General features: G+C 47.1%; 1 protein-coding gene across 3 annotated transcripts; it reads left to right on the forward strand.

The window, feature by feature from the left end:
* The first annotated feature begins 6837 nt into the window (after positions 1-6837).
* Positions 6838-108373, forward strand: LOC137538289 (pyrethroid hydrolase Ces2e-like). 3 transcript variants are annotated; one of them, XM_068260371.1, is made up of 13 exons: positions 6838-6940; positions 31179-31383; positions 35317-35455; positions 46163-46296; positions 48735-48888; positions 62582-62695; positions 64527-64622; positions 69152-69292; positions 73173-73250; positions 80462-80609; positions 94328-94477; positions 98597-98669; positions 107729-108373. In XM_068260371.1, the coding sequence occupies exons 1-13, from the start codon at positions 6874-6876 to the stop codon at positions 107913-107915; spliced, it is 1686 nt and encodes a 561-aa protein (XP_068116472.1). In that variant the 5' UTR covers positions 6838-6873; the 3' UTR covers positions 107916-108373. The 3 variants fall into 3 exon arrangements, with proteins under 3 accessions (XP_068116472.1, XP_068116473.1, XP_068116474.1); XM_068260372.1 differs by lacking the exon at positions 6838-6940 and adding an exon at positions 20225-20284; XM_068260373.1 differs by lacking the exons at positions 6838-6940; positions 31179-31383 and adding an exon at positions 33064-33086.
* The last annotated feature ends 35806 nt before the right edge of the window (positions 108374-144179 follow it).

Raw genomic sequence — 144179 nt, forward strand, 5'->3', positions numbered from 1 at the left:
GTAGCGGCCTGTCCCGAAGCGGCTGCTCCAGGAGTCCATGGTGACGTGGACCCTTTCACCAACCGCGTGCTCCAGCCCTCGCTCCACATTGGCCATCACAAAGCGGTGCAGTGCAGGAATGGCCTTGCGGGCAAAGAAGTGTCTGCTGGGGAGCTGCCAGTCTGGGGCTGCGCAAGCAAGCAGCGCACGAATGTCGCTCCCCTCCTGCACGAGCGTGTACGGCAGGAGTTGGGAGCACATGGCCCGTGCCAGCAAGCCGTTCAGCTGCCGCACGCGACGGCTGCTGGGAGGCAGAGCCCTAACCACCCCCTGGAAGGACTCGCTCAAAAGGCTCTGGCGTGGCCTTTTGCTGACACGGGAATCAGCAGACACAGCAGAGGAGGCCACTGAGGACTGGCTGCCAGAACAGGCCTCAGTGTCGGCGGCAGGAGTTGCAGAGGGGGGAGGAGCAGTGCGTTTCCGCACTCCTGCTGGTGCTGCTGGAGGAGCAGGAGGGCGGGTGGCTGCTGTTGCTGCTGCTGCTGCTGAAGGCTGTGCAGTGATGGGTGTGGTGCCACTGCCAGCACCAGATGCCTTCAGCCTCTGGAACTCCTCATGCTGGTGGAAATGTTTAGCCGCAAGGTGGTTGATGAGCGAGCTGGTGCAGAACTTTAAGGGGTCTGCACCTCTGCTCAACTTCCGCTGACAGTGGTTGCAAGTGGCGTACTTGCTGTACACAGTGGGCATAGTGAAATATCGCCAGATTGGTGACTTAAACATCCCCCTACGGCATGGAAGCGCTGCTGCCTGTCTCCCTGTGGTGGTTGGGGGGGGGGCTTGGGGGGCTTGGGTGCGGCTGGTGGTGGTACTGGCAGATGCTGCTGCTGCTGCTGCTGAGCCTGAGACACCAGCAGGCTGTGGGACCTGCCTACTGCTGCTGCCAATGCTTGCAATGATGCGCCTCCTTGCAAGGCCCACAAGAGCATCCTCCTCCTCCTCCTCAGAGCTGCTGAGGACGACATCCCCTGGAGGTGGTGGCACCCAGTCTCTGTCTGTCACCGGGTCATCATCATCCTCCCCCTCCTGAAACATGTCCTGCTGGGATGAGGACCCCCCAAACTCCTCTCCTGATGCATGGATGGGCTGCTTGACTGTCGCCACAGTCTTGCTGTCCAATCCCTCATCCCCCAAAGTGCCCATCAGCATCTCCTCCTCAAGATCGCCAACAACAGCAGACAATTTACTCATGATGCCTGGGGTCAAAAGACTGCTGAATGACAGGTCGGCGAGTGACGGTGAACTGGCCTCCTCCCCAGACCCTGCTGGGCGGCTGCTGCGAACAGGGGTGGTGGTGGTGGTGGTGGTGAGGGTGGAGGCCTCGGATGCAGAGCTGATGGCGGGCTGCTCATCCTCCGTCATGAGTTGCACCACAGTGTCTGCATCCTTTTCCTCAATGGGACGTTTCCGACCCGGCTGGAGGAAAATGGGAGCAGGTGCTACACGCTGCTGCTGCTGTGTCTCTGCAGCGTGAGTTGCAGATGCTCCTGCTGGGCGGCGCCCAAGGCGTCCACGGCCAGTGGCTATGGGAGGAATGTTAGCCACTGACGCTGCTGCTGCTGCTGCGGAACTGTGCATGGTGGCGCGCCCGCGGCCGCGGCTTGCCACAATGCTGCTCCCTCTCCTCCTGATTCCCTTGCTGCCCTTCCCCTTGCCCAAACCGCGCTGGCTGCCACTTCCAGACATCTTCAATGTTTTGGGCGTATAGAGAAAAGTTTTTTAAAAGGGCGGCTGAAAAGTGGGGTACTTTAATGGAGTGGGTTGGTTGGTGAGGTGACTGAGTGAGTGTCCCCTAGTACAGTAAGTAAGTAGTAACAGTCAGGAAGTACAACTAGCAGTTACAATAATCAGTAGTAATCACAAGTAAATTTAGTGTGTGTACACTCAGACAGTGAGTGCACGCACGCAGGAGCTAGTAGCCTATGGACAGTGACTGAGTGTCCTAGACTCCTAGTACAGTAAGAGTAAGTAGTAACAGTAAGTAGAACTAACTAATTACGATAATCAATCAGCGATCAGAAGGAAATAGAGTGTGTGTTGTGTGTGTACACTCAGACAGTGAGTGCACGCACGCAGGAGCTAGTAGCCTATGAACACAGTGACTGAGTGTCCTAGACTCCTAGTACAGTAAGAGTAAGTAGTAACAGTAAGTAGAACTAACTAATTACAATAATCAATCAGCGATCAGAAGGAAATGGAGTGTGGGTGTGTGTACACTCAGACAGTGAGTGCACGCAAGCAGGAGCTAGTAGCCTATGAACACAGTGACTGAGTGTCCTAGACTCCTAGTACAGTAAGAGTAAGTAGTAACAGTAAGTAGAACTAACTAATTACGATAATCAATCAGCGATCAGAAGGAAATAGAGTGTGTGTTGTGTGTGTACACTCAGACAGTGAGTGCACGCACGCAGGAGCTAGTAGCCTATGAACACAGTGACTGAGTGTCCTAGACTCCTAGTACAGTAAGAGTAAGTAGTAACAGTAAGTAGAACTAACTAATTACAATAATCAATCAGCGATCAGAAGGAAATGGAGTGTGGGTGTGTGTACACTCAGACAGTGAGTGCACGCAAGCAGGAGCTAGTAGCCTATGAACACAGTGACTGAGTGTCCTAGACTCCTAGTACAGTAAGAGTAAGTAGTAACAGTAAGTAGAACTAACTAATTACAATAATCAATCAGCGATCAGAAGGAAATGGAGTGTGGGTGTGTGTACACTCAGACAGTGAGTGCACGCACGCAGGAGCTAGTAGCCTATGAACACAGTGACTGAGTGTCCTAGACTCCTAGTACAGTAAGAGTAAGTAGTAACAGTAAGTAGAACTAACTAATTACAATAATCAATCAGCGATCAGAAGGAAATGGAGTGTGGGTGTGTGTACACTCAGACAGTGAGTGCACGCACGCAGGAGCTAGTAGCCTATGAACACAGTGACTGAGTGTCCTAGACTCCTAGTACAGTAAGAGTAAGTAGTAACAGTAAGTAGAACTAACTAATTACAATAATCAATCAGCGATCAGAAGGAAATGGAGTGTGGGTGTGTGTACACTCAGACAGTGAGTGACCGCACGCAGGAGCTAGTAGCCTATGAACACAGTGACTGAGTGTCCTAGACTCCTAGTACAGTAAGAGTAAGTAGTAACAGTAAGTAGAACTAACTAATTACAATAATCAATCAGCGATCAGAAGGAAATAGAGTGTGGGTGGTGTGTGTACACTCAGACAGTGAGTGACCGCACGCAGGAGCTAGTAGCCTATGGACAGTGACTGAGTGTCCTAGACTCCTAGTACAGTAAGAGTAAGTATTAACAGTAAGTACAACTAACTAATTACGATAATCAATCAGCGATCAGAAGGAAATGGAGTGTGGGTGTGTGTACACTCAGACAGTGAGTGCACGCACGCAGGAGCTAGTAGCCTATGAACACAGTGACTGAGTGTCCTAGACTCCTAGTACAGTAAGAGTAAGTAGTAACAGTAAGTAGAACTAACTAATTACGATAATCAATCAGCGATCAGAAGGAAATGGAGTGTGGGTGTGTGTACACTCAGACAGTGAGTGCACGCACGCAGGAGCTAGTAGCCTATGGACAGTGACTGAGTGTCCTAGACTCCTAGTACAGTAAGAGTAAGTAGTAACAGTAAGTACAACTAACTAATTACGATAATCAATCAGCGATCAGAAGGAAATAGAGTGTGTGTTGTGTGTGTACACTCAGACAGTGAGTGCAGTGCGCACACGCAGGAGCTAGTAGCCTATATGAACAGTGACAGTGAGTGTCCCTACGGGTACAGTAAGAGTAAGTAGTAAGTAAGTACAACTAAATAACAATAATCTATCAGTAATCAGAAGGAAATAGAGTGTGTGTACACACAGACAGTGAGTGAGTGCACACACGCAGGAGCTAGCTAGTAGCCTATAAACAGTGACAGTCAGTGAGTGTCCTACTCCTAGTACAGTATAACTACAATACTATTAGTAAAGGACAGCAGAAATACTGGTATAGATGAGAGAAATAAACAGAGGACAGCTGCCCACAGAGGCAAGGCCCCCCTGAGGCCTAAACCTGTAAGCTTGCAGCAGCTGCCTGTCTCTAATGTAACACACAAGCTACTAACTAAAATACAATGTCTATCTAACTAACAACAATATAGGTGTATATGGCAGGTGTAGGTGAGCAAAAACGCTAGGTAAATGATCACAATAGAGCACTTGCTAAGCCAAAGCACAAAGGAGCAACTCTCTCTCTGTACAAGTCTCAGGCAAGCATGGAGAAACGGAACATGGCGGCCGCTATTTATAGGGTAGGGGCTGGCCAGGGTCCTCCTCTGTGATTGGCTGCCGTCAGAGGGCCTGGGAGCCCTCTGATTGGCTCTAAGGACATCAATCTGGGCTATGACGCTATTCGAGCTCGGTACCGAGCTCGAATAGCGCCGGGTTGCTCGAATAGCTCGAATAGTGAATGGGCTATTCGAGTGTACTCGGATAGCCCATTCGAATAGCTCCAGCTATTCGGAGCTCGAATACCGAGCTCGAATAGCTGAAAAAGAGCTCGAATATTCGAGCTACTCGAATATTCGAGCTCTGCTGAGCACCACTGCTGTACAGCATCTGTGTGTGCAGCATCTTGCAAAGATTTTATCTGATGAGGAGTTCAGCTTCATAGAATAGACTGTGTAGGTGTGGCTCTCATACTACATGGAAGGGGGTAAGATTTCTGTCTGATGGGGAGTTCAGCTCCATAGAATAGACTGTGTAGAGTATGGCTCTCATACTACATGGAAGGGGGTAAAATTGGTCTGTGATCTTGCCTTTTCCAAAGACTTTTATCTCAAGTGTGTATGAAGCATTAGAAGTGGCTGCAGGTAGAGCCTCCTGATACATTTAAAGCGACAGCATGTGCAGGGACCTTAGCATTATCACTAATTGCAATCAATGAGTGACTTTCCTGAGTTTAGTCATTACCTAAATGTGCATAATTATTATTAGAAACAAATTTGCGCCGAAGCACGAAATTATGAAACCAAAATTTTGCTTATAGAATTCCCAATTACGGTTTGGCAATTGAGATATTACGAATTCTTGTTGTAGCGGCAAAATTCACATACGTAATTAAGGAAGCGCAAAATTACAAAACATTTTGGCTCAACACTACCTCCAGGTACACTTAGGGCTCAGCCGCACTATATGCGCTTTTCTGAGCGCTTGCAATTCATTAGCACTTTCTGAGCGCTTTTTAAAAATCGCTCCCATTCACTTTCATTAAAATTGCGGTAAAAATCGCATAAAAATAGCAGCGATCATGTACGCGTAAAAATGTAAGTGATTGCGGCAATTTTTATGTGATTTTTGCAGCGATTTTAATGAAAGTGAATGAGAGCGATTTTTAAACAAGTGCTCATGAAGCTTTCAGCAATCGCAAACGCTCAGAAAAGTGCTTATAGTGTGGCTGAGCCCTTAGTGCTCTGACATCCAGGGCCGGCGCTACCATAGAGGCAAAGGGAGAAATTGCCCAGGGGCCCCAGAGCCTGTAGGGGCCCCTCAAAGTGTCTGGGCCCTTCTCTCCAGCTCTAGTGAACAGCTGCAGGGAACGAGGAAGAGAGGCACCGGTAGGGAAAAGAAGTCCAAAGCTGCCTCCTGTGTCCTGCATTAGGCTCTGTTCTCAAAGAGCCAAAAGTACCGCAAAATTTTACCGCTAAATTCCCGCCAGCGGTAAACTCCGCATTTTTTCAGCATTCACTAACATTTTCCGCATGTTTGCCGCATGCGGGAAAAAAGATGCGGAAACAACCATTATTCATGCGGGAATCATGCGGTAAAAAGGTCGCATGCAAAAGTGTTTAAAAAAAAAAAAGTTAAAGTCCAGCAAGCACAGCCCTTAAGCCTCCACACTTCATGAAAGTCAATGGGATGCGGAATATATCACCTACTACTTGTAGGTGATAAAAAATCGGTAATTAACGACGAAATGATGCGCCTGAACATTTTTGAGAATTGATCTTTTATTGCGGAAAATACCGACTTTTGCGGAAAGTTTTCCACAAGAATCCCGCACTTTTACCGCACTTTTTCCGCATGCGGAAAAAACATGCGGAACCTTTTGAGAATTTCAATGTGGCAGTGTTTTGGTCGGTAACTTCCCGAATGCACTTTACCGCATGCGGGAAGTCTTTGAGAATAGAGCCCATTGTGTCAGACCCTGCATCTGTAAGGTAAAGGAGGAAGGGAATACTGAAGAACTCCTAACAATGCAATGGGGACATATGATGGACACCAATAATATTGTGAGTGTGGGTGGGGGGAAATGGTGCTTGGCGGCCAGTTTGCAGGCCCTGGATGGTAAAGTTTCTGCTCGGGTGGGGCTTGGGGGAGGAGGGCTCAAGTTACTTTTGCCCCAGGGCTCCATTGTAGCTGGAGCCGGCCCTGCTGACATCTGCCCAGGCATATAGCACCTGTAATATTTAATGTTAGAAAAAGACTTATAAGGTAAAAGCAGAACATGTAAAGCCATGAATGGTAATCGCAGGTGATTTCGCAGCCTCATAGTGAGTTCAGAACTCCTATCTGATCACTCTAGTGTGTGCAGGTGATGATATATACAGATATGGCAAACAGCAATGGAATGTGAGCACAAAGCTGATAGTAACACGCTATACAAATGACTACAAGCACTGTGCAGAAACTTTGTATGACCTAATATAGAAGGGAACCTCCCTGCTAAGTGTTTATCAGCCAGTGAGTGATGTTACTGGCCAATCACAAGGCAGGGGCTGCCCCACACTATAGTTTATGTATTGTGTGGAGAGCAGCTCTGTCAGTCCTGGCAGGAGAAGGAATGGAGGCTGCTGGTAGATGTGCTGTTCTCTGCTGCCTGGTGCTGCTGCTGGCTGGGCTGTCTGCAGGTGAGGACCTGGGGTATACTGGGGGGGCTGCATAACTGGGGGGGGGGGGGGGTTATACTGGGGTCTGCATAACCAGGGGGTTATACTGGGGTCTGCATAACCAGGGGGTTATACTGGGGGCTGCATAACCAGGGGGTTATACTGGGGGCTGCATAACCAGGGGGTTATACTGGGGGCTGCATGACCAGGGGGTATACTGGGGGGTGGCATAACTGGGGGGGGGGGTAATACTGGGGGCTGCATGACCAGGGGGTTATACTGGGGGCTGCATGACCAGGGGGTTATACTGGGGGCTGCATGACCAGGGGGTTATACTGGGGGCTGCATGACCAGGGGGGATACTGGGGGCTGCATGACCAGGGGGGATACTGGGGGCTGCATGACCAGGGGGGATACTGGGGGCTGCATGACCAGGGGTATATACTGGGGGCTGCATGACCAGGGGTATATACTGGGGGCTGCATGACCAGGGGGTTATACTGGGGGCTGCATGACCAGGGGGTTATACTGGGGGCTGCATGACCAGGGGGTTATACTGGGGGCTGCATGACCAGGGGGTTATACTGGGGGCTGCATGACCAGGGGGTTATACTGGGGGCTGCATGACCAGGGGGTTATACTGGGGGCTGCATGACCAGGGGGTTATACTGGGGGCTGCATACCCAGGGGGTTATACTGGGGGCTGCATAACCAGGGGGTTATACTGGGGGCTGCATAACCAGGGGGTTATACTGGGGGCTGCATAACCAGGGGGTTATACTGGGGGCTGCATAACCAGGGGGTTATACTGGGGGCTGCATAACCAGGGGGTTATACTGGGGGCTGCATAACCAGGGGGTTATACTGGGGGCTGCATAACCAGGGGGTTATACTGGGGGCTGCATAACCAGGGGGTTATACTGGGGGCTGCATAACCAGGGGGTTATACTGGGGGCTGCATAACCAGGGGGTTATACTGGGGGCTGCATAACCAGGGGGTTATACTGGGGGCTGCCTAACCAGGGGGTTATACTGGGGGCTGCCTAACCAGGGGGTTATACTGGGGGCTGCATAACCAGGGGGTTATACTGTGGGCTGCATGACCAGGGGGTATACTGGGGGGTGGCATAACTGGGGGGGGGTAATACTGGGGGCTGCATGACCAGGGGGTTATACTGTGGGCTGCATGACCAGGGGGTATACTGGGGGGTGGCATAACTGGGGGGGGGTAATACTGGGGGCTGCATGACCAGGGGGTTATACTGGGGGCTGCATGACCAGGGGGTTATACTGGGGGCTGCATGACCAGGGGGGATACTGGGGGCTGCATGACCAGGGGGGATACTGGGGGCTGCATGACCAGGGGGGATACTGGGGGCTGCATGACCAGGGGTATATACTGGGGGCTGCATGACCAGGGGGTTATACTGGGGGCTGCATGACCAGGGGGTTATACTGGGGGCTGCATGACCAGGGGGTAATACTGGGGGCTGCATGACCAGGGGGTTATACTGGGGGCTGCATGACCAGGGGGTTATACTGGGGGCTGCATGACCAGGGGGGATACTGGGGGCTGCATGACCAGGGGGGATACTGGGGGCTGCATGACCAGGGGGGATACTGGGGGCTGCATGACCAGGGGTATATACTGGGGGCTGCATGACCAGGGGGTTATACTGGGGGCTGCATGACCAGGGGGTTATACTGGGGGCTGCATGACCAGGGGGTTATACTGGGGGCTGCATGACCAGGGGGGATACTGGGGGCTGCACGACCAGGGGGTTATACTGGGGGCTGCACGACCAGGGGGTTATACTGGGAGGCTGCACGACCAGGGGGTTATACTGGGAGGCTGCACGACCAGGGGGTTATACTGGGAGGCTGCACGACCAGGGGGTTATACTGGGAGGCTGCACGACCAGGGGGTTATACTGGGAGGCTGCACGACCAGGGGGTTATACTGGGAGGCTGCACGACCAGGGGGTTATACTGGGAGGCTGCACGACCAGGGGGTTATACTGGGAGGCTGCACGACCAGGGGGTTATACTGGGAGGCTGCACGACCAGGGGGTTATACTGGGAGGCTGCACGACCAGGGGGTTATACTGGGAGGCTGCACGACCAGGGGGTTATACTGGGAGGCTGCACGACCAGGGGGTTATACTGGGAGGCTGCACGACCAGGGGGTTATACTGGGAGGCTGCACGACCAGGGGGTTATACTGGGAGGCTGCACGACCAGGGGGTTATACTGGGAGGCTGCACGACCAGGGGGTTATACTGGGAGGCTGCACGACCAGGGGGTTATACTGGGAGGCTGCACGACCAGGGGGTTATACTGGGAGGCTGCACGACCAGGGGGTTATACTGGGAGGCTGCACGACCAGGGGGTTATACTGGGAGGCTGCACGACCAGGGGGTTATACTGGGAGGCTGCACGACCAGGGGGTTATACTGGGAGGCTGCACGACCAGGGGGTTATACTGGGAGGCTGCACGACCAGGGGGTTATACTGGGAGGCTGCACGACCAGGGGGTTATACTGGGGGCTGCACGACCAGGGGGTTATACTGGGGGATGCATAACCAGGCGGGGGGGTATACTGGGGGCTGCATGACCAGGGGTATACTGGGGGCTGCATAACCAGGTGGGGAGGTATACTGGGGGCTGCATGACTGGGGGGGTATACTGGGGGCTGCATGACCAGGGGGGATACTGGGGGCTGCATAACCAGACAGGGGGGTATACTGGGGGCTGCATGACCAGGGGGGGGGGATACTGAGCGCTGATCACGATCGCTCTGAATCACGGGAGTGTACAGTGATTTTACTGAGCTAATTGTGGTAAAACCAACTGTGCAAAAGTGCTACCGCTTTGCAATTAAGTGTGACTGGGCCCTCACTGAAGCAAAACCGGTTGTTTCTGTGCACGCCGCCCAGCACAGAGTGCTGAAACTAGGCGCCCCATAGCAGTAATGTAATACTGCTCGGGGCGTGTAAAGGTAAGTTGGGGCTCTGGTGGTTGCTGGACCCAAAGTTACACCTCCCTCCGAGTAGCGACAACTCGGAGGGGGAATAGTACTTAACGCTGCCAGGAAGTTTTGCGGTAGTAGGGAGAACCGACATTTGGCTCGCTCTGTGCCCAACTCACCAGTGACCGGTACATACATACGTAACTGAAGGGGGCTGCTGTACGTGAAGGTTAGACATGGAAGAAGGGTCTGCACAAGGACTGGGAGGGGGTATAATACTAGAAAGTTGGCCTAGGGACGGTAAAAGGGATAAATCCGGCCTTGATTGGAATCCAGATGGAATGGACATGTCGGAACGGATCCAGTGCAACACGATTTTTCACAATCGCAGCAAATGCTGCATTTTTTAGATGAGACATAGAGGCACGTTCTCTGCCTAATGACATGGCTCTGTGTCCCCCAACTGCCACTCTCTGCCCCCCCACCTTTGCGCTATAGCCCCTTGAGTTTAGCAACAAGATTTGTCGCTATCTCGGAGGCAAACACAGGGGAGAGGGATTCTCTGTTCAAAATGCCTGCCAAGGGTGTTCCTCCAGGGCTTCCTGAGCTCTCTCCCCTGGCCACGCCCCCTGCCACTCCCCCCACCTCCCTGCACGCTAGGAGAGACACACTCTCTCAGTGCAGCACTGTGACCCAGAGGTCACGAAAGTGAAAGTGGGCCATTGAAGCCCACGGGAGCGGCGGTGTTTGCGGCTACCTCATCCGCTCAGCCCCGTGGATCAAGTAGCCTAGCTACTCCTTTTTTTTTTTTTTTTTTTTTTTTTTTTTGGGGAACGCACCGCAATGCTGCCGTACACCTACCGTACATGCTGTACATGGATGGAAAATAGAAAAACCCTTACTTGGTATGCTTTAGGGCGGTTTAACCCTCTGGGGGCTAATCCCGAGCTGAGCTCGGGGTAAGCCGCCACAGAGGATTTCTCAGGCCCTGGTGGGCCGATTTGCATAATTTTTTTTTTGTTGCACGCAGCTAGCACTTTGCTAGCTGCGTGTATATACTGATCGCCGCCGCTCCGCGCTGATTCGCCGCTACCCGCTGTGCCGCGCCGCTCCCCCCCCCCCCCCAAGACCCCGTGCGCAGCCTGGCCAATGAGTGCCAGGCAGCGCTGAGGGGTGGATCGAGACTCCCTCTGACGTCACGACGTCGTTGACGTCGATGACGTCATCCCGATCGTCGCCATGGCGACGGGGGAAGCCAAACAGGAAATCCCGTTCTGAACGGGATTTCCTGTTTGATTTGATTGCCGGAGGCGATCGGAGGGGGTGGGGGGATGCCGCTGCACATGATTTAAAAATAAAAAAAATTAAAAAATAGTGCTGCGCCACCTCCTGGGCGAAATAATTGAAACCCCCAGGAGGTTAAAAAAAAAACAAAAACAAAAAAAAAACACAATAGCGATGCAAGGTGATTGGCAAGTGACAGCAGAGCTTCAATGTCACAAAACAACAGTTTCTGTTTTAGATATCCCACGGTTTTATTTTTTTTGTGTAAAAACTTATAAAGTAGATTTATTGTTGTATGAAACTAAGACACGTGATCACCTTGCGATTCAATCATGTTTCTTAGTGGAAAACAGCCCTAAAGACAAACCATTTAGGCTCTAGTGTGAACTGAGGCGGAAGGTGCGATCTGAGCGTAATGACTTAATTACAATTTCGCGTAGTCAGTGTAATTACGATTATGGCCGTAAGTACATAATCGTAATGAAGGATTTCGCGAAATTCCGCGTAAGCGTAATTTTCGCATTACAGTGGGTATCGCGAAATTACGTTTGCCTTGCATGCAACCGTTTGTAAGCGTAGTTACATAACGTAATTTCGCAATAGTTCATATTACTGTAAGCGTTAATTTTCACGTCGTTTTCGCGTTACGGTGGGTATCCCGAAAATACGCTTGCCTTGCATGCAAACGTTTGTAAGCGTAGTTTACACCCTTGAACTGCGCATGCTTAGTTTTTACATTAACGCGAAAAAGCGTTTATATGCGAAAATTTGTTAGCGTTCGTCTGACTACCGCTGATTCGCTTCTGATTGGCTAATGCGAACAAGTAATTTTTTATAGCTAACAAGTAATTACGAAATTCGCGAAATTACGAAGAAATGCAAAATTACGGTATGGTTTAACGCGAAATTACGTTATGGTTTAACGCGAAATGACGTTATGAACGAAACGCGAAATTACGCGTTGAAAATTACGCTTACGGTATTTTCAATTACGATTTTAATGGCAAGTACGCTACCATAATTTTGCATCGTAATAGCAAATTTCGCATGCGTAATTATAGTAACGCAAAATTTTGAAAATTTCGGCTCAACCCTAATCACATGCATTACCGCCACCTGTAGGGATTGGGACTTTATCCCTCAGGTGAAAGTCGGGGCGTCTAGTTCTGTTCTGTACAGATGCGTTGCTGGCCTGTAGGCTAGCGATGCATTCTCTTGCCTTGGTGGGTGGAGCACAGGTGATGGAACGGTGTAGAACAGAGTGTCATGGAGTGAGAAGGGTGAGGAGACCAATGAGCTTAGCCGGTGTGCAGACAAGCTGATCTGGCAGTTCAGATTAGTGCTGATTGTAGTCAGCTAATTAAGATTACACAATTTTTCACGTAAATTTTCGTAATTACGATTTGTACAATCAATTCATTTTGTATGGTTGTTCATAATTTCGCATAATTTTTGCGTGATTTCATGCCGACTTTAACAGTGAATAGCAAAGCTCTCACACATGCTAGTGACACCGCAATTGCTACATATGTTAAAGGGAACCTGTAACAATAAAAAGTTCCCCTGGGAGGTACTCTCCTCGGGAGGGGGAAGCCTCAGGGTCCCAATGATGCTTCCCCCTCCCCTGTAGCTGCAGGCAGTCCAGCGCTGGCTCCCCCGAAGTCTCCGGCAATCCTCCCTCAACAAGCCTGACAAGCGCTGATATATTTACCTTTCCTGGCTCCAGCGGGGGCGCTGTTGCGGCAAACCGTACAAAGATAGGCGGAAATACCCGATCTCTGACAGGTCCGCTCTACTGCGCAGTCACAGGACAGGTGCAGGAGACTTGCGCCTGCGCAGTAGAGCGGGCCGACAACAATCGACTATTTCGGCCTATCTCCGAGCAGATACTGCGCCTGCGCTGGAGCCGGGGAGGTAAATATTTACACCCCCGCTGTTCGGAGGGGCACAGCGAGACCCAGAGACGGATTATCCACCAGGCAACACAAGCAGTTACTTTGATCTAGTGAAAGGTCAGGGGCCCGGCAGCCCCAATAAAGATTTATTGCCCCTGTTGACGTTACGCTTTATGGTCCATTAAAAACAAAGTCTTCAGGAATGCTCTCCATAACATAGATAAGACACAGACAGACAGTATTTTCTCCTCAATCTTACCCCCTACCACCCCCCCCCCCCCCCCCACCCTTAGTTTAGCTGTCAGAAACAGGCTGGTGTCTATAATGTTATTTGTGTGATCTCTGTCCAGCGTTCTCCACTAATAAAAATGTTTTGAAGACAAACAGCAGTACTACTTGCTAGCCAGGGCCAATGCTACAGGTACTGTAGTTCATTTTTCTTCTATGATAGCATCATCATTTAGCCTTAGTTTTATCACCTGAGTTATACCTGAGCGTGGCCATAGCTATGCTCAGATGTGAATGTTGTTAGTTTGGCATGCTGTAGCATTATCTGGCAGCAAAAAAGATGCAATTTGTTGAGGGGAGCAAAGTATCTATTGCAGGGCAGGGCAGGGCCGGGCAGAGGCGAGAGAGGCTCCAGCCTCGGCGCAGTGTAGGAGGAGGCGCGGGGCAAAGGCGAGAGAGGCTCCAGCCTCAGGGCGCAGTGTAGGAGGGGGCGCAAGGCCGAGGCGGAGGCGAGAGAGGCTCCAGCCTCAGGGCGCAGGGTAGGAGGGCGTGCACAACTCACTCAGCTATCATTCCCCTATTGTGTTTGAACCAGAGAGAAATTCAGTGATTTAGGGCTGGTCCAGCCTCTGGTGTATTCAGGTTTGTTGTTAGGCAAAGTGAAACACTAGGCTAGCTGATAAAAGTGCAATTAGAGGGCAGGCAAGCTGGTAAACATACACAGCATGATGCAGAGCTTGCCTGAAGGGTCTATGGGAAAATATCTGTCTGGTCTCTCCCCATTGTTATGACTGCATGTGTGGATAAGGTGTTAAACAAGTTGAAAACTTTTTGACAGTCCCTAGACTCCAGGAGGGCTGCTTTCTGACTTGTGTGAGAGATCGGCAGGAGTCCTATTACAGGCTGGCAGCCTCTGTGTGATGAGAAACTGCAATACAGATGAGCTCTCTGCTCCATCTCAGGCCCCGGGGGGGGGGGGGGGGGGGGGGTCTTGGGGGCCCTGTGTGGTCTTAATCCGGCTATGGTGAGACCGCCGTGGGACACAGGAGGACGGGGGAAGCCTCGATCGGATCCGGAGGCTTCCCCAGTATAAGTGACCGGATGTCCCTGCAGTATAGCAAGACAACCCCCCCCCCCCCCCCCCCCCCCAGTAAAATTAACCAGATGTTCCCCCAGGGCGTTCTCACAGCAGCATTGTGATTTTTTTTTATTTTTTTTTTTTCAAAATTGCTAACATGCATGAATGACAGTTCCCACTAACTAGTGGGAAACACCTGAATGGTCCAGAGGTGTCCCAGATCTTCCTGCAACCCAGCATTCCAGCACGCAGCCTATACCTATTTGACTCACATAGGTTTCTTCTGGCACCATGTTGAGCGGATCCCGACTGAGCATGCACAAGCAAGGTCCGCGCATGGCCAGCAGAATGAATCACTTGTGCATGGTGCCGGAAGATATCCGTGTGCAAGTTCAATAGGCATAGAGCTTCTATCATCCAGGGGCTTCCCACTACTGAGGGAAATATGTCACTTTTTTTTTCTTGCGCTTCAGGTGTCCTTTGGGAACCCTCAGGTACAAAAATAGATATTTTCCTTAAACAGAGGGAAGCCTCAGGATTCTACCAAGGCTTTACTCCTTGCTCTAATGCACTCCTTAAGGTGGCCACCAGGGATGCTTATCCGGATTCCGGATATCCGGGTAACCGGCCAGATTTGGATTCCGGATACCTGGGCCAAAATCTGGATGGCTGGCAATGCGGATATCCACCAAAATCCGACTATTGAGATACTGTGTGACATCCTGGAGCCAATCAGAGGGCTTCCAGCAGAAACCCTAGCAGCCAACCACAGAGGGGAACCCTGAACACATTGATCCAATCAGAGGGCTCCCAGCCTAAACCCTGGCACCTAATAACAGAAAGGAACCATGGCCAGCCCCCCTGTATAATGAGGGCTGCCATCATGAGAAATAGAGTCCTAGCTTGGGAATACTCACTGAGAGACATGCTCCAGTGCTGCTGGCCTAGCAAGTGTGTATACAGTGATAAACCTAAAGCTGTTTAGTGATTAACACCTTCACTATCACTACACTATTGTTAAATCATTAATTAGCTTGATTTCATTGTGTGACAGTCAGTGTGTGCTACTGGGCTGCTGCAGGCAGCTGCTATGTGTCTGTGTGTGTGCTGTGCACAGACCAGGCCAGCTGCTGGCCAGCTATTAGCCTTAGCTAGCTACAGGTTAGATTAGGTTAGGGATTAGGGAATAGGATTACTGTGTTATTGTGCAGTCAGTGCTAGTAGTTGTTAGAGTAGTAGTACTACTGTGTTGGCTTACTACAGGACTGCTGTGCTGCTGAGCAGTGACAGTTAGTGTCCTCTCCTCTGCTGTCTGGTTGGCACTTTGCACATGTTTGCATGTGGCACTTTGCAAGGTGTGGTCATGTGGGCGGGGCTAACTGTAATGTAGTTGTACCAGCTAACGTAGTTACATGAAAAAAAAAATGAAGTAAACGCACATAATGACAGGTAGCCTTTCACCAGTAAATGCACATAAGAATCAGCTTTTCAGCAGTTAATGCACGTAATGACAGACAGCGTTTCCTCATTAAATGCACATAAGAGACAGCTTTTCACCTGTTAATGCACATAATGACAGACTGCGTTTCTGCAGTAAATGCACATAAAGGGACAGCTTTTCACCAGTTAATGCACATAATGACAGACTGCGTTTCCGCAGTAAATGCACATAAGAGCCTGCTTTTCACCAGTTAATGCATGTAATGACAGACAGTTTCCCCATTAAATGCACATAAGAGCCTGCTTTTCACCAGTTAATGCATGTAATGACAGACAGTTTCCCCATTAAATGCACATAAGAGCCTGCTTTTCACCAGTTAATGCATGTAATGACAGTTTCCCCATTAAATGCACAAAAGAGACAGCTTTTCACCAGTTAACAGTTAGTCACATAATGACAGACTGCGTTTCCGCAGTAAATGCACATAAGGGACAGCTTTTCACCTGTTAATGCACATAATGACAGACTGCGTTTCTGCAGTAAATGCACATAAAGGGACAGCTTTTCACCTGTTAATGCACATAATGACAGACTGCGTTTCCGCAGTAAATGCACATAAGAGCCTGCTTTTCACCAGTTAATGCATGTAATGACAGACAGTTTCCCCATTAAATGCACATAAGAGCCTGCTTTTCACCAGTTAATGCATGTAATGACAGACAGTTTCCCCATTAAATGCACATAAGAGCCTGCTTTTCACCAGTTAATGCATGTAATGACAGTTTCCCCATTAAATGCACAAAAGAGACAGCTTTTCACCAGTTAACAGTTAGTCACATAATGACAGACTGCGTTTCCGCAGTAAATGCACATAAGGGACAGCTTTTCACCAGTTAATTCACATAATGACAGACTGCATTTCCGCAGTAAATGCACATAAGGGACAGCTTTTCACCAGTTAATGCACATAATGACAGACTGCGTTTCCGCAGTAAATGCACATAAGGGACAACTTTTCACCAGTTCATGCACATAATGACAGACAGTGTCCCCAGCATAGGTAGCCAGGTGTATAGATGTCCCCAGTATATGTAGCCAGGCGTATAGCTTTCCCCAGTATATGTAGTCAGGCTGGTGGTGGTGGGCTGGGGGCCCCAGGGCACCTCAAGCCTGACTGGTGGTGGGCTGGAGGCCTCATGCCTGCGTGGCTGGTGGGCTGGGGTCCCAGGGAAGCTCAGGCCTGGCTAGTGGTGGTGGGCTGGGGGCCCCAGGGCAGCTCAGGCCTGGCTGGTGGTGGTGGGCTGGGGGCCCCAGGGCAGCTCAGTGGGTGCCAGTGGGTGGGGAGGAGGGTGCCAGTGGGTGGGGAGGAGGGTACCTGTGGGTGGGGAGGAGGGTGCCTCTGGGTGGGGAGGAGGGTGTCAGTGGGTAGGAGGAGGGTGTCAGTGGGTAGGAGGAGGGTGCCAGTGGGTGGAAAGGAGGGTGACACTGGGTGGGGGAGAAAGGTGCCAGTGGGTAGGAGGATAGTCTCAGTGGGTAGGAGGAGGGTGCCAGTGGGTGGGGAAGAGGGTGCCAGTGGGTAGGGGGGTCGTCAGTGGAGGGGGAGAATGCCCGTGGGTGGGGAGGAAGGTGCCCCTGTGTGTGAGGAGATTGCCCTGGGGAGAGAAGACAGGAAGAAAATGATCGAGGCGCCAGCCGCGCTAATAAGGGATGCGGGAGACTGCTTTATTCCTCCCTCCCTCCTCCCTTCCTCTGAATGCCCCCACCTGCTGTGAATGTCCCCTCCGTAGGCAGTGTGTGCGGAGCAGAGCGGAGCGGTAGGTCCTCTTACCGCAATCCATGCTCACCGGCAACTAGTCTCCTGCTTCCTGTGACGTCATGGTAAACAGGAAGCAGGAGACTAGTTGCCGGTGAGCATGGATTGCGGTAAGAGGACCTACCGCTCCGCTCTGCTCCGCACACACTGCCTACGGGGGGGACATTCACAGCAGGTGGGGGCGCATTCAGAGGAAGGGAGGAGGGAGGGAGGAATAAAGCAGGCTCCCGCATCCCTTATTAGCGCGGCTGGCGCCTCGATCATTTTTTGTCATCTGACAAGTACAGACTTGCGGTGGCCACGGCCAGCGGGGGGGCTTTAAGAGGGGCTAAAAAGTTGCCAGCTGGGGCTGAAGCCTGGGCAAGCCCCAGTGTAGCGCCGCCACTGGCTGCTGTGCTGATGCCATCTTTATTTAACCCAAAACACAATTGCTAAGTAATGTGTGTGGTTTTTTTTTTTTTTTTTTTTTTTTTTGGAAGTGTCTGGGCTGAAAACTGCCATGTCCCAGTTGGACTTTGGACACCATGTGGGCTTCACGACCGCTGTCTGGAACCTAGTCCTGATGTTAATTGACAGCCATTTTTTTTTGGGGGGGGGGGGGGGATTTTAAGTCCCCACATCATCAATTAGTTCTCCCCCTTTAAAAAAAAGATGCTACATGCCTCATATACCCAAAAAAAAAAGGTTTTAAAGGCCACTTCCGGGTTTTCTATCAGGATATCCGAAATTGCCCGGATATCCCGGATACTGGGGTCCGATTCGGTTTGGAAAATTTTGAAATCGGATATCTGGGTATACGGATCCAATCCGGATTTTTTTGATTAAAATTCGATAACTTTTTTTTTTTTTTCCCCAACAAAAATTGATTGGGAATGATGGATTTTTTTCGATCACTTTTTATGAAAATTGAATGTCGTGTGGTAGCGTATGTATGTGTATATAATAATCTCTGGCCAAGAAATTTTCTCAGTTTCCAATCATTTTTATCATAATTAAGGAAAAATTGAACATAGGTGAGTGGTAATCAGTCAGAAAAAGTGATTACAATTCTTGTATTGAAAAGGTATTTAAAAAAAATGGTATGGTGTGTGTGACCACCTTATGACAGTACGGCCTCCCTCCACATCGAGGCCACACTCCTCTCCTGTTACGAGTGAGTAGCCCTGCAAGCATGGCTGTACATGCGCAGTGGCACGGAGCGGCTCGTACACGAGCAGCCCTGGCAAGTAGTGCACGGCCACGCTGATTGCCAAACAGTGACAGCAAGAATTGTTATTACTGGCCAGAAGTGATGAGGAAACAGAAATGACTCTCACGCCAAGAGTGGAAGTGTGGGCTGGTTTAGACAGGCAGTTACGGGTGTCTCAGTCAGCCAATTCTAAACACTCTTCTACTATCCAGCAGAAAAGGATGTGGCATCCGTTCCTGTTGTGTGGCGGCTTTGCAATTACATCTCCTCGGGTAAAATGGGACCACAGACAGGAATGATGCTAGCAGCTACAGTGATGATGCCCATAATTATTTATACCCCTGGCAAATTTTGACTTAAAGTTACTTTTATTCAACCAGCAATTAATTTTTTGACGGGAAATGACATAGGTGTCTCCCAAAAGATAATACGACGAGGTACAAGAGGCATTATTGTGGAAAAAATACATTTCTCAGCTTTTATTTACATTTGAGCAAAAAGTGTCCAAGTCTAAAATTATTCATACCCTTCCCAAACTGTCACAGCCTGTGGGAAAATCCAAAGTTCTATACCATTCCAAATAGTCCAAGCTGTTCTAAAGCATCCTAATTGCCCTGATTAATTGACAACAGCTGTTTTAATCAACTGAACAGGTGAAAAACAGCAGCTCTCTGCAGTTGGTCTCTGCAAATGAGCTCAGTGAGGTCATGTGGCTGCACATTGTGGCTGCTCACACGTCAGGAAAGGGCTACAAGGCCATTTCTAAATGTTTGAATAAAAGTAACAAGCCAAAATTGCCAGGAGTATGAATGATTATGGGCAGCACTGTACATGCAGCATCTGGGAAAATCCAATTGACTGCGGTATTCACTCAATCGCTGGCAATCAACGGTAATTGCATTGAGATGAATAACTGGATCAGCTGCTACAAGTTTTGATATGCTAATCTACTACAGTTTCCTGGGTGGGGCTAATGAGCTTGTCAGGAGAATATTTTGCTTATCGCTACTGATCATAGAAGACTCTAAAGGTGACCATACACTTATCAAATTTTTCTGCCGATATCTGTCAGATCTGATCACTCTAATTTAATCTGCTACAAATCGATGCAGCCAGATCAATCATTGGTGAAATTTTTGGGAAATCTGTCTGCAGTGTGTGGAAGGTAACAGATCCTTCTCTGAGCAGATTTGGTCAGACAGGGATCTATCTGATGGAAGAACAGGTGTGTGGATATGTAAAGTTTAATAACCTGACATTGGTGGAGAGCAGAACAGTTCTGCTGCTAATGCTTGTGATGGAACATGTGATACTGTTGTACCGCCTGCCAGTTTGTAGCGTGTCTGGACAATGAGCACTCTGTATTATGCAATGCTAGCTCGCTGTGTATCACAGTACACTGGGTAACAGGGGATCTGAATGTGCGTGACTCAGCGATCTTCCAAGCTGACAATTCACCCTCTGTCAGGTAACCGCGTGGTCAAATGTGTTATCTCTCTCTAAACAATTGTAAAGTTAGTCTTGACTGATTTTCAGTCTTGACAGCTAAAGCAAACTGAAGAGAAAATAAACGTATGCTATAATGAATTGTACGTGTAGTACAGCTAAGAAATAGAACATAAGTAGCAAAGAAAAGTCTCATATTGTTTCCAGTACAGGAAGAGTTAAACAACTTCAGTTGTCTATGCAAAAGGGCCTCTCTGAGCTATTCAGCCCACTGGGTCAAATAGTCCTGGTTTCAGAAGCATTAAAACAGCCAAGAAACAGTGAGGCCCAGTGGTGTAGCAATAGCCATAGCAGCTGCTAGGGGGGCCCTGGACCATTAACTAACTTGTGTTTCTCCACCCCCTGACTTTGTCTCAGTGCCCATGAACTATGTGCAGTGTTAATTGCGTGAGCATGTAAATTTTCCAATTATGGTAACTCTTATCCATAGGGTAGGGGTAGGTGTAGGTGACATTGCTTAAAGCGGTATAAAACACAGACATAATATTCAATAAAAGCATGTTTTCCTACTTTTTATATGCCATGCGGTTATCATATTTGCATTTGTGCATAAGTATTGTGGTTCATTTAGAAAAGTTCCCAAAAGTACAGTTTTTTTTTTTGCTTTGAGAGTTGCATTTTATTCATAACTGGTTTTATTCATCTTGTATTGAAGGCAGAAATGCTTTGAGTGTCTGTCTGTGTCCAGGAGCTTCTGCACAGTCAGAGAATGTGTCACATTCCTCACTTGATACAATTAAAGTAAACACAAGATAACATTATCTCCACTTCGGATGCGTCCTGCTTTCTCTGCACTGAACTTTCAAGCTCTGTGTTTAACTAATTGAATGCTGTTCTAGTAAAAAAAAAATGGTGGTAGTATATAATATGCTGTAAATAATTGTTTAGAGCAAAGAAGAAATGCAGGGTTTCATTCCGAGGGCCCCATGAACATTTTTCTATGGGGCCCCATGTATCTAGTTATGCCACTGGTGAGGCCCCTTTCACAGTAGGCCGGTGCGGTAATTTAACCGCAGCGCAATGAAAGACGCCGCCGCATCCCCGACGCAAGGACAGATTGCCGTTACACCGCTAAACATTATGCCGGCCGCTAGTCTGAACCCGGCCGAGAGCTCAAAGGGTCGTTGTTTCTGCTTTGTTCTATAGCATAAAAGACAGTGTGGTGGTGGTTTTTTATTTATTTTTCTTTATTTTTTTTGTATAACAACAAAAAAACTATATAACCAAAAATAAATATGAGTCTCTTTTCTTTGCTCTGAACGTTCTATTATCCGTACGACACGTACAATTCATTTCATAAGGTTTTTTGGCTTCAGGCTTGATTTAAGGATGGCTTACAAGAGCGTACAAATTTCCAGGATTACTGAAGGATTAGATGAACTGGCAATGCAAGTGAAATTCATTCTTCATAAAGAATTTCCCAGAAGCCTAGACCGGTGCTTCAGAAATCATTTTGTAATTCAATGTAAATAAATATGAACTTTACATTTCTTTTGCTGCCAGGTGTGCATTAAAAAACACACTGTAAGCACAAATTGCACTTCTTCACAAGCTTGGAGTCTTTACTCTGGATAATTTCCTCTTCCTGCGTGAGTAATGAGCTGCACAGAGCAGCAATTGTTACTTATTCATATCTCCCAACCGCCTGATTTGCCCAGGACTGTTGGGAGGCAGCTCTGGGATGTGAGCGATTCTGAAGCCTTTCAAAGGGTCCCGAAGGTGTGTGTAATGTTAATGGGGGACAGCAGCGGATCGGGGAGATGGGGAGAGAGGACTGGGGAGACTCCATAGGGTCCAAACTCTTTCCCTCTACCATAGATGAGTATCTAGCAATTATTTTAGTCACTTTAGGGTTGCTTTAACCTCTTCCGGACTGCGTAACTGGGGCGGGGTCTTACAGGGGATCGCTCCCCACTTGAGTGACGGAGCTCTGCTCCATCAGTCTACCAGCGGCGATTGCCACTATCAGACTGTTAGACGGCAAAACCGCTGTTTATATTGTACAGCACAGCGATCTACTGCAGCGCTGTCCTAGGGACAGCCATGTCACTCGGTGTCCCCTGGAGAGGCTCCAATTGCGATTCCCCTCTCCTAGGCTGATGCCTAGGTGAGAGGATCGCCGTGATTGGCTAGCGGGAGGGGGAATAAAATAAATTTTAATAAAGCAATATTTATTAAGCAAAACACAAATAAATGGGCACCAGTGATCAGAGCCCACCAACAGAAAGCTCTGTTGGTGGGCAGAAAGGGGGGGGGAGGATTAATTTGTGTGCTGCGTGGTACAGCCCTGCAGGGAGCTATTAAAACTGCAAAGCACTAATTTGTGAAAAATAGCCTGGTCACTAGTGGGGTGTAAGCCTGGGGTCCTGGAGTGGTTAAAAACCATATCTCTCTCACCCTCACCCTCAGGCTCTCTTTAGATAAGGTGTGTATTTTTTTTTTTTTTTTTTTATTTGCACAATTCAGTAATGATCTTTCAAAATTTAGTTGTGTAGCAACTACTAGTGATTCATTTCCCCTGCTTGTTTGTTGTACTTCCTCATCTCCTCTCATCTATAGATTCGAAAGAAGTGTAATTGTTCAACGATTGCTTATTTAGGATACTTCTTCCCATTAACTTCTTGACGACCAGCTAACGCCGATTGGCGTAAACTGGTCGTCTGCAAGTTTCCATGGCCATTCACGGAGGCTGTCTCCGTGAACAGCCGGAGAGCCGCCGATCGCGGCTCTCCGGCAAAATGTAAACACGCGGGGAAGAAATCCCCGCTGTTTACATCATACGGCGCTGCTGCGCAGCAGCGCCGTAAGCCAGATCGGCGATCCCCGGCCTCTGATTGGCCGGGGATCGCCGGCATATGATAGGCTGAAGCCTATCCTTCAATGCGCAGGACGGATAACCGTCCTGCGCAGGCCATGGAGGGAGAGGGAGGGACGGGAAGCCAGGGAGTGCCGAAAACGCTGCGGGGGGGGGCTCGGAGGGGGGCTTTGAAGAGCCCCCCCCCCCGCAAAGCGCAGAGAGCCGGCGGCGATCAGACCCCCCAGCAGGACATCCCCCTAGTGGGGAAAAAAGGGGGTAAGTCTGATCGCCCTGGCTAAAACCTGATCTGTGCTGCGGGCTGGAGAGCCTACGCAGCACAGATCAGCCAGAAAGCCACTGGTCGGCAAGTGGTTAAAGTAATACCCCAGGGAGGTTATCTTGTGAGATTATCCCGCAGCAGCACTAAAAAGTATTTCTATCTCTGAGATGAGAGCTTCTCCAGTGAGTAGCAGCAGAACTTATTCCACGTGCAGCAGTCTTTTGGGCCCATTCACACTTAAAAGCGCAAAATGGTAGCACATAGCGCTAACGTTTTACATTTTACCATGATTAGTGCGGTAAAACCACGGTATACTCCCAAAATTCAGAGCGATCGTGAACAGCACTTTTTTAAGCACTGTATTGCGATTGCTCCTAAATCACAGAAAAATGCTGCAGGGAACACGTTTTACGATCTGCGCTAATCGTAAAACACCCGCGATCGGCGGCTATTGCGGCAGTGAGATCATAGGTTAATATTGCGCTATCGTTTGTTTTGGCAAAAAGCTTAGTGTTAAATTTTTCCTCCCTACGGCCACAACACACTGTCCCTCCCTCATTCTGACAAAATGCTTACATCACTGAGTAGAGGGGTGGATTAAACCTCTTGGTCTGGTCATCATAGTGTTTTTTTATCTTATCTGAAATAGGAGTCTTTCTGAGACTAGCTTGTTACCGTAGCTTGAAAAGATACAAAAAAAACTTACCACAATCCTGCTGCCACTGCACAGTTCCTGCATTTAGGCAAAGGCGCCCAGACCAGACTTTGGGGACCAATCGAGAGCTATTTTAGAGGTTAAAAAGGGGGGGGGGGGGGTTACATATGTTTTTGAGGCACTGACTATCTTTTGGGGTTTTTTTATGGTTACAACCTCCTTTTAAACAGCCCCTTCTTCCATTTTCATCTTTCTATATTCCCCCTTGCTCCTGTATCTACACAGCATACCTATAGGTGCTCGTGTGGTCTTTACAGGAAGATAGTGCAGGTCCCCCTCTGATAGTGCCTCTGCTGTAGCCTGGATCCGGTGGCGGCTCCAGCTTTAAATTTATAGGGGCGCATTGGCTGGCTGGTGGGGCCCATTTGGGTGCTCAAAATAGATGCTTGTATGGCGAGCTCTAGTTATTTTTTGCCTAACTCAAGTGATAAAATTAAGGCTAACTAGTTCAGCAATGATAGGAACCCAATGTAAACACCACAAACAGAGCTCAGAGGCTTTTGAGCAGAGCAGATTATCCAAAAGATGGTGCCATTATGGAAGAAAAGTTACCTACAGATGTACTTGGCTAGTTGGCTGGCATGCTTTAACCACCCTGGCGTTCTATTTATTTTGCCAGGGTGGCTGCGCAGCGGTGGTTTTTTTTTTTTTTTTAAAATCTTGTAGCTAGCCTAGTGCTAATTACATGATTCGTCCCGGCGATCAAGCCCGTACAAAAATCCCGTTCTGAACGGGATTTCCTTTAGGGCTTCCTCCGTCGCCATGGCGACGATTGTGATGACGTCATCGGGAGTCCCGATCCACCCCTCAGCGCTGCCTGGCACTGGTTGGCCAGGCTGCGCACGGGGTCTGTGGGGGGGCCATCTTTCGCGTCGGGTAGCGGCGCATCGGCGGGGAGCAGCGGCGATCGTTAGAAACACGAAAAAAAATAAAAATCGGCCCAGCGAGGCCTAAGCGCCGCCCTCTGGCGGTCATTAACGAGCTGAGCTTGTCAATACCGCCAAGGAGGTTAATACTTACCTGCTTGAAAGCTGCTCCTGTGTGGACAGATCACAGACAAATCATTTCAGCCTCCAGCCTGTGTCTTATGACTTTACAAGCAAGGAAAGGGGGATAAGGCAGGATGGAGAGAAATAGCTGGAGACTAGAGCTTGTATTTTATTGCTGGAGACTAGAGCTTATATTTTACAGGTAGGAAGTTTTGAACCAGGATTATTATCCTGATTCAAAACCTCCTGTCTGTAAAATACAAGCTCTAGTTTATTGGCCAATTTTAAAAAGAAAAAAGTGAGCTTTCATCTTGTAAGCCTTCTTCAGCCTCTATTCCTGTTGACTGACAATGTTAGAACATACAATCAGGAGGTAGAGAGACCACTTTTTTTTTTTTTTTTTTTTTTTTTTTTCAAATATAAGAGTCATCCAGATACATTAATTACAAGGTATCTTGAAAGGATTGTGAGGTATTTATGGCAAATAGATAAGACCCTTGGCTTACTTATTGCCTACACAGATTCAGGCTGACATGGAGGGTTTTATTACAGACCCCATCCTGTACAATGTCTGCTGCTGGAACCTGGAAACCGTTATTTGTATGTTACTGAGCAGGTGAGGCACTCAGAGTGGCACAGTGATTCCCGGGGGAGGGGGGGGCAGTGCCCCAGTGTAGCTCCGCCCATGCCTGGATCCCAGCCTCACCTGACCTCACCTTTGTCCCACATTCATTATGCCACATGCAAACCGCTTGTCTATGTGAGCCCTGTGAGTAAAGGTGAAGCAGCATCCGCAGTGCCTCTTTCCTTCTCTCCTATTGCATGGCATCCGTTGATCAGTGAGTGCAGATGGATGTATCACGCAATCCAGGCTATCCCACACAGATCCCAGCTGCATCTAGTGCCAGGCTGTGTACTCTCCGAACCTCTCACTGGGGCACCTATAGCTAGCTAACCTATACTGGGGCACCTATAGCTGGCTAACCTATACTGGGGCAACTATAGCTAGCTAACCTATAGGGCACCTATAGCTGGCTAACCTATACTGGGGCACCTATAGCTGGCTAACCTATACTGGGGCACCTATAGCTGGCTAACCTATACTGGGGCACCTATAGCTGGCTAACCTATACTGGGGCACCTATAGCTGGCTAACTGGGAGCACCTATAGCTGGCTAACCTATACTGGGGCACCTATAGCTGGCTAACCTATACTGGGGCACCTATAGCTGGCTAACCTATACTGGGGCACCTATAGCTGGCTAACCTATACTGGGGCACCTATAGCTGGCTAACCTATACTGGGGCACCTATAGCTGGCTAGCCTATATTGGGGCACCTATAGCTGGCTAGCCTATACTGGGGCACCTATAGCTGGCTAGCCTATACTGGGGCACCTATAGCTGGCTAGCCTATATTGGGGCACCTATAGCTGGCTAGCCTATACTGGGGCACCCATAGCTGGCTAACCTATACTGGGGCACCCATAGCTGGCTAACCTATACTGGGGCACCTAGAGCTGGCTAACTTATACTGGGGCACCTATAGCTGGCTAAGATATACTGGGGCACCTATAGCTGGCTAACCTATACTGAGGCACCTATAGCTGGCTAGCCTACACTGGGGCACCTAGAGCTGGCTAACTTATACTGGGGCACCTATAGCTGGCTAAGATATACTGGGGCACCTATAGCTGGCTAACCTATACTGAGGCACCTATAGCTGGCTAACCTATACTGGGGCACCTAGAGCTGGCTAACTTATACTGGGGCACCTATAGCTGGCTAAGATATACTGGGGCACCTATAGCTGGCTAGCCTACACTGGGGCACCTATAGCTGGCTAGCCTACACTGGGGCACCTATAGCTGGCTAGCCTATACTGGGGCACCTATAGCTGGCTAGCCTATACTGGGGCACCTATAGCTGGCTAGCCTATACTGGGGCACCTATAGCTGGCTAGCCTATACTGGGGCACCTATAGCTGGCTAGCCTATACTGGGGCACCTATAGCTGGCTAGCCTATACTGGGGCAACTTTAGCTGGCTAGCCTATACTGGGGCACCTATACCTGGCTAGCCTATACTGGGGCACCTATAGCTGGCTAGCCTATACTGGGGCACCTATAGCTGGCTAGCCTATACTGGGGCACCTATAGCTGGCTAACCTATACTCGGGCACCTATAGCTGGCTAACCTATACTGGGGCACCTATAGCTGGCTAACCTATACTGGGGCACCTATAGCTAGCTAACCTATACTGGGGCAACTATAGCTAGCTAACCTATACTGGGGCAACTATAGCTAGCTAACCTATACTGGGGCACCTATAGCTAGCTAATCTATACTGGGGCACCTATAGCTGGCTAACCTATACTGGGGCACCTGTAGCTGGCTAACCTATACTGGGGCACCTATAGCTGGCTAACCTATACTGGGGCAACTATAGCTGGCTATCTAGGAGCACCTATAGCTGGCTAACCTATACTGGGGCACCTATAGCTGGCTAACCTATACTGGGGCACCTATAGCTGGCTAACCTATACTGGGGCAACTATAGCTGGCTATCTAGGAGCACCTATAGCTGGCTAACCTATACTGGGGCACCTATAGCTGGCTAACCTATACTGGGGCACCTATAGCTGGCTAACCTATACTGGGGCAACTATAGCTGTCTAACTGGGGGCATCTATACCTGGCTACCTATCCTGGGGTGCTAAATATCGCATCACAAATAACATTCTCAAGCCCACAGGTGGAGGTTTGGGGGGGAGGGGGGGCAGTTTTTACACCTTCGCTCTGGGAGCAGTGTAGTCTAGAAACTGCCCTGATTGGAAGCTTTAGCTTAAGCTGGCCACTAACGGTCCAATTTCTAGCAAAAAATCGTTCGAGCGATCAGGAATTCTGATCGGATTGGTTGTAAATAATCTACATTGGTGGACACAATCGGTTATAAACGAGTGAAAAAAATGTCGCCCGAATGAATTTTCGTCGAACGAAAATTTGGATTTTCTTGGTGGTCGTGATAGATAGGAAGCAATGATTGGTTAGTTGATGGTGTAGTGAACGATTTTTCGTCCGATCAGAATTTCTGATCGCTCAAACGATTTTTCGCTAGAAATTGGACCGTTAGTGGCCAGCTTTACAATGGCACTCTGCATCACGCACACGGAGGAGACATCAGAATCCATTTATTTTTGCCAAGTAAGTTTGCACCTGCAAGGGATTTGTCTTGGCAGTTGCTTAACAAACGCAAACCATTCAAGAACACACAGTGTGTATATTACAAGTCAAGGACAGTATGTGAGTATAGTGGTAGTAAGCAAGGTGAGAATTGTTCATTTACAGTTCTGTGCTGATTACTTTCCAGTCCTAGCAGCTCTAGCGTGGTTCTTTTGTTTTTAATTCAATATATTTAGTTGCACCACTCTGACAGATAAACACTCCTTTAAGCCTACGAGCATTTCTGTGTTTGCTTTTCACCCTTCTCTTTTCATAACTAGAGTTATACAGGTGGCAGCCATTACTTCTGAGCTTAGTAGGAGGTTTTAGATCATGGGTGTGTTTGTCATCAGCTACCCTCCCTCACAGGGGCGGCGTCTGTGAAATCTCACACAGGCTGAGATCACCTCCCCTGTGACATCATCAGTAGCAGCCTGTGTTTTGTTTTTTTTATCTTTTGCCGGAAAAATCCCGGCAATATGAAAGGAAGGGAGGGGTTCCTCCAATAAATGTAAAATATTTTATATTTGTCACCATGCAGCTGAAAAAAGGCTGCTATTTATCATTATAATTTAGAAAATACATTTTATTTCTGGAATCTTGTATTTTTAATTTGGGTCCACTTTAAGCATGGCTACCGCTTGAGTTAAAAAGCTGTTCCTGTGTCTGGAGGTTTTTGTAGCGGAATCTTACCCCTGAAGGCATGCGCTGGAAGATGGAGTGAGCTGGGTGAGAGGGGTCAGAGGCAATTTTGGATGCTCTCTTTCTGCACCTGCTAGTGTAAAGATCCTGCAGGGAAGGTAAGCTACAGCCAATTATCCTTTCCGCTGATCGGATGATGCGCTGCAGCCTCCCCTTTTCTAATGCTGAGCAGGAGCTGAACCATACAGTCATAGATGATGTTATGGTGGATTCGATGATTGCAGTGTAGAACTGCATCATTAGATTTTGGGGTAGGCCAAACTTTTTCAGCTGCCGTAGATGGTACATCCTCTGTTGCGCTTTCTTGACAATAGTGGCAGTGTTGTTGTCCCAAGAATCATGTGGTGTAGACGGGACTGATTCTGGCTCAATCTACACCACATGATTCTTTGTCAGATTCAATTCAATATAATTCGATTCATTGATTTGATCTGACATGTGCGATTCATGATTCGATTCAATTTGAATCGGACATGTCAGATTGAATCAAATCGAAGAATCATATGGTATAGATGGGACTGATTCTGGCTGATTCTCCAAGCAGCTTATGACTCTTTGCACAAACGACTCTCTGCACCAGCGTCTGGGTAGTTGCCTGGCAACAATGTAAACACCTATTGAGGAGCTGAGCTCAGCTGTTAAGCTGGCCACTAATGGTCCAATTTGTAGTGAAAAATCGTTCGAGCGATCGGATTGGTTGTAAATAATCTCCATTGGTGGACACAATCGATTATGAATGAGTGAAAAAAATATCGCCCGAATGAATTTTCGTTGAACGAAAATTTGGATTTTTTTTTTTTTTTTTGGCGGTCGTGATAGCTAGGAAGCAATGATTGGTTAGTTGATGGTGTAGTGAACGATTTTTCGTCCGATCAGAATTTCTGATCGCTCGAACGATTTTTCGCTAGAAATTGGACCGTTAGTGGCCACCTTTTAGTTATAACAGCGATTCCTGCTAGAAGTGGGTTATACCGCTGAAAACTAGGTAGGCAGCAGTTATGGTTGTGAAATGAAAGTAAAAAAAACAAACCCTTAAATGGATTAGCCTCCCAGTCCGTCATCCGTCACGGTTTACATTACATGTTGTGTTGATGAAACCATTGATGTAAAAAAATTTTTTTTTTTGTTTGTTTTTTTTTTAAATTATTTTAGAAGGATGTTTAATAGTTTATGCATAAACCACTTTTTATTTTTTCTAATTCGCGAAAGAACCCCTTTAAACAGAACCCGAGGTGGTTTTTAAAGGTGCGTACACACATGCGACTATAGTCGTTTGTAACGATCGTTCCCCGATCTTTACCAACGACGATCGTTACAAAAAACGAACCAACGACTATTAAGGCAAACGACGAAGGAGGCAAATCGCTACAAAACAAAGTTCTGTCTTGGCGGATTTTTACCACCGACGATCGTTAGCAAAAGTGGTACATCGTTGGAAACAATCGTTCGTACCAGGCTGGACATGCGCATTTCACTTTTTCTCCAAGGAACTTTACAATTTTATGCGCAGGCGCATTAAGTGCTTTTACGTGGTGTAACGTTCGTTCTAACGATGTGATCGTTACACACTTTATAGAACTAACTTTACTTCGGTCGTTCTTTCGTCAATTAAAAGTTCGTTCGTCGTCCTCAACGAACGATCGTTGTCGCATGTGTGTACGTAGCATAAGAAAGCTATCAGAACACAGAGGCTAGGTCTGCATATAATGACCAGCCTCTGTTGCTATACTGCTACCCCCCCCCTCCCCCAGCGCTCTGCTGGCCCCCATAAATCAAACGCAGCCAGCTGTTTACCTTGTGCAGTGTCAATCTCGCCGCTCCCCCACCTGCGTCCCTTCCCTCCCCGCTGATTGGAGGAAAGGCACGCAGGCGGGGTGCGGCGAGACTGACACTGCACAAAGTGAACAGCCGACTGTGACACGCTGCATGTCGCCAGCACTACGTTTGATTTATGGGGGGCATAGCAGAGCGCCAGGGGAACTTAGGGGTGATCAGTATAGCAACAGAGGCTGGGCATTATATGCAGAACCAGCCTCTGTGTGCTGATGGCTTTCTTAGAACCCACCTTGTGTTCACTTTAAGTAGCAGAAAGGATGTTGGATGATGATGATAATCTGGTAACAGAGGTTAGTAACTTGTGTTTCTGCCACCAGGAGAAGAGGATGGGAGACCCCTGGTAAGCTCACCCTATGGGAAGCTGCGCGGGAAAACACTGACCGTAAAAGGGACGGACAGAAGAGTGCATTCTTTCTATGCCATCCCCTTCGCCAAACCTCCTGTTGGGCCTTTACGGTTTGCAGCCACGGGACCTCCGGAACCCTGGGAGTCAGTGAGAGAAGCCACAGAGCAGCCACCCATGTAAGTACAGTGTGGAGGGGGTGAGGATGGAGGGGTTAAACTTCTGGAATTATCTTGTCTTCTCTGTTTCTTTCATATATATAAAATGTGTAACCTTAAGCGGAGATAAATCGTGAGTTAAATCAGTTAAGGGGAAATATATAATGAGTGAAGTCTGTTAAATGGAGCTAAAGCTGGCCATACACTAGGCCGATTCCCGCCATATCGACAGCAGATTCGATCACTGGGATCGAATCTGCTGTCACATCGTTCCCGCAACACGCCGAATTTCGTCTGATCGCTCCGTGCGGAAAATTACCATCGATCGCGGGTAGGGAGTGCGTCGCTAGCGGCGTTCGAGTACCCGACGACCGCCGCAATAGAGCCCGCATACATTACCTGCTCCGCCGGCACGACCGCCCCCGGTCACCGCTGCTCCGTCTCCGCGCTTGTCTGGTCTCCGGGTCCGGCATGCTTCACTTCTTCTAGCCCGGCAGGAAGTTTAAACAGTAGAGGGCGCTCTACTGTTTAAACTTCCTGCCGGGCAGGAAGAAGTAAAGCATGCCGGACCTGGAGACCAGAGCGGAGACAGAGCAGCGGTGACCGGGGGCGGTCACGCCGGCGGAGCAGGTAATGTATGGAGGGGGGAGGGGCGGCAGCAGCACCACCACAACAGATTGTGAACGGTTTCAGGCTGAAATCGGTTCACAATTTGTTTGCAGTAAAGGTAGCCATACGATCCCTCTCTGATCAGAGAGGGATCTATCTGTTGGTCGAATCTGATGGCAAATCGACCAGTGTATGGCTACCTTAAATCATGAGCTCAGCCAGTTAAGGAGAAATAAATCTTGCCTCCTTTCCACGGACTGTTGATGGGCAGTGACATACCTCTCAAACTCACAACTGCTCAATAACTGCTTACTGCTGCCTGGTAACTGCTTGCTGAGCACACAGCTCAACAGGCCGTGAAAAAGAGGCCTAAAGCCAGTTAATCAGAGATACATTGGCCTCAATTCACTAAACTTACCTCCTGTCTTTAATAACGTTTCTAGAGATATCACCATGGTGATAAAGCATGTCGTATTCAGGAAACATTTTACCTAAGTCAAACCTAAAGTTATCTCTTCTGTCTTTAAGTTAACTCTTCAATCCTTAAAAGAACTCCAGAATTCTAAAGTTAAAGACAGTCTGCTAATTAACTAACTTCATGTGAAAATAACTACAGAGGAGGTAACTTAAGGAATGAAGAGATAAGATAATTCTCTCACTGTGTGGTGGCAAGTTTTCTCCAGCATGATCTTAGTGAATTGAGGCCAATATGAGTTACGGTAAGTCAGTTAAAGAGAACCTGTACTGAAAATAAAAAGTCAAAATAACCATACTTGGGTCATACTTGCCTCCTGTGTAGTCTACTCCTCAATCTCTTTCTCCTCTCCTGCGTCCCATTTTGTCCACTGTGATCAATGGAATTCTCCATCCTCCATTTTGAAAATGGCCATTACCCCCTAACAGCTTCCTGGTCAGCTCAATGTTACACTGTAATATCGCCCACTTGAGCCATAGGGAAACATGGACATTACCTTGCACATTCAGTTGTAACTGACAGCTGCTGATATATAACGGACAGCAACTGGTATGTTTCAGTTCTGACAAAATATTGTCAGCACTGGAAGGGACCGCTGTAAGAAGAAAATGGTGAGCTTCTGAGAGGAACTGATGGTGAGGTTAGTATGTAATATTTATTTGCAGCTACATAGTGTTTATTTTCAATAATTTGAATCGCTTCAGGTTCCCTTTAAGGCTGCTTGCACACCAAGACGTTACAGGCGCACGTTAGTGCGCCTGTAACGCTCCCCCAACGCACAGCAATGTAACACAAGTGGGCTGTTCACACAGCCCACGTTGCGTTACATGTAACGCTGCACGTTCTGTGCAAAGTGCAGCATGCTACGGCGTTAGAGCGGCTATAGCCGCGTTAGACTGTTTGCACATGCGCAGTGGGGGGCGGAGGAGGCGGGGAGAGCCAGCTACAGTAGCCGCGCACATGGCTACTTAATATTCACTGCACTGGCGGGCGCTGATTGGCCGGCGGGACCACGTGATGCGGAGTGTCTCGCTCCGCATCACGTGGTCCCGCTGGCCAATCAGCGCCACTCTGGGAGACATTATAGGAATCGAGCCGCCTAACGCGGCTCACTCTACCGTCGGCTCTTGCAGCACCATACGTTGTGTTAGGTGCACGTTATGCGACCTTAACGTAGCACCTAACGCAACGTCTTGGTGTGCAAGAAGCCTAAGGGGAGATAAATCATGAGTAATGCTAGTTAAAGTGGACCTGAACTCTTGCACAGGACAGAAGGAAAACATAGAGAAATGCACCCTGTGTGTATTCAGAGAGTTTAGCCTGTCTAATTCTCCCTCATCAGTTGTAATTTGATCTATCCCCCATGTCACCTGACTGCCATGGCAGATAAGGCACATAAGCTAATTTGAAAGCACAGGATGTTAACATGGCTTCCATGAAAACAGGAAGTAGAAACGCCTCAGATTTATTGCAGGATTTGTATCAGCTGTAACTAGGAATGTTTTTTCTTTGAAGATTATGCTGGTGCTTATCTTTCAGAGCAGAGAGGACGTTCAGGTCCGCTTTAAGGAGAGATAAATCATCAGGAAAGTCAGTTAAGGAGAGATAAATCATGCGTTGTCAGTTAAGGGGAGATAAATTATGAGTTAAGTCTAATAAGAAGAGATAATTTGTTAGTTAATGACACCCAAGGCAAAAAAAATAAACTAATGAAATAAACGATTGTATCTCTCTTCCGTCTCCAAAAAATGACTTTTGATATTCCACAGTTTTATTTTATGTTAAAATCTACTTTTTAAGTTTTAACTGTTTTGTTTTTGCTCGATTACACATTCATTGATGTATGCCAGAGCTAAAATCTATGAACTATTGACCCTTTTTGTCTCTTTTCTGCTCTCAGAAGCCATTTTCTGCTAGGAAAGTGTTTTATAGTTGGAATTTCTTATCAGTGAGGATCACACTGTAGTCACTTCCTGTCTGAGTCAGAACTGAGTCAGTCACTTACATACCTGATATTTGACTCTTTCAGGCAGAGAAAGAAGGAAAGCGGCATAGCTATTAGTGTGCTAGGCACCGTACATACCCATGTCTATCTCATCATGTCACATGTCACCTTGGTTATCCTTTAACCTTCCTGGCGGTAACCCCGAACATAGTGCACTCTGATCGCCGCCGCTCCGCACCGATTACTCGCCGAAAAATTTCCAGCAGGGGGGGCAAAAAAGGGGGGAGGTATGCGGTGCAGCACCAGAAATGGCCGTGCGGTCACGGGTGGAGCCAAATTTAAATGAACTTGGGAATGGTGGGACATTAGACTAGGACTATAGTAAGAATTAGATTGCGAGCGCCTCCGACACAGGTGCCCCCCAGTTTACGTAGTGACAGGTGCCCCCCAGTTTACGTAGTGACAGGTGCCCCCCAGTTTACGTAGTGACAGGTGCCCCCCAGTTTACGTAGAGGCAGGGACCCCCAGTTAAGGTAGACAGGTGCCCCCACTCACCATGTCACAGCAGCAGCCCAACGTCCGATCTCAGAATCAGTCGGCGACCAGTGAAAGCAGGAGCACGGTACTCCATAAACACCGCGCTGCATATGCGGAAGTGATGTCACTTCCGCATATCAGTCCAGTGTCCGCAAAGGTCCTAGCGCCCGCACTTACTGGTCGCCAGCTGATCAGAGGTCTGAAGCTGAGCTGGCTGCTCTGCCTTAGGCAGCGGAGACAACAGGGGGGGGGCAGCTGGGAGCCGGGGGGGGGGCGGCAAGTGCCCCATTTTGCCCAACGTGCGGACGCCCATGGTGATTGGAGTTGGTACCTGGAGTCTTTTGCCTTGTGAATTGCTATATTTTAAATTCTGTATTTCCTCTTTCAGGTGTCTTCAAAGTAGAGAGACGATGGAGCACTTAATGGATTTGGTGAAAGCCAAGGTTACGGTACCTCCAACATCAGAGGACTGTCTGTACCTCAATGTGTTTACCCCGGCCGACCGTGGACCGGACGCCAAACTTCCTGTGAGTGTTCCACAAACCACGGGAGGCACTGCTGGCCTGGGAGATAGGGGTCATCCATGTCAGTTCACCACACCGGGAAACGTGTATCTGCAATTGTAAAAGATATTTTGTGAATGTACTTAAAGGGGAGCTTCAGCCTAAACAAACATACTGTCATCAAGTTACATTAGTTATGTTAATTAGAATAGATAGGTAATACAATCTCTTACCTACCCTGTTTTAAAAGAACAGGCAAATGTTTGTGATACATGGGGGCTGCCATATTTTGGTTGAAAGGAGGTGACAAGGAGCAGGAGACACAGTTCCAACTGTCCTGTGTCCTGATTACCCCTCCCAGCTGCACACGCTAGGCTTCAAATGTCAAATTCAAAATGTAAAAAAAAACAAAAAATTGCACCAAAACAGCAGAATGAGAACAACAAAATCAGAAATCCCATCATGCTTTGCACAGCATCGGTGGGGGGGGGGGGGGGGGGGAAGCCCGGGCAGTTTTCTTCTGTGCAGCTAAAAATGAGGCTGATGCTGTGAAACCGTTAAAGAAACACAAAGCCTTTTCAGTGCTGCGGAGTCGATTTTTAGTCCGGAGGTTCACTTTAACGAGGACCAAGGGTGTAATTTTTGTTAACATTAAACAATGTTAATGTACAGCTTTTTTACAGCTCTACTAAAATCGGCAGTAACTCACCCTCTCTCTCGTAAATCGCTCCTCTTTTGAAACTACTCCCCTTTTCTCGCCTAGGCTGCTGCGGCCATTTTTTCAAAGTGTTTTGAAACTTTTTGGCCACCCCCACAATTGAAGGTGTGTACACACCTTAAAGCCTTGAACATACCTCCAATTTTGATAGGCTAATTTTACCACCTCCATGCAGTATGAAGACCAACAGATTTTGAATAATATGGACATTGGCCCCAATTCATCAACAGGTGTTAGATAAATGTGTGTGTTGATAAATTACTTCATGAGAAGTTTACAGCTTTTTTTTTTTTTTTTTTTTTTTTTTTTTTCTCTTGAAGCATTCATCATAATGTTATCACTTCACAGCCACATGAGCTATTTTTCCAGGAAGCCTTAGGTAACTGTTAGGTATCAGTGCAGTAAGCCTTTGATAACACTGTTTTTATCAGTGTGAGGAATTTTACTGATGAGAAGGGTGGAACGTGTGGCATTGTGGGTAATTAAGGCTGGCTTAAAGAGACTCTGTAACATCAAAAACCTCCCCTAGGGGGTACTCGCCTTGGGTGGGGGAAGCCTCCGGATCCTAATGAGGCTTCCCACGCCGTCCTCTGTCCCACGGGGGTCTCGCTGCAGCCCTCCGAACAGCCGGCGACAGACCCGACTGTAGATTCAATATTTACCTTTGCTGGCTCCAGCGGGGGCGCTGTGGCTGCTTTCGGCACGGAAATAGATGGAAATACCCTATCTCCGTCGGGTCCTGCAAGTTTCCGGCGCCTGCGCAGTAGTGCAGACCCGACGGCGATCGGGTATTTCCGCCTACTTCGGAGCCGACAGCCATCAGAGCGCCTGCGCAGCAGAAGCCGGGAAGGTAAATATTGACATCACCGCTGCACGGAGGGCTTCAGCGAGACCCCTGAGGGATGGAGGATGGCGTGGGAAGCCTCATTAGGATCCGGAGGCTTCCCCCCACCTGAGGTGAGTACCCCCCAGGGGACGTTTTGACGATACAGTTCCTCTTTAAGACAGCACATGACCTGCTTTTCCCGCCACTCGAGGTTTGGAGTTCTAGAAGAGAGGAGAAGGGAAGGAGAAACCTTGTGTAATGCCCGCCAGAAGGAAAGCCACCGTACAAAGGCTGCTGCAATCTTGCATGAGTAACTTTCTTTAGGTTGTTGGCGGAAGATGGATTTTTTTTTCTGTGATCCTCCCTGCACTGTCCCCTCGTTATACTGTTTCAAAGAGAGGCATATGCCTCCCCCGACTGCTTTGCCTACCATTTTTGTCAGACCAAGTATTGCAGCACTTCTTTGAAAGGTACTTTCAAGTTTATCACCGAATTCTTGGTACAAACTTCATCTCAAATCATCTCTCTTGAAAGACGAAATTTATGAATTATTTCAATTTCCGTGTACTCGTCTAAGAGAATACGAGGTCTAAATTTTTTATTATTATTATTTTATTATTTATTTATAAAGCGCCAACATATTCCGTGGCGCTGTACAATGTAAGAAAACAAACAAGGGATACATAATGATACAGACAATGATCTATATGAACACTGATACAAGATACAGCACTGCTGATTACAATTTGATTTAACAGGATGACTAAAATGTATAAATTTCTAACAGTGTGCAAGCAATTGAATTAATAACATTCCATGACACAAAAGGGTGAGAGCCCTGCCTTTGCGAGCTTACAATCTAAAGGAATGGGGTGGAAACAAGAGGTGGGGGAAGTATACAGTATATGTACAGGCACTGAAATCAGCCTGACCCTATTTCAGAATCAGAATCAGAATCACTTTATTCGCCAAGTGCGACAGGCGCCGCACCCGGAATTATTTGTGAACACAAGGCATATTGGCAAGTGCAAACAGTACAAGTAACATTACACATAGTACAATTTATAAGGAAAACATTTCGACATAGCAAAAGACACATAGAGCGGTTGTCGCTTAGTTATGCAGAGATGAACATGAGTGACAGCCTATGGGCGTGCATTTGTCCTCTAGTGCCCCGAGGAGCAGAAGGGGATTAGAAGATGGCATTGGAGAGAGATTCTGAGTTGAGGAGAGTGATCGCTTGAGGGAAGAAAGTGTTCCTACGCCTGGTGGTTTTGGTGTAGATGGACCTATAGCGACGTCCCGAGCGAAGAGGACTGAAGAAGTGATTGCCAGGGTGGGAGGGATCGAGTGTGATTCTATTTGCCCTGGACCTCATTCTGGATGTATGGAGAAGGTCTAAGGGTGGCAGGGGCGACCCAATGATCTTCTCAGCCACATTGATGACTCTCTGGAGTTTGAACCTATCCTTCGCATTTGCCCCCGAGTACCAGACAATGATGGAGGAGCAAAGGACAGATTCGATGGTCGCCGTATAAAAACTGGTCAGTAGCTCCCTGGGCATGCCAAACTTCCTTAGTTGCCTCAGGAAGAACAGTCTCTGCTGGGCCTTCTTTTGGGTAGTAGAGGTATTTTCGTCCCATCTCAAGTTCTCCGTGATGGTGGTGCCTAGGAACCGCGCGCTATGTACCCTGGTGACTTCGGTGCCATCAATGATGACCGGGCTGGGTTGTGGAGCGTTCCTTCTGAAGTTCACTATCAGTTCCACCGTTTTTGCAGTGTTTAGTACAAGTTTGTTGTCTGAGCACCATCTGAGAATCCGTTCGATCTCGCTGTGATATTCCAGTTCCGCTTTATCACCCATGAGTCCTACGATGGTGGTGTCATCTGCAAACTTTATGACCTTGACGGTATCCGTGGAGGAGGTGCAGCTGTTTGTATACAGGGAGAAGAGCATCGGAGACAGTACACATCCTTGCGGGGCGCCTGTGTTTGTGGTTCTTACACTGGAGGAGCAGCCTCCGAGTCTCACTAGCTGTGTCCTGTTCGTAAGGAAGTCCTTGATCCAGGTGTAAAGGGTTGGGTCGACACCAAGCTGTTCCAGGTCGTCGTGCAGAATATTTGGGCAGATGGTGTTGAACGCGGAACTGAAGTCCAGGAGGAGGATCCTTGCGTAGGTCTTTGGTTTATCCAGGTGTTCAGTGATATGTGCAAGGCAGATGTTAATGGCGTCTTCCACAGACCGGTTTGCCCTGTATGCAAATTGTAGAGGATCCAATAGGGTTGCAGTGTGAAGCTTCAGGTGGGAGAGGACCAGTCTCTCGAAGGTCTTCATGATTATCGGGGTTAGGGCGACGGGTCTAAAGTTGTTTAGGTCCGTGACTCCTGGCTTCTTGGGGACCGGGATGATGTCGGCTTTTTTGAGGCAGGAGGGAACTTTGCCCAGCTCCAGGGATCTGTTGAAAATGGAAGTGAGGACCGGGGCTAACTGTCCCGCACATGTTTTTAGACAGGATGGGGATATGCCATCTGGGCCTGAGGCCTTCCTAGTGTTTAGCTTCCGGAGGTGCTGCAGCACATCGGTCTCCTGGACTGTTAGCTGTATTGAGGGAGTATGACCAGCGTGTGGAGGAGAGGAGGGGGTTGGATGCCTGGGTGAGGATGTTTGATCCTCCGGGTGGGTGGGCTGGGCCTCGAACCTGCAATAGAATTTGTTGAGATCCTCAGCTAGTGCAGTGCTCGGAAGTATGTGTTGGGAAGGAGGCTTGAAGTTGGTGGCTGCCCTTAGGCCTTTCCAGACCTCCCGGACATTGTTGGACTGGAGATTGCGACTCAGCTTGTTGGAGTAGTCTCTCTTTGCCACCTTCAACTCTCTTTTCAAGATGTTCCTGGCTTCCCTGAAACTCTCCGGTGTTCCAGATTTGTGGGCTTCCTCTTTTTGCCTCCGGAGCCTGCGTAGCCTTCCGTTGAACCAGGGCTTGTTGTTCGGAAAGACCTTGATGGTTGTCGCTGGGATGCATGTCTCCTCGCAGAATCTAATGTAGGAGGTGACATTCTCTGACCATTCCTCCAGGCAGGGAGCTTCCAGGACTGACCAGTCGGTGCTGTCGAAGCAGGCCTGAAGTTGCCCCTTTGCCTCCTCTGTCCACTTCTTCACAGGCTTGACTAGCGGCTTTGTGGTTTCAAGGTGTCTTCTGTAGGTGGGGATCATGTGGATTAGGTAGTGATCAGAGCTGCCCAAGGCAGCTCGGCTAATGGCCTTGTACGCGTCTTTGAGGACTGTGTAGCAGTGGTCCAGGGTGTTCTGGTTCCTGGTGGGGCAGGTGATGTGTTGTTTGTAGCGGGGAAGCTCTTGGCGTAGGTTTGCCCTATTGAAATCCCCCAGAATGATGAAGAGGGAGTCTGGGAGGTATGTCTCCCACCTTGAGATGGCATCACTGAGTGTGCCCAGTGCATTACTGGTGTCAGCATCCAGGGGGATGTAGACGCCCGCCAGGACATAGGAGTTGAATTCCCTGGGAGAGTACTGAGGCCTGCAGTTAATCAGTAAGAGTTCGATGTCTGGCGAGCAGCCTTTCTGCAGGACGGTCGTGTTGGAGCACCAGGTGGAGTTGATGTAAAAACAGACACCTCCGCCTTTCTTTTTCCCCGAGAGTGCCTGGTCGCGATCTGCACGAAAGAGGTCAAAGCCCGGAAGATGAAGGGAGTTATCCGGGATGTTGTCGTTCAGCCAAGTCTCTGTGAAGCAGAGTACCGGGGAGTTGCTACTAAGCGTGGGTTTGCTGCCAAGCAGAAGAAGCAGCTCGTCTAGACTCTAGCTTGTTCGGGAGGGAGCGGACGTTCGCTAGCAGAATGGCTGGGATAGATGACCGCAGTCCTTTCTTTTTAAGCCTTACTTGTGCGCCTGCTCTCCTCCCCCTGGGCCGGTATCTGGACCTACGGGTCCACTGGTCTAGGTGAGCCTGGACTGTGTCCCACAGGGGCAGTACCTGGGCCTTGGATTCCCATACCAGGAGCTCAGCTCTGGTATAGGTGATGGTGCCCTGAGATGGAAGGGAGTGCATCGAAGATATTGCGGTTTCGACACCGCACCCGCAGCGTGTCAGTGGCATCACGAGAGGATTGTAACTCGCTAGTTTACAGTGCCTATTGCGTGAGTTGTAACAGTTGACAGTGAGGTATCATACAAGAGTAAGACATGTGTGAGCTGTGCTGAAAGGCAGCATCAGTAGGTTTGTCATGCAAGTGATTATTTGAGATTATACACAGCAGTTAACAGTTCATCTGTAAAAGTCCATATGGGAGAGGGGGGTAGGGGGGAGCGGCATGCTCGTGACAGTCTGCCGCAATGTAACAGTCCGTGTGGGGGGCAGTGGCAGGCAATATCACAGGCAATAAAAGTCCATATGAAATAGTCCGTGCATAGCAGCTAAGTCGCAGGCTGATTAGCAGTCCATATGAACAGTCCATGCTTAGCAGCTAAATATCACAGGATATGTCTGAAACATTCCTTGCATAGCAACTGATATCACGGCTAATGAAAGTACATATGAGGCAGTCTATGCATAGCAGCAATCAATCACTAATTGTGCAGGGGAAATACTCACACAGAGGCAGGTAGAGGAGCAGGGCAAGGGTTCTGCGGGGTGTTCTGGTTGCCAGGCTTGTGTTGGTAGGCCGCACACCATGTGGCTGGAGCAGGGCAGAGGTTGTGTTGGTAGGCCGCACAGACCACGTGACGAAGCAGCCAGCAGGAATGGAGGTGCCTGTCCCTGGCTTGCCCCCGGAATGGAGGTGCTTGTCCCTGAGTAGTTTGCTGCGGCTGCGCTGGTCTGTGCTGGCAGCGGCGGGGGTCCCGCTCGATGTGGTGGTGGTGGTGATGCTGTCGGCGGCAGGAGCCTTCTGTGTCGGCCCGGAGCTGGCTGGGAGGGCAGCAGAGTCGGGTCTCCGGAGTTGTGGCGGGTTTCCGTGAGGGCTGATGCTGGCTGACAATGGGAGCCAGCAGCGGAAGGTCTGCGGAGTCGGCCCGGCTGAGGCTGGGCGGTCGGAGCTCCGCTGTCGCAGACTGAAGATCTGCAGTGTCTGGAGATCTGCAGCGGTAGGTCTGAGGTGGCGGCTCAGCCGAGGCTGGGCGACAGGAGCTCCGCCGTCGACTGGGAGCCAGCAGCAGATGGTCTGCAGCGGAAGATCCAGGCAGCGGGAGATCAACAGTAACGGCCCGGCAGGGTGGACGGCCGAAACTCCGCTGTCGGCTGTGTCCGTTGCGTCGCTTCCGAGGAGCCTGGGCAGAGGCTCGAGTCAAGGTCGCTCACTGGGAGCCGGATGGGATCAGACCGAGCCAGCCACGGCTGTGGAGCGGCCCCGGCTTTGGTCACTGCAGGCAGCGGCAACGGCGGGGGACCCGCTCGATGTGGCAGTGATGCTGTCGGCGGCAGGAGCCTTCTGTGTCCGGCCCGGAGCTGACTGGGAGGGCAGCAGAGTCGGGTCTCCGGAGTTGTCGTGCAGGCTGGCGGTCTTCAAACTAAAACTACAACTACACTACATCTACAACTACAAGCGTAACTACAGCTATCTGTGAGTACACAAAGCCTATGTACCTGATCAAGTAAAAAAAAAGTAAAAAAAGTTGCCAAAAGTAGCTATTTCTAGCTAAAAAACTAAAAGTTTTCTGGGAGCCATGTGTCCGCAGCTGCCTCTTACGGCGCCATCTTCATAGAGAAGTTTTATGTGTGCATCAAACCAAGTAACACCTGACAAATCTGGCTTTGCAAATTTGGCCTATAAAGTGTAGTGACCCTATTTCTATCCCTCCTACGTCATTGCCTGACCCTCAACTCGTACAAAAGTAGCTCAAAAGCCTCCATATTCAATTTCACTCCCTCCTGAAAAGAATAACAAGAGCCTGCAGGAGATATTCTGTTTGGTAATGAATGCTAAACCATGCACACTTTTTACTTTATGAATGCAAACTTCACACTTTTTTTTACCATCAACTTATCAAACGTTTAATAAAATTGTTGATAACTATTCGGTAACGTTCATGAATACTTGGAGGTAAAAAAAGAGTTGAACTTACCTGCGGCTTCTAACGGTCCCCCGCACCCACTCACCGATGCTCCGGTCCCCATCTCCGGTTCAATTCTGGAATTTCCGATTTTAAAGTCAGAAAACCACTACGCCTGTGCGGCCGCACCCTCGCTCCCGCCGACGTCACCAGGAGTGTATTGCGCAGGCCAAGTATGGTCTGCACCTGTGCAGTACGCTCCTGGTGACGTCGGCAGGAGCGAGGATACGGCTGCGCAGTTGCAGTAGTTTTCCGACTTTAAAGTTGGAAATTCCAGAAGTGAACCGGAGGTGGGGATCGGAGCATCGGTGAGTGGCTGTGCTGGCAAAGGACATCTGCGGGGGACCATTAGAAACCCCAGGTAAGTTCAACTTTTTTTTTTTTTTTTCCCCCGAGCCCCCTACAGTAGTCTTTTAAGCCTGAGTTTAATTTACCAAATGTTTGATAAAATGTTTGAAAACGCTTCATGAATTGAGGCCATATTGTGTAGGTAAACCCGTCCCTTATATACAACATGATGGAGATGGTAAAATTCAGGGTTGTGGAGTTGGTACAAAAATTATCTGACTTCAACTCCGACTACTCAGTTTATGAAACCTCCGACTCCAGGTACCCAAAATTGTTCCGACTCCAACTCCTAACTCCACAGCCCTTGCAGGGCTATGAAGTGGGTACAAAAATGATCCGACTCCAACTCCTCAGTTTATGAAACCACAGACTCTAAAAACTCCACTTTAGTTACCCAAAAATTGCTCTGACTCTAAGGGCTCGATTCAGTAAACCGTGCTAAGTGTTAGCACGCCTGTGAAAAGCCCTATATCATGTTTTTGCGGTGCGTGCGCACCGCAAAAACAGCGCACCCGATGCGCCTATAAGGTCGCATTGGGTGCGACCTTAATGTCGCACCATGTGACGTTAAAAGTCGCACGCAATGCGACCTTATAAGCGCATCAACGCACCATTTTCGTCGCACCGCGATGCGACATTCCGCGCACACCGCGCTGCGGGCACGCAAAGTTTTCAATGTGGAACTTTGCGCGCGATGTAAATTTAGTAAACGGTGCTGACCCAGTTAGCACCCTAGTTATCACGCCCAAAGTCTTTAGGCGTGCTAACTGGGTTAGCACCGTTTACTGAAACAAGCCCTAAAGGTGCATACACACATCAGACTATAGTCTTTGGAAAATGAAAGATCACAGACCAATCTTACCACCCTTCATGTAGTATGAGAGCCATACTCTACACCAAGGGTCCCCAAACGTTTTGCGTCGAGGGCCGGGTCAACATACTTCAGACTGCTGGGGGGCCGAATTATACATAGAAGTCTTTGCGGGCCAGACAGTGATGCATACTAAGGTGACAACCTTCAGTCCAATTGGACAACAGTGTCACCTGATGTGGAATTTGATTGGAAACCAGCGAATTACTGCTTTCTGGCTTCATTCTATATGCGGACCACCAATATTTAAAGATGTAGCTAACCGCATCTATAATATATTTTGTGTGGGGGGGGGGGGGGCGGTTAAAAAGCCTCAGGGGGCCACATTTGGCCCGCGGGCCTTAGTTTGAGGACCACTGCTCTACACAGTCTATTCTATGGAGCTGCACTCCCCATCAGACAGAAATCTTACCCCCTTCCATGTAGTATGAGAGCCACACCTACACAGTCTATTCTATGGAGCTGCACTCCCCATCAGACAGAAATCTTACCCCCTTCCATGTAGTATGAGAGCCACACCTACACAGTCTATTCTATGGAGCTGAACTCCCCATCAGACAGAAATCTTTGCAAGATTCTGCACACACAGATGCTGTACAGACACAAAAGATCAGTATCTGCAAAAGATCTGTTCCTGCTAAAAATCCATTCCTGCAAATTGCAATGATAGTCTGAGATCTGCAAATTATCATACACACATGATTTAACTGACATTCATCTGCAGATCAAGCAATCATCCGCAGATCTGAAAATCCATCCTGGTGGATCTGATCTGCAGATGAATGTCAGTTAAATCATGTGTGTATGATGATCTGCAGATCTCATAGACTATCATTGCAATTTGCAGGAATGGATGTTTGGCAGGAACAGATCTTTTGCAGATACTGATCTTTTGTGTCTGTACAGCATCTGTGTGTGCAGCATCTTGCAAAGATTTCTGTCTGATGGGGAGTGCAGCTCCATAGAATAGACTGTGAAGGTGTGGCTCTCATACTACATGGAAGGGGGTAAGATTTCTGTCTGATGGGGAGTGCAGCTCCATAGAATAGACTGTGTAGGTGTGGCTCTCATACTACATGGAAGGGGGTAAGATTTCTGTCTGATGGGGAGTGCAGCTCCATAGAATAGACTGTGTAGGTGTGGCTCTCATACTACATGGAAGGGGGTAAGATTTCTGTCTGATGGGGAGTGCAGCTCCATAGGATAGACTGTGTAGGTGTGGCTCTCATACTACATGGAAGGGGGTAAGATTTCTGTCTGATGGGGAGTGCAGCTCCATAGAATAGACTGTGTAGGTGTGTCTCTCATACTATATGGAAGGGGGTAAGATTTCTGTCTGATGGGGAGCTCAGCTCCATAGAATAGACTGTGTAGGTGTGGCTCTCATACTACATGGAAGGGGGTAAGATTTCTGTCTGATGGGGAGTGCAGCTCCATAGAATAGACTGTGTAGGTGTGGCTCTCATACTACATGGAAGGGTGGTAAGATTTCTGTCTGATGGGGAGTGCAGCTCCATAGAATAGACTGTGTAGGTATGGCTCTCATACTACATGGAAGGGGGTAAGATTTCTGTCTGATGGGGAGTGCAGCTCCATAGAATAGACTGTGTAGGTGTGGCTCTCATACTACATGGAAGGGGGTAAGATCTCTGTCTGATGGGGAGTGCAGCTCCATAGAATAGACTGTGTAGGTGTGGCTCTCATACTACATGAAGGGTGGTAAGATTGGTCTGTGATCTTTCATTTTCCAAAGACTATAGTCTGTGTGTATGAGCCTTAACACCTGAACTCTGACCAATTTTACCAGTGCTGTGGAGTCAGTGATTGGCCAATCCATATTGAAGGCATGCTCCAGGCTTTAGCTTCAAGCTGCATTTCTTTAATGGCCCTTTTATTATGTGCAGGTGATGGTGTTCATCCATGGAGGTGGTTTGATGATGGGCGCAGCCATGATGTTCGAGGGATTTGCATTGAGCGCCCATGAAAATGTTGTTGTTCTCTCCATCCAGTACCGTCTGGGAATTCTGGGGTTTTACAGGTAACTCACGTTTAGCATTTATTCATGGGTTGGGAAGAAGCCACTACATGCACGTAGACATTGACTTGGCTGTTTCAAGACAAAATGTGGCCCCAGGGCAAAATTAACCTAGCATCAAATTTTCACCCTCCCATGGCCCGCGAGCAAGCTGTCGTCATCCCCTCCTCCCCCCCCCCCCCCCCAAAAAAAAAATTGTACTGTGCTCCCCGGGGCCCCTGCACCATTTTTGTTAGCATAGCAACTCGCCTGTCCCTGTGCCCTCATCTTCATTCTCACAGGGGCGCCTCTTCTCAGTGAGCTGGCACATGGTATCGCATGCAACGAGTCATGGAGGAGAGGCAGCCAGTGGTGATGAAGACTAGGAGCACAGACTAATGGAACAGTGTGCCGGGACAGGTGAGTATGATGAAAAAGATTTGCAAAGGCCCTAGAGAGCACAATTCAGGGGGAGACCTGGGGCGGGAGGGCAGCGCTTGGGGGGGCCTGGGGCAAATGCCTGTATGGTAGCACTGGCCATGACCATTGATTCATAAAACAATTGCATAATATTTATGACTTACTAAGTGATTCATTAGACATTTGCATAACTTTCAGATCTGTCAAATTAAGCTCGTAGAGTAGACATCTTCACAAACTGACTTCCTGTACAGGAATTGGAACCTTTCCAGGTGGGTGTTGGAGTGGGGGAGGGGCATAAGGTTTCAGGGAGGGGACTTGCTGCAATCCATGATTTTTTCATTATCTAGTCTGATGTATGTTCAGAAAGATGCATGTTGTGGGCGTGACGATATACAAGTGTGTTGGAGTGTCCTGATTCTTCCCATAGTGTATCACAGCTCTCCAGTGCCCCTAGTGGTGTGTGTGTGTGTGCCAAGGTCCCACCATCCTGGTACTCCCCATAGTGCATTACAGCTCTCCAGTGCCCCTAGTGGTGTGTGCCAGGGTCCCATCATCCTGGTACTCCCCATAGTGCATTACAGCTCTCCAGTACCCCTAGTGTTGTGTGCCAAGGTCCTACTTCCTGATGCTACTCATAGTGTATCACAGCTCTCCAGTGCCCCTAGTGGTGTGTGTGCCAAGGTCCTACTTCCTGATGCTACTCATAGTGTATCACAGCTCTCCAGTGCCCCTAGTGGTGTGTGTGCCAAGGTCCCACCATCCTGGTACTCCCCATAGTGCATTACAGCTCTCCAGTGCCCCTAGTGGTGTGTGCCAGGGTCCCATCATCCTGGTACTCCGCATAGTGCATTACAGCTCTCCAGTGCCCCTAGTGGTGTGTGCCAGGGTCCCATCATCCTGGTACTCCCCATAGTGCATTACAGCTCTCCAGTGCCCCTAGTGTTGTGTGCCAAGGTCCTACTTCCTGATGCTACTCATAGTGCAGCACAGCTCTCCAGTGCCCCTAGTGGTGTGTGCCAGGGTCCCATCATCCTGGTACTCCCCATAGTGCATTACAGCTCTCCAGTGCCCCTAGTGGTGTGTGTGCCAGGGTCCCATCATCCTGGTACTCCCCATAGTGCATTACAGCTCTCCAGTGCCCCTAGTGGTGTGTGCCAGGGTCCCACCATCCTGGTACTCCCCATAGTGCATTACAGCTCTCCAGTGCCCCTAGTGGTGTGTGCCAGGGTCCCACCATCCTGGTACTCCCCATAGTGCATTACAGCTCTCCAGTGCCCCTAGTGGTGTGTGCCAGGGTCCCATCATCCTGGTACTCCGCATAGTGCATTACAGCTCTCCAGTGCCCCTAGTGGTGTGTGCCAGGGTCCCACCATCCTGGTACTCCCCATAGTGCATTACAGCTCTCCAGTGCCCCTAGTGTTGTGTGCCAAGGTCCTACTTCCTGATGCTACTCATAGTGCAGCACAGCTCTCCAGTGCCCCTAGTGGTGTGTGTGCCAGGGTCCCACCATCCTGGTACTCCATATAGTGCATTGCAGCTCTCCAGTGCCCCTAGTGGTCGCTGCCATGGCCCCACTTCCTGGTACTCCCCATAGTGTATCACAGCTCTTTAGTGCCCCTAGTGGTGTGTGCCAGGGTTCCAGCTTCCTGGTGCTCCTCATAGTTCTTTCCATTTCTCCTAGTTGTGTCCTTTAGATAGTTTCCCCATTTTTCAATGGTGTTTGTAATGCCCACTCTTTGCGGTGCTTTTCTTAGTATAGCTCCAACCTGTCGATTGTTGAGTTTAGAAGTCAAACTTTTGGCCAGACTTTGGAAGGGAAGCTTGCTGTTCCTTCCGCAGCTAGACTTCTGATGCCCAGCATGGTGACATCCTCTAGATTTGACACTACAATCGAAACACAAGCTCTGCTGAAGATGTCTGGAAGGAGGCCTGGTGTCAGTGTTGCCTGATGAATGTAATTGCTGTGTGTCGCCTGTTCTGTTGTAGAATTTTATTATAAGCCTTCTCATGTGATCTCTGGTGTGGTCTTCATTCCTCAGCACTGGAGACAGCCGAGCCCCAGGGAACTACGGATTCCTTGATCAAGTGGAAGCTCTGCGTTGGGTTCAAAAGAACATTAAGGCTTTTGGGGGTGACCCCAACTTGGTCACCATATTTGGGGAGTCCGCTGGAGGCCTCAGTGTTTCCGCTCTGGTGAGTTATAGCTTTTTCTGAATAATTCTTTCTCGTCACCAGAAAACATTGTAATCTTCGCATTCGCGGATACAAAATTTCTCACTTGCCTCACCCCTTCTTTGGAATGCCCTTCCACAACACAACCCTACCTTATGTGTCCCTCCCTCACCCTTTAGATTGTAACCCCCCCCTTAGTGTGTCCTTCTTAATTTTGCTACCCCAGCAATGACACCCTTCTCATGGACTAACTTGGACTTGATTTGCTGGATCTCTGTATAAAGCATTTTATAACCTGATTGTATGTATAACCTTGTGCTATGTTGTATAACCGTTTGTTACCTCTGTCTGTCACCCCTTGTTGCAATGTATCTATCCCTATTTATTGTCCAGCGCTGCGTAATATGTTTGCACTTTATAAATACAATAAATAATAATAATTAATCACTCACCAACCTTTTAAATCTTTAAAGGGAACATGACCTGGGTAAAATTATTTAAAATAAACACACAATGTATCTGCAAATGAATATTACATACTTCCCTCGCCATCAGTTCCTCTCAGAAGCTCCCCTTTTTTTTTTTTTTTTTTTTTTTCCTACGATTCTTCCAGTTCTGACAAGATTTTGTCAGAGCTGAAATATATCAGTTGCTATCAGTTACATATCAGTTGCTGTCAGTTATTACTGAAAGGGCAACTGATGAGCAAGGTAATTTCCAAATTGTCCATGTTCCCCTATTGCTCAAGTGGGCGATAGTATAGTTTAACAGTGTGTTGGGCAGGAAGCTGTTATTTTCAAAATGGAGGACGGCAAATTCCATTGAGCACAGTGGACAAACAGGACGCAGAAGAGGAGAAAGAGGTTGATGAGTAGACTACACGGGAGGTAAGTATAACGTGTCCGGTTTGTCCACTGTGATCAATGGAATTCTTCATCCTCCATTTTACAAATGGCAATGACCCCCTTAAAGAGAAACTCCATTGAAAATAATGCAGTAAAAAAAGTGCTTCATTTTTTTACCATAATTATGTATAAATGATTTAGTCAGTGTTTGCTCATTGTAAAATCTTTCCTGTCCCAGATTCACATTCTGACATTACATGGTGACATTGTTACTGTGGGCAGGTTATGTAGCTGCTGCTAGCTGATTTGGCTGTTAGAGACAGCTGTAAACAGCTATTCCCTGTCTGTGAACATTGTTACATTGTGGCAGTTTGCCCAGAGTACCGCGGTACTCAGAGCTTCTTGTGGGAGGGGGTTCAGCACAAAATCAGTCATACAGCGCCCCCTGATGGTCTGTTTGTGAAAAGCATCATATTTCTCATGTAAAATGGGGTATCAGCTACTGATTGGGATAAAGTTCAATTCTAGGTTGGAGTTTCTGAAAATCCGTTTTGCGATTCCGATTTTCAATTCTGATATTTTTTTTCTCTGAATGCAATCAACAGAAAAATGGATCAAAAAACGCAGCATGCAGTAACGATTAAAAATCGGATGTAAAAACCGATTAAAAATCGGAATCTCATGCAGTGTGCACGGAGCCTAACAGTTTCCTGGTCAGTACTCTGTTAAAATATAATATTGCTCACAAAAGTCATAGGGAAACATGGACATTACCTTTCTCATCAGTTGTCCTTTCAGTTATAACTGGCATCAAGTGATATGTAACTGACAGCAACTGATATAAAAATCTTGTCAGAACTGGAAGGAATCATAGTTAGAAGAAAATAGAGAGCTTCTGAGAGGAACTGACAGTGAGGTAATTATGCAATATTCATTTGCCAGTAACATTATGGGCTCGATTCACAAAGCGGTGCTACTCCAGTTAGAGACTTTAGGCATGATAACCATTGCACCACTCTGGTGAAAAGCCAGTTTAGGTGTGATAAGTTTAGGTGTGATAAGTTTAGGCATGATAAGTTTAGATCGCTTGCAAAGTCCCGCACGCAAAGCAGCGCCATTAAACTTTATACGAAGTGCACCAGACTTTGCTAGCGTAAAACTTTTGATCAGCTGTGCACTGCGGTGCTAACGCAGTTGGCGCTTAAACTTATCACGCCTAAACTTATCACACCTAAACTTATCATGCCTAAACTTATCACACCTAAACTTATCACACCTAAACTTATCATGCCTAAACTGAGTTTAGGCATGATAAAGGGCTTTTCACCAGGGTGCTAACTGTTAGCACCGCTTTGTGAATCGAGCCCTATGTGTTTTATTTACAATCATTTTATTCGGTTCCTGTACCCTTTAGGGCCCGTTTCCACTATTGCGAATTCGCATGCGTTTGCTGCATGCGAATTCGCATAGCCGATACAAGTGGATGGGACTGTTTCCACTTGCCAGGATTCCTTTGCATTTTTTTTCTGAGCAGAAAAAATCTGCACGGCAGAGCCATCAGAATTCGCATACAGCTATGCGATTCGCATACAATGTATTTAATAGGGAATTCACATGCGGTATTGGTATGCAAATGTTCATGCGACTTAGCTTACGATTTTGCATGGAATCAATGGAAAAGCACACAGGCACTGACATGGTTAAATTCGCATACATCGTCATCCATGCGAAATCGTGTGCGAATTTGCATGAAAATTCGCATACAACCACATGCGAAATTCGAATCCGCATGCAAATTTTTACCACGCCGATTCCCACTGCACAAGTGGAAATGGGCCCTTAAAGAAAACCTGAACTGAAAATGAAAGTCAAAATAAGCATACACAAGTCATACTTACCTTCCATGTAATCTACTCCTCAGTGTCTTTCTCCTCTCCCGCGTCCTGTTTGTTCACTGTGATCAAGGGAATTTTCCGTCCTCCATTTTGAAAATGGCCATTACCCATAACAGCTTTCTGGTCAGCACACAGTTAAACTGTAACATCGCCCACTTGAGCCATAGGGAAACATGGACATTACCTGGTACATCAGTTTTTCCTCTCAGCTATAACTGTCAGCAACTGATATTTTACTGACAGCAACTGATATATTTCAGATCTGACAAAATATTGTCAGAACTGGAAGGGATTATTGTCAGAAGAAGATGGCGAGCATCTAAGAGGAACTGATGGCAAGGTAACTATGTAATGTTCATTTGAAGGTACCTCATGTGTTTGTTTTAAATATTTTTACTCAGTACAGGTTCTCTTTAAGCACTCTCTCAATCACTTTTTCCAATAAGCATACATTATAACATAGACCATTCCCCCTTAAAGGGAACTAAGCACCCTTTCTTTCCCTGGAATTTCTCCTGGCATAGAAGCTGCCAGGTTCCCCCCTCCTCTTCTCACAGTCCTTATTTACAGAAGTCAGAGATACTATCTTGACACATTCACTCTAGATAATCTCTTTGAAGAAACTGTCCTAATTACCCAGCCCCTCTGTTGATGAAAAGGTATTGTTTACTTCTTAGTAATGACTACAATAAAACAATTAGCTTCCTGAAATCTCTGCGGCCGGGGAGGGAGGGGCAGGCCTGCTGAAGTAGGCTAATAAAACTTAATTGCAAAATTTTGAATGTAAAATGGAAGTTTATTTTAATGAGACAATATTGTTGACATGCATTTCTCATGTGCTATTGAGATGATCTGAGTGCTAAAAATGGTGCTCAGGTCTCTGGCTAAGTTATACTCCAACAAATAAAATGACAGACTGCGCTTAATTAGTTTATTAAAGAGACACTGAAGCGAAAAAAAAAATGATATTATGATTTGTATGTGTAGTACAGCTAAGAAATAAAACATTAAGATCAGATACATCAGTCTAATTGTTTCCAGTACAGGAAGAGTTGAGAAACTCCAGTTGTTATCTCTATGCAAAAAAGCCATTAAGCTCTCCGACTAAGTTAGTCGTGGAGAGGGCTGTTATGTGACTTTTATTACCTCAACTTTAAGTGAACTGTTTACTTTTCCTCTGCTAGAGGAGAGGTCATTACTTCACAGACTGCTCTGAAAGAATCATTTTGAATGCGGAGTGTTGTGTAATCTGCACATATTAGAGAATGATGTAATGTTAGAAAAAACACTATATACCTGAAAATAAAAGTATGAGAATATTTTCTTTGCTGCTAATCTTCTAGAAATTATTCATAGTACACAACCAATTCATTATATCATATTTTTTTTTTCGCTTCAGTGTCTCTTTAAATATAAAATACACTGATAGCGTGTCAGCATTAATACATAGACTTGGTGTTGCAAATTAATAGGTACTAGGTACCTGTCCCTTACTGCAGTAGGGAAAAAATGGCCATATATAAAATGTATAAATAACCTAAAATAAAGTCCTAAGCATAGGTATGCTTAATAAATAACCTACTGGAACATTATCTGCTCTTTAACTAATACGGATGTTATGCAGTTAAAAGTGAATACCAGCACTTAAAGGATCCGAGCAGAGATTATACAAGCTCTACACCTAAAGCTATCAAGACCAAAGTCTGCCTCATCTACTTAGCTAGGGAACAACGGATTTCAGTCTGTCCTTTGGATCTTGGGGCTACCTATGCTTATGACTCTAATTTATTTTGTTGTTTATATATATATATATATATATATATATATATATATATATATATATATATATATATATCTATCCATTTTTCCCTACTGCAGTAAGGGACAGGTACCTAGTTCATGTGCAACACCAAGTGTATGTATCAATGCTGACACGCTATCAGTGCCTTTTTTATATTTAATAAATTAATTGAGGGCAGTCTGTCATTTTTTTATTTGTTCAAGTTTTAATTCTGGGAGTGGTAACCCCTTATCTCAGACTCAGATGCTGATCTCTATTTAGGCGCAACAACTACTGTAAAGCCCCATCTACACGATACGATTCTTTGTGCGATTCGATTACAATTCTATTTACGATCTGATTAAATCCGACATGTCCGATCGGGATTCAATTCGCATTGTTTTGCAATGGTGAATCGAATCCCGATCGGACATGTCAGATTTAATCAGATCGTAAATAGAATTGCACAAAGAATCGTATCGTGTAGATTGGGCTTCAGTTATACTCCTTACTAAATACAGTATAACCTGAAAACACACAGCCTCTGGGTATACAGACTCAATTCACTAAGCAGTTTAGACTAGTCTACAGATGTTTTTTAGTCTACTGGTGGTTTGGTCAGTTGCATCAAAGGGGAATTCACTATTACCAAATGTGTTTAGATCTGTTTTTAGACCTGGTCTAAACCATTTGGTAATTAGGTCGGTAAAGGATCAAAAGATGCAATTCACAAACAAGACAAGACAAATAACATTTATATTGCGCTTTTCTCCTGGCGGACTCAAAGCGCCAGAGCTGCAGCCACTAGGGCACGCTCTATAGGCAGTAGCAGTGTTAGGGAGACTTGCCTAAGGTCTCCTACTGAATAAGTGCTGGCTTACTGAACAGGCAGATCCGAGATTCGAACCCTGGTCTCCTGTGTCAGAGGCAGAGCCCTTAACCATTACACCATCCAGCTACAAACGAGTAGCTATGACTGACCTCCTTCTCCTCTGATGAGCTCTCCTCTGCATACAATTAAACTCCTGCATAATTAATTCAAAAGGTTCCATCCTCACATCTAAAATACCTCACAGAATTACTTTACCGACAGAAATCAGCTGGTCTAATCTCTGTCAGAAAAAGTGGGCGTGGTTACTCCTTGTTTGCCTTTGTGAGTTGTAATTACTGAATGTTAGACCAGGTCTAAAAACAGGTCTAAAACATTACACCAAAACAGCAGTAGACTAAAAACCATCTGTGGACTAGTCCAAACTGCTTAGTGAATTGAGGCCATAGTAGTGTATGCTACCCCCACCTCTTGTTTCTTTCCTATTCCTGAGCTGGCAAGGGCAGGGCTCTCTCACCCTTTTGTGTCTTGGCATTTGCCATACATTTTGATCATCATGTTACATTTGTCAGTGTTATTATTGTATCTACCGTCTTTCCCCTAAAGTAAGACCTACAACGAAAGTAAGGCCTCCCTTATATTTCAAGCATGCTTGAAATATAAGGCCTACCCCGAAAATAAGGCCTAGCTGGGGGCGGGGCGCTGTGTGTATGGGGAGGTGCGTGGTCTCTTACCGCACCTCCCTTGTGGCTGCGTCCCCCTCCGTTCCTGGTAATTCCTCCGGTGGCGGCGGCATTGTAATTCATCTGTGAGGGCGCCCTGTGACTCTCACGCAGTACGCTAGGCCGGCTCTGCGCTGGCGCTCTCTTCCTGTCGTCATGTGCGCCCGGCAGATGCGTCCCAGGCGCACATTATATTCCCTGTGGCAGGCTACGAATCCCCGGGAGGTCTTGACACCTTGCTCCCTGGTAAAGATCAAAGGGAAGTCAGCTGTTAGCAGCTAGCACACATCCTGAGTCTCATAGCATAATCCATAACTTCCCAGATCTGTCATATTTTTGGGGTTCCTGAGATGGCAGCTTCACCAAACGTGGGGGAAGTGTAGCATGAGTCCCGGTGCTGGTTCTGAGGAAGTTTCAGAACATTCTGAGGTAAAGACTGCCAGTTAGGCAGTTTGAAAGTGCCCTGATGATACCACAGGGGTCCCACCCCTCATGTCTGGTATCAGGGCGCTGGGTAAATCGAGACAGACCTGAAAATGTTAATAAATCTGCCCTGACCTGTACGGTTCTGTGAGATAGAGCCCATATATGGGTAGATATGATTTCTGGTCCCCAGGACAAGGGGAGGGCTCATCTCCTCTTCTAAGGGGGTGTGTGGCTCCCCGCCCTCACTCCCTCCTACTGAATCAGGGGCATAAGAATGGCAGAGGACCCAAACTCAGTGTCCTCCACCCTGAAACATCTTGAACATTCTGCTGCCAGCCAGAGGACACATGGCTGGTGGCCATTTTGCTGATCTTTGAATCAAGCTCTGAAACAAAGGACACATGGGCTAGCGGCCATCTTAATTGGCCATCTTCTGTAACCTGGAACAAAGAATTCTGCTGAACTTTGAAACCAAGAACTTTAAGAACTTGAAACCGTTTTGCTTGGACTTGATGATTTTCCCACAAAAGGACATATTTCCACAAACCATAAGTATTTTCTCCCTTTTTATTTCATACTGGCTATTACTGTCTTAATTGTTGATTTTAATAATTGTCTGTATATATTAATTATTTATATTGCTGTGAATAAACGACTTTATCCAAGTCATTCACTGTCCGCTACCCTGCTTATCAGCACACACAGAACTGATCCCGGGTCTCTGAAGAGACGCTACTGTTTGTTTGTTGTTTGCTAGACAGATTACCGTGTGTTTAACCGTTTTATTTGCAGGACTAGTCAGTCAGTAAATCGGGTCCACTGGCCCATACCAGTGGTGGTGGCAGATTGTTAGGTCCTGGTTAGGTTTCTCTTCAGTCCCTGTTGACCCTCCCACGAAGGAAGAGGCGTTACCCAGTAGTGGAGTCTAGGTGACCACGGGTCTTCACCCACACCCCCTTGAGGGGAGTGCAGGACCACAACCCCAGGAGGGGGAAGTGGAACTTAGCTGCCTAGTGCCCTACCAGGTCACTACTGGGATAGCCTCAGCGAGTGGTCAGGAGAACAGGTGACACTAATTGTGGAGTATGCTGGGTCAAACGATGATTGTAAATCCAGGCCAGGCAGAGTGCAACAGAGGTCGAGGTCACAAGCCAAAGGTCAGGGCAGGCGGGTATCAGCGGTATCGGGTACACAGGCCAAAGGTCGGGGCAGGCGGCAGACAGCGGGAATCCAGGAACAAGCCAGAGGTCAGGGCAGGCAGAGATCAGCGGAAGTCGGGGTCACAGGCCAAGGTCACAACAGGGAATCAAATCAGAATCAGAAATGCAGGAACACGGTTCACCAAACAGGCTAGCCAAACTGTCAGAACGAGCAGCACTGCAGTAAAGGGCAGTGCTGCTTATATAGTTGAAATTGGCGCCAAAATTAACACCCTGCGCATGCGCGGGACGTGCGCAGTGCTCTGCGCATGCGCACGCGTACACGCGCGCAGCGGCACACGCGCATGCGCGCGCAACTTCATGCGCGCGCAATACTTTGCGCGCATGCGCACTGCGCGCCGCGCGCCACAGCTGAAGTGAACACAGGACAGCGAATGAGCCCCTGCGCGTGCGCACCAGGGAAGGCATCCCCGAATGTCGTGACCGGCCGCCATGGTGAGTGTGACATTGCCCCCCCCCCAGGGGCAACCTCCGGGTGCCCCTAGGACCTGGCCTATCAGGGAATCTTAAATGGTACCTTCTCACCAGTCCAGGAGCATGTACATTGTTTGCAGGTTCCCAGGAATTCTCCTCCATTCCATACCCTTTCCATTTAATGAGATATTGAAGGGAATTTCTCACTCTCCTGCTGTCCAGAATCTTTTCTATCTCGAATTCTTCTGAGCCATCAACTAGAACTGGCGGAGGAGGAAGAGAAGACCGGCCCGGAAAGCTATTAGGCACCACCTTCTTCAGGCAGGAAACGTGAAAGACCGGGTGAATTCGTAAGGATGCGGGAAGAGATATCTTGAATGCCACCGGATTAATTTGCTGCAGGATAGGAAACGGACCGATGAATTTTGGTGCTAACTTTTTAGAGGGGCAGTGAAGTTTGAGATTGATAGTCGATAACCAGACTAGATCCCCCGGGATAAGAGCTGGAGTTTCTCTTCTGCGTCTGTCAGCAAATCTTTTTCCGCTCTCTTGTGCTGCTTTCAGAGCTTGGTGAACAATATCAAAGTTCTTTTGGAGCGATGAGAGCCTCTCCTGTACCCCAGGACAGGGTGAGGAAATATCCAACCCAGGCAAGAACGAAGGATGGAAGCCATAGTTGATAAAGAATGGAGACTTATGCGTGGATGCATGTGCGGAATTATTAAAGGCAAATTCAGCCGACGCCAACAGCGGAAACCAATCGTCTTGGGAGGCGGAGGTAAAGCACCTGATGTATTGCTCCAAGGTCTGGTTCGTCCGCTCCGTTTGCCCATTGGACTGAGGATGATACCCAGATGAGAGGGAAAGATTAATTCCCAGGCCCTTGCAGAGTTCTAGCCAAAACTTAGAGGTGAACTGCGACCCACGATCGGAAACAATATCCGACGGCAATCCGTGGAGACGGACAATTTCTCGGATGAACACCTGAGCAGTCTCTGCGGCAGAGGGAATCTGTTTGAAAGGTAAGAAATGGGCCATCTTTGAGAACCGGTCTACGACCACCAGGATAGTGGTAAACCCTTCAGAAGGAGGCAATTCCACCACAAAATCCAAGGCAATGTCCTTCCATGGTCGAGTTGGAACAGGCAAGGGATTCAAAAGGCCCCAGGGTCGAGTACGGGTGCTCTTGGAACGGGCACAGATCTCACATGAAGAAACAAAGGAGTTGCAATCCTTGGAAAGTTCCGGCCACCAGAAATTTCTCTGGAGAAGTTCTCGAGTCCGAGTGACCCCAAAGTGTCCGGCTAGACGGTTGTCGTGACAGGATTGAAGAACAGCCAAACGAGCGTCAGCGGGCACATAGATCTTGTCCTGGAAGTAGTAAAGCCCCTCCTTTAGCGGTAACTCTGGAACCGTGCTGAGACAGGAGGAGACTTGTCTGAGATGATCCAGCAAGCTAGACTGCAGGAGAAGAAAATGTTGAGAGGACAAGATGTTCTCAGGAGTGGGATCAGCAGTAGCTTCTGGTTGGTACATTCTGGACAGGGCATCAGGTTTAGAGTTCTTAGCCCCAGGACGATAAGTCAGATGAAAGTTAAATCTGGAGAAGAAGAGGGACCACCGGGCTTGTCGGGGTCTCAACCTCTTCGCAGTCCGGAGATACTCCAGGTTCTTGTGATCGGTGAGTATCAGAATAGGTTGCTCCGCACCCTCCAGGAGATAACGCCACTCCTCGAGAGCTGCTTTAATCGCCAAGAGTTCCCGGTCAGCCACATCATAGTTCTTTTCAGCTGTGCTCAACTTCCTAGAAAAGAAAGCTACTGGATGAAGAACAGCCTTCGGGCCGAAACGCTGGGACAGGATAGCACCCACGGCCACTTCAGAGGCGTCCACCTCCAACACAAAGGCTTTGGAGGGATCAGGGTGTTTCAGTATGGGTGCGGAGGTAAAGCGGGCTTTCAGCTTCTCAAACGCAGATTGAGCTTCAGGAGTCCACCGAAAGGTCTGACGAGTACTGGTCAGCTGAGTGATAGGAGCTACTATCCGTGAGAAGTTCTGGATGAATTTTCTGTAGAAATTGGCAAAGCCAATAAAACGCTGTACAGACCTTCGATCCACGGGGACAGGCCAATCGAGGATAGCTGAGACCTTCTGAGGGTCCATCTCCACTCCTCCCGGGGATATCTTGAGGCCTAGAAACTGAATATTCTCCCTATTAAATTCGCACTTTTCAGGCTTGGCATAGAGTCCGTGCGTGCGAAGACGACTTAAAACTTTCCTCACATGCTTCTGGTGTTCTTCTTGGGATGGAGAAAAGATCAGGATGTCGTCTAAATAGACTACCATGAAATTATCGATATAGTCTCTGAAAATATCGTTTACAAAGTGTTGGAAAGTTGCCGGGGCGTTGCACAGCCCAAAGGGCATCACCAAGTACTCAAAATGCCCAAACCGGGACCGGAAGGCAGTTTTCCACTCATCTCCCTCGCGGATTCGGATCAAGTTGTAGGCTCCTCGCAAGTCCAACTTAGAGAAGATGCAAGCGGAACGGAGTCTCTGAAACAAGTCAGGCATGAGAGGTAGAGGGTACCGGTTCTTGATGGTAATCTTGTTGAGTTCCCGGTAATCTATACACGGTCGAAGGGAGCCATCTTTTTTCTCAACAAAGAAGATTCCAGCCCCAGCAGGAGAAGTAGATGGCCGAATGAATCCCTTCCTAAGATTCTCTTCAATATAGTCTTTAAGTACTAGAGTCTCAGGTTCCGAGAGTGGATATGTTCTTCCGTAAGGAATGGGAGCTCCCGGTTGGAGTTCGACAGGACAATCGTACGGACGATGAGGAGGAAGAGAGTCTGCTTTAGATTTGTCAAAGACATCCAAGAAATCATGGTATGCTGCGGGGATGATGTCTTTCTTAGGAGAGTTCAAACAGAACAGAGTCCCCGCTCGTGGAAAGCAAGAGCGTCGGCAGTAGTCAGAGGGAAAGGATACCTCGTGAGAAACCCAATCGATGGTAGGATTATGGGTCTTTAACCAGGGCATGCCTAGGATCGCAGGAAACAAAGGAGAGGGCAGCAGATCAAAGCTTACATATTCCTGATGCTCCCCTTGGATGGTGACCAGAAGTGGCAAAGTTTCCATAGTGATAGGGCCGGAGCCGATAGCTGATCCATCTGCCAGCTGGATGGCTAGAGGTAGGCGTTTCCGGCAAGTGGGAAGCATAAGTTGTTGAGCCACTTGACAGTCCAGAAAACAAGAACAGGCTCCTGAGTCCACGATGGCCTTAATCGTAACGGTTCTTCCTTGCGGGCCCTGTAACGAGAGGGTGAGTGGTATATGAGAGGAAATAAGCGGAGGAGAAGGAAAACCACTAGCACATATTAGAATCTCAGGCTCACCAGTGGGTCTGACCGGGCAGTTGATGCGGAAGTGACCGGACGCCCCGCAGTATAAGCATAGATTGGACGACCTCCGGCGTTGTCTTTCTTCCTGTGAAATGGCCGGGCGAGCCAGGCCTATCTGCATTGGTTCAGGTTCGTCTTGGACTGTAGGAGTAAAAGGCACAGGGGCAGAAGATACTTTAGGAGCAGGCAGGCTCCAGGCTGGTCTGACAGCTCCTGATCTCTCGGCCCTTCTCTCCCTTAGACGCCTGTCTATCTGGATAGATAACTGGATCAGATCCTTTAACGATTCAGGAACTCCGACCCTGGCAAGCTCATCCTTGAGTGTATCTGAGAGGCCTTGGCGAAACTGGAATCGGAGCGCGGAGTCGTTCCAGGTGGTGTCTGCTTCCCAGCGGCGGAAATCCATAACATACTCTTCCACCGGTCTCCTGCCTTGCTTCAGAGATTGAAGAGCAGTCTCAGCCGAAGCTGCCCTCCCAGGGTCGTCATAAATCTCCGCCATAGTTTCAAAAAAGGTATTGAGACTGCTGAGAGAAGGATGACGTTGCTCCACCAACCGAAGGGCCCAAGCTTGGGGTTCCCCTTGGAGAAGTGAAATGACAGCTCCAACTTTTATCTCCTCATTCGCGTAGGTACGAGGCATCAGTGAGAAATGGAGACGACAGGCGCTCTGAAACCACCTGAACTTGGAGCGATCTCCCGAGAACCGCTCAGGTAAAGGTAGTCTGGGTTCGGGCAGAAGGACAGCAGCCCCCTCTACTGGGGCTGTCCCATCACCGGCTGGAGGAAGCATCGCAGGAGCAGGGACAGGGGCCGAGGCAGGAGCCGACGCTCCGTCAGCAGCGGGAAGAGTGCCGCGAAGTTGGTCCCGGATCTCCTGATAACCCTTCTGGACTTCATCGATGGAGACACGCAGTTGCGTGACCAGTTCATACAAAATCTCCACAGGAGAACGAGCTCCACTAGTGTCCATCCTGGCTGCTCGTTACTGTTAGGTCCTGGTTAGGTTTCTCTTCAGTCCCTGTTGACCCTCCCACGAAGGAAGAGGCGTTACCCAGTAGTGGAGTCTAGGTGACCACGGGTCTTCACCCACACCCCCTTGAGGGGAGTGCAGGACCACAACCCCAGGAGGGGGAAGTGGAACTTAGCTGCCTAGTGCCCTACCAGGTCACTACTGGGATAGCCTCAGCGAGTGGTCAGGAGAACAGGTGACACTAATTGTGGAGTATGCTGGGTCAAACGATGATTGTAAATCCAGGCCAGGCAGAGTGCAACAGAGGTCGAGGTCACAAGCCAAAGGTCAGGGCAGGCGGGTATCAGTGGTATCTGGTACACAGGCCAAAGGTCGGGGCAGGCGGCAGACAGCGGGAATCCAGGAACAAGCCAGAGGTCAGGGCAGGCAGAGATCAGCGGAAGTCGGGGTCACAGGCCAAGGTCACAACAGGGAATCAAATCAGAATCAGAAATGCAGGAACACGGTTCACCAAACAGGCTAGCCAAACTGTCAGAACGAGCAGCACTGCAGTAAAGGGCAGTGCTGCTTATATAGTTGAAATTGGCGCCGAAATTAACGCCCTGCGCATGCGCGGGACGTGCGCAGTGCTCTGGGCATGCGCACTGCGCCGCGCGCCGCAGCTGAAGTGAACACAGGACAGCGAATGAGCCCCTGCGCGTGCGCACCAGGGAAGGCATCCCCGAATGTCGTGACCGGCCGCCATGGTGAGTGTGACACAGATACCGTGGAATCGTGTGTACGTTGTAATTACCCGTATCTCACAGGCTCCCTTCTGGTTTGTCTGCGGCTAATTCTTAGCGGTTCCTGCGCATTGACTGCAACCAGAGTTCGCACGATCTGTGCGCTGGCACCGCTTAGAAGGCCAATTGCGGTCAGCCACTAGGGCTCCTGTGACAATTACTCTGGAAGAAATGAGCTTCTTATTTGTATGTGTTTTTTAAATGTTCAGATTTTCGCGACAGTTCCTCTTTAAGGGGGAAAAAACTGTGGTCAGGAAGTACTGTAATTATACACAGCATCAGTAAGACACAGGACAAACTTACAAAATGTTTGCTGTTGTGTACTCAATGAAAAAATGTGCTTTGCTCAAAACTCCATTCAGACAAATTGTTTTCAGTGTAACGGCAGATTCATAAGACAGCCCATCTTTGTGTTTACATCCAGGTCCTGTCTCCATTAACCAAAGGCTTATTCCACCGAGCCATTGCAGAGAGCGGTGTGGCCCTCCTGCCGGGATTGGTAGCCACGTCTGCTCAGGAACTTGTCTTTATCCAAAAGGTAGGTCTGCAGATCTTCCAGATATTGCCTAGCCAGACATACATAAACCACCAGAAAGAATCTTCTATCGGTGCAATCACAAATTCATATCTGAGTCAGAATAAACTTTATGATTTAGGCTGCTTTCACAGTGGGACGTTATAGGCGCACGTTAGAGCAGCCTGTAACGCAGCCCAACTCAGTGTTCACAGTGCCCACGTTGCGCTGCACGTTCAATGAAAGCGCAGCATGCTTTGCGTTATAGGTGGTTTTAGCTGCGTTAGACTGTTTGCACATGCTCAGTAAGGGAGGAGTCGCTATTGTTCCTAGCCACATGGCTAATTAATATTCACTGCACTGTAGTGTTGTCCAGATCATGAACAATTCAGATCTTTGATCCGGATCTTTTTTGTGAGTCGAATCATCCGGATCATCACAATGAAGGATTCGGTTCACAGTGGATGTCTGGAAGAAACAGGAACTGCAGCTTCTGTGCACAAGCACAATCTTCCTGCTGCATCTCTCCCTTCCCCATTAGCACCCTCAATGTGCCCTCATCTCATTCTCCTGCACCTCTCACTCTGCTGCACCCCTGATTCCTGCTTCCCTAGTAACATGATTCAAAGATTCGGATCTTTTCAATGATCCTTTTCGAATCATCGAAAAGATCCGGACTTCCCAGGATGGCACCAAGAGCCTTATAACGCGGCTCAATCTGACGTCCAACTTCAACTCCACCATGCGTTGCGTTACGGGCACGTTATGCGACCTTAGGCCGGTTACACATTACAGCGTGTGCAGGAGAACGGCTCCTGCACGCGTTGCAGCGCGTCATCGGGAATCTGCGGTGCGACGCTGAGTAGCGGCGGTAGTATCAATTAACCCAACAGGGAAACGCCGATTCCCGATGATAAAATGCGCCGGGATGCGTCGTACCGCAACGCATCAAAACGCAGCGTCGGGTGTGAAAGGTTAAATGAAAGTCTATGGACTTTACTTTTACCTTGGTTAACGCAAAGCATAGACTTTGCGTTAAAACGCTGAAAAAGGGCTCTGGTGTGAAAGAACCCTTAACGTCCCCTAAAACGCAACGTCTTGGTGTGAAAGAGGCCTTAAAGTGTACCAAAGCTGAATAAAGAAGAAAAATCGATACTTACCCGCTGCTTCCTGCAGCAGCATAAGCAGTGTGAGTCCCTCGCTGTCCTGCGGTCAGCTGTTCAGCCGTGATCAGCCCGGTAACTGTCTCAGTCGCATCCAGTCTGGGTCTTCTGCAAATACCCGGACTTCCCGCACATGCGCACAAGACTCAGACTAAAACGACTGAGCAAGCTACCGGGGCTGAACGGCAGACTACTGGAGGACGGTGAGGGACTCGCACTGCTTATGGGGCTGGAGGAAGCAGCTGGTAACTATCGATTTTTCTTCTTTATACAGCTCTGGTTTATTTTAAGGTGTGAGCTGTGCATCAGCACAGGACCGTCAGTGGGTGAGGTGGGGAAGAAATTACACTAGAGTATGAAATCTCACTTGCCTTACATTTACAATTAGGGCTGTTATTAGGCATAGGCAAGCCAGGCAGATGTCCATACTTTACGGAATTAAATTTATATAATAATAAAAAAAAAGCAGTGAGAAATGATTTCTCATTGAAGGCAGAGTAATTTTTATAAAAACACTGTGCTGCTAGTGGTGGATCCCACGAATTTTGATGGCTTTCCTTAGAATGCCTTGCTGAAGGGTGGTGGCGCTGAAGGTAGTTGGAGAGGAAGGGTCGTGGCACTGAAGGTGGTGGCGCTGAAGGGTGGTGGAAAAACAATAACTTACTGTAGTTGGATTTATTTGTGTTTTGCAGGTAATCGCCAATGTTTCTGGCTGTGATGAGGCCACTCTGCTGGACTGTCTGAAGGGGAAGTCAGAAGAGGAGTTACGCACGCTTATTGGCGCCCTGGTACTGTATACTCTGTCTGTCACTAACAGATAAAGATATTTTTGAGATTGAAATGTACCATCATGATTTTTGTAAAAGTAGCCTTATCAGTTGTTAGTATTTTTTTTTTTTTTTTTAAACCATTTGCCCCTTTTTGTAATCTGCTTTGGTAGATCGCTACAAAAGAACCTTTGTAAGGACTGAGTGTTACAATGCGAGTTTATAATGAACCTTTGCTTGACTTCTAAGTTATCTTATCCTTAGAGCTCTATTGGGAACAATGAGCATTATCTCCCAGAAAGAACCCACTCATTCTATTGTCTGTTATGCTCCCAGCTAAATATGAACCTACCCATTCTATAGTGCTTGGAGCCATCAATCAAGCATTTAACCACTTAACCGCGAGAGGTTTTTTTTTTTTTAACCTAATTGTAACAATTGCGGAATATCTCCGTGGTCAGCACACAAATGTGCACCGACCCTACGGAAATCCTCCACAAATGTGGTGCAATGCACCTGCAGAGGGAGAATCCCTACCGGCAGATGGAGCTGTGGAGTGCAGAGGAATAAAGCCTCTGCACTACCACAGATGCCACACAGGAATTGTAAGAGAGGAAGCAATACAGGGCAAGATAGCCCCTAGTGAAAGAGAGTGAGCACAGAGACAGAATGTATGTGTGTCCACCAATCTAGTCGCCACCCGGCGACGGTGAACACACAACAATGAAGATCAAGTGGGAAAGCAATCGCAACAAATGGCGACTGCTAACAGCGACACAAGACTGAATGAGCATAGAGATAGAATGTATGTATGTCCACCAATATAGTCGCCACCTGGTGACGGTGAACACACAACAGCAAAAACCAAGTGGGAAAGTAATCGCACGAATGGCGATTGCTAACAGCGACACAAGACTGAGTAAAGACAAAGCCTAGACGTAGTAGGAAAGACACAGTAAACAATAATGATCAAAACGCCAAAGAAAATAACAAACTAAACGTGGTCGCCGCACGAAAAGCGCAACAGACAAATCACGCCAACCCTAACTATCAATTTAACCTAGAAACACAAACAAATAGCAAACGCTTGCTGTTGCCTGAGGTACGGCAGCCGATTAGCAAGCGTTTGCTCCAGACAAACAGACAACAAGAACAAGTCAGATTGGAGCCACTGCTCTTCCACAAGAGCGAGTGCGATCCGTACACAGGAATAGGACAGATAGGATCCACTACTCTTCCGCAAGAGCGAGTGCGATCCGTACACGGGAACAGAACTTAAAGGGTCCACTGCTCTTCCACAAGAGCAAGTGCGATCCAAACAGACAGAACGATTCGCTACTGCCAACCGCCGGCGACAGCGCAATCGCAAGAACAAGACAGGACAGAATAGGCAGTACAAATATACACAATCCTGACTGCACTAAACAGGAATGCAAGGAGCACTCCCAAAGGGTATCTACTCTAAGCTAGCAATAGTAGCCAACAATGAGCAGAGGGCTGAGATTCCAGGCAAGTTAGCAGGAACAAACCATCATAACCAGCAAGGAATTCTGGGAGGGAATGGCATTTATACTGCAAGCCATCAAAGGAAGCAGCTAAGCAATTTGCATGGCAAGTAGATGCAAATTCCTCACCAGCAGAGCAACTCTGCAACTTGCAGAATGAAGACAGGTCTCTTTTCCAGAGACCTGCAACACTCAGACCTAAAGAATGGTCAAAAAGCTGTCTACCTGTGCAGACAGCTGAGCAGATCATTACACTAATTTTTTTTGTTTTGTCATGTAGCTAGCCTAGCGCTAGCTACATGATTCCCTTCTCCCTGCGGCGTCCCCCTACCTTCTTCGAATGCCGCCGGCGATCAAGCCCATCAGGAAATCCCGTTCAGAACGAGATTTCCTGCAGGGCTTCTGAACAGAATGATGTCGCGACGTCACAGGGAGTCCCGATCCACCCCATAACGCAGCCTGGCGGCTATTGGCCAGGCTTCGCACGGGGTCTGCGGGGGGCCTCTTTCGCGATGGATCGTTGGTCAAAAAAAAATATTCAAATCGGCCCACCAGGGCCTGAGCAATCCACCTCGGCATTACTGTATGAGCTGAGCTCGTCCGTAATGCTATGGAGGTTAAGGACCGCAGTGTTAAACCCCCCCCCCCCCCCCCCCCTAGTGACCAGGCCATTTTTTTACTAAATAGGCCACTGCAGCTGTAAGGCCTTGCTGCAGGGCAGTACAACTCTCCCTTTTCTGCCCACCAACAGAGCTCTCTGTTGTTGGGGTCTTTACCCTGGCAGGATGTTTTTATTTTAAAAAAACAAACAAAATATTTATATAAAAATAAATACCCGAAGACATGTTTTTGATGGTTCGGTACCGCTAACGCCAGCCGGTAGTCTAAAACTGGCCTGAGGAATACATCTGCAGCTGATTCATTTTAAGGACAGACATTGGCATAAATTACACATGTTTGGGTTGATTCACTATGACAAATAGTGTGCCTTATCACAGTAGCATAGCGAGCGCTACAAACTTATGCCTGCTAATTGACAAAGACAAAACAAGACAAATAACATTTATATTGCGCTTTTCTCCTGGCGGACTAAAAGCACCAGAGCTGCAGCCACAAGGACGCGCTCTATTGGCAGGAGCAGTGTTAGGGAGATTTGCCTAAGGTCTCCTACTGAATAGGTGCTGGCTTACTGAACAGGCAGAGCCAAGATTCGAACCCTGGTCTCCCATGTCAGAGGCAGAGCCCTTAACCATTACACTATCCAGCCACTAATTGCCAATAGGGAGAGCTCCACTCGTCCTGCCCTGAGCCCTGAGCCCCTGCGGGTCCAATCACTTTAAAGGACATTCTCCCCGCACTTTGATTGGCCCAATAGGCTGCCTGTCTAGTTTCCTGTCTTTTGGGCCAATCAAAATGCGGACAGAATGTCCTTTAAAGTGATTGGACCCGCAGGGGCTCAGGGCAAGACAAGTGGAGCTCTCGTCATTGGCAATTAGCAGGCATAAGTTCGTAGCGCTCGCTATGCTACTCTGATAAGGTGTAAACTCTGATAAGGCACGCTAACTCTGATAAGACACACTATTTGTTATAGGGAATCAACCCCTTTGTTCCTATTCAAATTGTTGTCTGTGTCCCAAGTGGAAATATTAAAGATAGGCTTGGTTTCCACTTCTGCTATTCCGCTAAACGCACAGAACCGTTCCTATTGTTAAAAATAGGATCTGATTCCACTTGTAAATAAACCGCTGGAAACGCAGAGTCCCAAGCTGCGCATTTTTCCAGGACCGGAACGGAAACGCTGGGTACACGCATGCAATTACAGCCTATGAGAACGGACAGTTTCCATTCTAACTAGGCTGGTTGCCGTGTCTGCTCCGTCTACTTCGATGCCTGGTGTCACCGCTGCCGACTCCTCCGCTTGGTACTGTAGTCGGTGAACTGATCCAGGCAGCAGCATAGGGATCCTGATTGGATTGCAAAAGGCCAACAGGGAGGATTCTCATTGGTTCATGGTGGGCCAATGAAAACTCAGCATACTGCTAGGGAGAATTGGTCTATTGTAATCCCATAGTTTCCATGCTCCTGCCAGGCTGCAGCCTGTGAGATTCAGGGCTGAGCAGCAGCGGAACCAGGGGACATGTGAGTATGGAAATCGAACGGATGGAGCGGAGGAAAAATGGATGGCGCGGATGTGTGAGAGACCGCAGTGTATCCGCCGTTTACTGTACATCTAATGAGTCAATGGAGAATCACGCTTCTGCTAAAATGCGCATGCAAAGAATGCACAAAAAAGACCTTACTTGCTGCATAAATTTGCACATTGCATGTTAATTCACATTGACATTGACCTGTGGAAAAATAGTCGCGAGCGAAAATTGCCATACGAATGTGTATTTTAACATGAAAAATGCATGCAATAAAACAGTCAGTTTTTGACAATAAGTGTGAATCCTGCCCACTATTGCGAAAAATGTAAAATTGTACAAAAAAAAACCTTAACACTTACAAATAAGTACATTTCTTCCAGAGTAAAAAGAGCCATAAATTACTTTTCTCCTATGTTGCTGTCACTTACAGTAGGTGGTCGAAATCTGACAGAACTGACAGGTTTTGGACTAACCCATCTCCTCATGGGGGATTCTCAGCATAGCCTTTATTCGATATAAAGACACTCCCTGAAAAGAATTTATACAATGATGCTGGACTGCCTCCCTGCTTGCTGCACACTTTTTGGCAGTTGGACAGAGCAACTGGCATTCACTAAGTGCTTTTGAGGATAACGAAAACCCTGAGAATCCCCCATGAGGAGATGGGCTAGTCTAAAACCTGTCGGCTCTGTCAAATTTCTATTACCTACTGTAAGTGACGGCAACATGGGAGAAAAGTCATTTACGTCTCATTTTACTCTGGAAGAAATGTACTTCGTATTTTTATATGTTTACATGTATTTAAAATGTTATGATTTTGGCGATAGTGGTCCTTGAAAGTTTTTGGGGGGAGCTGAAACAAGTCCATCACTGACTGTTCAATCATTTGCGCTTGCAGGTATTTGTCGCTCCTCCCGCCGCCGTTGATGGGGTATTCTTCCCGAAACCCGCCGAGCAGATACTGGCGGACAAAGAGAATAATCCGGTCCCATTTATGACGGGAGTTTCGGAGCAGGAATTTGGCTGGATCCTCCCCGCGGTAAGATGCAATGCGGACACAACATTCATGACCGTTCACTGCATTAGTAGTAGCGAGACTTCTATAAAATGGCTTCCGGTCCGCGTACGTATCGTTCCACCGCCAGTGCAGGGCGAGTCGAATTTTCTGATTCTTAAAGTGAATGGGAACTGCATTTAAAAAAAAAAAAAAAAATGAAGCATATACTTAAGGAGAGGGAAGTCTCTGGGTCATACAGAACCTTCCGTCTCCTCTCTCGGTGCCCTCTATCCTGTGCTGGCTCCCCCCGTTTCAATCCCCCACCGAAAGGGTATTTGGAAGTCTTCGGGAGCCGTGTCCTCCTGAAGACGTGCGGCTCCATACTGCACAGACGTGAGCGTGCAAGAGAGCGTGCTTGCGCAGGCGCAGTACAGGGCCGCCCTTCTTCAGGAGCACTCGGGGTCCCGGAAGATTTCTGAAGCCTCCTTCGGCTGGGTAAAGCAGTAATTGACTAAATTAGTCACCTACTGCTACCGGGCGAGCCAGCACTGGAACGACGGGACCAGGAGAGGAGCCGGAAGGCTCTATAGGACCCAGAGCCTTCCCTCTCCTTGGGTAAGTATCTGTCTCATTTTTTTAAATTCGGTTCCCATTCACTTTAAGTGTAGCCGGTTTAAAATAAGAATCTTGGGTAGCCTTTTCCACTGCTGCGTTCTGATTGAAAAAAAAAATGCAAACGCATATCTGTGCGATCATGATATGTTTTTGCGTTTCAATGTAAAGTATAGGCACGCATGAAAAATGCTTAGAAATGCGTTTGTGTTTTGCGTTTTTGATTTTATTTAACCACTAGTTTCTATTTTTAAAAATAAAGACAACACTTGCCAATCAGGAAAACTGAAACACAAACGCATAAAAATGCAAAAAAAGCACATTAAATTAGGTAAAACGTTTTGCAGTAGAAAAGGGCCCTAACTTGGAGCGAGAAGTAATTTGGGGTCTAGGGAATGCCAGAACCCTGTATTACCCTTGCGTGGGGTACGCACTATATAGCATTAGTGCTATAGCGGTGCCCAGCTCAGGCGCTCGGCCCCGAAACCATCTGAAACAAGGGGGAAAAAATATACGTATGGTATAGGTTTTTTTTTTTTTTTTTTTTTTTTTTTTTTTTTTTTTACCTCAGATTTTCTCCTGATCACTCAGCCAGCGGGACTATGTAGACTAGACATCCTTTTATTCAATGTGTAAATGTATATTTTCTAATAAAGCTGGGCTTATTTTATTGACGTTTTCTGTCAGGAAGCTCTGAACAGGAGGGACATCAAGACATTGACTGCTTTGCTACAAGTAGCATATGGGAGGGTACAGCCAAGTCTGCTCCCTCATACAGACCTCTCCTAGAACAGACTTGGAGTCATCTGCTCCCGTTATCTTGAACTGCCATATACTTCAGCACATTAGGAATTATTTGTGTGTGAACCGAGCAGCAGGTTCTGGAAAGACTTGCAGATCTCTTATCTGCCCGTTATAGGTAGCTACTTCATGGATTTAGTTCCTGTACTTTTCTCTCCATAAAGGTGGCGACACACCATACAATTTTTGAAATATCTGTACAATTCAAGAATTGGAATCACTTTTTCTGATTGTAACATTTCAAAAATATGACTAATGTACCACACCGCTATGTTTAATTTCCCCCCAGTTATGATAAAAATGATTGGGAACTGAGAAAGTTGCTAGGGTGTGTATATTAACCATTTCAGCCCGCGGGGATTTTTCACCTTATGCATCAGAGCAATTTTCACCTCCCATTCATTCGCTAATAACTTTATCATTAATTATCACAATTAATTGGTCTATATCTTGTTTTTTCCGCCACTAATTAGGCTTTCTTTGAGTGGTACATTTTGCTAAGAATTTTTTTTTCTAAATGCATTTTCACAGGAATATTATGAAAAAAAATGGAAAAAAATCATTATTTCTCAGTTTTGGCCATTATAGCTTTAAAATAATACATGCTACTATAATTAAAACCTATGTATTTTATTTGCTCATTTGGCTCGGTTATGACCATTTACATTTTTGTCCCTATCACAATGTATGGCGCCAATATTTTATTTGGAAATAAAGGTGCATTTTTCAGTTGTTTTTTTTTGTTTGTTTTTTTTAATTGTATTTTTTTTTTTTTCATTAAAAATGTTATTTGGGAAATTTTTGGTTGGGGGAAATAGTTAATTTTAAATTTAATAATGTGTGTTTATTGTATTAAAAATGTATGTAGATGTAGTTTTACTATTTGGCCACAGTGAGATTTTTTTTTCTTGGCCCTGGAAGCATACTGATTGCTTCCAGTAAACCTATAGAGGAGGAAAACTTTTTTTTTTTTTTATTTTTTTTTTTATGTCATAAAGACAGTGGCCTCTGAGAAGCCGTCGGCTTTTCTGCTGGGGACTTAGATCAATGATGGGAACCATGTTCCCATTCATTGATCTCCGGGTTACTGAGGGGCGGCACGTGAGCGTGCGAGCGCGCTAAACCGCGCATCAGCACAACAGCAGCCGCCTGGACGTGAGGATCACGTCCAGGCGGCATGAATGGTGATTACCGTATATTGATTATATTGATTATATTGACAATCTAACACACGCCATACAATTTTTAGTAAAATTGAAGAAACATTTCCAGCATTCTGGATTGATAAAAATAGAAAAAAAAAGGGAAATCCAATCGTATTTTTCAGTCGAATGAAAAAAAGCTTTTTATCGAATTGCCGTAAAATTGGATTATTTTATTGTATCGTGTGTGTGTGTGGCCACCTTTAGACACATCTGACCATAAGACAGTGAAAGACACACCTAGGTTTAAAAGAGGGAAACCAGAACAAAATATTCTATATAAAGGTGCGTGACCAGGGCTCCCCCCAAGCTGTGTCTCCCCCTAGCCTAGCTAATAGTGCCCTCTAGGGCCCCTGCAGAGTACTAGCCAGGGCTGGATTTAGGACAAGGCCACCTAGGCCATGGCCTAGGGCACAACAGGAGCAAGGGCACCAAAGCAGCAGGCTGAACTTATGCATTATGCATTATTTGCAAACTTGCAAATGCTGCAATGTAGGGAGATCAGGCGAGCATCTGACCGCGGGTACTCTGCTGCCAGCCACCTGTGCAGCGGCCACCTTGCTCTCTGTGCAGGTTCGCATTGTGGCCGGCGGCTATGGACTTGGGCAGCATTGGAGACAGAGGCAAAAAGGAACCTTCTGCACTAGAGATAAGCTGATAAATGAAAGACACTGATGGCTGCTGCGGTGTGAGGGCGAGCTGGCTACCTATACTGAAAGGGGAGAAGTGGGAAAAGCAGGGATTAGGGAGTCATCCGGTTAGCTATACTAGAGGGGAGGGGTCATCTGGCTACCTATACTGGAGAGGGGCAGCTAATGACAGCGGCCTTGGGCGGTAAAGGGTACAAATCCGGTCCTGGTACTAGCTGCAGAGTTTCCTGTCCAGGCAGCGCGCACATGCAGCCGGAGCACGGGGAATGGGCACCAGTGAGGCTTGAAGGTCATCCCCACTGGGCTCTGAGTTGACACACCTGCAAACATTGCAACTGAAGCCAAAGGAAGCACTTTTATGCTCCAGGGTTTGATTTTTCTCCTTTCCGTAGGAGGGGCTTGTGATATTTTGCTTTGATGCGGTCACCACCCAATTACAGCTTCCACCTGTATCCTGGCAAAAGCTGTAAAGGGGGGAGGGGCTTGTGAGTAGCTGTCACTATTCAGGTGGGCAGTGATGACATCATTTAGCCTAAATAGAGGGCCAATAAGCACTGGATAAAGCCACAGGTAAGAGGGATACACTTGTGAATTGTGTTTCATGTTCGATGACCTTCCTCCACCAAGGTGCTAATGTTATACTGTGTTTATGTGCAGGCTATGAACATCACCGGAATACGAGAGGGAATGGACAAAGAAACGGTCACAACATTGCTGGAAAACAACCCATTCCTGGTATGTCTGCCCCGGCCTGAGGCCACGTGGGAAAATAACATGATGAATAAAATTGCTTTTTTTTTTTTTTTCAATATTAATTTTATAGATTATGTAGTCAGTCTTTTCCCATTGTAAGATCTTTCTTCTCCCTGATTTTCACAGATGGCAACATCTTTAGTTCTGTTAGGCGAAGCTTTGCGGAATGTTGGTTTCTGAGAATTCTGAAGCCAGTACAAAATATACCTGGTTTCCCTGAATGCTCGGGGGAAGGGGGGTAGAATCAGCCTAGGCTATCATCTTTGGGAGGGTGGCGTTACATATTAATATTCAGCATTATATACATAGAGGAAGTGTTTCTGATGCTGAAACCAGAAAGATTAAAATGAGGTGAATATCCTGAAAAATGTACTGTATTCTACTATATGTTGTGACAGTGCCTCTTTACTGCTGAAATAATTTGGTAAGGTCTGACTCTGAATGCAGCCTGGCTGGAAATGCCAAATGATGATCAAAGGAAAATGTACCTGTGGCCACAAGCCAGGTGAACAGTTGAAATGTGTATGGTATGAAATCCAGGGCTAATCCCCCCCCCCCCTCCCCCCGTGCTATACAACATTTAAAGGACATTCAAGGTGAGAATAAACTGAAGAGAAAAACAATTGTATCTAGCCTCTTTCTCCTAAAAATGTGTTGTTGTTTTTTTTTTTTGTTTTTTTTTATCCTACAGTTTTATATTTAAATCTAGTATTTAAAGGACCTCTGTCGCGAAACATGTAAATATGCACAAATAAGTATGTTTCTTACAGAGTAAAATGAGCCATAAATTTCTTTTCTGGTATGTTGTCACTTCATTGTTGTCTTTGCTCAATGACCCCTTCATTGAAGTACGCCAGAGCTGAAATCTATGAATTATTGACCCTTTTTTATCTCTTTCCTGCTCTCAGAAGCCATTTTTCTGTCAGGAAAGTGTTTTATGGCTATGATTACTTATGGCCCGGTTCACACTTGCGGTTCTCTGCCAAACGGACCGGATGACCTGACCGGATCCGGACCGTACGGTTCTGATCCGGATCCGATCCGGTCAGGCTGCATCAGGTGTTCATCAGGATGCGATCCGGATCCGTTTGGCAAAAGATAGTAGAAATACAATAAAAATGTTGGGGTCTGGGAGGTCAGCAGAAGGTGGACCTGTGGAATCAGGCCCTCCGCTGTTTAGCACTCACCTCCACCTCCGACATACTGCCAACATCTCCAGCACGTTTAAAGTCACTGCTGCTCCACTCCAAAATGCTTGCCCATGTGTCCCCATCCAAAATCGCCGCTTCAATACGCATAGGAAGTGGGGTAGAACATCCGGATTTTTAGCCAGTGTGTTGTGCGCTCTCCGGTTCTCATTGGTTTGTATTGGCCGGATGGTGCAGTCCGGCTCCGCTCCGGATACGGCTGCCGCAGGAGCCGGACCAAAAAATAGCGCATGTTGGGTCTTATGCCGGAGTCCGGATCCGGTCCGGACGAAACGGACGCATGTGAACGGACGCATAGGCTTTCATTGCTATGCCGTGCATCCGTTCCGTCCGTTCTGCATGCGGTCTGGCTCCGGCACGGCGATTCCGGACGGCGACCGCTAATGTGAACCGGGCCTGAGGGTCATGCTATAGTCTGACCCGGTTCCGACCTGGACAAACTGTCACTTGCATACCTGATGTTTAACTTTTTTTCAGGCAGGGGAAGACCTATAGGATAGCATAGTTATTTGTGTGCTAGGCACTGTACATACACATGTCTATCTCATCATGTCACTTCGGATGTCCTTTAAAGCGGATCCAAGATGAAAAACTATAACACGTAACTTGTCTATATATCTTATCTAAAGTTTAGATAGTTTACACAGCAAATCTAGCTGCAAACCGCTTTAATAGAAAATTATGATTTCTTCCTGTGATACAATGACAGCAGCCATGTTGTTAACATTACACAGAGGCAGGCTTATCTGCATCTTGAGCACTCAGCCTGTGAAAAAAACCTAATTCCTCCCTCCTCCCCTCTGCCTCTGAAATCAATGGCCTCCTCCTCCTGCCCAGACTGAGCTCCCATGAGCCCTTGCTACTGCCAAGGCTCTCTGAAAACCTGTGGGCGTGGTTTATTTAGTTTATAGGGAATTAGAGTATTAAAACAAAAAACAAAAAGGATTTGGCTTGAGGAATGCCCTATAAACAATAGGAAAGGAACACAATTATGCAATGAGTAAAAGTTCACCTCGGATCCACTTTAAGCAATAATTAGTTGGCCAGCAAAGAAAAATGGTGAATTTTTTGTCTTTTTACAGTAGTGTTCAGTGTCCCCCACTTATGGGACTTCATAGTATTCATTGGGTGTCTATAAAAGCCCTGACATGCATTGGTGCTACAGTTGGTTAATCCTGAATTAGGGACCTCTTGGTGGTCATGGAGGCCTCACTCCCCTTCCTGGCTGATGGCCGCCATGCCTCTGCCCAGTGAGACTCCTTTCAATTAAATGAGGGTTGCTGTGAGGAAAAGCTTTCTTAATGATTAGCAATGACTACTTCCCTTCCATGCTGGTTGCTTTTCCCCTTGACTAATCAGGCGTTCCATTGGGTTCTGTGAGGGCTTCCATGTTTCTGAGCTGGTAACCGTGCCACCTGACCAGTTTGGAGCTTCTCTTGTGGTTTGTGAGTCCACTGTCCCCTCATAGTTGCTGTATTGCTTGCCCAATTTAGTGCTTCCTTGGTGATCGGTGGCTCCCCTCATCTCAAAATTTTCGAGGTGTTCAGAATCCACAATTCAGGGCTGGGCAGAGGCGAGAGAGGCTCCAGCCTCAGGGCGCAGTGTAGAAGAGGGTGCACAACCCATTCAGCTATCATTACCCTACTGTGTTTAAATCAGACAAAATAAGAAAAGGGGACACATGGCAGTGACTGCAAGCCAGATAACTAGAGATTAAGGTGTTGGGGCCCTGGGGTGCCTCTTAGTGTAATAGCAATCAGTGTGTGACAGCTGGGGTGGGAGGCATGGAGGGGAGCAATTTGGTGTCTCAGCTTTGGGTGCTGGAGGACCTTGTCCCAGCTCTGCCACAATTAGAAGCTTTTATGATGGTCTCTGGCCCTGGGCCCACCTCACTTCGAGATTGTATAATAAGACTATGTACAAGAGGCATTATCGTGGGAAAAAACATTTCTCAGCTTTTATTTTCATTTGAGCAAAAAGTGTCTAGTTAAAAATTATGCATACCCTTCACAAACTGTCAGTCTATGGGAAAATCCAAAGTTCTAAACCATTCCAAATAGTCCAAGCTGTTCTAAAGCATCCTAATTGCCCTGATTAATTGGGAACAGCTGTTTTAATCAACTGAACAGGTGAAAACAGCGGCTCTCTGTAGTTGGTTTGTGGACAGTCATGGCTAAGACAAAGGAGCTCAGGGAGGACCTGCGGCTGCGCATTGTGGGGCTCACAAGTCAGGAAAGGGCTACAAGGGCGTTTCAGAATGTTCAAGTTCCAGGGGCTACAGTGAAAAGTATTAAAGTATTATTACAAAATGTTCAGCACTGTGGAAAATCTCAGAGGACTTGGTCGGAAGCCAAAAATGACACCTGTGCTGGCCAGGAGGATAGTGAGAGAGGTGAAAAAGAGTCCAAGGATCACCACTAAGGCCATCCTGACTATTCTGGGCTTTGTTGGATTGTCTAACTTGAGACATTGCCACCAGCAGACACTGCACACTGCTGGGTTCCACGGAAGCAGACCAAGGAGGACGCCACTTCTCCAGATAAGGCACACGAAAGCTGGCTTGGCCTTTGCAAATGCTCATATGGACAAAGCAGAAGACTTGTGGTCTTCTGTGTTATGGTCAGATGAAACAAAAATTGAATTGTTTGGTTACAATGATGTTTCCTTCATTTGATGTAATGAGGAGAAGCCTTCAACCCAAAGAACACCATCCCCACTGTCAAACATGGTGGTGGGAACCTAATGCTTTGGGGGTGTTTTCCAGCCAATGGACCAGGGAACCTAATCACAGTAACCGACACCATGAAAAAAGAGCAATACATGAGGATTCTCAGCGACCTCAGGCAGTCTGCAGAGAAACTTGGCCTTGGGCACCAGTGGACATTTGCTGTGTGTTTTGGGTCATAGTCATGCTGAAAAGTAGTGAAGAAATGGTTAGCACAGTGGTTCTCAAACTCTTCCGGGTCAAGGCACCCTTGATGACTCAGAAAATTTTTCGAGGCACCCCTTGACAAAAAAAGTTACCAAAATGCAAGCTCATCATTTTATGCATCAAATATGGCCCAAAAATATGCATTACAAACACCATATTGGACATCTCCCTTTTAGTTACATGGCATCCTAGTTAGGCATCTAACTAGCAACCCTGTTATCCTGGATTAATTTCTAGTGCCCCTTTTTAGTTATACAGTTTCCCTTCTAGGTCGTCGGTGGTCTTCTCATCATGGTGGACAAAGTACCTATTTAGGCAGACGCGTATCTGGAGGGATGCAGGCATGGCAAGTGCCCCAGGCGACCTCCCTCTTCAATCATCAAGGGGGGCGCAGTGCTGCTGACAGCATTCCTGAGTCTAAGGGAGTAACAATCATCCAGCAGCCTGCCCGTCTCAGCCTTTCATATATCTACATTACAAGCTATTGAGAGATGAGCTCCAATGTTTTCCCTCACTCCCTAAGACAGATCATGTCTCAGTCCCCTGAGATAGCAGCAGATGCTTCTGGTCTGTCTGGAGGTTACAAGGTCTCCCATCAATTCAGCTCTGTCATTCACACATTCCTCAGCCTTATCTCAGTGTGCTGTTTACTTACTTTTATTTATGACACTCTGCACTTTAACCATTACCCTGCTGGCATCTCTGTGGCCAGTTTTAATGTCTCTCTTGTAAGTTGTACTGTATACCTCAGTTGTTAAAATGCATTATATTTCTAGCTCAGTGCCTATCTACTGATATTTAATAGGTTGTCAGGCTTTTATTATGTGATAACCGTCACTGCAAATATGTCATTGCTTTCATTCATATGAGAGTGGTGGCTGCCATATTTATTTCCTTTTAAACAATACCAGTTGCATGGAAATCCTGCTGATCCTTCTGGTCACTAGGGTCTAAATCGCACACCTGAAACATGCATGCAGCTAATCTTGTCAGATGTGTTTATAGATATTTTACCTGCTTGCTTGTTCAGGGTCTATGACTTAGGCAGGGATCACACTTGTTTTTCAGTTTTCACCTTGGCTTTTTCTGCGCACATTTTCTGCACACCAAGTGTGTTTCTATGCAGAAAAATATGTGAGTTTTTTTCACAACAGTTAATGTAATTGATACAGAAAACTGACAAAATGTGCAGAATGTCCGGGTTTTTTTCTGTGCAAGAAAAACACATTAAGTGTGAACTAGCCCTTTGATTAACATGAGTTTTTATTTTTTCTGTGCAGAAAATGCGTATGAAAACAGTCAAGTATGTTTCCTGCCTTAAAGGGGAACTGAAGAGAGAGGTGTATGGAGGCTGCCATGTTTATGTCTTTTTAAGCAATACCAGTTGCCTGGCAGCCCTGCTGATCCTCTGCCTCTAATACTATTATCCATAGCCCCTGAACAAGCATGCAGCAGATCATGTGTTTCAGACTTTAAAGTCAGATCTGACAAGACTAGCTGCATGCTTGTTTCTGGTGTTATTCAGATACTACTGCAGAGAAATAGACCAGCAGGATAGCCAGGCAACTGGTACTGATTAAAAGGAAATAAATATGGCAGCCTCCGTATACCTCTTACTTCAGTTCCCCTTTAAGGCAGGAAACATACTTGACTGTTTTCATACGCATTTTACGCCTAGATACGCCACTGTATTTAGGTAGGCAGTAGCCCCCTATAGATGGGCTGCATGCCCTTTTAGGTAGGTAATGACAACTATTTAATTCCCCTGACTTGCTTTAGTCAGGCAGCATCGCTTTCAGACTCTGCCTAATTATGGACAGAGTGAGGATGGTGCTTAGCAGAGTGAGTGTGCTTGGGGAGAAAAATGAGAGTGCTGGGGAGCTGAAAGACAGCGCTGGGCAGAGAGTGCTGGGGGGGGGGGGGGGGGGGCAGGGTGAGTGTGCTGGGGGAGCAGGCTAACTCTCTCTCTCTCTCTCTCTCTCTCTCTCTCTCTCTCTCTCTCTCTCTCTATCCTGTCTCTTATTGATCCTCTCCCCCTTGCCTCCCGCTGTGGTGTCACTGTAGAGGGGGCGGGGAGAGATTTGCTCACGGCGCACACTGGCATGGCCAGTCCAGCATCTAGCTGTAATGCTGAGCAGAGCAGGACTGAGTCCTGCGTGATTAGGGACACGTGACTCGAGGGCAGCCATGGCACCCCTGGGAACTGCTCAAGGCGCACCAGGGTGCCGCCGCACCCAGTTGGAGAACCTCTGGGTTAGCAGACAACAACATTGTTTTGGAGTGGCCTGTCCAGAGTCCTGACTTGACTCCAATTGAGAATCTGTGGAGGGAGCTAAAGATCAGGGTGATGCAAGAAGACCCTCCAACCTGAAAGATTTGGAGCTCATTGCTAAAGATAAATGGGGAAAAAATACCTGTGGAGACATGCATAAAGCTGGTTCATTCAATTATAGGAAGTGTTTGATGGCTGTAATGGCCAATAAAGGCTTTTCTATTGATTATTGAGAAGGGTATGAATAATTTCGGACCGGACACTTTTTGCTCAAATGTAAATAAAAGCTGAGAAATGATTTTTTTTTTTTTTTCCCCCACAATAATGCCTCTTGTACACATTGTCTTATTATCCTTTGGGAGACACCTACGTCATTTCTCATCAAAAATTAATTGCTGTTTGAGTAAAAGTAACTTTAAGTCAAAATTTGCCCGGGATATGAATAATTTTGGGCAGCACTGTAGGTGTGAGAAGGTAGGCCAGAGAAAGGGTGACTTTTGAGGGCTTCTTTGGAGGTGGCAAGCCCGATGGGTGGTGGGAGAGAGTTCCAGAGAGTGGAGACCGTTCTAAAAAAGTTCTGTAGTTGTGCATGGAAGTGGGAAATGTGCAGGCGGCCAGGCGCAGGTCATCAGTGATGGTGTCTGGGTATATATCTCAGTATCTTTTCAGAGATGTAGGTGGGGAAGTTGTTAGTTATAAACAGACCAGGCATAGAATCTTGTTGTAGAAGCCCGGCCAAACTCATACACTGAAGTAATCATGTATGTGTCTACTTCTTTAGGCAGTGCTCAGAGGGTTGATCCCATTGCTGGTAGAGGAATATATCGGAGAAGAGTCTGACCCAGCAAAAGTCCGCAATGGGTTTGTGGAACTGTGTGGAGACTTCGTTTTTGTTATACCTGCCTTGAAAACGGCCAAATATCACAGAGGTATTATCCTAAAAATCTTGAGAAGCATAATGAATTACTGTAAAAGTGTAATTGCAAAATGATGATTGAGAAGAGTGAATGGACTCACAGCAGATCGTGGCATGGGTATCGTGCAAATGCACCTCACTTACTGTACCTATACACAATACAACAGGCTGTGATCAAGGGAAAACTTGGACATGTAATTAAGGCACCAGAAAATTTGGGTGCAAGGAAAAGCCAAAAAACGCTCACTCTGCTCCTTGAAAAGTCCCGGCAGCGTTAATTATTATTCCCCTTCCAGGGCGCTGTGGACTGTGGGGTAAGACGTAATTTGGCTGCCAGCTATAGCTGGTGGCCAAATTATGCTGTTTTTATAAACTAATAACTGAGCGCCGCTATAGCCATTAAAATTGTGGTAAAATCGCAGCAAAATTGAGTGAACGCGATTTTTCGAAAATCTTGTTTTGCAGCGATGTTGCCACGATTTTAACCACTTCAGCACCATAGGGTTTTTTGCTTAAAAACCAGAGCAATTTTCACATTTCAGCGCTCCTCCCATTCACCAATAACTTTATTGCTGCTCATCAGATGTAAATGATCTATATCTTGTTTTTCTGCCACAAATTATGCTTTGTGAGGGTGATATTTGCTTTTAGTAATTATGTTATTATCTGTGCATTTTAAAGGGAAAAATTAGAAGAAAAAAAAATACACTATTTCTCCATTTCCATCCACTATAGTTTTCAAATAAACAATGTTACCATAGGTAAAACCCACACATTGTATTTGCTAATTTGTCCTGGTTATCTCAACATTTAAATAATGTTCCTAGTACAATGTATGGCGATAATATATTAGTTTCTGGTTTGTGTTTTTTATTTTCTCATTGTACTCTATCAGTAATTAAAAGCCCTTATCTTCATGATTAACAGTAATGCACTCTCATGGCATACATATTTTAAAGGCTAAAGGTCCGTACACATGCCGGACTTTAGGTAACGACGGGTCCGTCGTTGCCTCCTGCTGGGTGGGCGTGCCAGCGACAGTCCGGCGTGTGTACGCTCTGTCGTCAGACTGATACGGCTGTTTCTGAGCGATCCGCCGGGCGGATCGCTCAGAAACAGCCGTATCAGTCTGACGACAGAGCGTACACACGCCGGACTGTCGCTGGCACGCCCACCCAGCGGGAGGCAACGACGGACCCGTCGTTGCCTAAAGTCCGGCGTGTGTACGGACCTTAAGTCCCTAGGGTAACTATGTATTCTCTTTTCAATGCTGTCACTTTTGTTTGTTTTTTTTACAAGTATTTATTTAGGGGTATAAAGTACATGAAAACAACAACTTTATTGCTTTTCATTCAGTTTTCCGGTAAAAAAAAATCACATGACTTAGCCCTCAGTTGTCAAACAACACAAAATCTATTCTCTCACTTGTCACGGTTAAAATGATACCCTATATACATAATCAGATAGCTTATTGGGCATACAGCACACTGTTTACCACAAGTACGCCTATCTACTCCCCTGAGCTTCAAGTAAAGTTTTGTGGGGAGTAGATAAGCGTAGCAAGGGATTCAAAGTGGTTAATGTAAGCCAATGGAGGTGTTTTTTTTGTTTTTGTTTTTTTTTTTAAACGAAAACGACCCTAAACACATTATTTGGTGTGACAGGGCCCATAGCTGCACTCTTCACATATAAATGATCCCAACACAGGGCTGATAACTATTCTCAGACAGAGGTCAAACCTCCCCCTGCCCAATTCATGCATAGTTGCACTACTACCGAATCAACATGCGTTTCTTTGGGTAAGCCACACACAAACTCTCACCTAATCATTTACAAGCCTGTGCTCAGGGCCGGCGCTACCATAGAGGCAAAGGAGGCAGCTGCCCCAGGGCCCCAGAGCTTGTAGGGGCCCCCAGTGGCTACAAGAGGAAAAAAAATTTCAAATCGGCCTTATAGTTTTTGAGAAAATCGATTTTAAAGTTTCAAAGGCAAAAAAATACACATTTAAAAACCTGCCGACTTTAATGGTTAATAGCAAATCCACCTTAAATGCTAGAAACCCTAAATGTGCAGGATATGTTAAGGAGATCATTAGGAATAAGAGGAAAAAACTATTTTTCAAAAAGACCTTATAGTTTTTAAGAAAATCGATTTTAAAGTTTCGAAGGAAAAAAGTATACTTTTAAATGCGGTAAATGTCACTTTTAGTAGCAAACCTAACGGTAGTGTAATTTGACATGCATCAAACGAAAGCGCAATAAATTTCCTGACGGGGTTTCCAGGGGGTCTATACGCAGCCGCACCACTTTGGCCAGGGATCGCTATACAGCCGCAATATGGCTGTATGAAGATCCCTGGCATTTTTTCCTATTTTCCCATATTTTTTTTTTTATGTTTAGAGTGTGGGAATTTAAAAAAAAAAAAAAATTATATGGGGTCCCCCCTCCTGAAACTTTTTAACCCCTTGTCCCCCATGCAGGCTGGGATAGCCACAATGTGGAGCTCCGACCGATTGGGACTTCACACCCTGACTATACCAGCTGCAAAAAAGGTCCCCTAATGCCGATTTTTGTTCCGGGGTATATGTTGGGGGGGCCCCCCAGGTTTATTTTGCCCTGGGGCCCCATTGTTGCTTAACCCGGCCCTGCCTGTGCTCTAAGGCAGCCAATCACATTGCACAAATAAACATGGCTGCCATGTTTGCCATGCTGTTTCAAAGTCTCACATATATGTCAGATCTCACACATGGCCGTTGTATACCAAGCAAACAAATACACTTTTTCACTTAAACCAACTTTATTTACACACATACAGAGGGCTCTGAACATGCTGCTCAATTTCACACACACTTGATCACACTTGTGTCACTATAAAATGGTTGCGGTTTTCCATACACAATCCCTTGTTTTCCGCACACGTCAGCCAGCTGACTGCAGCTGCCTGTCGGCGATAGGAGTTGCATGCAATGTGTGAAAAAATAAAATAACAAAAGCGGTATTTATTCCCTTGCACACAGAAAAAAACACACATTGTAACACTAGACCATGAATGTCAATAGGAAAGGATTACGTGCATTTTTGCATATGATTTCACATTGCAGCAAAATGCATGATCACCCAAATGTGGTGTGTGCCTACTAGCCATCAGCAATAGGAATCGCATGTGGTGTGCAAAAAAAAAGGAACAGAACCTGTTTTTTCTTTCCTGCAGAAAAACACTGTGAATGTCCAAAGAAAAGCACCATTTGCGGTTTTGCAAGTGATTCCCCCTAATGTGATCCCTGCCTGACAGGGGAGGACTGGCCAGGGGGGGGGGGGGGGGAAGGGGGGATATTTCCCCCCAGACTGCCTCTCATTTAAGGATTTAGGGCTGGTACAGTGCCTGGTGCGTTCATGTTTTTGTATAAGGCAATGTGAACCACTAGGCTGGCTGAGGGAAATAAATGCCAAATTACAGAGCAATTAGAGGGCGGGTATGCTGATAAATATACACAGCATGATGAAGAGCAGAGGCTTGCCTGCAGGGTCCATGGGATGAGCCTTGAAGAATTAAAGTGGCCATACATCTCTCAACTTGATGGCCGTCCCACCAACCGCTCCGATAATTATCAAATCGGATGAAAATCTGTGCCGCCACAAGCATGCCCAATGGAAGATTTGACTGATTTGGGGTGGAAATTGGTTGAATATATCGATCTGAAATGCTGGGAAATCTCAGGCCGATGTGGTCAATCAAGTGCGATAATCACGAACGATAACCGCGATGGAAACCCCGGCCGTTGTAACTCAAAATGTATTATGTGCCAGTGCATTTATACTTCATCTGTCACGCTGTCCCTCTGGTGTCCTTGCTGTATTTCCCACGTGCCTACTGGCATCTAGCACGAGGGGCGCGTGTGTGATGTCATTTGGGCTGGGGCTGCTGTGAAAACGGGCCTCTAGTTTGTGTTTTCCCTCCAGGCCAAAAGCTCCCAGTCCTCCCCTGACTGCCTGAAAATTTCATACATGACACACACAATTTATACATTTACTATCCAATTAGTGCCGGTTGGGCGTGTGCATGTCCACAACTAAGCCTTAATGTGTGTGTGTGTGTGTGTGTGTGTGTGTGTGTGTGTATATATGTATATATGTATATATGTGTATATGTATGTAAATATGCATGTACAGGGAGTGCAGAATTATTAGGCAAGTGGTATTTTTGAGGAATAATTTTATTATTGAACAACCATGTTCTCAATGAACCCAAAAAACTCATTAATATGAAAGCTGAATATTTTTGAAAGTAGTTTTTGTGAGAACGCGGAAAAGCCGCCGCAAGTATTCAGACTAAGGCGGCTGATTCCGCGTTAAACATGACAGCTCGCGCGCATGGGCCTGCATCCACTAGCCTGACGGAGCGCGGAAAAACCGCCGCATGCCCAGTGAACAAGGCGGCGGATTCCGCGTCCGACGCGGAAGTTTGCACGCAGGGGCTTGCCACTAGTAGTATGGCCGAACGCGGGGAAACCGCCGCATGCTCTGACAACGGTGCAGCTTGCCCCGCGTTCAAACCAACAGACGCATTACAACACATAAGAATAAACATACATATATCCAGGCACATCGCCTCTAGTTAGGACATTAAATAAATTATTAGGGAAAGGGAGGTGCTGAAGGGGGTGTGGCTAGAAAACAGCAAAAATCTATTAACCCTTCGCACACTCACATGCAAATGTTCACACAATTGCATTCACAGATTCACTCATCCAGGCACAACTGTTATCCCTACAGCTAAATTAAAAGCCAGGGTTTTAGTTCACAGAAGAATGCATTCTTATGCTTAATCACCTATACTGCGCAGAAGTACCCAGGTAAACATAGGTGTCCTAACTCTGGCCCTGTAACATGCATAGTGCAGACATGCAAACACATTCATTGCATCAAACCTATCAATGGATTAGGAGCACACATCCTAACTTCCTCTCCTGGGAAAGACAGTGCATCTTACCAATCGCACAAGGGAGCTAATGTTATGTGTCCATGTGCACAATGCGCATACACCAGCATAAGCTGTCTGCATGCTGACAAACATACAGGGGAAGGGGGAGTGCACCGAATTGGACCCTAGCCACAGGGGTCAATGATAAGAATAAACATACATATATCCAGGCACATCGCCTCTAGTTAGGACATTAAATAAATTATTAGGGAAAGGGAGGTGCTGAAGGGGGTGTGGCTAGAAAACAGCAAAAATCTATTAACCCTTCGCACACTCACATGCAAATGTTCACACAATTGCATTCACAGATTCACTCATCCAGGCACAACTGTTATCCCTACAGCTAAATTAAAAGCCAGGGTTTTAGTTCACAGAAGAATGCATTCTTATGCTTAATCACCTATACTGCGCAGAAGTACCCAGGTAAACATAGGTGTCCTAACTCTGGCCCTGTAACATGCATAGTGCAGACATGCAAACACATTCATTGCATCAAACCTATCAATGGATTAGGAGCACACATCCTAACTTCCTCTCCTGGGAAAGACAGTGCATCTTACCAATCGCACAAGGGAGCTAATGTTATGTGTCCATGTGCACAATGCGCATACACCAGCATAAGCTGTCTGCATGCTGACAAACATACAGGGGAAGGGGGAGTGCACCGAATTGGACCCTAGCCACAGGGGTCAATGATAAGAATAAACATACATATATCCAGGCACATCGCCTCTAGTTAGGACATTAAATAAATTATTAGGGAAAGGGAGGTGCTGAAGGGGGTGTGGCTAGAAAACAGCAAAAATCTATTAACCCTTCGCACACTCACATGCAAATGTTCACACAATTGCATTCACAGATTCACTCATCCAGGCACAACTGTTATCCCTACAGCTAAATTAAAAGCCAGGGTTTTAGTTCACAGAAGAATGCATTCTTATGCTTAATCACCTATACTGCGCAGAAGTACCCAGGTAAACATAGGTGTCCTAACTCTGGCCCTGTAACATGCATAGTGCAGACATGCAAACACATTCATTGCATCAAACCTATCAATGGATTAGGAGCACACATCCTAACTTCCTCTCCTGGGAAAGACAGTGCATCTTACCAATCGCACAAGGGAGCTAATGTTATGTGTCCATGTGCACAATGCGCATACACCAGCATAAGCTGTCTGCATGCTGACAAACATACAGGGGAAGGGGGAGTGCACCGAATTGGACCCTAGCCACAGGGGTCAATGATAAGAATAAACATACATATATCCAGGCACATCGCCTCTAGTTAGGACATTAAATAAATTATTAGGGAAAGGGAGGTGCTGAAGGGGGTGTGGCTAGAAAACAGCAAAAATCTATTAACCCTTCGCACACTCACATGCAAATGTTCACACAATTGCATTCACAGATTCACTCATCCAGGCACAACTGTTATCCCTACAGCTAAATTAAAAGCCAGGGTTTTAGTTCACAGAAGAATGCATTCTTATGCTTAATCACCTATACTGCGCAGAAGTACCCAGGTAAACATAGGTGTCCTAACTCTGGCCCTGTAACATGCATAGTGCAGACATGCAAACACATTCATTGCATCAAACCTATCAATGGATTAGGAGCACACATCCTAACTTCCTCTCCTGGGAAAGACAGTGCATCTTACCAATCGCACAAGGGAGCTAATGTTATGTGTCCATGTGCACAATGCGCATACACCAGCATAAGCTGTCTGCATGCTGACAAACATACAGGGGAAGGGGGAGTGCACCGAATTGGACCCTAGCCACAGGGGTCAATGATAAGAATAAACATACATATATCCAGGCACATCGCCTCTAGTTAGGACATTAAATAAATTATTAGGGAAAGGGAGGTGCTGAAGGGGGTGTGGCTAGAAAACAGCAAAAATCTATTAACCCTTCGCACACTCACATGCAAATGTTCACACAATTGCATTCACAGATTCACTCATCCAGGCACAACTGTTATCCCTACAGCTAAATTAAAAGCCAGGGTTTTAGTTCACAGAAGAATGCATTCTTATGCTTAATCACCTATACTGCGCAGAAGTACCCAGGTAAACATAGGTGTCCTAACTCTGGCCCTGTAACATGCATAGTGCAGACATGCAAACACATTCATTGCATCAAACCTATCAATGGATTAGGAGCACACATCCTAACTTCCTCTCCTGGGAAAGACAGTGCATCTTACCAATCGCACAAGGGAGCTAATGTTATGTGTCCATGTGCACAATGCGCATACACCAGCATAAGCTGTCTGCATGCTGACAAACATACAGGGGAAGGGGGAGTGCACCGAATTGGACCCTAGCCACAGGGGTCAATGATAAGAATAAACATACATATATCCAGGCACATCGCCTCTAGTTAGGACATTAAATAAATTATTAGGGAAAGGGAGGTGCTGAAGGGGGTGTGGCTAGAAAACAGCAAAAATCTATTAACCCTTCGCACACTCACATGCAAATGTTCACACAATTGCATTCACAGATTCACTCATCCAGGCACAACTGTTATCCCTACAGCTAAATTAAAAGCCAGGGTTTTAGTTCACAGAAGAATGCATTCTTATGCTTAATCACCTATACTGCGCAGAAGTACCCAGGTAAACATAGGTGTCCTAACTCTGGCCCTGTAACATGCATAGTGCAGACATGCAAACACATTCATTGCATCAAACCTATCAATGGATTAGGAGCACACATCCTAACTTCCTCTCCTGGGAAAGACAGTGCATCTTACCAATCGCACAAGGGAGCTAATGTTATGTGTCCATGTGCACAATGCGCATACACCAGCATAAGCTGTCTGCATGCTGACAAACATACAGGGGAAGGGGGAGTGCACCGAATTGGACCCTAGCCACAGGGGTCAATGATAAGAATAAACATACATATATCCAGGCACATCGCCTCTAGTTAGGACATTAAATAAATTAGGGAAAGGGAGGTGCTGAAGGGGGTGTGGCTAGAAAACAGCAAAAATCTATTAACCCTTCGCACACTCACATGCAAATGTTCACACAATTGCATTCACAGATTCACTCATCCAGGCACAACTGTTATCCCTACAGCTAAATTAAAAGCCAGGGTTTTAGTTCACAGAAGAATGCATTCTTATGCTTAATCACCTATACTGCGCAGAAGTACCCAGGTAAATGCATGTTACAGGGCCAGAGTTAGGACACCTATGTTTACCTGGGTACTTCTGCGCAGTATAGGTGATTAAGCATAAGAATGCATTCTTCTGTGAACTAAAACCCTGGCTTTTAATTTAGCTGTAGGGATAACAGTTGTGCCTGGATGAGTGAATCTGTGAATGCAATTGTGTGAACATTTGCATGTGAGTGTGCGAAGGGTTAATAGATTTTTGCTGTTTTCTAGCCACACCCCCTTCAGCACCTCCCTTTCCCTAATAATTTATTTAATGTCCTAACTAGAGGCGATGTGCCTGGATATATGTATGTTTATTCTTATCATTGACCCCTGTGGCTAGGGTCCAATTCGGTGCACTCCCCCTTCCCCTGTATGTTTGTCAGCATGCAGACAGCTTATGCTGGTGTATGCGCATTGTGCACATGGACACATAACATTAGCTCCCTTGTGCGATTGGTAAGATGCACTGTCTTTCCCAGGAGAGGAAGTTAGGATGTGTGCTCCTAATCCATTGATAGGTTTGATGCAATGAATGTGTTTGCATGTCTGCACTATGCATGTTACAGGGCCAGAGTTAGGACACCTATGTTTACCTGGGTACTTCTGCGCAGTATAGGTGATTAAGCATAAGAATGCATTCTTCTGTGAACTAAAACCCTGGCTTTTAATTTAGCTGTAGGGATAACAGTTGTGCCTGGATGAGTGAATCTGTGAATGCAATTGTGTGAACATTTGCATGTGAGTGTGCGAAGGGTTAATAGATTTTTGCATTACAACACATGTCTGGTGTGGCTGGGACGGATAGTCCACACAGGTTCAGAATGACGCGCGAGAGGCAGAGCCTTTATGGCAGTCAGAAGGGTGTCAGCTGATCCAGCCGATCAGCTGACAATTGTATCAGGTTTCATTGGTCCAGCACTTAGGGGAGGCGCTGGAGAGCGCTGGTATATATATATATATATATACTGGGTGCTGGTCATTTCTCTGGTGTCTGGCGTTGCGATCACTACGTGGTAGCACTCAGACCTTGTCAGTATCTGTGATATATCTGTGTTATTATCTAGACCAATTCCTGGGTGTTGATGATCAAGGACCTCACACCTCAGTCTAGGGAAAACTATATGTTATCTGTGTTGTTCTTCAGACTAGTTCCAGGGTGTTGATGATCACGGAGCTCACACCTCAGACTAGGCATTGTTGATTATTTGTTATGACCTTCTGCTTTCCTGACTACTCTTCTGATCTCTGATTAGGTACCTCGCTATATCTGATACTCTGTTACTGAACTGCTTGTCTTAGGATTCCGCATCTGTCTCCTGTCTCTGTCCCTGATCTGTCTCTGTTGCCGACCCGGCTTGCCCGACCTCGAGAGCTATCTCCTCAGTCTAGAGATAGCTCACAGACCTGGGGGTGACACCCTTCCTTGGTGTCACTCACACTCTGTCCTTCCTACTCTTAGCCTGACCCCTCCCTCGGGGGAGTCTCAAGCTTGTGGAAGGAAGGTGTCACTGTGCAGTACTCCTTACTGCTGGGCACCTGCTCCTCAGGTGTAATCCTCAAAGTATTCCTGTTACACCAAACACTCGTATTACCCTGGTGTCCAGAGGTTAGTGAAATATCTAATTATTGGTGATACTGCAGATCACCGGTAATCAGACCCTCTCTGTGTTACACCGATCGTTACAGTTTTTAGTTTGTTTTTAGTTTTAGCTATTTCAGGGGGATATCTGTGTGTGCAGGTGACTATTACTGTGCATAATTATTAGGCAACTTAACAAAAAACAAATATATATACCCATTTCAATTATTTATTTTTACCAGTGAAACCAATATAACATCTCAACATTCACAAATATACATTTCTGACATTCAAAAACAAAAACAAATCAGTGACCAATATAGTCCCCTTTCTTTGCAAGGACACTCAAAAGCCTGCCATCCATTGATTCTGTCAGTGTTTTGATCTGTTCACCATCAACATTGTGTGCAGCAGCTACCACAGCCTTCCAGACACTGTTCAGAGAGGTGTACTGTTTTCCCTCCTTGTAAATCTCACATTTTATGATGGACCACAGGTTCTCAATGGGGTTCAGATCAGGTAAACAAAGAGGCCATGTCATTAGTTTTTTTTCTTTTATACCCTTTCTTGCCAGCCACGCTGTGGAGTACTTGGACGCGTGTGATGGAGCATTGTCCTGCATGAAAATCATGTTTTTCTTGAAGGATGCAGACTTCTTCCTGTACCACTGCTTGAAGAAGGTGTCTTCCCGAAACTGGCAGTAGGACTGGGAGTTGAGCTTGACTCCATCCTCAACCCGAAAAGGCCCCACAAGCTCATCTTTGATGATACCAGCCCAAACCAGTACTCCACCTCCACCTTGCTGGCGTCTGAGTCGGACTGGAGCTCTCTGCCCTTTACCAATCCAGCCACGGGCCCATCCATCTGGCCCATCAAGACTCACTCATTTCATCAGTCCATAAAACCTTTGAAATGTTAAGACTGGGCCAAGAAATATTTCAAGACTGATTTTTCAGCTTGTGTCTTGTTCAGTGGTGGTCGTCTTTCAGCCTTTCTTACCTTGGCCATGTCTCTGAGTATTGCACACCTTGTGCTTTTGGGCACTCCAGTGATGTTGCAGCTCTGAAATATGGCCAAACTGGTGGCAAGTGGCATCTTGGCAGCTGCACACTTGACTTTTATCAGTTCATGGGCAGTTGTTTTGCGCCTTGGTTTTTCCACACGCTTCTTGCGACCCTTTTGACTATTTTGAATGAACAGCTTGATTGTTCGCTGATCACGCTTCAGAAGCTTTGCAATTTTAAGAGTGCTGCATCCCTCTGCAAGAGATCTCACTATTTTTGACATTTCTGAGTCTGTCAAGTCCTTTTTTTTGACCCATTTTGCCAAAGGAAAGGAAGTTGCCTAATAATTATGCACACCTGATATAGGGTGTTGATGTCATTAGACCACACCCCTTCTCATTACAGAGATGCAAATCACCTAATATGCTTAAGTGTGTGTGTGTGTGTGTGTATGTATATATGTATATAGATAGATAGATAGATAGATAGATAGATAGATAGATAGATAGATAGATAGATAGATAGATAGATAGATAGATAGATAGATAGATAGATATAGAGATAGAGATAGAGAGAGATATATATATATATATATATATATATATATATATATATATATATATATATATAGTAATGAGATTGTTAGTTACACGTCAGACCACCAGTTGAACACTAAGAATATTGGCACTGTATTATAAGACTAGTACATTTATGCCCATTTGGCATTGCATACCGGTAGGTTGTAGGATAGGTAGTAGGGATTAGTACAGATATGGCTACGGGCAAGCAGTAGGAGAGATTAGTACGGACATGTGCATAAACTTGCATTTTATTCAATTTATTCATACATTTGCATACAATGTGCATTATTTACATATTGAAAACACAAATATAATAGAACGGCCTCATTGGTCGCGACAAATCAACATACAATTGGTGTACAGCAAAAACAGAAGTTTGCATACAACCTTAACTTGAAATATTCATCTATTGCAAATAAACGTCTAATAATAAAAGTGCCCTCATTCTTAGTGATAAATCAACATAGAAGCAGAATCAAGCAAGCCCATAAGTTTGTATTCAACTTACAAGATTCATAAATTTGCATACCACTTGCATTATGCATATATTGAAAAGTGCCTTCATTCTTAGAGTTCAATTCTTAATTAATGCATACAGTATATATTTATTTGGTAGGACATTATGACATTAAGACTATGGTAGGATTAGATTGCAAGCTCCTCCGAGGACAGTCAATGACATGTACTCTGTGGCTTTCTTTCGGTGGTACATTTTTGCTAAGAATTATTTTATTCTAAACTCATTTTAATAGGAATAATAAGGAAAAAAATGTATTATTTCTCAGGTTTTGGCCATTGGCCAATGAAAGCTAGGAGCGCTAAATGTGAAAACTGTCATACAGGAAGACGAAGTCCGCACACAGACTTATAGAACAACCAATGTTGCGTTTATTGTTCCATCACATCAATGTGCCATACATGTCTGACCCGCAAGGCCAACAATCGTTTCGGGGCCACTCAGGGTCCCCTTTGTCAAGGCAATCAGCAGAAAAGACATTAACGTAAAAAAAAAATTTTTCAAGGAAGCCTTGTAGTTTTAGAGAAAATCTATTTTAAAAATACAAAGAATGGTTTAAACTGTCATTTTTCTGAGTTTAAAAAATATTTTTTCTTTGCATTTTTAAAATCGATTTTCTCAAACTACAAGGTCGTTTTGGCTTGTACCCATTATTCTCCTTAACATATGTACCAATTTTTACACGAAATTATGAATGACTATACAAAATCCATTACATTTACAAATCGTAATTTTGTTTAGGCGTAATTGTGAAAATGTACACAAAATTTTGCGTAATCGTAATTCATTGATTAGGATCATCACTACAGAGTACATAGTCATGTCACTGACTGTCCTCAGAGAAGCTTACAATCTAATCCTAACATAGTCATAATGTCCAACCATATTATTATTATTATTATTACGTATTTATATACCTGATATACACAGGAAGTAACGCGTGTATGTTTTACTTTCACTTTAGTCGATGACCACCTGCATCTCATTCATGCTGATGATCATTGATCACAGGTACTTAGATCGATGAATGGGGACTGTGTTCTCATTCAGTGATTTGTGTACTATAGGGCAGCGACGAGAACACCTGTAGGAGCACATATAGGCGGTATATCTATGCCCCTGGAATGGGAACAGTCCTCCCACAGGAAGTAGCTATACTGTCTTAATTTTGGTAAGTGGTTGAAGCTTAAAGAGACTCTGAAACCTCCTAAAATGCCACTTTTATTTAACATTTCTCTTCAGCAATATCAAAATAGCTAAATCGTTGCATTCCCGCAGCAGAACGAGGGTTTTATAACCCCCAATTCCCCGGGGCAAAAAACTGGGAGTGCTTCCTTGTAGAGGCAGAGCTTAACACTGTAGCTCCGCCTCTACTTGCGTCAATCACCGCTGATTGCCGCCTCTCCCGGCCCCTCTCAGTCTTCTTTCACTGAGAGAGGCGGCGATCAGCGGGGATTGATGCTAATGGAGGCGGAGCTACAGCGCTAAGCTCTGCCTCCCCGGGTAGCAAAATCACAACTTTGAAAGTCGTGGATTTTTGCCCCGGTATTTGGGGTGTTTACAGCGTTCTAGCGTTATAGCTATTCTGATATTTCTGAAGAGAAATGTTAAAAAAAGTGGCATTTTAGGAGGCTTCTCTTTAAAAGAAAGACTTTGGTTTCCCGGATATTTCCACTTCTGTCATCACCACCCCACTGGGTGGAGTTTATCTGAGAAAATAGAAAGATTTTACTGCTCCTACCCCAACTACCTTCTTTGTCTTCTCAATTGACTTTTCACAGCCACAGCATGTGATGAGAGCTGTTTAGACCAGAGTAAAGCAGATCTATTTGTTCTTCTCATGTCTTCATGTAAATCCTGCCAGTAAAATGAACTTTTCACCCCCTTGTACAGATTCCGGGAACCCCGTCTATTTCTACGAGTTCCGGCGGCGGCCACTTCTCTTCAAAGACTTAAAGCCCGATTTTGTGAAGGCCGACCATGGTGATGAGTTATTCTTCGTGATTGGAGGTCCTTTCTTGAATGAGGGTATCCTTTTCTCAGGTAATTCTGCTTCAACAGGCATGGTGCAGAAGTGTGTGGTAGAGACCTCGCCCCTCCCAGTGATAATTCCCTCCAAGGTGGACTTGGACCTGAATCAACTGCGACAGCCTTGATTACCCTTCAATAATGTCATTTTATATATCTGATGTATAAGAAAGAAAACTCTAAATGCCTTGCTTGTTGTAATTTGCAGCATGGACTTCTGTGGAACCACCAACACACCAACCTATACTGGAGACAACGATACCAGGCTACCTATAGTGGGGGCACCTATACCTGGCATTACACCCACCATGCACGCTTAGTACGCTGCACTCATTCCTCTCCTTTTTTGGGGGGTTGGGGGTGTCATTTAATACCCAGCACAGGGTTTCAAATACCCATAGGTACGCCACTGCAATCTGCATGCTTGTTCAGGGCCTATGTCTAAAAGTATCAGTGTTGTTTCATACCTGAGTGTTCTGTGCCGTGGACGGTAACAACACATGCTGTCACCCTCTATGGAACGGAACACCCTACGGACAGGTGTGTAACTAGAGGGGAGCAGCACCTGCAATCTCAGGGGGGCCCAGACAGGGGTGTAACTAGGACTCACTGGGCCCCCCTGCAGAATTTCTGACCCCCCCCCCCCCCCCCGGTGTCCACTCAGGACCGTTTTGGGGGGCTGGAGGGTTCGCAGCATGAGGGGAATGCTATGGCCACACATCGGAGGGGGGACAGACCACCCCCTTACCTCGGGCGCTTCCCTCCAGCATCAATAAGTGACTGTGCAGGCGGTGGGCAGCGGCCAATATACATACCTTCTTTGTTTATACAGGAAGTAGCGTCAGACGCTATAAAGAGGAACAATGGAACGCAAGGAAGGTATGTGTATCTGCCCGCCGCTGCACGGACACTGATTTAAGCTGGAGAGGAGCACTGAGAGGTGAGCCCGAGGTGAGGGGGGGGGGGTCCCCCCTTCCCTGCCGATGTGTGGCCATGGCTTTCTGCTCATGTGACCCCTCCAGCCCCCCAATATGGCCCTGAGCAAGCCCCCCACGGGTGCAGCGACTGCATCCCCCATTGTTACGCCCCTGGGCCCAGAGCTGTAGGGGGCCCCCAACTACTGACCTTCCCTTCCTCCGATACAGGGGACTATACTTCACATCAGGAGTTTTGTGGCTACTGGTTATGGGGGTGAAGATCACGATGGCCTCACTTGTTTTCTGACCCTTGTGAGATAGACCCCCAGGCCATGAAGGGCACCAAGGGGAGGTAAGGGAAGGGGAGTTAACACTAGAGGTTTCACTGATGGGGCCCCATGGATCGTAGTTACACCACTAATAGATATAAAACTTCGGCGCTAGATCATGGATATCCACCACCAGAAACACCATAAAAACAGATGCGCTTACCAGATTGCTACAGACCTTAGTTACAGGGTCTGCAGCAAAGCATTATGAGGTTAGCGGCAGGTGTCTTCACAGCTGGCCTCCTCTCCAAGCAAACAAAGCGACTCAGATTCTTATGAGCAGTGTTTCCATATTGAGCATGAAAAGAAACAATAACTCATCTAAGCGTATCTATCTGGTGATTTTAATAAGAATCCAATTAAAACAGCATATAAAAACTTTAAATAAATCACTCACATCTGGGCCCTTATTACAGGGACCCAAAGCGAAAATCAGCACGTAACAATCATAGGACGCTGTCCAGCCACACGTCCGCCTGGGTGAGGCGGACGTGTGGCTGGACAGCGTCCTATGATTGTTACGTGCTGATTTTCGCTTTGGATCCCTGTAATAAGGGCCCAGATGTGAGTGATTTATTTTAACTACCTAACGGGGATCCCTGCTGTCACTCACTATCTAAGCGGGGGTCCCTGCTGTCACTATCTAAACGGGGGTCCCTGCTGTCACTCACTATCTAACTGGGGGTCCCTGCTGTCACTCACTACCCAACTGGGGGTCCCTGCTGTCACTACCTAACTGGGGGGTGCCTGTCACTACCTAACTGGGGGGTGCCTGTCACTACCTAAACTATCCAGGCCAGCTAGCCCAGCATCACCACCAGCCAACCAGCCCAGAATCACTATCAAAAAGGCCACAGCATCACCACCAGTCAGGCCAGCATTTACTTCAACCAGCCAAGCACAGCCCAGCATCACTGCCAGCCAACCCAGCCACAACATCCGCTACAGCATCACCGCCAGCCAGCCCAGCCACAGCATCCCCGCCAGCCAGGCCACGGCATCACTGCCAGGCCTTTCAGCTCACACATCATCCCCAATCCAGCCAAAAACAGTATTGCCAGGTACAGCAGCCAGTAGAGGAGAATTCAGAAGCCAAGTGAGAGATGTCTATATTAAGGGGTCATTCTGCCTATTTATGTGAAATGCTTTCTATTTATGTGCCTCATGACTGCTGAATTTGTCTTGTTGGGGGCCTCATGATTGCTGAATTTGTCTTTTCGGGTGCCTCACGCTTGCTGACTTTGTCATGTTGGGGGCCTCATGATTGCTGAATTTGTCTTGTTGGGGGCCTCATGATTGCTGAATTTGTCTTGTTGGGGGTCACATGATTGCTAACTGCGAGACTATGGAAAAAAAATGAATCATCATCATATGAGACAATAGCATTAAACCTACTTTTTTAGCTTTTTAAAACAGAAAATAAAACTGGGAGGTTCTAAAAAAATGAATATTTTTTTTTTTCAGGAGTAGGATGGATGAAATAGTTTATCTTTTCAGTTTTTCAACTTGGATTTTCCATAATGTTCATGTATGAGCTAAAACGTTTGTATAGTATTTAGTTTAAATTGCTGTTGCCACTTTGCGATAGATAAGTGATTAGTGGGTTGCAGTTTGGGCCTCCAAAAAGTTCCCCACCACTGTCCTAATCTAATGTACGATTGGCCCCACCCATGGCCACGCCCACTCACTGCATGACAACGCCCATTTTTGCCGCTGCGCGCGCCGCACATAGCCCCCGCCTAGTGCCCCCAGGTGCCACCGACCTCCAAGGACCCTAGGAACGCCCCTGATATATATAGTCACCTGAGGCCTAGAGGATGAGGCAATCCAGCCGAATGAGTCAGATTACTGCAGAGACAGATGTTCCAGAATAGCAAGGCAGTCCAGATATTACTTTCCAGAGATAGCGTAGTCAAGGTAAGCCGAGGTCAGTGCAGGCAGCGTTCATGCAAGTCCGTGTCCAAGCAAAGGTCAATCCAGGCAGCCAGCAAGCTTAGTAGTCCAGGTATCAGGCAGTGGTCGGCAACAGGAATCAATCAGAGGTTAGCGTGGTCAGGATACAAGCAGTAATCGGCAACAGGAATCAATCAGGAAGGGAGCGCCTACCCAGCAACAAGCCACAGCTAATGCTATCACGGGCGATGACGGGGGCGCTCTCTGAGTTTAAATACAAGGACTAACCAATCAACATAAAGCAGAATTGAAACTAAATTAATCGCTGATCAGTGTGTCCGCTGATCACCTGATACGCAGGCACGTGTGAACTAATGTTTACATCTGCGGAACGCGTACTGGGAACGCGTCCTCCGCTTATCCAATGAAGTCCAAGAGTCACCTTGCGCTCCAGTGACGTCAGCGGCTCGCCGAGAGCCGGAAGTCCGAGCTGCAGCCCGGGTCTCTGTGTTCTGTCGCTGCCTGAAAACCAAGGATCGTACATGTACAGTACCTAGCACACAAATAACTAGGCTGTGTTCCTTTTTTTTTTTTTTTTTTTTCTCTGCCTGAAAAAAGTTAAACATCAGGTATGCAAGTGAAAGTTTCTGTCTAGTTCGGGACTGGGTCAGACTATAGCATAACCCTCAGTAATAAGTAATTACAGCCATAAAACACTTTCCTGTCAGTAAATGGCTTCTGAGAGAAGGAAAGAGATAAAAAGGGTCAATAATTCATAAATTTGAGCTCTCTCATACTTCAATGAAGGTGTCAGTGAGCAGAAACAATGAAACTAAGTAATAACTTGAAAACTAGATTTAAATATAAAATAAAACTGTGGAAGTTCTGAAAGTCATTTTGAGGAGGAGGAGGATAGAGAATTGTTTTTCTCAATTTATTTTCCTCTCGGATGTCCTTTAAGATTCATTAGGATTTCTCTCTGATCTCTCCGCCAGGTGAAAGTAATGAAGAAGAGGAGGTTCTTAGCAAGGCGGTCATGAAGTATTGGGCCAACTTTGCCCGCACTGGGTAAGATCTGTAATAATAGGGGTACACTGAGTAGGATAAGCATTAAGCAGACACATTTTGCAAATGCTCTTTTGTTGCAATAATGCCAATTTTTTGTGCGCCAAAACTTTTTCCGACATTTACGTCATGAGATGAAACCGCCTATGAAAAAAAAATTGATTTTTCACCAATAAAAATTTCATGAGCCCATAAGAAAACCATTGATTTCACGCAAATGTATTTGTGCAAGGCTGTAAGAAAATCCTTGGTTTCATGCAAATATGTTTCCCATGTCCATAAGACCTTGTAGTTTTTGAGAAAATCTATATATTTTTTTTTTTTTAAATCTAAGAAAAATGTTAAACTCTGTAAAAATTACATCTTGCTGTAGTACACTTTGATATATACCTCGTTCTTAGTTCTGTATACACATTTTATACAGAAAATGGACAGAGTAGGATCCCCCCTCCCGTGCCTCTTGAACCACTTGTCAACCGGTTTGGTATAGTTTAGGATGTGGGCCTCACGTGTTCTGGGTTCCAAATTCTGGCTATACCAGTCTGCATGGGCGACAAGAGGTTATAGATTCCAACAAAGCAGTGCTCCAATCCAAAATTCATTATATCCACATATCAAGGAAATGAAGCGCCCTATAATAATAAACAGTACATAGCGCAATACTACATATATTAACACCTCGTGATGATCACTTCAGGACACAAAGAGTGATGCCTTCACCCAGGGAAACACTTATTGGGGTACACTTCCCACTGAAACCTCCCCGCTTCACACCATTGGCCAATACCCTTTTTCATAATGTGATGAATATTTATGAGTAAGGGTATTGGCCAATGGTGTGAAGCTGGGAGGTTTCAGTATGGTATGTAATGCGTCCTAAGCAAGCGCGACTCCAGCCCGATGAGTCATTCTGACGAAACGCGTAGGGCGGAGCTTGGAGTCACGCAGGACACTACCCAGGAAGTTGGAGGAGCGATAGACGGGTACTGAAGGTGTGCAGCGGTATCAGACCACGGCGGATGCTGCCACAATCAGATAAGTGCTCTGTTTGGTACGCAGATTTCAATGCAGATTTTAGCGATTAAAAGAAATACAGATTTACACTATGGAAGTTCTGTGTTCTGGTTTTTAAGGCTCAGTTTTAAGGTTCCCATGCCCAGATCCTAGGAGGGCTGAGACGCTTTTGAATCAAGGGGGCACACAGTGAGTATAACCCACTTGGGGGGAGTGTACCCCAATAAGTGTTTCCCTGGGTGAAGGCATGTCCTGAAGTGATCAAGAGGTGTTGTCAATATATGCAGTATTGCGCTATGTACTGTTTATTATTTACTCACTTATTTATTGTATTAATAAAGCACCAACAATGTAAGAGGGTGATTCATTTCCTTTATGTGGATATAAGGAATTTTGTATTAGAGCGCTGCTTTGTTGAAATTTCTATTGGAAGTGGAGGATATATGTGATCTCTGTGAGCAAGCGAACTCCTGATTTGGAGAAACTGGTGACATTAAGTTATTGCCTATTTCTGGTAACATTATCCCATTGCCTTATCCTTCACTGTGCTGAGGAGTGTGACTTTTTAACCCCTGGGTTACTGGAATTCTTAAAGGGAACCAGAGACGTTGGGGGGGGAAGCTTTTATACATACCTGGGGCTTCCTCCAGCCCCATACGCACGGATCGCTTCCACGCCGCCGTCCTCTGCTGCCTGGATCCGCCGGTACCGGGACCCGTCATTGCCACGAGTCGGCCGGCAGACGCGGTCAATTGTCCGCATCACACGGGGCTCCTTCCATATACGTACGTATGAGGCTGCCTACTGCGCAGCCTTATGCGTACGGGTATGGAGGGAGCCCCTGTGATGCGGACAATTGGCCGCTTCCGCCGGAAGTGGCGGGACCCGGTACCGCCTATACAGGAAGCGGAGGATGGCAGCGTGGGAGCGATCCAGGCCTATGGGGCTGGAAGAAGCCCCAGGTATGTATAAAAGCTTGTTCTATTTTTTAACAAGGTTCCTCTCTGGTTCCCTTTAAGAGGTTATAAAGAGGCTTGGGAGGGGGGAACCCACACTGTCCATATTCTTAAAATGTATAAAATAAGTAAACAGAACTCTGTATATATTAACCACTTCCCCTCCCCGGGATGAGTAACTACATCCCTGCAATTTCCCACTTTACATCGCAGGGACATAGCTACTATGTTCCTTGCTGCTGCACACGCTGCCGAACGTTAGAGGGGAGATGAATGAATGGGAATGCAGTTTCAATTCATTAATCTCTATCTCTGTGTGAATAGTCACCAGCATCAATGAGATGCCGCAATCATTTGTTTACTTCTGACATAACACGTCCATGCATTAATTCCTATTTAGCATACTATAAGTAGGCAATAGGAAGTAATGCGCGAGGATAGCTTGTGGCCAGATAGTAAAATTACACCTACACACATTTTAATTAAATATACCCACAAATACATTAAAGTTCAAAACCTTAACCACTTGAGGACCTAGGGCTTTCTACCCCTTAAGGACCGGCCACTTTTTTTCCATTCAGACCACTGCAGCTTTCACGGTTTATTGCTCGCTCATACAACCTACCACCTAAATGAATTTTGGCTCCTTTTCTTGTCACTAATAAAGCTTTCTTTTGGTGCTATTTGATTGCTCCTGCGATTTTTACTTTTTATTATATTCAGCAAAAAAGACATGAATTTTGGCAAAAAAATGATTTTTTTAACTTTCTGTGCTGACAGTTTTCAAATAAAGTAAAATTTCTGTATACATGCAGCGCGAAAAATGTGGACAAACGTGTTTTTGATAAAAAAAAACCCATTCAGTGTATATTTATTGGTTTGGGTAAAAGTTATAGCGTTTACAAACTATGGTGCAAAAAGTGAATTTTCCCATTTTCAACCATCTCTGACTTTTCTGACCCTCTGTCATGTTTCATGAGGGGCTAGAATTCCAGGATAGTATAAATACCCCCCAAATGACCCCATTTTGGAAAGAAGACATCCCAAAGTATTCACTGAGAGGCATAGTGAGTTCATAGAAGATATTATTTTTTGTCACAAGTAAGCGGAAAATGACACTTTGTGAAAAAAAAAAAAAAAAAAAAAAAAAAAAAGTTTCCATTTCTTCTAACTTGCGACAAAAAAAAAATGAAATCTGCCACGGACTCACCATGCCCCTCTCTGAATACCTTGAAGGGTCTACTTTCCAAAATGGGGTCATTTGTGGGGTGTGTTTACTGTCCTGACATTTTGGGGGGTGCTAAATTGTAAGCACCCCTGTAAAGCCTAAAGGTGCTCATTGGACTTTGGACCCCTTAGCGCAGTTAGGCTGCAAAAAAGTGCCACACATGTGGTATTGCCGTACTCAGGAGAAGTAGTATAATGTGTTTTGGGGTGTATTTTTACACATACCCATGCTGGGTGGGAGAAATATCTCTGTAAATGACAATTTGTTAATTTTTTTTACACACAATTGTCCATTTACAGAGATCTTTCTCCCACTCAGCATGGGTATGTGTAAAAATACACCACAAAACACATTATACTACTTCTCCTGAGTACGGCGATACCACATGTGTGGCACTTTTTTTTGCACCCTAACTGCGCTAAAGGGCCCAAAGTCCAATGAGTACCTTTAGAATTTCACAGGTCATTTTGAGAAATTTCGTTTCAAGACTACTCCTCACGGTTTAGGGCCCCTAAAATGCCAGGGCAGTATAGGAACCCCACAAATGACCCCATTTTAGAAAGAAGACACCCCAAGGTATTCCGTTAGGAGTATGGTGAGTTCATAGATTTTATTTTTTGTCAAAAGTTAGCGGAAAATGACACTTTGTGAAAAAACACAATTAAAATCAATTTCCGCTAACTTTTGACAAAAAATAAAATCTTCTATGAACTCACCATACTCCTAACGGAATACCTTGGGGTGTCTTCTTTCTAAAATGGGGTCATTTGTGGGGTTCCTATACTGCCCTGGCATTTTAGGGGCCCTAAACCGTGAGGAGTAGTCTTGAAACGAAATTTCTCAAAATGACCTGTGAAATTCTAAAGGTACTCATTGGACTTTGGGCCCTTTAGCGCAGTTAGGGTGCAAAAAAGTGCCACACATGTGGTATCGCCATACTCGGGAGACGTAGTACAATGTGTTTTGGGGTGTATTTTTACACATACCCATGCTGGGTGGGAGAAATACCTCTGTAAATGGACAATTGTGTGTAAAAAAATCAAAAGATTGTCATTTACAGAGGTATTTCTCCCACCCAGCATGGGTATGTGTAAAAATACACCCCAAAACACATTATACTACTTCTCCCGAGTACGGCAATACCACATGTGTGGCACTTTTTTGCACCCTAACTGCACTAAGGGGCCCAAAGTCCAATGAGTACCTTTAGGATTTCACAGGTCATTTTTGTTTCAAGACTACTCCTCACGGTTTAGGGCCCCTAAAATGCCAGGGCAGTATAGGAACCCCACTAATGACCCCATTTTAGAAAGAAGACACCCCAAGGTATTCCGTTAGGAGTATGGTGAGTTCATAGAAGTTTTTATTTTTTTGTCACAAGTTAGCGGAAATTGATTTTAATAGTTTTTTTTTCACAAAGTGTGATTTTCCGCTAACTTGTGACAAAAAATAAAATCTTCTATGAACTCACCATACTCCGTACGGAATACCTTTGGGTGTCTTCTTTCTAGAATGGGGTCATTTGTGGGGTTCCTATACTGCCCTGGCATTTTAGGGGTCCTAAACCGTGAGGAGTAGTCTTGAAACCAAATGTCGCAAAATGACCTGTGAAATCCTAAAGGTACTCATTGGACTTTGGGCCCCTTAGCGTACTTAGGGTGTAAAAAAGTGCCACACATGTGGTACCGCCGTACTCAGGAGAAGTAGTATAATGCGTTTTGGGGTGTATTTTTACACATACCCATGCTAAGTGGGAGAAATATCTCTGTAAATGACAATTGTTTGATTTTTTTTTTACACACAATTGTCCATTTACATAGAAATTTCTCCCATCCAGCATGGGTATGTGTAAAAATACACCCCAAAACACATTATACTACTTTTCCTGAGTACGGTGGTACCACATGTGTGACAATTTTTTGCAGCCTAGGTGCGCTAAGGGGCCCAACGTCCTATTCACAGGTCATTTTGAAGCATTTGTTTTCTAGACTACTCCTCGCGGTTTAGGGCCCCTAAAATGCCAGGGCAGTATAGGAACCCCACAAGTGACCCCATTTTAGAAAGAAGACACCCCAAGGTATTCCGTTAGGTGTATGGCGAGTTCATAGAAGATTTTATTTTTTGTCACAAGTTAGTGAAAAATGACACTTTGTGAAAAAAAACCAATAAAAATTAATTTCCGCTAACTTTTGACAAAAAATAAAATCTTCTATGAACTCGTCATACACCTAACAGAATACCTTGGGGTGTCTTTTTTTCTAAAATGGGGTCACTTGTGGGGTTCCTATACCGCCCTGGCATTTTACAGGCCCAAAACCGTGAGTAGTCTGGAAACCAAATGTCTCAAAATGACTGTTCAGGGGTATAAGCATCTGCAAATTTTGATGACAGGTGGTCTATGAGGGGGCGAATTTTGTGGAACCGGTCATAAGCAGGGTGGCTTTTTTAGATGACAGGTTGTATTGGGCCTGATCTGATGGATAGGAGTGCTAGGGGGGTGACAGGAGGTGATTGATGGGTGTCTCAAAGTGTGATTAGAGGGGGGAATAGATGCAAGCAATGCACTGGCGAGGTGATCAGGGCTGGGGTCTGAGGGCATTCTGAGGGTGTGGGCGGGTGATTGAGTGCCCTAGGGGCAGATAGGGGTCTAATCTGATAGGTAGCAGTGACAGGGGGTGATTGATGGGTAATTAGTGGGTGTTTAGGGTAGAGAATAGATGGAAACACTGCGCTTGGGTGGTGATCTGATGTCGGATCTGCGGGAGATCTATTGGTGTGGGTGGGTGATCAGTTTGCCCGCAAGGGGCAGGTTAGGGGCTGATTGATGGGTGGCAGTGACAGCGGGTGATTGATGGGTGGCAGTGACAGGGGGTGATTGATGGGTGGCAGTGACAGGGGGTGATTGATGGGTGATTGATAGGTGATTGACAGGTAATCAGTGGGTTATTACAGGGGAGAACAGATGTAAATATTGCACTGGCGAATTGATAAGGGGGGGTCTGAGGGCAATCTGAGCGTGTAGGCGGGCGATTGGGTGCCCGCAAGGGGCAGATTAGGGTCTGATCTGATGGGTAACAGTGACAGGTGGTGATAGGTGGTGATAGGGGGTGATTGATGGGTAATTAGTGGGTGTTTAGAGGAGAGAATAGATGTAAACGCTGCGCTTGGGTGGTGATCTGATGTCGGATCTGCGGGCGATCTATTGGTGTGGGTGGGTGATCAGATTGCCCGCAAGGGGCAGGTTAGGGGCTGATTGTTGGGTGGCAGTGACAGGGGGTGATTGATGGGTGATAGGTGATTGGCAGGTGATTGACAGGTGATCAGTGGGTTATTACAGGGAAGGACAGATGTAATTAATGCACTGGCGAATTGATAAGGGGGGGGGGGTGTCTGAGGGCAATCTGAGCGTGTGGGCGGGTGATTGGGTGCCCGCAAGGGGCAGATTAGGGTCTGATCTGATAGGTAACAGTGACAGGTGGTGATAGGGCGAGATTGATGGGTGATTGATGGGTAATTAATGGGTGTTTAGAGAAGATAACAGATGTAAACAATACATTTGGGAGGTAATCTGACGGCGGGTTTGCGGGCGATCTAATGGTGTGGGTGGGTGATCAGATTGCCCACAAGGGGCAGGTTAGGGGCTGATTGATGGGTGGCAGTGACAGGGGGTGACAGGGGGTGACTGATGGGTGATAGGTGATTGGCAGGTGATTGACAGGTGATCAGTGGGTTATTACAGGGAAGAACAGATGTAATTAATGCACTGGTGAATTGATAAGGGGGGGTCAGAGGGCAATCTGAGCGTGTGGGCGGGTGATTGGGTGCCCGCAAGGGGCAGATTAGGGTCTGATCTGATAGGTAAAAGTGACAGGTGGTGATAGGGGGTGATTGATGGGTGATTGATGGGTAATTAGTGGGTGTTTAGAGGAGAGAATAGATGTAAACAATGGATTTGGGAGGTGATCTGATGTCGGATCTGCGGGCGATCTGTTGGTGTGGGGGGGTGATCAGATTGCCCGCAAGGGGCAGGTTAGGGGCTGGCTGATGGGTGGCAGTGACAGGGGGTGATTGACAGGTGATTGACAGGTGATCAGGGGGATAGATGCATACAGTAAACAGGGGGGGGTGGTCTGGGGGGGGGGGGGGTCTGGGGAGAATCTGAGGGGTGGGGGGTGATCAGGAGGGGGCAGGGAGCAGGGTGGGGGATAAAAAAAAAAAAAAAAGTTGACAGATAGTGACAGGGAGTGATTGATGGGTGATTAGAGGGGTGATTGGGTGCAAACAGGGGTCTGGGGGGTGGGCAGGGGGGGGTCTGATGGGTGCTGTGGGCGATCTGGGGCAGGGGGGGGAGAAATCAGTGTGCTTTGGTGCAGACTAGGGTGGCTGCAGCCTGCCCTGGTGGTCCCTCGGACACTGGGACCACCAGGGCAGGAGGCAGCCTGTATAATACACTTTGTAAACATTACAAAGTGTATTATACACTTTGTATGCGGCGATCGCGGGGTTAACATCCTGCCGGCGCTTCCGTATAGCCGGCGGGATGTTGCGGCGGGTGAGCGGCGCCAGGCGGAGGCGGAGGATCGCGTCACTGATGACGCGATCGCTCCGCCCATGCCCCTACAAGGACCGCCGCCAATTGTCAATACGGCGGTCCTTGCGGGGTGCACTTCCCGGCCGCCAATTGTACATACGGCGGTCGGGAAGTGGTTAAAATTAACACTTTACCTCTCACACTATCCCATAATTACCAATTTTTTATTTTTTGCACTATAAAAAAAAAAAATTTGAATAAATAAAATACATAAATAGTTACCTTAGGGACTGAACTTTTTTAATATGTACGTCAAGAGGGTCTATTACTGTTAATGTTGGAACTATGGGCTTGTAAATAGTGACGGACGCAAAACTGCACCTTTATTTCCAAATAAAATATTGTCGACATACATTGTACTAGGGAAATATTTTAAATGTTTTCATAACCGGGACAAATGGGCAAAGTATTATTTGTAATGTTATGTAACTATAATGGCCGAAAACTGGGAAATGATTTTTTTTTTCTTCTTATTTTTCCTGTTAAACCGCAGTTAGAATAAAATAATTCTAAGCAAAAAGAACCACCAAAGAAATACTAATTGGTGGTGAAAAAAAACAAGATATAGGCCTCTTGCACACTGCAAGCAATTCAGATTCAGATTCCGCTTTTTAATCTGTTTTTACTTCCGATTCAGATTCAGATTTGCAGTTTGCTCCTTGCACACTGCAAATCTGAATCTGAAACGGAGGTAAAAACTGATTAAAAAGCGGAATCTGAATCTGAATTGCATGCAGTGTGCAAGAGGCCATAGATTGTGTTGTTGTGATAAATAGTAAAGTTATAGGTGAATGAATGGAAGGGACGCTGACAGGTGAAAATTGCTCTGTTCTTTTCAGGGGAAAAACCCTTGGAGGTAAAGTGGTTACAGTGTACCGCAGCAACATTTAATTTTAGTTTTTTAAAATATCCAAAGAGGACATGAGTTTTTTTTTTTTTTTTTTAATTACAAGATCTTTTTGATTATTTTTTTTTTTTGACTTGTTGCTACGATTTCCCCTAACTATTCTGGCTTGCATAAACGTTGTTTTGCAATTCATGTGAAAAATCATTTAGGACTGCTGCGTTCAGAAACTTTGCATGTTACAGTACATGAAATTATGAACCGATTATGCAAAATTAATTCCTTTCAAAAAACATTCTGGTTTGCGCAAACGTCTTTTTTTTCAATTTATCTGAAATCTTTTTACAACGATTTTCAAGTAAGCGAAATTAGCGGTTTACGCTCATCACTACTTTCTGTACTGATCCCTGCTTATTTTGTTCTGTCCAGTGACCCCAACAGCCCAGGCCTGGTTCACTGGCCAGAGTATGACGAAGATGAGGACTATCTGCAGATCGACCTACAACTGCAAGCTGCTCAGAGACTGAAAGGCAGGAAGTATGAATTCTGGACCAAAACTATCCCAGAGAAGATGCAGAAGCTGTCTGAAGAGGCCCAAGAGCGCACCGAGCTGTAGAATTGTCAGGAAATAATTTCAGTGTGTTTTTCTCAATTGCAAAATGTAGGATAAAAAAGTGAATTGAACAAGGACCAGTTACTGAGCTCTACAAGCACTTAAAAGACAACCGAGGTGACATGTGACATGATGAGATAGACATGTGTATGTACAGTGCCTAACACACAAATAACTAGGCTGTGTTCCTTTTTTTTTCTTTCTCTGCCTGAAAGAGTTAAACATCAGGTATGCAAGTGACAGTTTCTGTCTGGGTCAGGGCCGGGTCAAGCTTGGTCAAACTATAGCATAACTCTCAGTGATAAGTAATTACAGCCATAAAACACTATACTGGCAGTAAATGGCTTCTGAGAGCAGGAAAGAGATAAAGGGTCAATAATTCATAAATTTGAGCTTTGGCATACTTCAATGAAGGTAGTGTACAAGATACAGAGGCGCCAAAAGAATAAAAGGTAATTAAATGAACTAAAAAAACCAACTGGTTAAACAGAGGAGGCAGCGGTGGTCTTACCCCCTCCAAACAGACACAGGCAAGGCCTGCGATTCAGACAGTCAACAATTTATTCGGAACTCCAAAAAACAATGTGACGCGTTTCACGGCCATACATCCAGCTTCCTCAGGCAAAATACAGTAGGAGTCACAGCATCTGTATTATATCAGTGACCTTGGCGCCTCTGGATGTATGGCCCGTGAAACGCGTCGCATTGTTTTTTGGAGTTCCGAATAAATTGTTGACTGTCTGAATCGCAGTCCTTGCCTGTGTCTGTTTGGAGGGGGTAAGACCACCGCTGCCTCCTCTGTTTAACCAGTTGGTTTTTTAAGTTCATTTAATTACCTTTTATTCTTTTGGCGCCTCTGTATCTTCTACACTACATTGAGCCCACCCTGGGTGGAGGGATGTTACCCTATTTTCCTGTCTACAGAGAGCGACTTTTTATTCCTGAGCGGGGTCAGGATTGTTCTCCCCACCTGCCTATACAGTGGTTGCCTATTGGTAACCCTGGTTTGTAAGTATCATTTTAACTTCTCATTTATTTGTTGTCCCCAAGACGAATTACACTATTGGGGCTCTTGGTGTCCCTCTGCTTTATTCAATGAAGGAGTCATTGAGCAGAGACTGTGAAACAGTAAAAACTAGATCTAAATATAAAATAAAACTGTGGGATATCTAAAAAAAAAAAAAGGGTCATTTTTAGGAGTAGGAGGATAGATACAATTGTTTTTCTCATCAGTTTATTTTCACCTCGGCTGTCCTTTAGGGACCCTGTTTTCCTTTTCCTATCCAAACAGCTAAAAACTGTTCTGAAAAATGTAATCGTAACATGTTCAGACCTGTAACTCTGCCCTTCCTCTCTGCCAACTATCACTTCACTAGCACTCCCGCGCTGGGACGTCCCGCTTTTGAACACAGAACGTCCCAGTATGGTCACTGTATACCACTCCCAGAATCCTCTAGCCCTTCACGAGTGGAGTTAGTATGTTCCACCTCCTGCCCACCCTCCAATCAGCCATCAATGCAGATGCCGTGCGCATCAGCCCTGCCCTCAGACATGCACAACGCCTCCCTGTGTAGCCATGGCGCTGGGACGCACGCGTCCTCTTCTCCTGTCAGCAAGAACATGGTGGCCCCTGAAGGACATGCGCTGCTCCAGGTGCTGGCAGAATGTCCGGTCACCAAAGTAGGAGCTGATCTGACGCTGCTGGTCTCGGCTGATAAGCTGTGGGTTCTGGGCTGTGAGGGGATGAGGCCGGTGGTGAAGATGTTCTGGGGCGGGGAAAGGGCTTGATTAACCTCTCCCTACCTAGTGTCACCTTCCTTCCCACATAGCGTCACCCTCCTCCCCATCCATTGTCCCCTCCTCCCCACCTATTGTCCCCCTCCTCGCCACCCATTGTCACCTCCTCCCCACCCAGTGTCACCCTCCTTCCCACCCAGTGTCACCCTCCTCCTCACCGAGTGTCATCCTCCTCCCCAACTAGTCACCTTACTCCCCACCTAGTGTCACCTTCCTCCCCACCCAGTGTCGCCGTACTCCACACCCAGTGTCACCCTCCTCCCCAACTACAGTCCTATTCCTCCCCACCTAGTGTCACCCTCCTCCCTACCCTGTGTAACTCTCCTCCCCAACTAGTGTCACCCTACTCCCTACCCAGTGTCACCCTCCTCTTCACCACCCAGTGTCACCCTCCATTACATTAGTTAAGTTAGCTCCACCCATTTGATATCATGGCCACACTTCGCGCGCCGCACTGATGTAACTCCTCCTAGTGTTCAGGGGAAATGGCCACTCTATTGATGGACTGTGCTCAGGGGAAATTACACTCGCTATAGATGGACTATGCTCAGGGTATGTGGGGGGTAATGTGAACAAATAGCACTGTATGTTAATTCCAGAAATCCAGCACTAATCAATCTCCACGCTACCTCACCTGCTGGGTCTTCAGTGTATCAGAAAAAGCAACAAAAACCTCAATTTGTACTTGATTTGGTTTTGTTATCTAAAGTGAAGTTTTCATACTGTGATAAATAATAAAATTACATTTTGTTCCATTAAGTTTCCATGTCTGTTTATCCAAAATGTTTGAGTGTTCGCTGCGTTCTTCTTTGTCTGGCAACAATGCTAAATACAGTACAAACAAAATAACGTAAAGCGGGATTGTCGCCATAAAAATATAATTTCAACAGCAACTGGTCTGAGTGTATTAACCATTTAAGTCGCGCGGATGTGAGCTACATCTCCGCAGTGGCAGGTTTAGCAGAGACGCGCTAGTCACTTCCCTGCAGTTTGGGAGGTCTGCAGGCGATCCTGCGGGCTGATTCCCGCGATAGCGCTGCTGCTGCTAGCGGGGGGGGGGGGGATTGGCTGAAGGGGACAAAAGTCCCTTGTGCCAATCCGTACATGTCTGTCGAGAATAAACACTGTTTTTGTTCAAAAACAGTGTTTATTCTTTACATACAGCCGCCGCGCTATTTCCCGCCGCTGGTTTCCGCCGCCAATCGTTACATTTATGAATGGAAACAATGTTTCCATTCATAAACTCCCCGCTGCCACTGGGATTGGAGGCTTCCGATGGAAGCCTATGTCACTTCCCCTAGTTACAATGTAAATGATACATTGTACGCTAATAAGATTTTTGCTCAGTGGGGACATCTTGTGGCCAAAAAGTAAAATACACCTACTGACTTTAGGGGGGAAAAAATAAGAATGTATAGTATGTCAAGAGGGCATCTTATTATTAAATATTGGGCAAAAAATTAGTGATGGAGGTAAAACAGAAAAAATTTCCAAATAAAATATTGTCACCATACATTGTACTAGGGATATAATTTTAACGTTGCAATAACCGGGACAAATGGGCAAATAAAATATGTGGATTTTAATTATGGTAGTGTGAATTAGGCCCCGTTCACACTTGCGGTTTTGCAAAAACCGCACCGGATGTCCGGACCGCACCGGAGCCGGATCGGACCTGAACCGTACGGTTCCTGTCCGGATCCGGTCCGGATCCGGTCCGGTTGCATACGGTTTCCGTGCGGTATGAACACGGTTCCGGTCCGGATCCGGATTCTTAAAGAGATAACAACCTGTATAAATACCTGGGGTTCTGGGAGGTCAGCAGAAGCTCTGGGGTCATTGTTGGAGACAGCTGGACGTGTGGAGACCATCCTTGGATACAGAGACAGCAGTTGGGACCATGGATCCAGTCATTTTTTACGCTTATTACCTGGGAATTCTCTCCTTCCTGTTGTTTACCTACTACTATGTGGGGAGAAGGCGTGCTCCTCGCAGGAGATGGTGGGTGCACCCTCTACTAGCCAGGAGGCAGAGGAAGGGAGAGTTCCAGGCCCCCTACCGGGACCTCAGACGACACCCACAGAAGTTCTACAGCTACACTCGGATGTCTATTCCCCTGTAAGTATATAGGCCTAAATACACCAACCCCCACCATTCCTAAACACCCCACCCTCACCCCCACAACACCTCATCCCTGTATACCTAGCTAAACACACCACCCTGACCCCCACACCCCTGTATACCTAGCTATACAGTACACCCCCACCCTCCACAACACTCCCAAACCTCTGTAAACACACCTCCCCCATCCTCCACCCAACACCTTGTCCCACAACATACTTTACAGCTTCTTCCTTTCCATCTCCTGACAGGTTTGATACCCTTTTGGAGATGGTGAAGGATGACCTTAGGAAGAAGGATACCACGTTCAGGAGAGCAGTCACACCACAAGAACAACTACTCATCACACTGAGGTATGTAAAAACAAATTTTTTTTATTGCAAAAACAACCACTTTCCAACATGGAAACATTCTTCCAACATGGAAGACAAAAAAATAACATATCTATGGTATAGCCCGGTCAGTTTTAAGGAACACCAACCACCAACTTTGTGCTGGAAGAGTTGTAGGGCATAGCTGCCCAAGTGTCTTTCGGGGACACCAGGCCCTAATAAATTGAAGTGCTTCTAAAACCTAACCACTGGCACAGGACCCTCTGAGCCATGGATGAAGGACACAGGTCAGTGAAAAGGCTAGGCCTCTCACCGACCAGTCAAGGTGTCCTTCATCCATGGCTCCAAGGGTCTTGTGCAAGTGGTTAGGAACAAGAACAAAGTGAGGAGCAAGAGGAACCGATGGCAGAGGAGCAGGACTACAGGTGCAGTGCAACAGGCACAAGGTTGTGACCCAGGTAGTGTCTTTCGGGGACACCAGGCCCTAAATTATTAGTGCTTCTAAAACCTAACGACTGGCACAGGACCCTCTGAGCCATGGATGAAGGACACAGGTCAGTGAAAAGGCTAGGCCTCTCACCGACCAGTCAAGGTGTCCTTCATCCATGGCTCCAAGGGTCTTGTGCAAGTGGTTAGGAACAAGAACAAAGTGAGGAGCAAGAGGAACCGATGGCAGAGGAGCAGGACTACAGGTGCAGTGCAACAGGCACAAGGTTGTGACCCAGGTAGTGTCTTTCGGGGACACCAGGCCCTAAATTATTAGTGCTTCTAAAACCTAACGACTGGCACAGGACCCTCTGAGCCATGGATGAAGGACACAGGTCAGTGAAAAGGCTAGGCCTCTCACCGACCAGTGAAGGTGTCCTTCACCCATGGCTCCAAGGGTCTTGTGCAAGTGATTAGGATCAACAAAGTAAGGAACAAGAGGAATCAAAGGCACAGGTGCAGGACTACAGGTGCAGTGCAACAGGCACAAGGTTGTGACCCAGGTAGTGTCTTTCGGGGACACCAGGCCCTAAAATTGAAGTGCTTCAAAAACCTAACCACTGGCACATGACCCTCTGAGCCATGGATGAAGGACACAGGTCAGTGAAAAGGCTAGGCCTCTCACCGACCAGTCAAGGTGTCCTTCATCCATGGCTCCAAGGGTCTTGTGCAAGTGGTTAGGAACAAGAACAAAGTGAGGAGCAAGAGGAACCGATGGCAGAGGAGCAGGACTACAGGTGCAGTGCAACAGGCACAAGGTTGTGACCCAGGTAGTGTCTTTCGGGGACACCAGGCCCTAAATTATTAGTGCTTCTAAAACCTAACCACTGGCACAGGACCCTCTGAGCCATGGATGAAGGACACAGGTCAGTGAAAAGGCTAGGCCTCTCACCGACCAGTGTAGGTGTCCTTCATCCATGGTTTCAAGGGTCTTGTGCAAGTGGTTAGGAACAAGAACAAAGTGAGGAGCAAGAGGAACCGATGGCAGAGGTGCAGGACTACAGGTGCAGTGCAACAGGCACAAGGTTGTGACCCAGGTAGTGTGTTTCGGGGACACCAGGCCCTAAAATTGAAGTGCTTCAAAAACCTAACCACTGGCACATGACCCTCTGAGCCATGGATGAAGGACACAGGTCAGTGAAAAGGCTAGGCCTCTCACCGACCAGTGTAGGTGTCCTTCATCCATGGTTTCAAGGGTCTTGTGCAAGTGGTTAGGAACAAGAACAAAGTGAGGAGCAAGAGGAACCGATGGCAGAGGTGCAGGACTACAGGTGCAGTGCAACAGGCACAAGGTTGTGACCCAGGTAGTGTCTTTCGGGGACACCAGGCCCTAAAATTGAAGTGCTTCAAAAACCTAACCACTGGCACATGACCCTCTGAGCCATGGATGAAGGACACAGGTCAGTGAAAAGGCTAGGCCTCTCACCGACCAGTGAAGGTGTCCTTCACCCATGGCTCCAAGGGTCTTGTGCAAGTGATTAGGAACAACAAAGTAAGGAACAAGAGGAATCAAAGGCACAGGTGCAGGACTACAGGTGCAGTGCAACAGGCACAAGGTTGTGACCCAGGTAGTGTCTTTCGGGGACACCAGGCCCTAAATTATTAGTGCTTCTAAAACCTAACGACTGGCACAGGACCCTCTGAGCCATGGATGAAGGACACAGGTCAGTGAAAAGGCTAGGCCTCTCACCGACCAGTGAAGGTGTCCTTCACCCATGGCTCCAAGGGTCTTGTGCAAGTGATTAGGATCAACAAAGTAAGGAACAAGAGGAATCAAAGGCACAGGTGCAGGACTATAGGTGCAGTGCAACAGGCACAAGGTTGTGACCCAGGTAGTGTCTTTCGGGGACACCAGGCCCTAAAGTTCAAGTCCAGCAAAACCAAAAGTTAAAAAGCCCTGTGATGGTATCCTTCCTCCGAGGATCGGAGGTATTCAGAGGAGCATGTCCAGGAACAATTTGACTTTTTTTTTCAAATTGTATCGGCACCACTACTAGAAAAGGTGGGAGTTGCTGCCTGGAAATCTGGACTCTCTTGGGTGCTGGTCGTGGATGAGCTGGACCCTGACAGCGGTGGCCCATATTGACTGCCTCTGTAGCCGGTGTACATCTGTGATGATTGCCAGGTGGGCACCGCTGTTGGTTGTGGGGGTCTAAAAATTGGTGGTTGCAATAATGGCGTGTCCATGTGCTGTTTAATCACCTCCAGCAAATTGGAATGGCACGCCATCAGGTTTTGGGAAGGCACCTTTTCCAGATATGGTATTAGAGACATCACAGTGTGAAAACACGGGTGTGCCTGCAATTTCAGTAGTTCCTTGCTTTGTTGATGCATTTGCTGCATCATGTTCTGCAGCTGGCCCACCGACTGATGATGCTGCGCACGCAGTTGGTCGATTTCTCCTCTGTGCATCTCATGCATCATTTTAAGCTCGTCCCTGTAGTGCCCATGTACAGCGTCGAGCTCACATTGCAGTGAAGTGATGTGGGACTTGTACTGCTCCATGATATGGCCCCTGTCCTCATCTTGCAACTGCCGGGTTATGAGAGTTTGGTGGCTCTGAAGAATCCCGAGAAGTCCGGAGACAGCCCCGGACATCTCGGACTCTGTCTCTCTCCTTGTTGGGGGGAGGGTACCTCGACGCCTCACTGGTGTGGTGGTCCTCACTGGTGGTGTGGCAGCATCTTCCCGTCCTCTGGCCTGTGTCGGGGTTGCCCTGCGCGCTGGTTGTGCTGCAGTCTCTCGGTGCTCCTCACTTTGTTCTTGTTCCCCTGGAGCTTCCATAGCGGTCGATTGTGGAGGTTCAGCTTCTTCCACACTCGGTCCTGCAACCTCAACATCCAAGCTCTCTTCTGCCAAGTCATCATCAAAGGAGAGAGTTGGGATTAAGGACTCCCTCCTCCTACTCCTCTCCTCGGGGCAATAGGTTACATCGGCGACGTCATCATCCACCAAGCTCTCCTCACTGCTGAACCGTGCCTCCTGGGTCGGTTCCTCTTGCTCCAAATTGTCTTCAGTCCTGTAGATAAAAACAATATTTATTGGTGTGCCAAACAGCATGTGGCGTCAATTCACAGAGCTAGCAAACACTAGCAATCACTTTATCAACCGTTTCTACCCAACATTTGATAAAGCTTGTGAGAAAAGTTCGCTAGCCATGGGAATTGAGGCCATAGCAATACATGGCCGAAGTCATGGTAAATGAGCTCTCAGTTCCTGCCCACAGTAGTGGTACTTACAGTCTAGGTTCCAGGCTTGCATTGATGAAAGACAATTGCTTGGCAAATTGGTAGTCTTTTTGTCGCCTTCCCCCGCCACTGCCACTTCGTTCGGCAAGTTTTTTCTTCCGTAGCCTTTTCACATATGCATCCCGTATATTGCGCCACCTTGTCTTGAACCTTTCTCCTGTAACGACATGAAAAATTGATTTCGATTATTTCTCTTGTAGGTACATCGCAACTGGACAAACATATACATCACTACATGTCACATTTCGTATTGGGAAGAGCACGGTGGCAGGCATCGTCGTGAGGACTTCGAGGATCCTTTGGACGCGACTGAGGGCCAGATACATGCCTGTGCCGGACACCACGAAATGGGAGGAGATCGCCCAGGGCTTCTGGACCGAGTGCAAGTTTCCTAATTGTGTTGGCGCACTGGATGGGAAACACATCCGGATTCAGAAACCCGTGGGGAGTGGCAGCCATTATTTCAACTATAAAAAATACTTCAGCATTGTTCTAATGGCAGTGGCAGATGCGGACTACAAGTTTGTGTACGTGGATGTGGGGTCGTACGGTAGTTCCAATGACTCTGGAATTTTCCAGCGTACGACCCTTTGCCGGCTGATGGAGGAAGGCAGACTGCGTCTCCCCCGTGACAGACCCTGGCCTGGGACAAGGGCACCGGCCTACCCCTATGTGTTTGTGGGGGACGAGGCCTTCGCCCTGTCCGACCATGTAATGCGTCCGTACCCAGACAGGGGACTTGATGCCAGCCAGCTACACTTCAATGCTCGGTTGAGCCGTGCAAGGAGAATGGTGGAGTGCACATTTGGGATCCTGGTGTCAAAGTGGAGGGTGTTCCACACGCCCATGCTGCTGAAACCGGGCAACGCAGTTGTCGTGGTGAAGGCAGCATGCATCCTCCACAACTTTGTGCGGCAGGAGGAAAGAGAGACTCCGGAACCCCCGAATGTGCTTCCACTAATGCCCCTGCGGAGGTATGCAACCAGGCCAAGGGTAGTGTCACTGCGGAACAGGGACCAACTGAGACTTTATTTTACCACACCACCAGGACGAGGGTGAATGTTTGGTTTTTAATATGTTTTGTTGAAATGTGTTTATTTTGGAGTTTCAAGTTTTTGAGTGATTTTAAATGTATTAATTTTTTACAATAAATTGATGTATAATAATTGGTCATTGTGTATGTTTTATGTGCACAGGTGGGGTACATCGCAGGTGGGTGGGATACATCACAGGTGGGTGGGATACATCACAGGTGGGATACATCACAGGTGGGGTACAGGTGGGTGGGATACATCACAGGTGGGGTACTGGTGGGTGGGATACATCACAGGTGGGATACATCACAGGTGGGGTACAGGTGGGTGGGATACATCACAGGTGGGGTACAGGTGGGTGGGATACATCACAGGTGGGATACATCACAGGTGGGGTAGAGGTGGGTGGGATACATCACAGGTGGGGTACAGGTGGGTGGGATACATCACAGGTGGGTGGGATACATCACAGGTGGGATACATCACAGGTGGGGTACAGGTGGGTGGGATACATCACAGGTGGGGTACAGGTGGGTGGGATACATCACAGGTGGGATACATCACAGGTGGGGTACAGGTGGGTGGGATACATCACAGGTGGGGTACAGGTGGGTGGGATACATCACAGGTGGGTGGGATACATCACAGGTGGGATACATCACAGGTGGGGTACAGGTGGGTGGGATACATCACAGGTGGGGTACTGGTGGGTGGGATACATCACAGGTGGGATACATCACAGGTGGGGTACAGGTGGGTGTGATACATCACAGGTGGGTGGGATACAGCACAGGTGGGGTACAGGTGGGTGGGATACATCACAGGTGGGATACATCACAGGTGGGGTAGAGGTGGGTGGGATACATCACAGGTGGGGTAGAGGTGGGTGGGATACATCACAGGTGGGGTACTGGTGGGTGGGATACATCACAGGTGGGATACATCACAGGTGGGGTACAGGTGGGTGTGATACATCACAGGTGGGATACATCACAGGTGGGGTAGAGGTGGGTGGGATACATCACAGGTGGGGTAGAGGTGGGTGGGATACATCACAGGTGGGGTACAGGTGGGTGGGATACATCACAGGTGGGGTACAGGTGGGTGGGATACATCACAGGTGGGGTACAGGTGGGTGGGATACATCACAGGTGGGTGGGATACATCACAGGTGGGATACATCACAGGTGGGGTACAGGTGGGTGGGATACATCACAGGTGGGGTACAGGTGGGTGTGATACATCACAGGTGGGTGGGATACAGCACAGGTGGGGTACAGGTGGGTGGGATACATCACAGGTGGGATACATCACAGGTGGGGTAGAGGTGGGTGGGATACATCACAGGTGGGGTAGAGGTGGGTGGGATACATCACAGGTGGGGTAGAGGTGGGTGGGATACATCACAGGTGGGGTACAGGTGGGTGGGATACATCACAGGTGGGGTACAGGTGGGTGGGATACATCACAGGTGGGGTACAGGTGGGTGGGATACATCACAGGTGGGTGGGATACATCACAGGTGGGATACATCACAGGTGGGGTACAGGTGGGTGGGATACATCACAGGTGGGGTACTGGTGGGTGGGATACATCACAGGTGGGATACATCACAGGTGGGGTACAGGTGGGTGTGATACATCACAGGTGGGTGGGATACAGCACAGGTGGGGTACAGGTGGGTGGGATACATCACAGGTGGGATACATCACAGGTGGGGTACAGGTGGGTGGGATACATCACAGGTGGGGTACAGGTGGGTGGGATACATCACAGGTGGGGTACAGGTGGGTGGGATACATCACAGGTGGGTGGGATACAGCACAGGTGGGGTACATCACAGGTGGGGTACAGGTGGGTGGGATACATCACAGGTGGGGTACAGGTGGGTGGGGAACAGGTGGGTGGGCCACGGGTGGGTGGGCAACACGTGGGTGACACAAATCCATAGCAAAAGTGGAATACATCACAAGCTTAAACCACAAGCCCCCCCAAAAAACTTCTAGTCAACATACCCTCTGTGCCTTGCTGTCTCTTGCTCAAGTGCTCAAAGTCCTCCACATACAGCTTGGCAATTTTTTTCCACAGGCCTCTGCATTTTTTGATGTTGCTGTGGTCCGCATCCCCCTTGTCCCACAGGGCTGGTACCTGCTGCACCTGTAGGATGAGGTCTTCTGATGTGTAGGGCCTCACCCCCTCGCTATCAGACAGATCCTGCTCCATATTGCTGCCAAAGAGCTCCAGCATGAAGTCACTGCTGCTCCACTCTGTGAACGCTGGTGCCATGTGGTCCCCATCCAAAATGGCCACCATACCATAGAGTCAGCATAGGAAGTGTGGTACAACATCCGGTTTTTATAGCCAGTGTGTTGTGCGCTCTCCGGTTCTCATTGGTTTCCATTGGCCGGATGCAACATTCCGGCTCCGGTCCGGATACGTCAGCCGGACCAGCCGGACCAAAAAATAGCGCATGTTGGAACGGACGCCGGAGTCCGGATCCGGTCCGGCTCCGGTCCGGACGAAACGGACGCATGTGAACGGTCGCATAGACTTTCATTGCTATGCCGTGCGTCCGTTTCGTCCGGTCCGCATGCGGTCCGGCTCCGGCACGGCTCCGGCACGGCGATTCCGGATAGCAACCGCTAATGTGAACCGGGCCTTAGTTTAAAACTATAATGGCTGAAAACTGAAAAATCCATTTTTTAAATTTTTTTTTTCTTAATATTCCCATCATAATGCATTTAGAATAAAATAATTCTTAGCATAATGTACCACACAAAGAAAGCCTAATTGGTGGCGGAAAAAACAAGGTATAGATCATTTCATTGTGATAAGTAGTGATAGTTATTGGGGAATGAATAGGAGGAGCGCTGACAGGTGAAAATTCCTCTCGTCCATAAGGTGAAAAATACCCGCGGGCTGAAATGGTTAAAGGGACTCCGAGTAGTGCAGAAACTATGGAAAGATGCATATCATTTTAAAGCTCTCTTTCTCCTCTTTCCAATGATATATAAATCGCCACCCTACGCCGTTTAGTTTTTGCTATTTTCGCAATCGAAATTGCTTCGATCGCGAAAATAGAGAAAACTAAAAGGCGTAGGGCCACGGTTTATATGTCGCCAGAAAGAGGAGAAAGAGAGCTTTAAAATGATATCCATCTTTCCATAGTTCTATTGTATTACACAGGGCGACTTTCAGGGCTGTGGAGTCGGAGTCATGGAGTCGGGCAATTTTGGGTGCCTGGAGTCGGAGTCGGGAAAAAATGCACCGACTCCGACTCCTAATGAATTTGTAACTGTAATTAAAATAGAAAATATGATAAAATGTTCTATTTCTCAGATAATAGTCATTAAAAATAATGTATATATACAGTAATAGCTGTGCTTAGTCCACAAAAATGAAATAAACCAATCAAAATGAGTTACTTGTGCTGCTTCAATAAAGCAGTCCCCGTATTTTTAAGGTCAGATATACAAATCTGATTGTGACTGTATATATGATGTGTACACAGGAATCTCTTGTATATACTAAATAACATCTATGCTGTAAGAATGAAGCCTGATGTGTAGCTGTGTCACTAATAGAGATGGTCAATGAGATGGAAATAATTCTTCATTGATTCTGATATATGCAAATGTATGCACTCCCTTTGCTGATGAAATCAAATAATTTGATATGTTGTTAAAATTTGGTTTGGTGACTACAAATTAAAGGGTACCTGAGACGGATGAAAAGTAAAGTTTTATACATACCTGGGGCTTCCTCCAGCCCCCTTCAGGCTAATCAGTCCCTCACTGTCCTCCACCACCCGGATCTTCTGCTATGAGTGCTGGTAATTCAGCCAGTCAGCGCTGTCCGGCTGCATGCCGCTCCCACAGCCAGGAACATTCTGCACCTGCGCAATAGTGCTGCACAGGTGTAGTATGCTCCTGGCGGCGGAGTGTGTGCATGCGCACTACGCCCGACTGGCTCAAGTACCTGGACTCATAGCAGAAGATCCAGGTGGTGGAGGATATGTAATGAGAAGAACCGAGAGCCAAAATATAGTGTAGTAGGTTATGGTAATGGGAAGATTAAAGAAGAGTACAATGATATACTCACAAACATGGGTTACCTCCAGGTAACCACTATATAAGCAGGTGAGGAGATTAGCCTGTCCTCACTCAGGAATAAGAAGTCGCTCTCTGTGGATAGGAAAAAGATGGGGTATCCCCCTCCACCAAGGGTGGATCTTCAATATGACAAGAACAGAGGCGCCAAAAGAATAAAAACAGTACTTAAAAGCTTTAAAAATTGCTAAGGAGGCAGTGGTGGACTTACCTCCAGCAAGAAGACACAACAAGCTGTGTATTTAGAACAAATTAAATTTATTGGTACACTCCGGGGGGTAGTCGCAACGCGTTTCGCAGGCAAAGCCCGCTTCCTCAGGCAATAGTGAACGGAGTACACAACAGCATTTGGTCCGGGTAACACCTGGCGCCAGGTGTTACCCAGTAGCGTTCCTACAATAGGGTGCAGGGGGGCGTGGCGCACCGGGTGACAGCCAGCCAGGGGGTGTCGCCACGACCCCCCATGCAGCCGCAGCAGAGGAAGAGCAGCGCTGGAAGGAGGGGTGACAGGGATAGCGGCGGGGAGGGGGGAAAGATCCCCCCCCCCTCCCTCACCTGGGTCCCCTCCTTCCGCCTCTCTTCCCCTTCAAATGACAGCGGAGGCAGCGGGCAACTTAGAGTAAGGGCGGGCGGGCAGAGACGACTACTCACTTTACGTCTGGCTGCGTTCCAGCAGCTGGAACGCTGGGTCGCCGTCACATGCCTCTTTTCCGCCTCCAATGCTGTGACACGCATTGGAGGCGGAGAAGAGGCATGTGACGGCGACGGAGCGCTCCAGCTGCTGGGACGCAGCCAGACGTAAAGTGGGTAGTCGTCTCTGCCCGCCCGCCCTTACTCTAAGTTGCCCGCTGCCTCCGCTGTTCGTTGGAGGGGAAGAGAGGCGGAAGGAGGGGACCCAGGTGAGGGAGGGGGGGGGGATCTTTCCCCCCTCCCCGCCGCTATCCCTGTCACCCCTCCTTCCAGCGCTGCTCTTCCCCTGCTGGAGCAGCTATACTGGGGGCAACTAAACTAGCTATACTGGGGGCATCTATACTAAAATATAGACTACTATATTTTAAAATATAGTAGTCTACATATCCTTCTCACTTCAGTTGTCTTGTAAAATTCCTAAGCGTTGGCAGTTAAGTAGTGTTGGGCGAACAGTGTTCGCCACTGTTCGGGTTCTGCAGAACATCACCCTGTTCGGGTGATGTTCGAGTTCGGCCAAACACCTGATGGTGTTCGGCCAAACCGTTCGGCCACATGGCCGAACTAAGAGCGCATGGCCGAACGTTCCCCGAACGTTCGGCTAGCGCTGTGATTGGCCGAACGGGTCACGTGGTTCGGACCCGAACGCGCTCTGATTGGCCGAACTGTCACGTGGTTCGGGTAAATAAATACCCGAACCACATCATATCTCCGCCATTTGTCTGTGGGTTTAGCTTTGGGTAGGCAGGCAGGGTAGTTCGCGCTCCAGCCACGCTAGCCAGGGTCCCCCTAGTCATTGTGTCGCTGCTGGGAATAGTAGTACACCGCTCGTTCAACCACACTATATAGCATTGTGTTTACTGCCACTCTGTGTACCTCGCTCAGCCACACTATATAGCATTCTGTTTACTGCCACTTTGTGTCTGCTGGGAATAGTAGTACACCGCTCGCTCAGCCACACTATATAGCATTGTGTTTACTGCCACTCTGTGTACCTCACTCAGCCACACTATATAGCATTCTGTTTACTGCCACTTTGTGTCTGCTGGGAATAGTAGTACACCGCTCGCTCAGCCACACTATATAGCATTGTGTTTACTGCCACTCTGTGTACCTCGCTCAGCCACACTATATAGCATTGTGTTGACTGCCACTCTGTGTCTGCTGGGAACAGTAGTACACCGCTCGCTCAGCCACACTATATAGCATTGTGTTTACTGCCACTCTGTGTACCTTGCTCAGCCACACTATATAGCATTGTGTTTACTGCCACTCTGTGTCTGCTGGGAAAAGTACTACACCGCTCGCTCAGCCACACTATATAGCATTCTGTTTACTGCCACTCTGTGTCTGCTGGGAACAGTAGTACACCGCTCGCTCAGCCACACTATATAGCATTGTGTTTACTGCCACTCTGTGTACCTTGCTCAGCCACACTATATAGCATTGTGTTTACTGCCACTCTGTGTCTGCTGGGAACAGTAGTACACCGCTCGCTTAGCCACACTATATAGCATTGTGTTTACTGCCACTCTGTGTCTGCTGGGAACAGTAGTACACTGCCGCTCACTCAGTCACCCCATTACTATATAGCATTGCTGGGATCTGTAGTACTCTGCTCACCCACCCATACCATTGTACTGCCAGTCACTGTGTATATTGCTGGGATCTGTAGTACTTCACTCACCGTCAACCACTATATAGCATTGCGTACTCTGCCAGTCAGTGTGTATATTGCTGGGATCAGTAATACTCCACTCAACGTCAACCACTATATGAGCTCACCATGAGTTCCTCAGAGACCTCCGCTGTGAGCAGCACTCCTAACAACAGCAACAGCCAATGCCCCACGCAAGCTATAACATCCATCCCAGCAGCCAGTGGTCAGCAGCAGCCCTCCCCGGAGGAGAACGTTGTGTCCATCGGTCCGGCGCCAGAGCGATTATTGAGGGCTGCCATTGAGGAGATGATGGGGCCTGATGTGGAGGAGGAGGTCGGGCTCAGGCCAGCATCCCAAGTTAATGTTGAGGACGATGAGGGGTCTGTGTCTGGGGATGTTGGGGTGGCAGAGGTGGTGGGTGGGTCAGACTCAGGAGAAGAGTTGTATGATGAGGATGATGATCGGGACCATCTGTATGTGCCTCAGAGTTCGACCCCGGAAAACATGTTCTATCGTGTGTTTAGGTACTAAAATCTGCGTTCCCACTTCCCAGTACTGCCCGGGTCCACGAATCCATATAATTTTTTGGGCAGCACTATCAAACTGTGGTACTATGAGTGAGTTGCCATGGTCCTTCTGTGCTGTCACACTCACCGTCTGTCTGCAGATGGATTGTTCAACACAGCTACGCCATCTGACATGTAGTCCTTGACCATCTTCTCCAGGCGATTGGTGTTGGAGGACGTGGAACTGCCCGATTGCTGTTCTGTGGGCTGCTGCATGGGTGTCAGAAAATGTTCCCACTCCAAGGACACTGCCAATACCATTCCCTTTTGGGCACTAGCAGCAGCTTGTGTTCTTTGCTGCCCTCCTGGTCCTCCTGGGTTTGCTGAAGTCAGTCTGTCGGCGTACAACTGGCTAGAGAAGGAGGAGGATGTCAATCTCCTCTCTAAAGTCTCCATCCTCAAGGGCCTGCTGGAAGTGTTCCATTTTTGACCTGTCTGACACTTTCTTCAATCAGTTTTTTAACATTGTGTTTGTATAAACTGGGTATAAACCCAGTAATTGGTGTTGTCCAGAATAATGAATAATAATGAATAGTGAATAATGCGCGGGCCGCGTTCAATGCAGTCTAGCATGAATTGAGCCATGTGTGCCAGAGAATCCTGCCAGACTCATCTGTCTTCATGTTCTTGTGAGCGTTGTGATTGTTGTGATGCACCATATTCGTCACCAGCATCACTTTCTTCCTCTTCTGCTGTCCATTCCCGCTAAATTGTGGAAGTCCAACGTGCACCGCTCTGTCCCTCGGCAGTGGGGGCATCCAATTCCTGCTCCAACTCCAGCTGTTCCTCGTCCTGTTCTTTGTCATAGCTGGGACCAGCGTTTCCTGAGGCAGGTTGCCTGATGTTGGTATCATCACGCTTGTTTGCTGCGAAAGGCCGTTTGCAGACACCCTGCGGGAGATAGTCAGCTCCCACATTGCGCTCCTAACCAGTAGTGCCAGGGGCCCAAAAAATCGCCGCCACAGGGGGAGAAGGGCAGGGGCTCGGGTGAGGCTGAAGAGAAGAGGACTACTCTCTTCCATACCGGCCATACTCCTAGCGAACGTCTGCTCGCTCCCAAACAAGGTGGATGAACTGCTCCTACTGCTCGGCCGCAAACCCTCGCTAAGCAAGAACACCCCTGTGCTCTGCTTCACGGAGACCTGGCTCAACGGAAACGTCCCGGACAACGCTGTACAGATGCCAGGCTACCTCCTCTTCCGAGCAGACCGGGACCGGGACCTCTCCGGGAAAACGAGAGGAGGCGGCATATGCTTCTACATTAACTCCGACTGGTGCACCAACATCTCACTCCTCAGCAAGTTCTGCTCTCCTGATGTTGAACTCCTAGCCATCAACTGTAGGCCAAGGTACTCACCTAGGGAGTTTTTCTCCCTCATCCTAATAGGAGTCTACATCCCACCGGACTCCGACACCAGGAATGCTCTGAGAACACTGAGCGACTATATCTCGGGGTGGGAAACTGCTTTCCCTGAGGCCCTCATCATCACCCTAGGGGACTTCAACAGCGCAAACCTGCGACAGGAACTGCCCCACTTCCAGCAGCACATCACCTGCCCCACCAGGAACCACAACACCCTGGACAAATGCTACACGGCCCTCAGAAACGCCTACAAGGCCTCTCGAGGCGCTCCCCTAGGGAACTCAGACCACTGCGTGATCCACCTGATCCCCACTTACAGAAGGCAGCTTGAGATGACAAAGCCCATCACTAGAACTGTGAAAAAGTGGTCCGAGGATGCAAAACTGAGGCTGCAGGCATGCCTGGAATGCACCGACTGGCCGACCCTGGAGGCACCCACCTTGGAGGAATGGTCTGAAAACATCCTCTCCTACGTCCGCTTCTGCGAGGATGCATGCATCCCAACCAAAACCTTCAAAGTCTTCCCAAACGACAAGCCCTGGTTCAACAGCAACCTACGACGTCTCCGGAAGATCAAGGAGGAGGCACACAAGTCGGGCACCCCAGAAGAGTACAGAGAAGCCAGGAATACCCTGAACAGAGAACTGAAAGCAGCAAAAAGGACCTACTCTAATAAGGTAGGCCTCAGCCTACAGTCCAACAACTCGCGGGAAGTCTGGAAGGGTCTCAAGGCGGCAACGAACTTCAAACCTCCCCTTCACCAAGCAGCTTCCAGCTCACAACTGGCGGAGGAACTCAACGAGTTCTACTGTAGGTTTGATCTCCAACCCAAGCAGCCTGTGGCCCCAGCATCCCAGTCAACTTCAGACCTCACGGCTTCCGCGACGGAGGACGCCCAGAGCCCCCCAGGGGCCAGTGGAATCCCCGCTCTGACCGCAGTACAGGAAGAGGATGTGCTACGACACCTCCGCAGACTCAATCCCAGGAAAGCCTCAGGCCCGGATGGGGTGTCCTCACTCTGCTTGCAAACCTGCGCAATCCAACTAGCTCCCATCCTCACCTCCCTCTACAACAGATCCTTATCAGAAGGAAAGGTCCCCTCCTGCTTCAAAAGGTCCACAATCATCCCAGTCCCCAAGAAACCAGGGAACACGGAACTCAACAACTTCAGACCCGTGGCCCTGACCCCCATCACCATGAAGGTATTCGAGAGGCTAGTGCTGGCCCACCTGAAGCTCTCCACCAGCTCCCTCCTCGAACCACTCCAGTTTGCCTACAGGGAAAACCGATCAGTTGACGATGCCATCAATGTCAGCCTGGCATACATCTCGGAACACCTCGACAGCCCAGGGGCCTATGCTAGGGTCCTTTTCCTGGACTTCAGTTCGGCTTTTAACACCATCTGTCCGGACATTCTGATCAACAACCTTGCGCATCTTGGGGCAGATTCCCTCCTCTGCAGGTGGGTAAAGGACTTTCTCTCCAACAGAACTCAACGGGTCAAGCTTGGCAGTCGCATCTCCAGCGAAAGAACCACCAACGTCGGAGCTCCGCAGGGCTGCGTGCTGTCCCCTCTCCTGTTCTTTCTGTACACGAACAACTGCACCTCGGCCTCAGACTCCGTCAAAGTTATCAAATTCGCAGATGATACCACGCTTATCGGCCTCATCGACAGAAACGGGGAGGACAATTACCGAAACGAAGTTGCGAGGATCTGCAACTGGTGCAAGGACAACAACCTTGTTCTCAATGCGGCAAAGACTGTGGAACTTATCGTGGACTTCCGGAAACTCCCCCCGGCCCCCCTACCAGTGTACATCGATGGGTCCGAGGTCTCCAGAGTCCAAAGCGTACGGTTCCTAGGCTCAACCCTAACAAGCGACCTCAAATGGGAGCAGAACACCACCAGAACCCAGAAGAAAGCTCAACAGCGGCTTTTCTTCCTACGCCAACTGAAAAAATTCGGTATGTCACGGGATCTGCTCACCAGCTTTTACTCCGCGACCATCGAATCCATCCTCTGCTGCTCCATCATCGTCTGGTACGCAGGAGCAACCGCCAAAGACAAGTATAAACTCCACAGAGTGATAAAAACAGCAGAAAAGATCATTGGCGCCCAACTGCCCTCGCTAGATCTCCTCTACTCCATGAGAATGAAGACAAGAGCCTCCAAAATCTTACTCGACCCCTCCCACCCGGGCAGACGATACTTTGAGACCCTTCCACTGAGACGCCGTCTCAGATCCATCCCCGCCAAGACCACTAGGCGCATGAACACCTTCTTCCCCCAAGCAGTCCTCTTGTTGAACTCACTGAACTCAAAACTCCCCCCCCCCCCCCCCGGCCTACATCCCGGGGACACTCTAGCCCCAGGCATCCCCCCTCTCAGCTGTAGACTCTGACTGAAACATGGACTCCCACAGCAGCAATCCCTGACCCCCCCCCCCCCCTCCCCCCAGGACTCTAACTGAATTGAAACTAATATGCCTAAATGTATGTATGTCCTGCTTGCCTTCGCTATGTTTGCAAACATGTGTTGTTATATGTTCCTGACTCACTCTTGCCATGTGAACCACAAGCAATTCCGGGTACACCACTTGGTGTGCTTGGCGATAATAAAGATGATTCTGATTCTGATTCTGATTCTGATCGTTTTCATCTTCAGATTCCCCCACTTGCATCATGCCAGCGGTTTCCATCTTCAACATTGATTTCTTCAGTAAACACAGCAGTGGTATTGTAATGCTGACTGTAGAGTTGTCACTGCTCAGTCACAAGCAACGTGGATTGCTCAAAATTTTGGAGGACTTGGCAGAGATCCAACATGGTGGCCCAATCAGATCCACAGAAGCTTGGTAGCTAGCTGCTGGAATGCGCCTCGGCACTGCGCAAAAGCGTGCTAGCATGTGCAGCGTAGAATTCCAGCGCGTAGGGAGGGACATCACCCAGCGAGCGATGGTGCGCTAGATTGAAGCGCTCCTGCATCTCTTGGTGAGTCCTTCAGAAGCGGTACTGGACTTTAAAAAATGTTTTGTTTTTTTTCCTTCAACAGAAGATCTGCCACGTTGGAGTGAGGAGGACGCCGCCGACCCTGACACCAAGCTGAACCCCGGCGAACTCCAAGCAGAGGATCTTCAGGAACCCTCAAGGCTTTGAGCAAGCTGAGGAGGATCAGCAGTCCCGACGAGACCTCTCCTCATATGTGACTGTGTGCAGTGGAGTAGAGCTCCCCAGAACAACCTCTCACTTGTCACTTTGTCATTTTGTCACTTTGTCACTTGTCATTTTGTCATTTTGTCACTTTGTCAGTCACTTTGTCACTTTGTCACTTTGTCACTGGTCACTTTTCACTTTGTCACTTGTCACTTGGTCACTTGGTCACTTGTCCAGATGATCTCGGTACACCTCCTGCGATTCAAATTCCTGCACACATTGCTCTGGGATTTGGGTGTGATGAATGATGCATCTAACTGGCCACCGGAGGCAATTAAGGCCTTCAAAACATTGAAAGCAGCTTTCTGTTCCGCCCCCATTTTGCGTCATGTTGAGTTGTTGACGTCATGTTCATCCTCGGCCTCGCCTTGCATTTCAGTGCGAGGTGCATTTTCCACAGAAAAAGGTTGTGAATCCGGGCACAACATTTGTGGCTGTTCCATTGACCTTTCACAGGTAGAAGATTGTGGGGGTGGGAATAGCTCCTGTCGAGATTTCCATATGGCGGGATATCATTTTTCCAATAAACTGAACTGTGTATGATCAGATACACATAGACCTAATAATTTCCTTTCCTTAGGTTACAGAAGACAAAGACTTCTTAATGTAGGGTGATTATAGGTTAACATATACATTGATCATTGAGAAAGGCAGAGCATATTTTAATATGGCGATGTAATATTGCCATGCAAGGCTGACTTGTATGTGTCTCTAAAGGAAGGTCAGATGTTGAACAACAGGCAGTCAGCTGATGTGCTATTTGCAATGGGTAATCCCATTCACCTTACTGGGAACAATGATATCAGACCATTCTTTGTTTTAGGTCAAAACACTTGACAAGATAGCAAACAAGAGGAGTCTGAGTGACAATAGTGTGTTTAAAAATGGACTAATATCTGTATACAATGGCTCAAACCTGGCTACATTGAATGTGAAACCAAAACCCATGCAAGGTTTCTATGCAATATTTGTGTTTCCAAAGTCCAGACACAAACACAAGGCTTAGGAAATACCTTTATTTTTCTTATAGCTGGGCAAACCAGTAACAATATGAAAATGTTATTGAAAATGTATACGTGTTAATATAAAGATTCCCTGAATGAATATATCCAGAATGGTATAGAAATGTTATATGGTTACCAGTGTTGTATATTAAACAATAATGTTAGAGATATAAAACCATGCTAACAAAAACAATGTTTTATATAAGGAGGTCCATGGTGGTTTTCAATATGCCACTATGATTTTGGATAAAATCCAATCTATCTTAAATATGGTAGAAAAGGTCACTGTATCCTGAATAATAACCAGTGATCCCATCCAGATCAGCTATCCATAAGATATGAAATGTTTATAACATTGATTTATTCACTGTTGGGGTATAATAAAACATGATTTTTGTCTTTAGTTTGCCAAATATCCCAGTAAGTCTGTGATTAGTTAGCCAACAGCACCTACAAAGGGTGAAAGCCAGTATTACACTTGGGTTAAAGATTAGTCACAGAAAGCTCCCATTGGTCACTCCCACTGCCCAGTGATAGGCTAGAAGATTTAATCTCCTGGGCAGGACCATAGGTAGTGAGGGGAATAAGATGAGAGGGGTCATTCAATGAAGGAGGATCAGACCATCAAGAGATCTGAGCAGACCAGGACATAGAGGATTCATGCCATCTGAACACAGCCACGCCTAAGAGGAACACGCCCAGAGGCCATCTTGGTGACTATACTTGAACCCAGTTCTGATTTTTCTTTTTAGTCATATGGCTTATCACAGCACGAATATCTGAACTTTTGATTTATTGACGATTGTCTTTCTTGAGTTTATAGTCATTTATAGCCAAAGGGAGTGCGTTCTTCCAGTGCACAGGAATTACTCATTCCATATATTTGATAAAACCCATTCAGTGGGTATATTTTTCTGTCGTTTAACACAACCAATAGTTCGAGAATCGCTGACTGTGAATGCCATAACTTGTTTTGGATAAAAGCGCTAGATACTTTAAGCTACCTCCTCTAGATATTTTGATACTTTGCCGCAGCATGTGCAAGCCACACCTAGCCAAATTTAGGACGACTCAATAGATATCTTATTCCAAAATTATATGTATTTTACCCGCTTGCTCTGTGTAGTATCACAGGCCAGCGGAGGTTAAAGTATAGACAGTGGGAAAATTCCTGTCATTTATAGTTGATTGCATAGAAATTGTGGGGCAACGCCCAGTCGTCAGATCCACTGAGTCATCCTAAATTTGTTATATTGAATGGTATAGCTGACATCAGCCAGTTTATTTTGGGATAGCGCATTTTTGATTTTGGACTGCGCAATTTTGATTTTTGATAGCCACCATTTTGTTTTTGATAGCCACCATTTTGTTTTTGATAGCCACCATTTTGTTTTTGATAGCAGCCATTTTGATTTTGATAACAGCCATTTTGTTGTCGTTCAATTCATCCATTTTGTCTCCAGAGACCCTGTGGTAAATTGAGTAACAGGGCCGACGGCCATATTTGAGGAGTCGCATCTATGCACTGTATTTGAGTTGACTGCTAATTGGTTTAAGCTTTTTGTATTGGTGAATAAGTATAATAACATGTTTATGTTTTACTGAAATTATTATCCAGCTCATTGCTTATTATAAGAATGACCTTATGAGTTTTGTTTTATATCAAAAGTGCAATATTATATTGTTTTGATATTGTAATATTTATTCGATATTAAATTGATATTTTTATAAATTGGTCCACATTTATTTGCATGTTTAAACCAGTACTGTAAAACCTCGGAAAACAAGCTCACACAGTTAGGCGTATGTTTGTATTTTAGCTCCTCCTATTTTCCCAGGAGCGTTACATTTACACTTTTGATTTTATATTTATTTTTAAACAAGTTATACAAACATTGACAAAACGCCCGACACTCCTCCGAATAGCCCATTGTGTCCTGAAAACTACTCATTGCATTGCTTTGCACACGCATTTTTTTGTCCTCATGCAAGGCCTGAGTTGCGCCTGAAAGCGTGGCCTTCTCCTCCTGCGCCTCCTCCTGTTCCATCACGTCTGCTGCTGCTGGGTTAGCGTTGCCGCCCGGTCCCTGTTTATTGAACCTCTTATCTTTATTACATTTATGACTGCATGGCGGTACAAAGCATGCTATCCGCACGCTTCTTGTCCTCATGCAAGGCCTGGGTTGTTGTGTCTCAAAGCGTGGCCTTCTCCTCCTGCGCCTCCTCCTGTTCCATCACGTGTGCTGCTGCTGCTGCTGGGTTAGCGTTGCCGGTCCCTGTTTATGGAACCTCTCATCTTTATTACATTTATGACTGCATGGCGGTAAAAAGCATGCTATCCGCACGCTTCTTGTCCTCCTGCAAGGCCTGGGTTGTTGTGTCTCAAAGCGTGGCCTTCTCCTCCTGCGCCTCCTCCTGTTCCATCACGTGTGCTGCTGCTGCTGGGTTAGCGTTGCCGGTCCCTGTTTATGGAACCTCTCATCTTTATTACATTTATGACTGCATGGCGGTAAAAAGCATGCTATCCGCACGCTTCTTGTCCTCATGCAAGGCCTGGGTTGTTGTGTCTCAAAAAGCGTGGCCTTCTCCTCCTGCGCCTCCTCCTCCTGTTCCATCACGTGTGCTGCTGCTGGTGCTGGGTTAGCGTTACCGGTCCCTTTTCCTGGAACCTCTTCTCTGTATTACATTTATGACTGCATGGCGACAAAAAGCATGTTACCTGTGCAAAGAAACATGACATTTTCCACATTTAAAAGACAGTTTTTCCTTTGAAACTTTACAATCAATTTTCTCAAAAACTATAAGCTCTTTTTCAAATTTTTTTTTTTCCTCTTGTACCCACTCCCAAGGTGCACATAGTCTGCAAATTTGGGGTATGTAGCATGTAAGGAAGCTTTACAAAGCACGAAAGTTCGGGTCCCCATTGACTTCCATTATGTTCGGAGTTCGGCGCGAACACCCGAATATCGCGGCGATGTTCGGCGAACGTTCGCGAACCCGAACATCTAGGTGTTCGCCCAACACTAGACGAATTTCATGATACATACTTTTAATCAACAAAATTGTAATATGCAAATTAGAGGAGTCGGAGTCGAGGAGTCGGAGTCGGAGGAATCCTAAACTGAGGAGTCGGAGTCGGTGGATTTTTGGACCGACTCCACAGCCCTGGCGACTTTTTCTCAAAGTTAGCAGCTCCATTCAGCAGAAAAAGTCGCCCTGTGTAATACAATGTAACTATGGAAAGATGGATATCATTTTAAAGCTCTCTTTCTCCTGTTTCTGGCGACACATAAACCGCGGCCCTACGCCTTTTAGTTTTCTCTTTTTTCGCGATCGAAATCGCAGCCGCGGCAATTTCAATCGAGAAAGTAGCAAAAACTAAAAGGCATAGGGAGGCGGTTTATATACCATTGGAAAGAGGAGAAAGAGAGCTTTAAAATGATATGCATCTTTCCATAGTTTCTGCACTGCTCGGAGTCCCTTTAAGTGATAAAGATGCTAATCCTGCATTCAAAACTTTTTCTGCTGTTATGGTTTGGAGTTATCACATACATTAGGAGCACTGGCCCTTTAATTGCTACTGCCATCGGCTGGCAAAACAGTTGCATGCTGGGGGGTCTTTTTATCTATAATATATTCCTCCTCTTCTCTTTATTTCCCCCTCCTAGGGACATAAGACAGTGCACTTCCTAGTATAGACCTCAGTGGGCGTGTCTGAAGACTCTGGGAGGAGGGCGGGTAACGAATACACAATTAGGAGGAGAAAAAAAGAGTGAGGGAGGAAATGATGTCAGGATTAGCTTCATTCAAAGGTAACCAAGATGAAAACTGTTTAGAATAGGATTCTCTGCTTTTCCTTTATAAAATTCACAGGAATCATAACGTGGACAGTGCAACACATCTGTTATGTAAGTAGAAGTAGTATTTATCTGCTTATATATGTGTTTTTTATTTCTAGGTTAGCATGGGTGTCACTTGTTCTTTAACCACCCTGGCGTTCTGATAAGATCGCCAGGGAGGCTGCGGGAGGGTTTTTTTTAATAAAAAAAAAACTATTTCATGCAGCCAACTGAAAGTTGGCTGCATGAAAGCCCACTAGAGGGCGCTCCGGAGGCGTTCTTCCGATCGCCTCCGGCGCCCAGAATAAACAAGGAAGGCCGCAATGAGCGGCCTTCCTTGTTTTGCTTCCCTCGTCGCCATAGCGACGAGCGGAGTGACGTCATGGACGTCAGCCGACGTCCTGACGTCAGCCGCCTCCGATCCAGCCCTTAGCGCTGGCCGGAACCTTTTGTTCCGGCTACGCTGGGCTCAGGCGGCTGGGGGGACCCTCTTTCGCCGCTGCTCGCGGCGGATCGCCGCAGAGCGGCGGCGATCAGGCAGCACACGCGGCTGGCAAAGTGCCGGCTGCGTGTGCTGCTTTTTACTTGAGCCAAATCGGCCCAGCAGGGCCTGAGCGGCAGGCTCCGGCGGTACTGGACGAGCTGAGCTCGTCCAGACCGCTCAGCTGGTTAAAGGGGCACTACAGCGAAAAACTGTAAAATTTAAAATATGTGCAAACATATACAAATAAGTACATTTTTTTCAGGGTAAAATTGGCCATAAATTACTTTTCTCCTATGTTGCTGCCACTTACAGTACGTAGTAGAAATCTGACAGAAGTGACAGGTTTTGGATTAGTCCATCTCTTTATAGGGATTCTGAGGGATATATTTCTTTTCAAAAGCATTTAGTTTTTTGGTAGTTGGACAGAGCAACTGCCATTCACTGTGTAGGGAGCAGGGAAGCTGGCCAGCATCATTGTTTAAATCCTTTTTAGGGATTATTTTGATAAAGAATAAAAGCCTTGCTGAGAATCCCCTATGAAGAGATGGACTAGTCCAAAACCTGTCACAGTAGGCAGTAGAAATCTGACAGAAGTGACAGCATTATAGGAGAAAAGTGATTTATGGCTCATTTTACTCTGGAAAAAAACGTACTTCTTATTTGTTTGCACATATTTTTAATTTTACAATTTTTCGCCATAGTGCTCCTTTAACACCAATCAAAGTGCTTCAACAAGGCGGAAACCTAAAATGGCTTTTTAGTCAGAGGCGTAACTAGACTTAATAGGCCCCCCTGCAAAAATGATAGCATGGCGCCCACTTGGTCCCCAAACCCCACGGGATCGGGAGTCGGCGAATGGCAGCAGAGAGTGTTCTGCTGTGAAGCAGTATCTGGAAGCAAGAAACAATTACACACCCTCCTGCAGACGGTTTTTCTGAGTGAACAGGAAGGTTTGTTTGCTAATTGGCTGCACTTGTGCTTGGGTAGAGGGAGGAGGAAGGGGAGCTGGGAAATTTGGGTGCATGAGGCAGGTGGACAAAAAGGGCGCCGCCATTGACTGCCATATTAATTGTTTATCTGGCGCCCGTCTTAATCTACGTTTTGTACAAACTTTAAACTTCTATGTTTTACAACTTTACCAGCGACTATTATCGTTTACATGTTATAAGTATTATTTTATTGATTTTAACACAATCCTCCGTTAACGTTTACATCAACCTTTCGTATTAAATCGTTATTTTCCATTAACAACGGGAAAAAGGGCGCCTGTGTTAATATTCGTTTTATAGATACATTACTTTATGTTTTTATAAGTTTTCCGCCGATCATTTTCGTCTTAAATATATAAATTGTTATATGTAGGTTTAACCTCGTACTTCATTTAACGTTTACAAGCCATTGTTCTTAAAGGGACACTTAAGTCAAACAAAAAAAATGAGTTTTACTCACCTGGGGCTTCCAATAGCCCCCTGCAGCTGTCCGGTGCCCTCGCTGTCTCCCTCCGATCCTCCTGGCCCCACCGGCAGCCACTTCCTGTTTCGGTGACAGGAGCTGACAGGCTGGGGACACGAGTGATTCTTCGCGTTCCTGGCCACAATAGCGCCATCTATGCTGCTATAGCATATATCATATACCATATAGCAGCATAGAGGGTGCTAATGTGTCTGGGAACGTGAAGAATCACTCGCATTCCCAGCCTGTCAGCTCCTGTCACCAAAACAGGAAGTGGCTGCCGGCGGGGCCAGGAGGATCGGAGGGAGACGGCGAGGGCACTGGACAGCTGCAGGGGGCTATTGGAAGCCCCAGGTGAGTAAAACTCATTTTTTTTGTTTGACTTAAGTGCCCCTTTAAATCATTATCTTACATCTGTAAATCCGAGATGCAATAAATTGTAAAATAATGTTTTACAGAATCCTGATATAAAAACATGTATCATGTACAAATCAAACACTAAAACCACGAAATCATACTATTTAATTTTCCACACTGAATACGTACAAAACACTATTATGCATCTGATACAATGTCCAAACTGTTATGAGTAATATGTATACACTTTATATAAATCATGTTTTAAGCACCATACAATGGCCTCAATTCACTAAGATCATGCTGGAGATAATAAGGCAAGAGAAAACTTACCTCCACTAGTAAGAGAGTTATCTTATCTCTTCATTCCTTACCTTACCTCTTCTGTAGTTAATGTGCCTCCTCTGTAGTTATTTTCACATGCGGTTAATGAACAGCCTGTCTATAACTGGAGTTATTTTAAGGATTGAAGAGTTAACTTAAAGACAGAAGAGTTAACTTTAGGTTTGCCTGAGGTAAAATGTTTCCTGAATACTACATGCCTTATCACCATGGTAACAACTCTAGAAGAGTTATTAAAGACAGGAGATACGCTTAGTGAATTGAGGCCTTTGTCTGATTATATAATGTAAACACACACGATTTATAAATCACCACTATCTTTAACATTTTCAAGTAATAGATAAAAAGTCTAAACTTCAATGTTCAAAAACACTTTGCTAAATGTTTAAAATTAAATAGTTTGCAAACTGTTATAATATTTTTTTTTTACAAAGTTTAATCAAGAATTGTATTTGTACTTTATGTCATACTTGTAGTTCAACTCAAAATTTCCTTTGCTGTGTCTAAGGGCCCATTTCCACTTGTGCGGTGCGAATCGCCGCAAAAAAAAAAATCGCATGTGGATGCGAATTTCGCATGCGTTTGTATGCAAATTTTCATGCGAATTCGCATGAATGACGCAGTATGCAAATTTAACCATGACAGTGCCTGTGTACTTTTCAATTGATTCCATGCGAATTTGCATGAAAATTCGCATACACCCGCATAGCGGTATGCGAATTCTGATGGCTCTGCCATGCGAATTTTTGACGCGGACGAAAACGCTCAGAAATCCTGACAAGTGGAAACAGTCCCATTCTCTTGTATTGGCTATGCGAATTTGCATGCGGCAAACGCATGCGAATTTGTGATAGTGGAAATGGGCCCTCATAATTTTTTCATTTCTGTGTCCACTCTAGTTGTGAACGTCATCCTTTCCACTGTTGTTAAAATGTTGGATATACTTATTTTAGTTCACCTTTGGCCCCTATGCAGTGGCGTACCTAGGGCATTTGACACCCGGTGCTGGGTATTAAAAAGACACCCCCCCCCCCCATTAAAAAAAAAAAAAAACAGCAAATGTGGCATGCTAAACGTGACACGGCGGGTAATGCCAGGTGTAGGCTCGCTCCCCCCCCTAAAGTTGTCCTTAGTATAGTATAGTGGCACCAGTATAGCTAACAAAAAATGGGTGCGGTTATAACATGCGGCGCGCATTGCGCGCCGCGGCGAAAAATGGGCGTGGCCATGACCGGATGAGGGCAGAGCTAACTAATTTAAAGTGAACCCGGGATAAGAGTGATATGGAGGCTGCCATATTCATTTTCTTTTAAACAATAGGCAGCCCTGCTGATCTATTTGGCTGCAGTAGTGAACTGAATTACACCAGAAACAAGCATGCAGCTAATCTTGTCAGTTCTGACAATATTGTCAGAAGCCCCTGACCTGCTGCTTGCTTATTCAGGGTCTATGGTTTAAAGAATTAGATGCAGAGGACCAGCACAGCAGCCAGGCAGCTGGTATTGCTTAAAAGGAGATAAATATTGCAGCCCAATATTATTCTCACCTCGGGTTCCCCTTAAAAGTGCAACACAAAGACAGTGGGCCTTTCCCCAGAAAATTCACATAATTGTTCAGGTTTTCTCAAGAAAATACACGTAATGTGAACAGATTTGACCAGAAAATAGTTCAATCATGTCGGCAGATTTGCCCAAAAAACACGTTCAATCATGTCGGCAGATTTGCCCAAAAAACACGTTCAATCATGTCGGCAGATTTGCCCAGAAAATACATGCAATCATGTCGGCAGATTTGCCCAGAAAATACATGCAATCATGTCGGCAGATTTGCCCAGAAAATACATGCAATCATGTCGGCAGATTTGCCCAGAAAATACATGCAATCATGTCGGCAGATTTGCCCAGAAAATACATGCAATCATGTCGGCAGATTTGCCCAGAAAATATATGCAATCATGTCGGCAGATTTGCCCAAAAAACACGTTCAATCATGTCGGCAGATTTGCCCAAAAAACACGTTCAATCATGTCGGCAGATTTGCCCAGAAAATACATGCAATCATGTCGGCAGATTTGCCCAGAAAATACATGCAATCATGTCGGCAGATTTGCCCAGAAAATACATGCAATCATGTCGGCAGATTTGCCCAGAAAATACATGCAATCATGTCGGCAGATTTGCCCAGAAAATACATGCAATCATGTCGGCAGATTTGCCCAGAAAATACATGCAATCATGTCGGCAGATTTGCCCAGAAAATACATGCAATCATGTCGGCAGATTTGCCCAGAAAATATATGCAATCATGTGGCAACCTGGCCAGAAAACACTTCAATCATGTAGCAGACCTGGCCAGAACAGTCGATACACCTGCTAATATAAATTAAATAAAAATTTACTCACCTGAAGCAGCAGCAGACCTCCTGTCCCGGCCTCCGTCCGGCGCGCAGCTCTCACGATCCTCTGCAGCCAGCAACTGAAACTCCCGCGGTGAGAGCAGGGCTACGGGAAAATGGCGCCCGAAGCCCTGCATTGCAGACTCAGTCTCCAGAGCAGGGCTTCGGACGCCATTTTACTGTAGCCCTGCTCTGCCGCTGTTGGAGCTGCGGGCTGCTGCTGTCAGTGAACTGACACAGCGTCTATTAGACGCCGAAAATCAGTTCACGCTGGGGGTGCTTGGACAATATTAGGGGGTGCTTCAGCACCCAAACCACCCCCCTGGCACCGCCACTGCCCCAGTATAGCTAGTATAGTTGCCCCAGTATAGCATAGTGGCCCCAGTATAGTTTAGTGTAGCATAGTGGCCCCAGTGTAGCATAGTGGTCCCAGTGTAGCATAGGTGCCCCCAGTGTAGCATAGTGGCCCCCAGTGTAGCATAGTGGCCCCCAGTGTAGCATAGTGGCCGCCAGTGTAGCATAGTGGCCGCCAGTGTAGCATAGTGGCCGCCAGTGTAGCATAGTGGCCCCCAGTGTAGCATAGTGGCCCCCAGTGTAGCATAGTGACCCCCAGTGTAGCATAGTGGCCCCCAGTGTAGCATAGGTGCCCCCAGTGTAGCATAGGTGCCCCCAGTGTAGCATAGTGGCCCCCAGTGTAGCATGGTGGCCCCCAGTGTAGCATAGTGGCCCCCAGTGTAGCATGGTGGCCCCCAGTGTAGCATAGTGGCCCCCAGTGTAGCATAGTGGCCGCCAGTGTAGCATAGGTGCCCCCAGTGTAGCATAGTGGCCCCCAGTGTAGCATAGTGGCCCCCAGTGTAGCATAGTGGCCCCCAGTGTAGCATAGGTGCCCCCAGTGTAGCATAGTGGCCCCCGGTATGAGGGAAGCTTGGAAGGTGGGGTGGCGGGGTCCCCTCCTTCCGGCGCTTCCCCCTCCTAATTAGCAGCAGCCAGCAGCTTAGCGAAGCGGGCGGGGAGGACTTACTCACCTGCTCCAGGCGATGGCGCATAACGTCATCCTCACGTGACGCTGGTCTCTCTGTCGCTCACTGTGCTTCCGCAAATCAGGAAGCACAGTGGGCGGTGGAGAAGGTGGAGACCAGCGTCAGGTGACGATGACGCTATTTGCCATCGCCTGGAACGCAGGAAGTAGGTGAGTAAGTCTTCTCCGCCCGCTCCTGCCCGCTCATCAAGCTGCTGCTAATTAGGAGGGTGAAGCGCCAGAAGGAGGGGACCCAGGTGAGGGAGGTGGGGGGTCCGGCCCCCCTCCCCGCCGCTTTCCCCGCCACCCCTCCTTTCCGGGTTGCTTTCCCCCTCCTGTCCGGCCGGCACAGGCCTCTGTGGGGGCCTTGATGACACCCCCTGGGGCGCCCGACACCCGGTGCGGGGCGCCCCATGCCGCCCTATGGTAGGAACGCCACTGCCCCTATGTAATTTTAGTAGCTTGCTATTGTACCCCCTTTGTAGTTGTGTCCTCCTCTGTGGTGTTGTTCCATGTAACCATAGGTGCAGGGGTGAGCCTGGGGTGCCTGGCACCTGCGTGCAAGATTTTCTCTGGCGCCTATGGGAGTGGTTAAATTAACCGCGCCCAACCACATAACCACACCCATGTCCTGCCTAACCACATCCATGTCCCCCATTTAGGTAGTGAGAGACAGGGACCCCCGTTTAGGCAGTGAGTGACAGGGACCCTCGTTTAGGCAGTGACAGGGACCCCCGTTTAGGCAGTGACAGGGACCCCCTTTAGGTAGTGAGTGACAGGGAGCCCCGTTTAGGTAGTGAGTGACAGGGAGCCCCGTTTAGGTAGTGAGTGACAGGGACCCCCTTTAGGTAGTGACAGGGACCCCGTTTAGGCAGTGAGTGACAGGGACCCCCTTTAGGCAGTGAGTGACAGGGACCCCCTTTAGGCAGTGAGTGACAGGGACCTCCTTCAGGTAGTGAGTGACAGGGACCCCCTTTAGGCAGTGAGTGACAGGGACCCCCCTCTAGCCGCCGCGGCTCCCCCCTCACCTTGCAGTGTCAGACCGCAGGATCAGCGGCGACCCGACCAGTAAGAGTGGGCGCCGGACGCACCCGCTCTATATGCGGAAGTGATGTCACCGCGTGCTAGGTCCTAGCGTCCGCACTATTCGTCGCCGCCTGATCGAGGTCTGACGCGGCTAGAGGGAGGGAGGGGGCTGCAGCTAGAGGGGGTGAGCAGCGGCCAGAGGGGGTGAGCGGCGGCCGGGCGGCGCCTGTCAGACAGGCGCCTGGGTGCAATGCACCCGCAGCACCCGCCCAGGCGCGGCCCTGCATAGGTGCTCCTCGTGTCACTTGTTCTATTCTTTCTCCTTTACTGTGTAATGTATTGTCCTCCTGCTTACTCTATCATGTCCTTCTATGTCCCTTTAACCACTTGCCGACCGCCCACAGCCGATGGGCGGCGGCAAGGGCTGGGCCCAAACAACCGCAATACGCCCATTGGCGGCGGGCGTGGTTATGCGGCGATGGCGTCATTCGTCTGCCCCCCTTGCGCAGTAACCCGCCGGCCGTTCAGAAGCACCGGCGGGTTACTAGCTGCCCGATCGCCGCATACAAGTGGCTGGATAGTGTAATGGTTAAGGGCTCTGCCTCTGACACAGGAGACCTGGGTTCAAATCTCGGCTATGCCTGTTCAGTAAGCCAGCACCTATTTCAGTAAGGAGTTTCTTGGGCAAGTCTCCTTAACACTGCTACTGCCCTACTGAGTGCGCTCTAGTGGCTGCCTCGCAAGCGCTTTGAGTCCGACAGGAGAAAGGCGCTATACAAATACTGCAATTATACAAAGTGTATAATACGCTTTGTAATGTATACAAAGCGTATTATACAGGCTGCCTCCTGCCCTGGTGGTCCCAGTGATCGAGGGACCACCAGGGCAGGCTGCAGCCACGCAGGTAAGCACCCAAGCACACTGATCTGCCCTCTGCCCACAGCACCCCTCAGACACCCCCCCCCCTGCCCACCCCTCAGACCCCTGTTTCCACCCAATCACCCCCCTAATCACCCATCAATCGCTCCCTGTCACAATCTGTCAACACTATTTTTATGATTAGGTCCTAAACTGCCCCCCGGGGGCTCCTGATCACCCCCCCCCCACACACACACTCTCCGATCCTCCCCAACCCACCCCCCCCCCGTCTACTGTATACATCTATCCTCCCCTGTAATCACCTGTCAATCACCCATCAATCACCCCGTCATCACCTGTCACTGCCTCCCATCAGATCAGACCCTAACCTGCCTCTTACGGGCATCTGATCACCAACCCACACCATCAGGGCGCCCGCAGACCCACCCTCAGATCACCTCCAAAGTGCATTGTTTACATCTGTTCTGCCATCTAATCACCCACTAATCACATATCAATCACCCACTGTCACTGCTACCCATCAGATCAGACCCTAATCTGCCCCTTGGGCACCCAATCACCCGCCCACACCCTCAGAAAGCCCTCAGACCCCAGCCCTGATCACCTCGCCAGTGCATTGCTTGCATCTATTCCCCCCTCTAATCACACCTTGAGACACCCATCAATCACCTCCTGTCACCCCCTAGCACACCTACCCATCAGATCAGGCTCTAATTTGCCCCGTGTGGGCTCCTGATCACTCGGTCAAACCCTCAGATCCCCCTCAGACCCCCTTCCGATCACCTCCCCAGTGCATTGATTGCATCTATTTTCCCCTCTAACCACCCCCTGAGACACCCATCAATCACCTCCTGTCACCCCCCTAGCACTCCTATCCATCAGATCAGGCCCAATACAACCTGTCATCTAAGAGGCCACCCTGCTTATGACCGGTTCCTCAAAATTCGCCCCCTCATAGACCACCTGTCATCAAAATTTGCAGATGCTTATACCCCTGAACAGTCATTTTGAGGCATTTGGTTTCCAGACTACTCACGGTTTTGGGCCCTTAAAATGCCAGGGCAGTATAGGAACCCTACAAGTTCATAGAAGTATTTTTTGTCAAAAGTTAGCGGAAATTAAATTTTATTGTTCTTTTCATAAAGTGTCATTTTCCACTAACTTGTGACAAAAAATAAAATCTTCTATGAACTCACCATACACCTAACGGAATACCTTGGGGTGTTTTCTATCTAAAATGGGGTCACTTGTGGGGTTCCTATACTGCCCTGGCATTTTAGGGGCCCTAAACCGTGAGGAGTAGTCTAGAAACCAAATGCCTCAAAATGACCTGTGAATAGGACGTTGGGCCCCTTAGCGCACCTAGGCTACAAAAAAGTGCCACACATGTGGTACCACCGTATTCAGGAGAAGTAGTATAATATGTTTTGGGGTGTATTTTTACACATACCCATGCTGGGTGGGAGAAATCTCTATGTAAATGGACAATTGTGTGTAAAAAAAAAAAAAAATCAAAAAATTGTCATTTACAGAGATATTTCTCCCACCCAGCATGGGTATATGTAAAAATACACCACAAAACACATTATGCTACTTCTTCTGAGTACGGCGGTACCACGTGTGGCACTTTTTTGTAGCCTAACTGCGCTAAGGGGCCTAAAGTCCAATGACCTTCCTACCTTTAGGATTTCACAGGTAATTTTGAGACACTTGGTTTCAAGACTACTCCTCGCGGTTTAGGGCCCCTAAAATGCCAGGGCAGTATAGGAACCCCACAAGTGACCCCATTTTAGAAAGAAGACACCCCAAGGTATTCCGTTAGGTGTATGACGTGACAAAAAATAAAATCTTCTATGAACTCGTCATACACCTAACGGAATACCTTGGGGTGTCTTCTTTCTAAAATGAGGTCACTTGTGGGGTTCCTATACTGCCCTGGCATTTTAGGGGCCCTAAACCGCGAGGAGTAGTCTTGAAACCAAATGTCTCAAAATGACCTGTGAAATCCTAAAGGTACTCATTGGACTTTAGGCCCCTTAGCGCAGTTAGGCTACAAAAAAGTGCCACACATGTGGTACCGCCGTACTCAGAAGAAGTAGTATGTGTTTTGGGGTGTATTTTTACACATACCCATGCTGGGTGTGAGAAATCTCTCTGTAAATGGACAAAAGAATCAAAACATTGTCATTTACTGAGATATTTCTCCCACCCAGCATGGGTATGTGTAAAAATACACCCCAAAACACATTATACTACTTCTCCTGAGTACGGCAATACCACATGTGTGGCACTTTTTTGCAGCCTAACTGCGCTAAGGGGCGCAATGTCCAATGAGTATCTTTATGCTTTACAGGGGTGCTTACTATTTAGCACCCCCCCCCCCCAAATGCCAGGACAGTAAACACACCCCACAAATGGCCCCATTTTGGAAAGTAGACACTTCAAGGTACAAAATTAATGTCTTTTTTGATGAATATAATAAAAACTCGCAGCAGCAATCTAATGGCACCAAAAGAAAGCTGTATTAGTGACAAGAAGGTAAAATTCATTTAGATAGTAGGTTGTATGACCGAGCAATAAACCGTGAAAGCTGCAGTGGTCTGAATGGAAAAAAAGGCTCTGGTCCTTAAAGAGAATCTGTATTGTTAAAATCGCACAAAAGTAAACATACCAGTGCATTAGGGGACATCTCCTATTACCCTCTGACACAATTTCGCAGCTCCTCGCCGCATTAAAAGTGGTTAAAAACAGTTTTAAAAAGTTTGTTTATAAACAAACAAAATGGCCACCAAAACAGGAAGTAGGTTGATGTACAGTATGTCCACACATAGAAAATACATCCATACACAAGCAGG

This window comes from Hyperolius riggenbachi, chromosome 11 (genome assembly GCF_040937935.1).
Source record: "Hyperolius riggenbachi isolate aHypRig1 chromosome 11, aHypRig1.pri, whole genome shotgun sequence".
Taxonomy (NCBI): Eukaryota; Metazoa; Chordata; class Amphibia; order Anura; family Hyperoliidae; genus Hyperolius; species Hyperolius riggenbachi.

What these genes read in the sequence shown, in the direction of transcription:
- LOC137538289 (XM_068260371.1), top strand. Translation starts at nt 6,874, where the DNA reads ATGGAGGCTGCTGGTAGATGTGCTGTTCTCTGCTGCCTGGTGCTGCTG. An exon ending in GACCGGACGCCAAACTTCCT is followed by an intron (nt 35,456 to 46,162) that starts GTGAGTGTTCCA and finishes TATTATGTGCAG; the next exon opens with GTGATGGTGTTCATCCATGG. An exon ending in TTGGCTGGATCCTCCCCGCG is followed by an intron (nt 69,293 to 73,172) that starts GTAAGATGCAAT and finishes GTTTATGTGCAG; the next exon opens with GCTATGAACATCACCGGAAT.